The sequence below is a fragment of the Saimiri boliviensis genome, chromosome 1 (genome assembly GCF_048565385.1).
Source record: "Saimiri boliviensis isolate mSaiBol1 chromosome 1, mSaiBol1.pri, whole genome shotgun sequence".
Lineage (NCBI taxonomy): Eukaryota > Metazoa > Chordata > Mammalia > Primates > Cebidae > Saimiri > Saimiri boliviensis.
Window position 1 is genome coordinate 194255416 of NC_133449.1, and position 144179 is coordinate 194399594.

Genomic DNA, 144179 nt, shown 5'->3' on the forward strand with positions numbered 1-144179 from the left:
CCATGACTGTTAGATTTTTGAGTGAGTCTTGAGAATAGTGTACTAAAAATCCTTATTCAATAAATAACACATAATTATTTCTTAAGTATTTCCTTTCCAAATTGATGAAGCTAGATATTTCAAACAATGGTTGAATGTGCATTTATCAAAAAAATTGTCAATGTGCTTAAAAGCTTTCAGGGACTCAACTCCTCAGTCTGATTTTCAAGGTCTAGTTTGCTTTTCATACATCACACCCACCACTCCCTTTCTACAGCCTTCCACTCCTGAAAGCCTTTTACTTCCTTATATAAGCCAATTCATTCCAGCTCCTGTACTCTTGCTCACCTAATGCCAGGTGATCTAATATATGACCAGCCCCAAAACAAGTATGGTGATTTAGCTTTTCAGTTATTTTTTATATTCACTTGATGAAAGTGGATTAAATTAGGGGGAAAGGTTACGACAAAATTGTTTCTATTCGGTTGCAAATTCTGGAATTCCTGCATTGAAAACTTTGATGATCATCAAACCAGAGATAGGAATAGCAGCATCCTCCCCACTCTGCAAATGGAAATTAAATCCCTGGATTTTTAATATTCCTGGCTGACTGTTAATATACAGGGAACTCTCATGGATAGTGTACATTCTTTATAAATTAATAAATCCTCTATTGAGGATACTTTCATCTTTGTAGGTGCAGCCCACAGAATACAATAAATCATTTCATTTTTATTTGTAATGTGATCTTTATTGAGCAATAAATCCTTTGTTTATAAGTCAGAAGTTTATTGAATAAAAAGGAAATGTCTTAATAGTAAGTACTTGTATCATCATGGCATAAATAAACTTTGAAGTTTCACATTAAGAACTTTGTTCTACTATATTTAGTGGTACTAAAAAGTAATGGAGGGATCTACAAAGCAGACAAGCTTTAGGAGAACATTTTAAGGTTTGGAGAATAAATTTTTAAATTTAAATTTAACAGAAGACGGAATTCTTTGGAATTTTTTACTTGGGGTGAATAAAAGCAAGCATGCAAGTGTTAGGTCAAAAGGCACGGGCGTCTACTCTTGGAGAGTAAGCACTATCGCTTTACAGGCCATTCAGAGATAAGCCTTGTGGCTAAGCATTGTATAAACTTGACCTTGGCTCACAGATTTCAGATGCCATACTTTACTCTTCCCTTCTCAAAAGAATAACTGACTAAGCTGTTAGGAATGACTAACACCATTTTTCCTGTTTATTTACCCTATTGGGTCATATTATCTTAAGGAACACTGGATAACTGTGTGTGATGCCGGTGACTCCTTGACCATCAGTGGAACACAGTCAGTCTGAACTTGCATGCATGCCACATGAATGTTCCTGATCCCCATATGCAGCTGTGACACTGGTCACAGCAGCATGTCATTTCTAATAAGCCTGTATGTGATTATAATACAGAACATATAGTCATAACACAGAGCAGGTCACTTAACTTAGTTTGTGCCTGCTGCCCTTTGTAGTCAACTCCTTCCCCTATTTCCAACCTTTGATAACCCCTGTTCTTCATCCCTACAGTTTTATCTTCCCCAGAATGTCATCTAAAAGGACTCATACAGTATGCAGCCTTTGGGGTCTGGTTTATTTCAGTTAGGAAAAATGCATATGAGATTCCTCCATGTTGTTGGATAAAATCACTTAATGTTCATATTCATATACTATATCTGCATAGTTTGGATTTGGCTCTGGTGAATCCCTTGAATGCTGATATTAGTAACAAATTGCTGTGAACTTAGGGGCTTAAAACAATTCCCATTATTACCTCAAAGTTTCCACGGGTCTGGAATCCATCCTCTGTTCAAGGTCTCACCAAGTTGCAACCAATGTTGGCCAGGGCTGCAATCTCATCTGAGGCTCATGACCCTCTTCTAAGCTCACTGGTTGTTGGCAGAATTCAGTTCCTTGCAGCTATAGGACCAAAGTCTCTGTTTTCTTGCTGGCTGTCGGCTGAGCATCTCTCTCAGCTCCTCAGCTATCTCAGGCTGCTGTTTCCTGCCATGTGGCCCATGCTACAACATAGATATTTGCTTCTCTGAGGTTAGCATAAGCATGTCTCTCTTGCTTCAAATTTCTTCCTGCCACAAATGCCTGGACCATACCCTCTTTTCAAAATATTGTGTGATTAGACCAGATCCACCCAGGAAAATATTCCTCTTTGTTAATTCAAAGTCAGCTGAGTAGGAACCTTAATTACATCTACAAAAATCACTTTAACTTTGCCACATAATGTAATCCAGTCACAGAAGTAAAGTTGCATCATATTCCCACATCTTGCCCACACAAAGGGGAGGGGATTATTCAGGGTTTGTACACCAGGATGCAGGGATTTGGGGGACTATCTTAAAAATCCTATGTATCATAATACCCTATTCCTTCCTACCAATTTAAGTGCGTCTTAAAATCTCTCTTGCATGCCACTTCTTTACAAAGCCTTTCAATGCTCATTTTCATAGCTAACAAAATTGAGGCTCAGAGAGTATATGCAATCTGATGACAATGACACCACCAATTAACAGCAGAGCCAATACCCCAAGTTATTTCACTTCTCTAGGCCTCACTTTCTGCATAGCAAAGGGAGGAGTTCAATGTGAAAATTTCTCAGGTATCTCTAGCTCTAACAGCTACAGATCCAAGTGGGATGGCTCCATTCTGTTCAGCTTTCATCTTATTCACATATTGTCATATCAAGTAAAATTGTGTGTGAACATTTTCAAGAGCTTCAGAAAAGAAGCTTGAACACCAACGATTTAGCCTAGCCTCATCTTACAGATTAGAAACATATAGACCTTTCTTATTCGACACGTCCAATTATGGAAAGTGAGATGAAAGTTTAATTGAGGGATTGATATGAGTAGGTACATAGAACAACGGGCTTCTTACACAAGTAGAGCACATACTAGGTGTCAAGATGTTCATGTCTTAATTCTTGGAACTCGTAAGTGTTCCTTAATGCTAAAAGGTACTTGGCAAAAGTGATTCAGCTAAGGATATTTGGATGGGGAGATTACCCTGGGTTACCCTGGGGGGGTTTTATGTAATCACAAGGGTCCCTGTAAGAGGGAGGCAGAAGATCAGAGAAAAAGAAGGTAATATGAAGAGAAGCAGAGAGAGATTTGAAGATACTATACTCCTGTTTTAGAAGATGGAGAAAGGGGCCATAAGCCAGTGAATGTAAGGAATACAGCTCTAGTAACTGGAAAAGATAAGGAAAACATTCTCCACTGGAGCCTCCAGGAATCAGCCCTTCATTTTGTCTTTAGTGCAGTGAAACTGATTTTAGATTTCTGACCTCCTGCGAGAAAATAAACTTGTCTGGTTTCAAGCTGCTAAACTGTAATATGTTACAGCAATAGGACACTGATACATTAGGCATTAGGAGAGACGTGTATGTCCAGGGGATATATTAAAATAGAACAGGGATTCTCAAACTTTTTTGACTGCAACTTTTGATAAGGAATACATTTTATGTCAATATCCATTATTGTCAGAGGCATGTGAACCAGAGTAACTCCACCTTAAGTAGGAGCTGGTTAAAATGAGGCTGAAACCTACTGGACTGCATTCCCAGATGGTAAAGGCATTCTAAGTCATAGGATGAGATAGGAGGTCAGCACAAATACAGGTCATAGAGACCTTACTGATGAAACAGGTTGTAGTAAAGGAGTTGGCCAAGACCCACCAAAACCAAAATGGCTACTAGAGTGATCTCTGGTCATCCTGATTGCTATACCCGCACCAGCACCATGACAGCTTACAAATGCCATGGCAACATCAGGAAGTTACCCAATATGGTCTAAAAAGGGGAGGTATGAATAATCCACCCCTAATAACCATAAAATGGGCAACCAGCAGCCCTTGGGAATGCTCTGTCTATGGAGTAGCCATTCTACTATTCCTTTACTTCTTAATAAACTTGTTTTCACTTTGTACTACAGACTTGCCCTGAATTCATTCTTGCACAAGATCCAAGAACCCTCTCTTGGTGTCTGGATTGGGATCCCTTTCTGGTAACAATATGAATAAACACAGTTGTGCACACACACAGGCTAAAAAGTTTTGCAAATCAGTATTATTCCACACAATGTATGGATATTTTCTGTATTATTTTATTCTATTCCATTATTTCATTTTTTAAAAAATGAAATATTGGAATAGTGGGTTAGGACCCACTAAATAGATTTCAAAATCCCTGAATGAGTATCTAATACTGGCATTCAAGGAAGACAGTAGACCCTGAGAAGTATAGACTGGGATCCAACTGCAAGGGGCTTTAAATGTCAGCCTCTCCACCTCATATGATAAATGCCTCTTAGAAGCTCATAGTTGGTGCCCTGCCATTATGGCTCTAACAAAGTACAGACTATATACCAAGTGTTTCCCTAAAACTCTTAATTCTCTCTTTCAGATGTTCTCAACTGAGGGTGGCTTTGCAGCCCAGAGGATATTGGGCAGTGTCTGAAGATATTTTTGCTGTTACAACTTGTGGGGGGCTGTTATTGGCATCTAGTCAGTAGAAACCAGGGATGCTACTACTAATCATCCTGCAATGCACAGGAGAACCCCCACAACTGGATGAATTATCCAGCCCTAAATGTCAGCAGTGCAGAGGTGGGAGACCCCTCTCTGGCTCGGTCTTCTCTCAGTTAGCTGTGTCCAGCAGTAGTTCAATCTCTTCTGAAATCCTTCCCCAGCTGTGTCCTTCCTGTGCTCCAAAACTATGCCTTTCCTAACTGGTATAAAACATCACAAGCTCTTATGAATTAGGATTGTGATAAGTGATGCCTGCATTAAAAAAAGTTTATTATACAGTGAAACTTAAGTGGTGATTATGGATAGGTGCAAAAGATCATCTTGGCACACAGTGGCCTATTCCAGGTTGCCACTCTCAGTCAAATAAACAACCCCAACTGCAAATTGTTTCAAATCTCCAGAATTGCAGGGTAGCTAATTTCTGTCATCTAAAAATCCACTTTAGTAGATTTTACTGCAATCATATTTAAAGTACGTTTAAAGATCATTTGAACAGGGCACAGGTAATACTGGTCCAGTGAAAACTGAAAATAAAATGATTTCTATATTATAAAGCTATTTAAGAGCTCTTTTCACTCAAAAAATAATTTTCTCAGTGTTTCTACTCGTATATGGTCCATTGTAGGACACTAGAAAGCAGCTTAAAGGTAGAAGGAACAGTCAGTAACCAGCTTCTGTTTCTTCTACAAATAACTAGCATAAAATATACCACGTTTGGGAAATGATATCTAATTAAAACCAACATGGTACAACTTTCTCTGGGAGGCCCAGGCCACATTCACAGGGCCAGCTCATTGGGGTGGGGTTGGGTGGTTAGTGTCAAAGGATGAAATATGAAAATAATCTAGGTTAGCCTCCATATTGGGGAGAGAGGTCTTTGAAAAACAAATGTAACATGTATTGCTAATAATTCCAGAATAAAGGTTTTTAGGTTTGTGTATAGTATCTCTTCTAGTTTCATTGAGACATGAAAGAACCTATAAAAATAAACTCCAGGAAGTGGAAGATAAACTACAAAGGGAGTTTTAAACATGATAATTAGAACCTCTGCCCCTTCAAACTAAAATAGCTTTACTGTGGAAAATACTCTGATCTTAGTTTCTGTGTTGCAATATGCAGTCTCATCCCAACCCTAAGGAAGACTGGAGTGGTGGTGAGGAAAGGTCTTAGCACACCAAAATTTGGGAGCTTGAATAGTTAAGAACCATGTCAGAAAGAGAAGGTTCCAGATGAGCACGTTCCAAGGAACAAACACTTGAAAGTGAAAAACTATTTACTAACCAGTGACTCGATCCTTCTGTATTTGCATGGTCTTCCTGTGAAACAAAGCCACGTAAGTTGGAAAAAAAAAAAAAAGCCACCGTTTTATGAAATGCTGAACTTCTTTGTATTTGGCACTGTGCTAAGCACTCTATATGGAACAGATCATATAATCATCACGATAATTCTATCAGGTAAGTAACACTGGCATTCCAACTTACAGATGAGAAAACAGGCTTACAGAGATTATTTGGTTTAATTAAAAGACCAAACTAGGGTTGGTCCCTGGGAATCAATGGCAACTTCGAAACTATGCCCAATAATTCCCAATACGTTGGGTTTTCCATTTCCCAGTGCACAATTACCAAGTAAGTTCCTTTGGGGGAAGCACTGGGAAAATAATTAGCTTACGCATTTGCAGTGGCATTACAGGGTCCTTCCTCCTGGAGATTCAGCGTTTCTGTCAATCAGTGAGTTCTGGATCTGAGAACTGGCTCAGAACCAGAAACTGGATAAGGGTTCATGACTTTTTATTGCAGTGGCTGCTCTCAGCCTCCTGATGATCTGTTCTTGATTTCTTTTGGTTGCACAGATTAGGCAATGCCCTCACTGGCTGCCCATCTATCTTACATCTACTGAAGCCGTGTTTCATTAAACATTTGTATATCAAACTGCAGACTATAACCCTTGGCTGACACCGTGACCCTGCAATTCATTAAGATAACTTACCCACTTTGCTCCTGGCAGTGAAGAGCACACAATCTGACCCCTGTTATTTCAGGACCCCACCATCGCTATTAGTATCAAGGCACCCAGTTCTGTAACACTTCCTACCTTCAGACCAGGCCTCCAGAGGACAGCCAGTTCTGAGTTGAATGATGCTGATGCCCCTTTAAACAGCACATTCTTTATTGCTTTGGTAAACAGAGTCACCTCTGGGCCTTGCTGCCTTACACAGTATATTCACTCTAGCACACATACTCTGAGCCTTTTGATTCCTTGGCTGCCTTGGTATTTCTAGTTATAGTTCACTTAGCTGGGCCAAGCTAAGTGGCTCCAGCTTTCCCCAAGCTTCCCAAAATTACCCTAGCCACAGGTTAGCACTGTCTTCCCACAGTGTTACATCTTTTGTCATTGGAAAGTACTTAAATACAAATAATCTCTCATTCAACTTTATGTTCCTTCCCCCTTGACCCAGAACCCTCAGGATCCAGGCCCACATATACTCTTTCAGCTCCTCCAGGTTTGTTTTGGCAAAGTTCTGCAGCCAAACTTAAGCCCTGGGCCTGCTCCTCAGCCTTTCCTGTCTTCCAGCTGCATGAGATGAGAGTTTTCATATGCTGCCAAGGAGCCCCTGTAGCCTTCATACATAGCCTTAATTGGTGATTAATTGCCGTCAGCATTTCTCTTTACAGTGATTGCCCAGAGAAGCATCCAATTCCATGCTCTTTATAAATTACTACTTCCCTTGGACTTCTCAAATTCTGAAACATTGTTCCTATCAGGGCATTCCCAGTATCCCATCCCAGTTCTTCACCAGTGAAATTTTCCACAATTACATTGCGACAGCATGCAAATGGTTTTACTGCCACCAGTAACACAGTCCTCCATTGCCAGCCTGCCAATGCCGATCCAGCTCCAAAATGTCATTTTAGAATCTGCTTCTTCAGACCATTCTTGGCAATAACCGCTTTGATGAGTTTCCCCGAAAAACAGATTGAGGTGGATTTGTGTGCTCATTTACTATCGTATGCCACAGGATCAAAGTCTGTGAGTCTGAAGGAAGTAGAACAGGGCAGAGGTGGAGTTAAATAGCAGTACAGTCACAACAAAGGCCTCAGCTGATCCCATGGGTAGCACTGGAGCTGCTGGAATGGTCTTTCAGAGCTGTTCTGCCTTAGCCAGAGGGGTCAAGCTTTAGCACTTGGATGCAGGACGTCCTTGGTGAGGAGCCATGGCTTCGGGTGAAGCAGTTCTCTCCAGCTGGTGGCAGTTCTCGGAGAGCAACTCAGCTGAGCGCTCACTACCAGCAGCTGAAGAATTGAGTGCTTCAGTCTTGACAGATGTGCATCAGAGCATCCACTACAGGTGCCAACACACTTTCTCCTCAGCTTATCGCACATTTCACATACCCAGCCTCAGAAGAAAAAATATCACCAACACTATGATTACTGAAAACAACTTACTTTTCATGGGTGTAGAGGGCAGGTCTTTAATGGTGTATTGTCAAGTGTTTTAGAGTTATGTGAAATAGTTCCCCTCTGGATCATTATGCCATAACTCATTACATAGTTCAATACATTTGCTCTGCTTTCAATTTTTAGAGGGTACATTTTCAAAATTTAAATTATATTTTACTAAGTATGTAAAATATTTACATGGTTCCAAAACAACGTACATTCAGACAAGACTAGATTCTATCCCCAACCTTCTGTCCTGTTTCTTCCCTCTCATACATTTTAAAAAATAAGTACAGTTGGCCAGGCGTGGTGGCTCATGCCCACAGTCCCAGCACTTTAGGAGGCTGAGGTGGGTAGATTGCTTTAAGCTTAGGAATTCGAGATCAGTCTGGGCAACAAGGCGAAATCCCATCTCTACAAAAAATACAAAAATTAGCTGGGCATGGTGGCATGTGCCTGTAGTCCCAGCTACTCAGAAGGCTAAGGTGGAAGAATTGCTAGAGCCTGGGAGGTAGAGGCTGCAGTGAACTGAGATCATGCTAATGCACTCCAGCCTGAGTGACAGAGTGAGAACCTCCCCCACAAAAAAGTACAGAAGGCAAAGCTTAAAGCTATTTGTATAAAAAGGACTTTACATTTTCTCAATATACATTTTTTTTTTTTTTTTTTTTTTGAGATGGAGTTTTACTCTTTTTGCCCAGGCTGGAGCACAATGGCATGATCTCAGCTGACAGCGACCTCCACCTCCTGGGTTCAAACGATTCTCCTGCGTCAGCTTCCTGAGTAGCTGGGACTATAGGCATGCACTACAACGCCTGGCTAATTTTGTATTTTTAGTAGAGACGAGGTTTCTCCATGTTGGTCAGGCTGGTCTCAAACTCTGACCTCAGGTGATCCGCCCACCTTGTCCTCTCAAAGTGCTGGGATTACAGGTGTGAGCCACCACGCCTAGCCTCAATATACATTTTAGAAAGATTGTCACCTGTTACTCCAGATCTCATCTTGCACAATGTTATGAGATAGACTGCTCTTCATTTGTGAAATAACTGAGTTTTAGAATAATTATACTGAGTTCCTGAATATTAAAAACATGAGTATAAAATAAATCGACATTTACACCTGCTTAACAGTGATAAAATATACTTTTATTTACTTTGTTGGGTCAGAGGGTTGTAAAAAAAATTATTGCTAAAGTAGATATCAGGCAAACAGAAAGGTGCTTTAGAAGTCCAGTTACCTTGGAGTTTATTTAAACTAAGAGAAAAAAGTCATAATGTTTTCATGCAATACATACTTGGTTCTTTAAATAACAATTGTGTGACAAATAGCAGAAGAAATTAAGGAATGCTGCACTTGTGATCCATACAAAACACCAACATTTTAGGTTGTACATAATTAAAGAAATACCTGAAACACTTTTTAAAACACTGTAGTAGCCAATACATAGAGGCATGCCGTAGGTGGACACAGGAATGCAGTTTAGAAAAGAAAAAAAAAATCACATAGGAACTACTCAATTTCTTTAAAATCACTGAGCAAGAAAAGCAACATTGAACTTTCATAACGATTTTACACAACTTCTGTACAGTACCTTGACTTAAATCCAAGAGCAAAAGTTAAAGACTCTCCTCCTCTATTTTTGGTAAACAACTGCATGGTAAACTTAGATGACTTTTCCCCCTGGATTTTACCTGGGAGTAGCCTTTAAAAATTTTTATTTAAAAGAGGGCAGGTTTGGCACTTTTATACTGATGTCACCAATGTTAATATTTCTTGGGATCTCAGGAAGATTCATATTCTTTACAGCTGATACAGCACGGGCTGGAGCTCCCGCTAAGCCAGCCTGTATATAGAAGCAAATAAAAGAAAAAGAAAATGTACAACTCAGGTGTAGCTCATCATAAAACACTTACAATGGAAGACAATGATAAAAGATTTTCATATAACAAGCTTAGAGACCAGATGGTAGTTTGAATTGGTATGGAATGGTTACTTTGAAATACTAATTTATAAAGAGAAAACAGTGACACATTAGAAAATACAGTGAATACATGCAATGGTAACAATGTAAATATTTAAATACAAATTAATGTGCACTACCACACAATATTCACATGATAAACCCTAAATCTTCACCTATATCTTGATTTAACTGACATATAGCATGAAGCATGATTTACATTAGTTTCCTTAATAAAGATCTCTTGAAACGATGATAGATTTTCTTTTGCGTTTAAAATGGCATTTATTATCAATATGTGCTGTGAAATAAAAATTTCAAGTAATAGATCATGCTTGTTTAATTTCTTTACTTAGGGATAAACCCTTAAAACAATTTAAAACAATAAAATTAGTTTTTAAAATTGTGAGGGCTCTTTTAAACTTTTCTAAGAAAGTTCTAGAACATTCAAAAAATAGGCTTTTAAGTAAAGCCTCAATCCAAAGATAGTTATGCCTAAAGATGAAACTACACAAAGAGGATCATTCCAGCCCTTTGATGCATTAATAAAAATATAATGATTAAAAATGTTTTATCGTACAGCGTAGATTCAGCAACATATACTCAGCTTACAGTGCACAAATTTAGAGAAAGAAAAGCATAAATGCAAGAGGTAGTAAATATAAATAAATGAATTCTAAAATTTTCAGTAAGTACCACTAGTACATAATATTTGGCCTTCTTGTTAGTAGGAACATTTATAATTTGTGAAATAATTTTAAAAGAAAATATGCTTAAAAATAAAAGAAAATTGCATATATATCATTTTTCTCACCTACATTAACAGCCTTCATATTTAAGGTTTAATTTATATACCAATTAGATTTCATTAATTTTTATTTAGGCTATATAATAAAACAAAGCCAACAAAGACACTGAGTTTTGGGGCATCATTTTGTATAAAAATGGACAAGCAACAAAAACAAATCTTCCACTTTGATTAGATTATATATAAGGCAATGTCCATAAAATTAGAAACACTAGCTTTAAGGTCCCTTTTCATAACTTTAGTTTTCTTTTCTTATGTAATCCTACCTTTGTTAACTAAAATAAAAATAATAATAAAGCTGTTACCTGAGAAAAATCTTGACTGATACAAAATAGGCCAGTGTAAACTATTTGCTAAATAAAGGATACAAACATTGTTAAGCAATGAAATAAAATCCATGGATTATCAATTCAGAATTGGAAATAATAGAAAAATTAGAATAGTATTAATAGTAAGTATATTCTACACAGGCAACGATAAGGGTGATACAAATGAAGAACTCCCTACCCAATTAATACTAAGTAGGGCTGGAGAATTTAATTTTTATAATTTAATGGATATTAGTCATTCTTGGTGTACAACTAAAAATGTGATTGACCTCTATACTTATACCTACCTGAAGCAATAAAGTTTTTATCCCCCCATCTCTGCTGCTACTCTAAAAGATGTTGGAGATACCACTAAATAATAATTAAGGTAGCATGTATCATATTCAAAAGGGTCTTTAATTTGATCATTTCAAGTTAAAAGTCTAGCTACCAAAATTTAAGCTGTGTTAGGATCAAAGAAGAATCCAATTCAAAGAGATTTACCATCTTTTGGCTTTCTTTTACCAGGAAGTGTTATCTGCTAAGGAAGAAAACTTTACAAAATTGCAGACATTCTGGAGATAGTATCATTTTTTAGATTGGAGGATTCTGTAATTTTTCTAGTTAAAAGATCAATTTGCCACTATCTTTACTTCAAAATTTCTATAAAAAAGACAAATGATTAATTGACTATAGAAAAGTATTGACAAAATATTTGATTATAAATATTTTAAAAGGCATGAATTATTAAATGATTTTATTATTGTAAGAGAAACTGTATGTGTCTGTGTGTGTATAGCTGTGTATTGGACACTACGGTTTACACCTATATTTAGTAAACATAATTTTTTAGTATTAAATGTTAATAAAGCTCTCTTTTCCATAATATCCTGTACTATGAACAGCTAAACTAAAGCAAAAAAAAAAAAAGAAAAGGGTTAAAAAACTTTTCCTTTCATTAGACCGAGTTGTATCTTTGGTGTCGACTGTTGGCTGCTAACGAGAACACATAAAATCAATATAGCAATTGATTTAAACAGCATATTTGTGCTTAGTATGTAAAATCAAAAGGAGTTTCTAAGTACAACAAACTACAATTCTTCTAAACATAAGCAGCAAGCCATAGACATGCAAAGGATGGGAACTATTTAGAACACGCAAATGAATTAGGAGAATCAAATTATTTCTCAAGCATGTTCAGTACTTTTGTGTAGTATGACATAAAGAGAAATGGTAGGAAAATTTAAAATTGTAATATGTACTTTAAGTTTTAATTAAACTAACATTTTAAAAAGAAATTATATTATTCAAAATATAAAATGTGAAGAAAATATGATAAGGACTATTGATCAATAAGTAGATGCTTAAACTAGCTAGCAGTGTTTATATATAAAAATTTAGAGCTAAAAAAAGACTTTATGTCACTCAGTCAACACCAGAATGGCTATAAAACAAATTTAATTTTCAGACTTTCATGAAAACAATGTCTGAAACATTTTTTATTAAAACATAAAATGTAAAGTAAATTTTCATTAGAAAATTAGTTTACTGACACAGAGGTATGAAGCAATTTTCATCTTGGTTAAGATTTCTTTTTTCCAGTAAGATACACTCAAAGCAACAAAATAACTTTTACTACTAACACTTAACTTTTCAATGCTAAAACTTACAGAAATTAAGTCTACCTGACTTGTTAGCAGTATAGCAGTCCCCCTTATTTGCGGTTTTGCTTTCCATGGTTTCATTTACCCATGGTCAAATATGAAATGTGGTCTGAAAATAGGTGGGTACAGTACAGTATTGTGATAGAGGGAGGCCACATCCACATAATCTTTTTTTTTTTTTTTTTTAAGAGACAGGGTCTCACTCTGTCCCTGAGGCTGGAGTGAGTGATGTGACCATGGCTCACTGCAGCCTTGAACTCCTAGGCTCAAGTGATCTTCTCACCTGTCTCCTGAATAGCTAGAACTACAAGTGTGTCACACGTGGCCCAGCTAATGTAAAAAATATAAATATCTTTTTGTAGAGATGGGGTCTCACTGTGTTGCCCAGACTGGCTCAAACTCCTGGCCTCAAGTGATTTTCCTGCCTTGGCCCCTTAAAGTATTGGGATCATAGGTGTGAACCAGCATACCTGGCCTCACACAACTTGTATTACATTATACTGCTCTAACTGTTCTATTTATTAGTTGTTAAACTCTTACTGTACCTATTTTATAAATTAAATTTTATTGTATGTATATATGTATAGGAAAAAACATAGCATATATAAGGTTCAGTGGTATCTACAGTTTCAGGCATCCACTGGGGGTTTTAGGATGTATCCCCCACAGATAGGGGGATTACTGTAAATACATTTTTAAATGTAAAAATAAGGTATTTCTGACAGAATAACATAGTTCTTAAAGATTTAAGACTATATAGTTGACACATAGCAGAAATAAAGAATGAAATTCTACTGGAGAAATAACTTGTTTCCATCTATGTTATACTTGAGCACAACCATGGCAGGTAAACTGCAGCGACTACACCAATAAAAACAAATATGTGAATCCAAAGCTGTTAAGAGTATGAATTGGATGAAAGAATGAAGTACAGTATATAAAAGAATGATCATGTTTTCTCTCCCATGAGATTAAATAAATTAACAGAATTAAGAGAAAGAAAACAAAATGAAGTCTGCAGGTATACCAAAATGAGGCCAAACAGATAGAAGACTTATACAGACATACTCCTGGAAATTTCAAGCACTTGAAGAATCACAAAGATAGTAATGGATGGATATGATTTGTTTTTGGTTTTGTTTTTAAATTGCCAGACCCAAAAATAAACAAAATATGTGCAAGCAAAACTGAAAAAGCAGCATTACTAAAATATATTTCAAAGACCCTGATAGCTCCCTTTTCCTCATGCAATAAACGATCAACTTTCTTGAGGGAAAAGGAAAGTAGTAATCTTGTTATTTATTTCATCTAAGACATAAAATACCATCCTACCATCTTAAAATATATTTTTTCAAGTTTACAGCATAATAAGATGGTAGTTGGAACAATTTGTACATATTAAAACCTTTACCCACCCTTCCTGCTGGAAGTTGCTATATGCACATTCATAATTTTGACCTAACAGCAAAGTGAAAGAACACCAACATTAATAAACACAATATTAAATGGTTTCAGACTCAAAATCATTAACAAAATAATGGCAGATTTTGAAAGCATGTTTTTGAGCAAAAAAGAAAATGTCAACAGTTTTAAAAATTTCTCAATATGAGGTAGAATAACTTTTAATCTGGGGCTATATAATAAGCTTGTTCTTTGCTTTAATGGCAGTGCTTTAATACTGCAATTATAAACAGATTTAGATATGCTCATAACAATTCTCTGATGAGGAAGAGCTATGGCATTTTACAGTTTTAACAAAATTAGAATGTTCAAACATTCAAAAACCTTCCAAATTATTATTTTGTACAGATTATCTTCAATTATACCTTTAATTTCAAACACGGGATTTGCCTGCATGAAAAAAAAGAGAGCAGACCAATGACTTTCATGGATTTATTATTACTAGTTTTGACCATTACAAGTGACCTCAAGGATTCTCACCATAGTTTTGTAGAAGTACAAAACAAATGTGTATATCAATGTAGAGAGGCAGAACCAACCCATGAGCTGAGCCTCCAACATCTGTATCTTATAGCCACTTTTCTTATTCTCTACTCTTTGGAAACAGAAACCTGATTTTTTTTTTTAAAGGTCAATTACCAGTTTTAGTAATGAAAGTTAACAGACCTAAGTGATTAGTGGTTCTTTGCTGGAAAATAGCAGTTTAACATAAGTTATAGACTGTAACACAGAAACTGGCAATAATTTTGACCAATGCTGCGAATGAGACTACTATGTATTCTCTATATGAGGGACAAAATAACATAAGTAGAGGGACCAAAAATGATACCCCAGTTTTGTGATATAGCCCACAATCTCAAAGTAAGATACTATAAAGCCACCCATATGTTGCTACTTCTCAAACACATCCAGAGAATATAGTTAAAATTTAGTGGCTAAAAGGCAATGCTTTGTGATATTATGACAATAATCAATTCTTAGTGATGTTTTTCTAGTAAGTTTATACATTTTTTTTCCTCTCAATAAATTACTTTTATTTCGAAATTTTCAATCAGAGATACAAACATTTCTTTTCCTGACATGGTTTTATACAAAAGAGTTGCTTATCACTAAGTACATGGAACTTTTAGAAAAGCAATTCACACAGTTAATTTATGGTGTGAAAAAATGTACAGCAAATATCAGAAGAAAAATTAGTTTTGTAAAACCAGAGGTCTATTAAAAACATTTCAAATATTTGCTAGTACACTTTGCAAAAATATTCAGGGTTTTTGTTCAATACTAACTAAAACATTAACATATTTTTATTGATTTTGATTATAACATGTTTGGAAGTCAGAAGGTTTCCTACAGTGAACACTCACTGTATTTTGGTCAATATATTTAATTCAGTTTTTCAAGCATTTAAGTCAAGTTTTACAAGATTTCTAAACTTACTTTCTGTTGGCCACTGTTAATATGCACCTGCAGGTCAAAACTGTAAAAGCAATTGTTAAGACTTTGGAACTGAAAACCATTTGAGGGGAAAAAGTACTATTTAACAGTCACTATTCTAAGCCCTTGCTGCTTCCCATTTTGTATGCAAAACTCTAAAGATTCAGCTTTTGGTTTTTAAATTCACAGCTTCCAAAACCCAGCAGGCAATTTTATGTTAGAATCCTAATTTAGAGATGGAGAAAAACAAATCTGTGAGAGTTAAATTAAGATTGGTTCTGCCATATGATGCTCAAAATAAATTTTACGTTTTTATATACAAATTAAATTGTCATTTCTATAAATGCAATTTGTCAGTTAGATGACAATGTTTAAAATAAATTTAAACTTTCCTTTTACAATGCAGGCAGACAAAACAGAACAAACATGACATCAATGATATACTAGTAAAATACACTAAGTCCAATAAAAGATGAAGAAACTACAAGTAGAAACTAGAATGGAAAATAGGCTACAGGGACTATATGGGTTTACTAACACAAAGAATTTTTGAGTCTGGCCTAAATAATTAATTGCCTTTGACATCATTTTGCTTTCCCTTTGTTATAGTACATTTTTCTCAAAGTCAGCAATACCTTGTCTACCTGTCCTGTCTGGGAGACTGAAAGATAAAGGTCTGTAAGAGAGAAGAATGGAAAGAGCTAGAAAGATCAGGATGTTCGGGGAAAAAAAAGAGGACTGACTTTCAAAAAGTAGTCACTAAATTCAGACCCATTTATCCGTCTTAAGAATAATATGAAATACATAAAAGCTAACAAATCTCCCCAACCCCACCCCTCGACCTCCACCCCCAGGGAGTCCTTTTATTCTTAGGCAGGTTCCTGAGTCCCTCTTACACTTCACGCCCAGTCCCATCAACCTCCCAGCTTAAACCCTCCTCTCCCAATATTCCAATGTTATAGTAAACCATTTTTCTATCAAAACAGAATAGATGAAAATACATTCAGAGTATATCTTTGCTTCTCTCTTTAAGGATCTGAGAGAGCTTTGCTTCTACCTGTCTAGTTATTGGGAATTAAACTGGTTCACTTTTTTCCATTACCAGAAATGTACTAACTTTATATCAACATAATAAAAGCTTTGATTTCTGACAAAGGTTATATTTAAAAAGCTGTGTCTTAACTATACCCAGACTGATTTCAAAGATAAATGATGTTCCTAAAATATTTCTCATATGATTTTTAAAAATACTGATAATCACTTATTTAATCAATCAAGACATTCTTGATTTTAAACAAGTCTTTTTTGTGTGTGTTTGTTTTTGAGACGGAGTCTCGCTCTGTCACCCAGGCTAGAGTGCAGTGGCACAATCTTGGATCACCGCAACCTCCACCTCTTGGATTCTGGCAATTCTCCTGCCTCAGCCTCCAGAGTAACTAAGATTACAGGCAAGTGGCACCACGCCTGGCTAATATTTTTGTATTTTTAGTAGAGACAGGGTTTCACCATGTTTGCCAGGCTGGTCTTGAATTCTGACCTTGGATGATCTGCCTGCTTTGGCCTCCCAAAGTGCTGGGATTACAGGCATGAACCACTGCGCCCAGCCAAACAAGTTTTTCTTTAAGTTTGTGCTTATATAGTACATTTTAACTGAAATTTAGTAAGAAGATTAGTAAAAGTTTATACTTTGCTTTCAAGTAATTTTGGATTATTCTGCAGAGTAGTCTCTCTGGTAAATTTAACCAATTAAAGGAACATGGAGATGAAACATATGAAAGCTTTTGACATTTCAATGTGTCTGGAATAAAGCTAGTAGCCTTTCAAACGTACTTAAAATATACAAAAGTTACTGAAAAATTAGTCAACATAATTTTCAGTACTGTTTTAGAAAGATGATCAGGACTAAAAGGGCTTACTTTGACTTGAAATCTGATTTCATAACTAAAATATTAGCGGTTTACATGTAGAAAAAATGTGTAATTTTGTGGTTTATCTCCAATCAGATTTAAAACATACTTTCTTGTAAAAGACAAAAAAAGAAAAACTGATTTGGTATCAGATAACAACTAATTATGTATGATGCAAGATGATCAGGGAATGAATAATAGAAAGTCATCACCAGTATTCTAAACCATTTTAAATAGCATTATTTCTGTGAATGGATTTTAAGTTATAGTATTCTTATAACTATTTCCATTGAAATGTAAATTCTACATTTTACTGTTCTTTATAGAGAAGAAAAATTGTCTCATTAACAAAGTTTTATTTGAGAATCAGAAAGCAAATATCCATTATGCAATCATTTTTTTTGGTCAATATAGCACATTAATCCATTTATGCCAGAGGTTGCAAGTTTTTGGTGAAAAATCAGACCTTGGCAATGAACTTGAGCGATAGGCTATAAATAATTCCTACAAGCTTAGTGTTCCAATAATGGAACACTAGGCATAAATGTGTTAAGTAGCAAAATAAAAAGAAGAACCACCAGCAATGAAAAGGAGTTAAGTACCTGGAAAGGTGAAAATTCCAGAGAAGTGGTCAATATTTTTTATAGATGATTATACAGAGTTTACAAATTACTAGATACTCTATTCATTATACCAGTTATTAAAGGATTGCATCACTGTTTGTCCCTTGGCATTTAAAATCTATAACCATACAGTTTTGCAAAGCAATGTTTAACAAATGACACACATTTTAAAACTTTAGAAGCAATAGCTCAGGGTTTATAGTAATCTTTTCTATACTAAATAATGCATTGCAAGTCAGTTATACTAAATAAAATTATGAGTCTTTTTCCTTATCCTAAAACAAAATTTTCTCTATTAACCTAATTTATATTTTCCACTTTCAGAAACCAATATTTTAAATATTGGCTATAGGACAAACAAAATATATAGTTACTTAAGAGAGTCTTAGTTTACATTACCATTATAAATTTCTCCTTTGGGAAACCAACAGGAATGGCAAATTGAGATAAAGAAAAATGCAAGACTATTTTAAATTTAAAAAAGTACACTGGCAAGTGTTTTTATAAGAAAGCTTCAACTGTTTCTAGATTTCAGATTTATTCTTCATCCTGCACTTCCTTCAATTCAAATTGGCATAGAATTGAGTTAAACTGATCCTTTAAAATGCCAACAAGATAAATTTTTCAGAACTTGCCTGCTGTATATTAATGCCAGTGTATTTTTAATACCTTGATGCTTTCATAGTAATATTTACTTTAAATCAACTAAACATCTGAGCTTAACACTAATAATTATAAATAAAATGTGTTTTTTTCCAATCTGAGTTATGGCTGTAAATAAAAAATGTAAAAATATCCTCAAACAAGCTGAGTGGTGAATGAGATATCAAAACTATTGATCTTTTTTTTTTTTGAGATGAAGTTTTACCCTGTTGCCCAGGCTGGAGTGCATGATCCTGGCTCACTGCAACCTCTGCCTCCAGGGTTCAAGCAATTCTCTTGCCTCAGCCTCCTGAGTAGCTGGGATTACAGGGGCGCCCCATAGGCCTGGATAACTGTTTTTTTCTTTTCTTTTTTTTTTTAAGACAGGGTTTCACCATGTTGGCCAGGCTAATCTCGAACTCCTGATCTTAAGTGATAAAACTACTGATCTTTCTAAACCTCTGTTAGGGTAATAAACAACTAAAATAATGTGAACCTGGGTGGCTCAGCTACAGCACCTGCTACTGATATTCAACCTAGTGCTTAAGCAAAGAGTCACTAAAATTCTGAAGTAGGGTTTTATACAATGCTAAAGTGCTGGTTGTTCCTTATTTATCCAATCTAAGGTTGAATCTAACAGCAGAAAGCCAAGTATAACAAACTGCTCTTAGAGAATGCAATAAAAACCATGAATATATATGTATTAATGTCTAAAATATGTGACTTAACTAGTCAGTGATCTTAGGGAAAGATCTAGAATTAAAATATTAATGTACTGAATTTCTTTTTTGAATGTGAACTCAGACATGCTAGGCATTTATTTATAACTTGAAATATTACTTCCTTATAAGAATCCCATTTCCTGTCCTTTCTCTTTTCAGAAGTAGTTTTGTAACACAAAATTTATATATCTTTAAAATATCAGTTCTAAGACTTCCTTGATAATTACTGACTACAGTTTTACAAAGCAAATATTAGATTCCATTGCTCAGATAATTCTTTTAAGCAATAAGGTTTGGAATTGTGCTTATTACCCAAGGCAGCTATATGATTGTGGCTAAAAAAAGAATACAGAAATCTGTTTGGTAGATAATAGTCACAGAATATTTAGCATAGTAATGTGTGCATATTCCATTTTTTTTTTTTAAAACCTGAATAAGTATAACGGCTGAACCTAAAGGGTGATACTGAAGGACAAACAGTGAAAGCTACAAATCATGCGTAAGTTGTCATCATGCTGAGAACCTTCCTTAATTATAGCATTTTCCATTCTTACCTCAGATTTTTCCAGCTTATTTTGTGCATCAATTTGTGTAACAATCTCATTCATGTTTGTCTCCAATACCATTCCCCCCATCACCATTTCTGCGAGAATATTGTGAACCTAAAGGGAAAAAAGAATATATACTCAAAGAAAATTCACTAAAAAAAGTTTTATGATTTCACTTTTTGTTTCAAATACCACTTTGTCTATTTTAAAAGTATAAGTGATAAAACAACTTGGAGTATGGGCGCATATTCTACTTTCATCACTACTGTGAAGCTGTAGGCAGTTATATAACCTCCTTAAGCCTGAGCTTAATGAGATATAAAACAAAAATAATAGTACCACCTTCATAGAACTGTTGAAAGGAATAAACAAGGTAATCCAATGCAGTGTTCAAAACAAAATAAATGACTAGTAAATATTAACTACCATTATTATTATTATGTCAAGTTTAATACTAAGATATAATCTACATGGGCCTTTTATGTCAGATTCTTAGCCAACAATTATTAGGTTGTTATTTTATACTCATGGTACTTAATGAAGCAATGTAGTATGGTACTTCTAACAGGTTCTAGATTGGAAAAAAGTAAATTTTTTAAAAATTGTGGGTACTTTAATATTGCTTTTATCCCCAAATCCTCTACACATGTAATACTCAGATTTCTTCTCATAAATATATGATATCTTCTGTTGGGGAGTAAAAATATAACTTAATGTCTTTTCATAAGATGTTACTGGATCAAAAAATCAACAATTCAGAGCTGAATTACATTTCACAGAAGAATCTACTCTGCTATAATTTTTTTAAAATAATGTGGTAACGTTAGAAATGGAGACTGTAAAATTAGATAAGTATGAACATTGACTCTATCATTTATTAGTTGTAGCCCTTCAGTTACCTCAAGCTCTTTGAGTCTGTTACCTTATTTATGAAATAGAGACAGAAATAATATAGGCAACTCATAGGATTACCATTAAGAATTAAACAAATAATTCAGGTAAGTGCTTACCTTAGAACTACTAAGTATTATAAGGTAATTAATTTTTTTCAACAAACTCTTTTTAGAAGTTAAATATATATTATTCAATTTAAATTTCTTGTAAGATTTCATGCAAATTTATTCATAATTTAAAAAATATCCTTGGAGGCCAATGGTATGGTGGCTCACATCTGTAATCCCAACACTTTGGGGGGCTGCGGTGGACAGATCACTTTGAGCTTAGGAGTTCAAGACCAGGCTGGGCAATACTGCAAAACCCTGTCTCTAAAACAATGCAGAAAATTAGCCAGGCATAGTGCTTCACGCCTGTACTTCCAGCTACTTGGGAGGCTGAGGCAGTAGGACTACCTGAGCCCAGGAAGTGGAGGTTACAGTGAGCCAAAATCACATCACTGCACTCCAGTCTAGGTAATATAAGATCCTGTCTCAAAACACACATGCATACACACACACAGACACACAGACACACACACACACACATCATTATTTACTATTTTTCATTTGGAAACATGGATACCTCATGCACAAATTTTGAAGAAAAATTTATATATTTAAAAAAAAAACCCACAATATAGGCACATGACTAAAAGCTCATAAAGAAACTTATGTATGAGTAATAGTCTCTATCACACTCTGCATCTGTTATGAGGTCCCTTTATCCAAAGCTAATCAGTTAGCTGTATCTTAGGTATCCTAGAATACTTGCTGTGCACACACTTGTTATAGTGTGTATATGCATATCTAATTTACACAAATGAGAACTTACTATATAAATTATTTTTCACAGTTGTGCAAGAAAATAGAGAATTAGAGGCAGGAAGGAATGAGAAATTAAGTTAGGAAAATCACAAAAGAGACTAGTACCTAATATACATATGACAATGATAAATGAAACTTTGGTAAGAGCAAACAAACAAAATTATAAAAATTTAAAATGGTGAATTGACATTATTATTAGACAAATATTTTTATAATGGGAACTCTCACTGAGTTCCGTCAGAAAAGCAAGTTGCAAATATGAAAAACAAGAAAGCCAGAATAAATTCTAAAAACAAGAAAGCCAGTATTGTATCAGACTATGAGGTATTAAGAATTTGTCAATGATTTTTAACATACATATCAAGATCTAGAAACAGCTGTGTTTATATACATCTATTTCTCAGCTCAGTTCACTAAGAACCAGGAGCCATGTCACCCCAGTAACAATGAGCAAACACAGTGCCCAAATCATCATTTCTAAACATCATTCACCACTAAAAGAAGCCAGGGTTCCTCGGAGAAATGGCTGACTTGAAGGCTGGTGCAGAAAATATATATAATGCTCTTCACTGAAGGCCAAGAAACAACGAGCAGCTTCATAATTACAAACACCTCTAGACTGTGGTTACTATATATTATCTCCAACTAAAAGGAATCTGGACTCCTAGAAAAGAATGGCTGCCAACATGTTTGTAACAGGAAATGAATAAAATGAGTTTGGAACATCTAGCTTGACCACAACACAAGACAGCTACCAAAGTCTATGATGGGGGTAGGTCAGGTCAAATGAACTTGGAAAAGACAATCTGAAGGAGTTCCCACTGGCCAAAGATGGGCAACTTGAACAGAAAAGAAAATAATATCTGAAATTAAGACAAATCAAATATACTAAAATTTTTATGTCATAGGATACAAAAAAATGATCTTTTTTGGTGGATATAAGAAAAGCAAACAGTTATGAAAATTGGTAAATATAAAGAAAATTACTCTAGAATTTATCCGGCCATTCCTATATAAACTGTGTTTTTTATTTAAACCCATCTCTATCTTCAATGAATTATTTAATTCAACTTACTTTTAGCATACTGAATATTATTTCTACCTTTAATTATACTTTCTCTTTTCTCCCAATATTTGTTAGTTTGATCTAATTTTATTACACTATTCTCTTCCTTTTAAATATGAGACTCTACTGTGCTTTTACTTCCCATTAATCTCTCTCCCTCTTAAATGACTTTATTATTATTTATAAAACAAATATCAAGCCTTTCTAGACCACTGAGAGACCTTGTTTTCCTACTAAAATGCTTTAATTATTCTTCATTCTTTTTTTCTCCCAACTGGATAAGACCCTCCAAATATTTGTATAATACATGTTAAATGTATCCTTCAAAGTCTCTTTTCTTCTTGTTTTCTACCTTTCATTCTTATGCTTTGAGATTAATTCCTGCATTTGATCTTCTACTTTAATTTAAGCCTCAGTTACAACCACTTTCTTTATAAAACTTTTCAGTCTGACACTTTTCAAGCCCAAGAAGACTTTTCCAAATCTTAAGTATTTTTAAAATCATTTTAAAATTTCAAATGAAGCCAGGTGGTGGCTCACACCTATAATCCCAATGCTTTGGGAGGCCAAGGCAGGAGGATTAGTTGAGGCCAGAGGTTCAAGACCAGCCTGGACAACAAAGCAAAACGCCACCCATACCAAATAAATAATTTTAAAAATATAAAATTTTAAGTGTTACTCTATCTTCTCCAATAGTTCTTTTTCGTGGAACATATATTCTGATTGTTCAATCTGCTCCTCATCTCTCTTGTTCAGATGGCAGTACTTTTTTCTATTGACTTACTGTGCTCAGGTCTGGGTTTCAAGATGCTATTAATGGCTAGACTCCTTCATTTGGTTAAAGTAAAAGGAGTCTCATTCTGTGCCTGTGATTTAAGACCAGCCTGTCAATATCCACAAAAGGGACCAAGTTGGAGGAAACCACACTGCTCTTAAGTCTTCATTTTCCCAGCCTCAGGGGTAGAAAAGGCACTTGGACCTCCAATCAAATCTCTATCCTAATCATTTGTGGAGGCAAGTGGTGGGATGCAGAGAGAACAACAGAGTATATTAATAGCTGTAATTATCAAAGTCATACATCCTCCAACTAAGCCCTGCACAGAATCTTTAGCTTTCTCATTTTGCCCTGGATTTTGATGCTTTTTTCCAATAGGGGCAACAATATGGGGCCGCACAATCAGAGCCACACTATACAGGAACTGGGCAGATAACTCAGCAGCTCCTCCCAACAAACCCACAATAAACATGTAGCTAAGAAACGAACTGAATTATTTATATTTTAGGATTTTAGGGGTAAAAACTACAGCATAACAGCTGTATGCGATAAAGGGTCTGACTCCATTTTTAATGCTTGTCTGCTCATAGCCTTCAAGTCCTACTAGTCCCCCTTCCTCTACTGCCCCACATCTGGGCAAGCTGTTAAGAAAGTCTGGGTGCTTCTTCCTTTACAATAGTGGAAAGTTTAGATAACCTAAGACCTGGCCCACATGCAGAAATCCTCACCCCATCCCCACCATCTAACTACCATAAAACACAAGCCAGGTGCTGTTCTCTGCTTTCTCCAGAAAGCCTCGTTATGTGAGTAATAAACCTTTTCCTGTCCTCTTGGGGCACCTGTGGCATTGTTAGTCTCTACATCCAAACCAATTGTGAGCAGGGAAGGGTCTGTCCCACTACTTCAAGGTGACTAACTAGCCTATGTAATTGATACAGCTATTAGCACATAAAGATTTTTAAAAAGAAACTGGTAACAACCACAATAATGTTTTGACAGTGGTTTACAGGTTGGGCAGTTGGCCACATGGAAACTGTTATATTGGATAGAAAGTTAGTGATCCATGTTTGCAGTGGCAAAATATTTGGTAAAACTATCATCTGCGATATTTTGAAAAGCAGATGAATTTACCCAATGAAAGCTTTTTTTTTTTCTCTCTGACATAGAAACTAATCATGTTCTGGATGGTGGCAGCTTTGTCATCATGGATCCCAAAATGACAGCATGTGGAATATGAAAAACATACTGCGTGAATGGGAAATAACTCTTTTTTGTTTTAGGAGGCTAATGTTTTCATATTTGCTACTGCAGCATAACCTAGCTTTACATACATTACATCCTGACTGATAACAAAAGGGGTATTCTCTATACTTTTTTTTCATCTACTCAATTGTGGCCCAGAAGGAGTCTGAGGGTTGTGTGCAAACCTCTCTGTGTCTGCCTTTAAGAAAGTATGAACTGAGCCAGTCAGAACAGGTCTACTGTTACAAAGCCCAGAGCTGCTTACAAGCTGAAATTTTAAAAAATATGTGTATTTTTTAAAGTTGAAAATAATCCTACTCTCATCAAAGGGCTGAAAGCAAAGTTAGCATTTTGGATAATAGAAAGGAAATACCTATTTGATCTCTGACTCTTTGTATCCTAAAACTTTTGTCTCATTGTTTTGAAAAACTAAAACATCTAGCCCAGAGCAAAGAGAGAGAGTAATTTTGGCAGCTTCTAAAATACTAATATGGTGTTGTGTAAAATAAACAGAAATACATGTTGTATGATCCCATCTTTATTGTTTTAAAGATGTATTTGTTTCTGTACATATTTGTACCAAAAATTAAGAACTATGCATATTCTAAAATGTTAACAGTAAGCAATCTCTGGAATAGGGATGATTTTCACTTATTTTTCTCATCTGTATTTTCTGATTTTTCTAAAATGAATGCATACTAATGTGAAATAGAAGTTTTAAAAATATTTTTTGTCATGTATGGGAGTTGTAGATGAGTACAGCTTAATTTCCTTAAAAGCTTTTATTTTCTTTCTCTAGTAAAAAAAAATATATATATACATATATATGAACCTTACTCTTACCACATTTCACAAGAGTCCTCAATTTTCTTAAAAGACGGTAAATGTATTTCTATAAACTTATGATGACCTCTCAGCAGTCATTTTAAAACACAGCTTTCTAAAAATTTTAATCATGTACCAAAACATAATTTCTTTTTTTGAGATAGGGTCTCATTGTATCATGCAGGCTGAAGTTCAGTGGCACAATCATAAAGCCTCAACCTCCCCAGGCTCAGGTGATCCTCCCACTTCAGCCTCCCTAGCAGCTAGGAGGCTAATTTTTGTATTTTTTGTAGAGACCAAATTTTGCCATGTTGCCCATGATGGCCTCAAACTCCTGGGCTCTAGCAATCCTCTGGCCTCAGCCTCCCAAAGTGCTGGCATTATAAACATGAGCATCTGCACCTAGTCTTCAAAACATAATTTTGAATACTGTGAACCCTAATGACTAAAAATAACAAGAGTCTTTGAACGTGTGAATAGGCATTAGACATAGTTATTAGAGAAAAACAGTAGAACACTAAAAACAGACTCCTAAAACTATCATGTTTAAGTACTCTGCCCAAAGTGAATTTATAAAATCAAATCACTTAGTAAATGAGACATATGATCTAGAATATTGACTAATGAGAAAAGTAATTTTTTTTGACATTCACAAATAATGAAATGCATTCCTTGTATTTTGACTGTGATGTTGGTGACATGTCCTATACACACTTGTCAAAACTTAAGTTTTGTAAGCTTAAAACTGTTGAATATTAATGCCTGTAAGTTACGCCTCAATAAAACCAATTTGTAAAAATCACAATGGATTTTTTTTTGCCAAAATTTTCAGACTATCTTATTCAGTGGTTGAAGCACTCACAAACAATCTCTTAGATTATACAAACTTAATACAGAAAAAAATCTGCACATAGTCAAAGTGGAATCTCTTCCTCCTAAGTTTCACATCACAATCTACCAATACTGGTAGAAATCTGTCACTCTTCCTTTCTCTCACCTTCAGCTTTCAACAAGCCTTCAAGTCCTATCAGTTCTACCTTCTTCCAAACATCATCTCATCCTAGTGTCTTAATCATTTCTTTGGGGACTACTGCAATAAACTCTTAATTGATTTCCCTGTGTTTATTTTCCCAGCCTACCAATCCAATGTCTGTAACATACACACACACACACACACACACACACACACAAACACACACACAATCATTCTGCCAAAAAATATGGGAAAAAAAAAAAAGCAACAGTAATGTCAGTAAAAACTTGTTTGAAAACATTAAATTGTCTCACAATAAAGTTCAAAGTCATGGCATTAATGATTCTTTTAAATTAGGCCTGTTGATCAATATCATTTCCTGATATAAAAAGGCCTATACTTTTTATCTCTGCCAGTAGGGCCATCCTCTCCTTTTCTATGTGTGAAACATCTACTAATCCCTTAAAATCTAGTTTAAATGTAATTTCCTTCATTCACAGTCTCCTAGGCAAAGGCAAGCGTTCAGTTATGTCCCCATTAACATGCTGTACATACTATTATTATTTGTTAATGCCATGTTTCTGCCCTTAGACGTGAACTCCTCTAAGTCAGGATCTGAATCTTTTCCACCAAGTTCAAAGCCTGGCTCATAGTAAAAATAATTTATGATTGAATAATAAGTAAAAGAATAAAAATAGAATTATTTATTAAAACCATTTTTGCTATGACAATTGTTAAGTTAAAGTTTTTCTTAAAAAACTTAGAAGATGTGACAATAGAAATAGTACCTTGTCTACATGGAAAATCAAATCCAGTTCACAGACATTTTCAAAACATTTGTCTAATGTTTCCACAAATACCTATGGAAGAAGAAAAAAGGTTTTGAGAACTGTTTAAATTTATTCAAACATATTATCTATAAGGAAGGCAATTCTATTGTGAACTAAAATTTTGTATTATACATTTATCTTTTTCAAACTAAAAATTGTATTAAATGAAAACAAAAAAAAGTAAAAACACAGAGTCCTAAACCTACCAAGTTTAGCTACAGATAAACTACTTTTGAATATATAAGTATAGGAAACAAAATAAACTTTTTTTGAAAATGACTAAAACTAGAGAGTCTTAATACCATTAAGTGCTTACAAAAGCACTTAAAAATACTCAACTAAGCTTCCTTATTTTGATGTGAGGGGGGGGAAAAAGCTCATTAGGAAATATCTATCAAGAAAGGTGAGGCACAGTCCAAGTCCCTGCTATACCTAATGTAGCCAGTAATTTTTAATTATCAAATCAGCATAAAAGACTGCTAAAAATTACTTATGGAAAAAACACAGACCTTAGAATCATATTTACATGAATTCAAACTCTAAATTGAATAATTTGTATGACATTGTGTGGAAAACAGTCGCCTCAGCAGGCTTGGGTTGTTCTAACTTGATACATTCCCATAAATGAACTGTTTTCAGGACTATCCCCTGGCCAGCTCCTGAGAACTAAGCTCCAACCTTTCGGAAAGTTGTCTGATTACAGTGTTTTTCTACGCTGGAGGTCTTGGGCCATGCTGTATCAGTTTGAGCAGGTACTTTATGTTAATAATGTGATTTATAGTGAACATCTGCTTTTTCTCTGAGGATTTGAAGCTTAAGCAGCCAAGGTCAGTCATGCAGGCATGACATACCTATGTGACTGACCCCCAGGGTAAACTTCCCTGATTGGGAATACTCTGTACACATTATCATATATTTTGGGGGAAATTAAGTATGTCCTGTGTAACTCCAATAGAAAGGGAGACCTGACAGCTTGCAATTGGAGTCTTCCAGACTTCATTCCATGTGCCTTTGCTGATTTTACTCTGTATCCTTTCACTTTAATAAACCATAGCATGAGTATAACAACTTGAGTCCAGTGCATCCTAGTAAAACATTGAGATGATCTTGATGACCCTGGAAGTAAACCTTCGAAATTAAACTCTTAAATTCTACCTTGCATAGTTCTCACTATTCTATTCCTATTTCTATTCTCACCACCCCTTTCTGTAGTAACTTCAGATAAAGTGACCATATAATTTATCATCCTAAATGGGGCAGTATTAAAAGTAAAAAGAAACACCAATTGATAATAAATTATATAATAGTATACAATATTATTATAATGTAATAACAGCCCGAACAACAGATATAAACCAGGACTATCCCTAGTTTATTGAAGTGAATAGTCATCCCACTATTCACAGGTGATCCTATGCAGAAAGGAGTAAAATCTAAACAAGAGGCTTCTTGCTATAGTTGCTCTATATATGGCAGGTTTCTACACATCCACATTCCAAGGTTCCTTCCTAGCATCAATATTAGATGGCTAAATGGACATGTTTAGTTCATCCTTGAACGATGTAGGGGTTAGGGACTCCAACCCTTCAGGCAGTTGAAAATCCATGTATAACTTTGACTTCCCCAAAACTACGAATAGTTTATTGTTGATGGGAAGCCTTACCAATGACATAGTTAATTAACATGTATTTCACATTTTGCAAAAAATGTGAAATAATGTTTTCATGACTGCTGGTGTACAACTTCACAAATTTCCTTTTCTTATTTTACAATGGTCTGTATGCTAGATTCACTTATCTTGAAATGGAAGACAACCACAACTGCAGATCTCAATCTAAGGTACATATCAAGCGACTCAACTTTTGCTGGTAATGTCATGACATTTCTCTGCTTCTTGGGAGCACTTCCAGCACCACTAGTGGCAACTGGTATGGGAGTTACCATGGTGTTATTAAAGAATTACAATTCTGAGTAAACATGATGGAAAATACACAAGAACCAGGAGAGATTACTTTTTGGTGTAATTTTCACAAGGAAATTACTAGCAAGTCAGGGCGATTTAAGCAGATACTCAAAACATTTGATCCCACCACAAGGTGGTGATGACAAATTATAGTAGTACAGTATGTACTACAGTTGATTTTGTGCAGCTATAATTTAATTTTTAATGTTCGTGGTTACACAGTAGGTATATATATTTGTGGGGTACATGAGATGTTTTGATACAGGCATGCAATGCACGATAATCACTTCAAGGAGAATGGGGTATCCATCGCCTCAGCATTTAACTTTTGTGTTACAAATAATCCAATTATACATTTTTACTTATTTTTGAATGTACGATTCAATGATTATTAACTATAATCACCCTATTGAGCTACCAAATATTCATTCTATATTTATTCTATATATCATTATTCATTCTATTCTTTGTATTCATTATCCATCTTCACCTTTCTCCAACCCCTCACTACTCTTCCAAGTCTCTAGTTACTATCCTTCTACCCTCTATGTCCATGAGTTCAATTGTCCTAATTTTTAGACCCCAAAATTAAGTGAGACAATGTTTGTTTTTCTGTGTCTGGTCTATTTCACTTAACATAACGATCTCCAGTTCTATCCATCTATGTTGTTTCAAACGACGGTATCATTTTTGCTAGTACAGTACTCCATTGTGTATATGTGCCACATTTTCTTTATCTATTCATCTGCTTATGAACACTTAGGTTGCTTCCAAATCTTGAAAATTCTAAACAGTGCTGCAACAAATATGGAAGTACAGACATCTCTTTGATATACTAATTTCTTTTCTTTTGAATATATACCCAGCAGTGAGCTAGATCCTATGGTAGCTCTATTTTTAGTTTTTTGAGGAACCTCCAAACTGCTCCCCATAGTGGTTGTGCTAATTTACAGTCTCACCAAGTATACAAGGGTTCCCTTTTCTCCACATCCTCGCCAGCATTTATTATTGCATGACTTTGGCTATAAGCCATTTTAACTGGGATGAGATGATGTCTCACTGCAGTTTTGATTTACATTTCTCTGATGATCAGTGATGTTGAGCACATTTTCATATGCCTATTTGCTATTTCAGCCTTAACTCAAAAGTTTGCAGTCCCAAGTCTCATCTGAGACAAGGCATATCCCTTCCACCTATGAGACTGTAAAATCAAAAGCAAGTTAGTTACTTCCCATATACAAAGAGAGCACAGATACTGGGTAAACACAGCAATTCCAAAGGGGAGAAATTGGCCAAAACAAAGGGGCTACAGGGCCCATGCCAGTCTGAAATCCAGTGCAGTAGTCAAGTCTTAAAGCTCCAAAATGATTTTTTTTTTTTACTCCATGTTTCACATCTAGGTCACACTAGTGCAAGAGGTGTGCTCCCATGACTACGGGCAGCTCTGACGCTGTGGCTTTGCAGGGTACACCCTTTCTTCTGGATGCTTTCATGGGGTGGTGTTGAGTGTCTGTGGCTTTTCCAGGTGCACAGTGCAAGCTGTCAGTGCATCTATCATTCTAGGGTCTGGGGAAGATGGCCCTCTTTTCACAGCTCCAAGGGGCGGTGCCCCAGTAATGGCTCTGTGTGGGGGCACCAATCCCACATTTCCCTTCCTCATTGCCCTAGAAGAGGTTCTCCATGAGAGCCCCACCGCTGCATCAAACTTCTGCCTGGACATCCAGGCATTTCCATACATCCTCCAACACCGAGGTGGAGGTTCCCAAACCTCAATTCTTGACTTTTTTTTTGTGGAGACAGAGTCTTGCTCTGTCTCCCAGGCTGGACTGCGGTGGTGTGATCTCAGCTCACTGCAACCTCCACCTCCCAGGTTCCAGTGATTCTTGTGCCTCAGCTTCCCAAGTAGCTGGGACTATAAGTGCACACCATCATACCCAGCTAATTTTTTAATATTTTTAGTAGAGATGGGGTTTCACTACATGATTCAGGCTGGTCTTGAACTCCTGGCCTCAAGTGATCTGCCTGCCTCGGCTTCCCAAAGTGCTGGGATTACAGGCATGAGCCACCACACCAAACCTCAATTCTTGACTTCTGCGTACCTGCAGGCTTAACACAACATGGAAAACTATGAAGGCTTGGGGCTTTCACCCTCTGAAATGACAGCCCTAGCTGCACCTGGCCCCTTTTAGCCATGGCAAGAGCAGCTGGGATTTAGGGTACCAGTCCCAAGGCTGCACATAGTGGAGGGGGTCCTTGGCTCAGCCCATGAAACCATCTTTTCCTTGTAGGCCTCCATGCCTGTATGCAAGGAGCTACCATGAAGACCCCTGACATGCCCTGGAGACATTTTCCTCATCGTCTTGGGTATTAACATTTTCTTGTTACAAATGCAAATCTCTACAGTCAGCTTCAATTTCTCCTCATAAAATGGGATTTTCATTTCTTTTTTTTTTTTTTTTTTGAGACGGAGTTTCGCTCTTGTTACCCAGGCTGGAGTGCAATGGTGCGATCTCGGCTCACTGCAACCTCTGCCTCCTGGGTTCAGGCAATTCTCCTGCCTCAGCCTCCTGAGTAGCTGGAATTATAGGCACGCACCACCATGCCCAGCTAATTTTTTGTATTTTTAGTAGAGACGGGGTTTCACCATGTTGACCAGGTTGGTCTCGATCTCTCGACCTCGTGATCCACCCGCCTCGGCCTCCCAAAGTGCTGGGATTACAGGCTTGAGCCACCGCGCCCGGCCGGGATTTTCATTTCTATTGCATTGTCAGGCTGCAAATTTTCCAAACTTTTATGCTGCTACCCTTTCATAACTCAATGCTTCCAGCAGCACACAAGTCACTTCTTGAATGCTTTGCTGCTTAGAAATTTCTTCTGCCAGATACCCTAGATCATCTCTCTCAAGTTCAAAGTTCCACAAATCTCTTGGGCAGGGGCAAAATGCTGCCAATCTCTTTGCTAAAATATAACATGAGTCACCTTTCCTCCAGTTCTCAACAAGCTCCTCATGTTTGTCGGAGACCACTTCAGTCTGGATTTCATTGTCCGTATCATTATCAGTGTTTTGGTAAAAGCCATTAAATAAGTCCTAGAGAGTTCAATGTTTTCCTATATTTTCCTGTCTTCTTTTTAGCCCTCCAAACTGTTTCAATCTTTGCCTGTTACCCATTTCCAAAGTCGCTTCCACATTTTCACTATGTTTTCAGCAGCACCCCACCCCCAGTACCAATTTACTGTATTGGCACCAATTTACTGTATTAGTCCGTTTTCATGCTGCTGATAAAGACACCCTAGATTGGGCAATTTACAAAATAAAGAGGTTTATTGGACTTAACAGTTCCACATAGCTAGGGAGGCCTCACAATAATGGTGGAAGGTGAAAGACATATCTCATATGACAGCAGACAAAAGAAGTGAGCTTATGCCGGGAAATTTCTTTTTTAAAAAAACCAACAGATCTCGTGAGACTTATTCACTATTACCACGAGAAGAGCAAGGAAAGTCCTGCCCCTATGATTCAATTACCTCCCACTAGGGCCCTCCCACAACACACGGGAATTTAAGTCGAGATTTGGGTGAGAGCACAGCCAAACCACACCATATCTACATATATTTTTACATTTATAACACACCTGTTTCTCAAAATTTTCCTTATTTCTATGCTACACAATTCATCTATGAATCTTTTCAAATTGTCACAAACCTCCAAAAAATTATCTAATATATTTATTGAAAAAAATTCACATATAAGTGAACCTGTGCAGTTCAAACCCATGTTGTTCAAGGGTCAATTGTCTATGACTATAACCACCACTTTCTTAGACCAGTGGTTGGCAAACTTTCTCTATAAAGGGTCAGACAGTAAATATTTTAGGCTTTGTGGGCCATAGAGTCTAACACAAAACAGCCACAGACATTACATAAACAAATGAGCATGGTTCTGTTCCAGTAAAAGCTTATTTACAAAAACAGGCAGCACGCTGGATTTGACCTGCAGGCTATAGTTTGTTGATTTCTTCAGTTAGACCAGTTACTGGGAGAAATAATAGGTCTGTAGTAACCAAGAACATATATCGTTTTATTCATAATTTTATTTGTAAGAAGAGGGCAAATTATTAAGTTGATCAAAGTAGGGCATACTGTTAAATATATATATGGTTTTCATTCTGTTTCCTGTCACAGGGCTCCTAAGACCATTGGAGTTACCAAGGTAATGCCTCTTTTTGTATGCTAATGAGATAACTGATGGCTGAGGTCTCCTGTGTAGACTCAGGATGTGGGCTGTTTGCCAAGGGGGAACCAACCACGTGATTAGAGGGTCTGAACTTTCAGCCTCATCCCCCAATTTCCAAGTAGGGGAGTGAAATTGAAGTGTTAAGTCAATCACCAATGGTTAATGTTTAATCAATCATAACTACATAATGAAGCTTTCATAACAACCCAAAATGTCTGGGTTGAACCTCTGGAGAGCTGAACATGTGAAGGTGCTTGGAAGACAGGTATACCTGGAGAGGGCACTGGAGCTCCACACCCTTTCCCCAATTATCTTGCCCTATGTATCTCTTCTGTCTGGCTGCCCATCTGTATCCTTTGTAATATTCTTTATAATAAGTGGGTAAACATGTTTCCCTGATTTCTGTAAACTGCTCTGGCAAATTAATCGAACTGAAGAGGGGGGGTCACAAGAATCCCAATTTACCATCACTCAGTCAGAAGTACAGGTCACAACCTACTACTTGCAACTGGCATCTGAAGTGGGGGCAGTCTTGTGGGACTGTGTCATGGGATCTGATACTATCCCCATGTAGATAGCATCAGCATTGAATTACAAGACACTCAGCTGGAGAACTGCTTGGTGTGTGGGGCACAAACTACCACACATCTGGTGTCAGATGTATTGTATTAAGTGACTGTGGAGTAGAAGCAAAAAAAAAAAATCTTGTATTTTCCTTTCACAACAGGTTGTCTACAAGTGGGATTTTAGTTTAATTTTTTGGTAGGTAAAAAATAAGTAACATTTAGTATCCACCCAAACTCCCAACTTTATCTATTTTTCTTCAAGGCCCTGGTGACATGGTGCCCAAAATGACTGTACTCATTTGATTTCTAATTCAGATACATTTTTCTTTTTTGATACAATAGACTTTTGTTATGAGGACTGGATGGGGTAATGCTGCTTCAACACAGAGTAAGCAATTAACAAATATTAACGTTTTGCAACGAGTAATAATAGGAGTGAAAAGAGGAAAATTCTTCCTTTTACCAGGGCAGCCCTGATGAAATAGCTGGGAAAGTTCTTTTTCTCATTGTTATACTTTAGATCCTTTTTAATAGGTATAGCTTCTTTTTTTTTTTTTTGAGACAGAGTTTCGCTCTTGTTACCCAGGCTGGAGTGCAATGGCGTGATCTCGGCTCACCGCAACCTCCGCCTCCTGGGTTCAGGCAATTCTCCTGCCTCAGCCTCCTGAATAACTGGGATTACAGGCACGCGCCACAATGCCCAGCTAATTTTTTGTATTTTTAGTAGAGACGGGGTTTCACCATGTTGACCAGGATGGTCTCGATCTCTTGACCTCGTGATCCACCCACCTCGGCCTCCCAAAGTGCTGGGATTACAGGCTTGAGCCACCGCACCCGGCCAGGTATAGCTTCTTAAAGAAACTAGACACCCTGAGATAATACCAGAGCTGAGGAAACAACTCAAGTTACTGGTGACATTTCCATTGAGAAAGAAGAAAATACTTACTTTGAAAACAGCCTTTAACGTAAAAATCATTTGAATACTTATTTATAGAAATCATTGTTTAAAGTTATGGAAGACAAAGCTTAGTAAATTTTTATTTAAGTGTAACATACACATAGAAAAGTACAAAAACCATAATATATAACATGATACGTTTTCTGTACAATCAACACTCAAATCATGTTATAACATTACTAGCATTATAGAAGCCTTCTCATAGTCTGTCAGTCACTATCAACCATCACAGGTACCCAATACTCTACTTTGTAACAATATGAATACATTTATCTATGTCTGAACCATATACAATATATGCTCTATTGTGAGTGGCTTCTTAAATTCATTGGTTTTTTTTTGTGAGATTTATTCAGGTTATTACATAATACAACAGCTAATCATTCTTAGTTGTAAAGTATGCCATTGAATTAGAATATCACAGTGTGTCCATTCTACTGGTGACATAAATTTGGGTTGTTTCCAGTGTGGGGGCCATTACAATTAGTACTGTTAAGAACACTTCTTACACATCTTTTAGTGAACATATATACACATATCTACTGATTGTATACTCAGAGTAGAACTGCTAAGTCAAAGAGTAGCACATGTTAAGCTTTAGTATATAATGCCAAATTGACTTTCAAAACGATTATACACACTTAGACTCTAAATAGCAGTGTATGACTCCAAGACTTCGGCAGCACACAGACCAGGGAAATGCTGCCTTGCTGAGAACCACCGGGAGTCACAGACCTGGGCTACAGCCCAGGCCAGCAGCCCCAGCCAGATGAGTGCCTTGTTAGCACAGACCAGGGCGGAGATTTGGACTAATACTGAGAAAGCCTGCAAAAAGGAACTGCCCATCCCACAGAAGGGAGAGTTGAAAGCAGGGAGGGGAATATGACCAGCCAGGCCCCTCCCCCACAAGATCCAGCAACCAGAGTCCTTCTCCCGGGAGAGTGTTGCAGTTAACACATCCTCCACCACGGAACAGCGGGCTTGGCAGAGTGAAAGAGACTGCCATTGGGAAGGCAGGGTTAACCCCAGCAGTATGAAAACCAGGTGAAGAATAAACAGCAGCCTGGGCTAAGACCAAGGCAATCCAGCAGCACCTCCACAGGCACACAACGGACAGACTGTCTCAAGTGGCACACTGACACCTGCGTTTAAAAAACAAAAAACAAAAAACCTCACACAGGAGAAATAACCCCAACTTTAACAGAAAGGACATCCACTCAGAGAAGATGGGAAGCAACCAGCAAAAAAGGACAAAAACATCAAAGTCCAGAACACCTCTCCTCCCCAGAGAGATCACAACGACTCACCAGCATGGCCACAAAGCAGGTCAGAAAACGAATCTGATGAGCTGACAGAAGCAGGTTTCGGAAGATGGGTAATAACCAACTTCTCTGAGCTAAAAGAACATGTTTCAACCCAATGCAAAGAGACTAGGAATCTTGAAAAAAAAAGAAGATTAGATGAAATGCTAACTAGACTAACCAGTCTAGAGAAGAACATAAATGATGATGGAGCTGAAAAACAGCATGAGAACTTCATGGAGCATACTCAAGTTTCAATAGCCAAATTGATCAAGCAGAAGAAAGGATATTAGAGATTGAAGATCAACTCAACAATATAAAAAGAGAAGGCAAGAAAAGAGAAAAAGAGAGTGAAAAAGAAATGAACAAAGCCTCCAAGAAATATGAGATTATGTGAAAAGACCTAATTTATGCTTGATTGGTGTGCCTGAAGAGGATGGGGAAAATGAATCCAAGCTGGAAAACACTCTTCAAAATATTATCCAGGAGAACTTACCCAACCTAGCGAAGCAGGCCAACATTCAAATACAGGAAATACAAAGAACACCACAGAGATACTCCTCAGGAAGAGCACATAATCGTCAGATTCGCCAGGGTTGAAATGAAGGAAAAAATGCTAAGGGCAGCCAGAGAGAAAGTCCGAGTCACCGACAAAGGAAAGCCCATCAGACTCACAGTGGATCTCTTGGCAGAAACCCTACAAGCCAGAAGAGAGTGGGGACAAATATTCAACATCTTTAAAGAAAAGAATTTTCAACCCAGAATCTCTCATACCCGGCCAAACTAAGCTGCATAAGTGAAGGAGAAATAAAATCCTTTACGAACAAGCAATTACTGAGAGATTTCGTCACCATCAGACCAGCCCTACAAAAGATCCTGAAGGAAGCACTAAACACAGAAAAAACCATCCAATACCAGCCACTGCAAAAACAAACCAAATGGTAAAGACCAGCGACACAATGAGGAAACTGTGTCAACCAACAGGCAAAACAAACAACCAGTAACAAAATGGCAGGATCAAATTCACACATAACAATATTAACGCTAAATGTAAATGGCCCAAATGCCACAATTAAAAGACACAGACTGGCAAACTGGGTAAAAAGTCACCATCAGTGTGCTGTATTCAGGAGACCATTCTCACATGCAAAGACACACATACACTCAAAACAACGGGATGGAGGAAGATCTACCAAGCAAATGGAGAGCAAAAAAAAGCAGGGGTTGCAATTTTAGACTCAGATAAAATTGACTTTAAACCAACAAAGATCAGAAGAGACAAAGAAGGACACTACATAATTGTGAAAGGATCAACACAACGAGAAGAGCTAACTATCCTAAATATATATGCACCCAATACAGGAGTGCCCTGATACATAAAGCAAGTTCTAAACAACCTACAAAGAGACTTAGACTTTCATGCAATAATAGTGGGAGACTTTAACACTCCACTGTCAACATTAGACAGATCAACGGGACAAAAAATCAACAAGGATATATAGGACTCGAACGCAGAACAGAAACAAGCAGACCTAATAGACATCTACAGAACTCTCCACCCCACAGCCACAGAATATACATTCTTCTCAGCACCACATCACACTTACTCTAAAATTGATTACATAATTGGAAGTAAATCATTCCTCCGCAAATGCAAAAAAAACAGAAATCATAACAAACAGTCTCTCAGACTACACTGCAATCAATTTAGATGTCAGGATTAAGAAACTAACTCAAAACTGCACAACTTCATGGAAACTGAACAACTGGCTTCTGAATGTTGACTAGATAAACAACGAAATGAAGGCAGAAATAAAGATGTTCTTCAAAACCAATGAGAATTAGGATACAATGTACCAGAATCTGGGAAACATTTAAAGCAGTGTCTAGGGGGAAATTTATAGCAATAAATGCACACGTGAAAAGCAAGGAAAGATCTAAAATTGACACCCTATCATCAAAATTGAAAGAGCTAGAGGAGCAAGATCAAAAAAACTCAAAAGCCAGCAGAAGACAAGAATTAACTAAGATCAGAGAAGAACCGAAGGCGACAGAGACACCAAAAACCCTGCAAAAAAATCAATAAATCCAGGATCTGGCTTTTTTAAAACATCAACAAAATAGATAGAGAGCCAGATTAATGAAAAAGAAAAGAGAGAAGAATCAAATAGATACAATAAAAAACAATAAAGGGGATATCACCACTGATCCTACAGAAATAACAAACTATCATCAGAGATTACTACAAACAACTCAATGCACATAAATAAGTAAATCTTGAAGAAATGGATAAATTCATGGACACTTGCACCCTACCAAAACTAAACCAGGAAGAAGTTGCAACCCTGAGTAGACCAATAACAAGGGCTGAAGTTGAGGCAGCAATTAATAGCCTACCAACCAAAAAAAGTACAGGTCCAGGCAGGTTCACAGCTGAATTTTACCAGACATACAAAGAGCAGCTGGTACCAATCATTCTGAAACTATTCCAAACAATATAAAAAGAGGAAACCCTCCCCAACTCATATTACAAGACCAACATGATCCTGATACCAAAACCGGGCAGAGACTCAACCAAAAAGTAAACTTCAGGCCAATATCCATGATGAACACAGATGCAAAAATCTTCAATAGAATTCTGGCAAACTGATTGCAACAGCATGTCATAAAGCTTATCCATCATGATCAAGTAGGCTTCATCCCAGCGATGCAAGGCTGGTTCAACATACACAAGTCCATAATCCACCACATAAATAGAACCAAAGACAAAAAAAGATACGATTATCTCAATAGATGCAGAAAACGCTTTCGACAAAATTCAACAGTCCTTTATGCTAAAAACTCTCAATAAACTAGGTATTGATGGAATATATCTCAAAACAATAAAAGCTATTTACAACAAATCCACTGCCAATATCATACTGAATGGGCAAAAACTGGAAGCATTCCCTTTGAAATCTGGCACTAGACAAGGATGCCCTCTCTCTCAACTCTTACTCAGTATAGTATTGGAAGTTCTAGCCAGAGAAATCAGGCAAGAAAAAGAAATAAAGAGTATTCAATTAGGAAAGGAGGAAGTCAAACTGTCTCTATTTGCAGACGACATGACTATATACAGTATTTAGAAGACCCCATCGTCTCAGCCCAAACTCTCCTTAAGCTGATAAGCAATTTGAGCAAAGTCTCAGGATACAAAATCAATGTGCAGAAATCACAAGCATTCCTATATACCAATAACAGACAAACAGAGAACCAAATCAAGAGTGAACTCCCATTCATAATTGCTACAAGCAGAATAAAATACCTAGGAATATAATTAACAAAAGAGGTAAAGTACCTCTTCAAGGAGAACTACAAACCGATGCTCAAGGAAATAAGAGAAGACACAAACAGATGGAAAAACATTCCATGCTCATGGTTAGGAAGAATCAATATGTGAAAATGGCCATACTGCCCAAAGTAATTTATAGATTTAATGCTATCCCCATCAAACTACCAATGACCTTCTTCATAGAACTGGAAAAAACCACTTTAAACTTCATATGAAACCAAAAAAGAGCCAAGATAATCCTAAGCAAAAGTAACAAAGCTGGCGGCATCACGCTGCCGAACTTCAAGCTATACTACAAGGCAAGAATAATCAAAACAGCATGGTACTGGTATCAAAACAGAGACATAGACAAACGGAACAGAACAGAGGCCTCTGGAGCAACATCACACATCCACAACCATCTGATCTTTGACAAACCTCACAAAAACTAGCAATGGGGAAAGGATTCCCTGTTTAATAAATGGTGTTGGGAAAACTGGCTAGCCATGTGCAGAAAGCAGAAACTGGACCCCTTCCTGACACCTTACACTAAAATTAACTCCAGATGGATTAAGGACTTAAACGTAAGACCTAACACTATAAAAACTATAGAAGAAAACCTAGGCAAAACCATTCAGGACATAGGCGTAGTGAAGGACTTCGTGACTAAAATACCAAAAGCAATGGCGACAAAAGCCAAAACAGACAAATGGGATCTAACTGAACTCCAGAGCTTCTGTACAGCCAAAGAAACAATCACTAGAGAGAACCGGCAACCAACAAAAGGGGAAAAAATTTTTGCGATCTACCCATCTGACAAAGGGTTAATATCCAGAATCTACAAAGAACTGAAACAGATTTACAAGAAACAAACAAACAAACCCATCCAAAAGTAGGCGAAGGATATGAACAAACACTTTTCAAAAGAAGACATACATGAAGCCAACAAACATAGGAAAAAATGCTCATCATCACTGGTCATTAAAGAAATGCAAAAGAAAACCACATTGAAATACCCTCTCATGCCAGTTAGAATGGTTATCATTAAAAAGTCTGGAGACAACAGATGCTGGAGAGGATGTGGAGAAGTGGGATCACTTTTACACTGTTAGTGGCAGTGTAAATTAGTTCAACCATTGTGGAAGACAATGTGGCAATTCCTCAAGGACCTAGAAATAGAAATTCCATTTGACCCAGCAATCCCATTACTGGGTATATACCCAAAGGACTATAAATTGTTGTATTATAAAGACACATGCACACACATGTTCATCGCAGGACTGTTTACAATAGCAAAGAACTGGAACCAACCCAAATGCCCATCAGTGATAGACTGGACAAAGAAAATGTGGCACATATACACCATGGAATATTATGCAGTCATAAAAAATGATGAGTTTGTGTCCTTTGTAGGGACATGGATGAATCTGGAAACCATCATTTTCAGCAAACTGACACAAGAACAGAAAATCAAACACCGCATGCTCTCACTCATAGGCGGATGTTGAACAATAAGAGCACTTGGACACAAAAAGGGGAGTATTACACACTGGGGTCCATGGGGAGGGGCAACGGGAGGGATAGTGGGTGGGAGGCGGGGAGGGATAACGTGGGGAGAAATGTCAGGTACAGGTGATGGGGGGATGGTGGCAACAATCCACCTTGCCATGAATATACCTATGCAACAATCTTGCATGATCTGCACATGTACCCCAGAATCTAAAGTACAATAAATTAAAAATAAAAAACAGTAACAACAAACATGTAAAACTAGCTATACCTTAGGGATAAATGTAGTAAAAGGCTCCAAGAGGAACAAGTAAAGTGTAAAGTATAAAGAATGGAGATGTCACTTTCAGTTGTGACCTTAGAGCTTCCTCTGTTGGATCCACTTCTACCCTAAGTCACAAAGTGACAGACAACATTAGATTTCGCTCCCTAAAACCTCTGCCCTTTAAAAAATAAAATAAAATAAATAGCAGTGTATGAGAGTTTCTGTAGTTCTGTATCCTTGTCACCACCTTATATTACCCACCTTTTAACTTTAACCATACCAAGGGTGTGTGGTGGTATATGGTGATTTAATCTGCTCTTCTCTAAGACTGTATATCATTTCATCTGTATTACCCATTTAGATATCTATTTTCATAATGTCTGTTCAAGATTTCTGCTCATTTTCTATTGGGTTTGTCTTATTATTATTCTTTTTTTAAGACAAGGTCTCACTATACTACCCAAGCTGGTCTTAAACTCCTAGGCTCAAGTAATCCCTCCACCTCAGATACCCGAGTAGGTGGGATTACAGCGGTCTATATTTTCTTATTGATGTATAAGAATTATTTATATATTCTAGCTACAGTCTTTTTTCATATGTATTACAAATATCTTTTCCAGTTCTGCAGCTTGCCTTTTCATTCTCCTAACAGTGTCCTTGGAAGAACAGAGATTTTCCATTCCAAAATACAATTTCTCAGTTTTTTCCTTTACAGTTAACATTGGTTTATGTCCACTTTAAGGAATCTTTGCCTTCAGTAAGGTCAGAAAATACTTTTACTCAGAAGAAAACAAAAGCTTTATTGTTTTACTTTTTATGTTTGGACCAAATTTATATAAAATTGATTTTTGTATATGGTGTGGAGTGGCCTTCCTTGATTTTAAATCATTATTAGACTTACTAATCAGAATAAAATTTCCAGTATGCTTTTATTTTTTTCTTTCCTAATTTTTCTAGTTCCACTGCGATTACCTAAATACTGCAGTCATCCTTTTTAAACATTAGAAGACAATTCTGGTACAAATGCTGTCTAAATAGAGTTCCCCTTCACTTACCTGTACTTATAAAGATCAGCAGAACCTACTAAATGTGCAGATTACATTGAGAAAAAAAAAAATTCATGATAGCATTAAGTGTGCCTCTGGTGAACCACGGAGTGGTAAAAAATAAGGGTTGCCTATTGAGACAGTACAGTACTGTGTTGATGACACATGCTTTGAAACCAGGAAGACATACATGGCTTCAAATCCCTGCTCCGTGGCTGTAGGTATCATTTAACTTCTTTAAATCTCACAACTATAAGATAGAGATAAAATTACCTACTTTTCTGGATTATCAATTTTTAATTGAGTTAAACAAATTAGATAGAGTGTCCAGCACAGTTCCCAAAACCCATCTAATAAATGGCAGCCAGAATTATTTACCTGGTTGTTCAAAATACGTGATAATAAAAAATTGAAATAGAAAATAGAAATAGAAATAGAAATTTATAATTCTACTGATAAATACTAATATAAAATGAAGATAACAACATGCTGCAACTACCAAGACATTGTGATTTGTTAACTTAGAGAGGAAAAATGCTGTCCACATTTAATCCAGAACAATTCCACATGTAAAAATATGTGGATACTACAAAAAAAAAGTACCCTGCAGCAACATGTCATTATAACTGCATGTTCTTAATTTAGGAAAAAAAATTCTTAAAATTTAAACCACTCATACTATGTTCGGTTAAAAAAAAATCAAAGACCTTCTTCAAAAGACTTTCCAATTATTTTCTTTTGATTTAGCAAAAATTATTTAGCACAATTACAAATCTAGAGCCCTAAGGTCCATACACACTGATGATCTGTTACATGGACAAGGGAACACAAAACAAATAATCTACAAACTGAAATGAAGAAACTAAGGGGTAAAAATTAGCATCTTGATGGTTCTAACCAAAACAAAACAAAAGAAAAAAATTGCTGTTGCATTATTTCACAAGGAGAAAGATAAAAGGAGCTAAGACCTGGAAGTGACATGGTAGATAGCACCCTCTTGTGCTTTAATTTTAAAATGATATAAAGTTTAAAGCCAATTTCAATATAACAGCTATCTAGCTACTACTCAGTAGCTACTCAGGTGCCAGGGATATAAAACCAAGGACCTAAACTCTGGCCTCAAGTAATTCAAAAGCTGGTGGGAGAAAACTTAGTTCTAATTTACAAAATAATCATATTTTAAATTGCTCTACATTTTAATTACCTAGTAGTCAAAAAATAAATTTAAAAAATAGATTCCAAAAAATGCCTCCTCCAAATATAGAGTCCTCCTTTCCTATGCTATTCTATTTATAAAACATTCTTCTGCTTTCTTTATCTTTACATTCAAGCCACAAAGAGTAACCTATATATACATCCAGGTCACAAAGAGTAACAGAAATCTATTACATGGCAGCTTAGTATTTAGTACTCAAGAGCACAAACTTTAGCATGTGTATACTCAAATTCTAGCTTTGCCTCTAACTCTGAGATCCAGGGCAAGTTATTTAACTCTAAGCCTCAGTTTCTTATCTTACTAATGGTACCTGTATCACAGAGCTGTTTTAGTGGTTAAATGATTCAATATAAAGGGCTTAAAACAATGTCTCACAAAATAAAACACTCAATACACATAAGTTAGTATTATAATACCAAACACATGGAGAAATAAAAATGTGCACAAGATAAAATAAAAATACCACAAATTACCCTTAAACAATACCACTTATTTGGCAGACCCTCTTTCGAGTTTCTAAGTTAAAAAAAAAAAAAAAGAAAAATTCTTTCTGGGTTTAGAAACTTCTGCTAAAATTCAGGAGGAACAGATCCTGCTGTTTTGAATCTACAATAATAGATGAAAAAAGGGTTACACTGACATAAAACAGGAAAAGTCTTTAGTGCAACAATAGGAGGCATAAATTTAAGGATACGAATATGGCAAAACAAAAAAAATTTTTTTGTCACCAGCAAGATGTTCTAGAGAGAAACATCTTGGTTTAACTCAAGCCAAAAACTAAAAAATATCATTACAAATATTGAATGTACCAACAGAGCTAGGGAAGGCAAACTGAACTTAAAATCAGATCAATTACCTTTGAAGAACAATTATGAATGTAGCCTAGGTACACTCTACAATATGTACTACTGCATGTACTATTAAGAATCTTTAAAGTATGGTGTTTAAGATATGTAAATAGCACTTGACTCAACATATGACTGGATTCTGGACTGGATTTCTACTAAACCTCACCTGGACATTCACGTGCCAATGATGACAATGTTAGCAAAAACAGTCACTTATTGTGCATTTACTATGTACCATGCACTTAATACATAATGAACTCATAACGTCAATATAGAGAAATTAAGAGTTGAAGAAACGACCATCCATCTTCTATACCATGTCATAATAATTCTGAAAGAGTTTACATTAATGATTCTTTTTGTGTGATTTATAGAAAGTTAATGATAATAACAGCATTTACTTGGTACAGCTGATCTTTGAACAACAAGGGGGTTGGTATGCTGACTCTCCACACAGTTGAAAATCTGTGTACAACTTCTGACTCACTAAAATCCTACCTACCAATGGCCTGTGGTTGACCAGAAGCCTTACCAATAAACAGTAGATTAGTACACACTTTTTGTTATATGTATTATATACTGTAACCTTACAATAAAACAAGCTGGAGAAAAAAATGTTATTAAGAAAATCATAAGGAAGAGAATATATATTTACCATTCATTTAGTGGAAATGGATCATCATAAAGATCTTTATCTTTGTCTTCACATTGAGTAAACGAAGGAAGACAGGTTGGTTTTGCTGTCTCAGATGGCAGAGGTGGAAGAAGTGAATGAGATGGAATGGGAGGCATAAGAAGCAGGTACACTCAATGTAACCTTTCTTTTAAAAAACCATGTACAAGTTGACCCACACGGTTCAAACCTGTGTTGTTCAAGAGTCAACTCTACATACTACTGTGGGATTACCACTGTATTGAGTGCTTTAAGTAGGTTATTTTACTTGAGCCTTTGCAGTAATCCCATAAGGCAAGTATTTTTATCATCAACCATTTACAGAAGAGTAATCTAAAGCTAAAAGTTAACTACTAACACTTAATAGTACAGTCCTGATTCAAATCCAAAGAGTTCAATTCCAGAAGTCACATAACAACAAATAATATATTATTTTTAATGTAGTGAGAAGTGATTATTTAGAAAATGTGAAAAATACAGAAAAGTATGAAGCAAAAATCTAAACTGTTCATACTTACAGCACCCCAAAAAAATCTACTGTTAAGAGTTAAAATCCCATTCATAACTTCCTTTAAGTGAAGAAATAGAAAAATAACTAACTACAAACACAGGCTTTTCGTAACATTCTTTAAAGTATTTCATCCACCTAAATCAAATGATAAAATTCAAGGAGAATAAAAGAAATTAATAAAAGGACTCAACACTGTGATGGTTAATATTAGGTGTCAACTTGATTGGATTGAAGGATACCTAGATAGCTGGTAAAGTATTGTTTCTGGGTGTGTCTGTGAGGGTGCCGTCAGAGGGGACTGACATTTGAATCACTGGAATGAGAGAGGAAGACCCGTCCTCAACGTGAGTGGGAAGCATCCAACTGGATGCCAGCATGGCTAGAACGAAGCAGGCAAAAGAAGGTGAAATAACCTTGCTTGCTAAGTCTTCTGGCTTTTATCTTTTTCCCATGCTTATTGCTTCCATCTGTTCCTCCTGCCCTTAAACATCGGACTTCAGGTTCTTCGGCCTTTGGACTCTTGGATTTACACCAGTGGTTTGCCAGGGGACTCCCAGGCCTATGGCCACAGTGAAGGCTGCACTGTTGGCTTCCCTGTTTTTGAGGCTTTGGGACTCGAACTGAGCCACTACCAGCTTCTTTCTTCCCCAGCTTGCAGAGAACCTATTGTGGGACTTTGCCTTGTGATTGCGTGAGCCAATTCTCCCTAATAAACTCTCTTTTATATACACATATATTCTATTGGTTTAGTTGCTCTGGAGAACACTGACTAATATAAATGGAAAGTCATTAATGTGTCTTTGGAAGCAGGAGGAAGACAATGAAATAGCTCAGGAAAGCAGAAGAAATGGAAATACAACTAAAGCAGTAAATGATGTTGGCCATAATGTTAGTGCAGACTTATAGAAGTAAAAGGAAGTGATATTATTTAAGTTAATATTATTAAGTCACATGGCTATGATTTCAACCTAGGAAGAACTTTGAGATCAACCATTTTTCTATGTGATAGAATGTCTGTATCAGTGTTTCTATCAGTGCATTAGCAAAGAATCAATCTCAGGATGAGGCCAGGGTCTCTTAAGTTGACATATAACCTCAGAAACTAGAGGGAAAAAAAATGACTGCCTTACTAGTTAAGTGATTTTTAACTCGGAAAAATTTAAAGTAACAGAAATTACAATGTGAACCTATAATTTAACATTTTCATGTTCAGTTTAGAAATAATCTGTATAGCTGATATTTAAATACTTAAGCCTTTAAAAAATGTGGTATCATAAGAATACTTAACAGGCTAGACTGTTATAAATCTAAATTTCAACGTATGCCTGAACATCCAATTGGAATGGGATTTTTTTTTTTGAAACAAGAGTCTCACCCTCCCACCCAGGATGGAGTGCAACGGCACGATCTTGCCTCCTGGGTCCCAGCGATTCACCTGCCTCAGCCTCCTGAGTAGCTGGGATTACAGGCATGCGCCACCATACCTGGCTAATTTTTTTTATCTTTAGTAGAGACGGGCCGGCTGTGGTGGCTCATGCCTGTAATCCCAGTACTTTGGGAGGCCAAGGTGGGCAGATCATCTGAGGTCAGGAGTTCGAGACCAGCCTGACCAACATGGAGAAACCCTGTCTCTACTAAAAAACAAAATTAGCCAGGCATGGTGGCACATGCCTATAATCCTGGCTACTCAGGAGCCTGAGGCAGGAGAATCAGATGAATCCAGGAGGTGGAGGTTAAAGTGAGCCGAGATCACACCTTTGCACTCCAGCCTGGTCAATAAAAGAAAAACTAGATCTCAAAAAAAAAAAAAAAAGTAGATACAGGGTTTTACCATGTTGGCCAGGCTTGTCTCAAACTCCTAACCTCATGAACCACCCTTTTTAAGCTGAAAGATAAAGGAAAATTTGCCTACACTGATTAATGTATCAGAATATTTAAGATAACGTAATGGTCACGACAATACTTGAACTTTTAAAAATTAATTTATCAGATATTTAAGAATTTGAGAAAGTTTGCCAAAATATGAGCATAAAAATAAAATATATTAAATGTATAAATTCAGTTTAAAATAAAGGCATTCCTTGTGTTTTATGATACCACGTTAATAGATCTCAGCAACGACTGAACCATGCAAAGTGATAACATGGTTCCTACAAACATGAGTTACCATTACCACGGCATTCTGCAAAGCTTATACTAGAAGAAATTTAACTATGTTTCAGTCCCTCCATTTAAATGACTTAATTTGATTTGTACGTTGAATTCAGATGTCTGAAAAAGAACCGGCTTTCTAAATTTATAGGGTTAATAAGTCAAGTATTAATTCTAAAAATGAAAGTAACATCTGAATAATTTATTTCTGTGTACAAAACTACTCATGAGAACATTTTTTAAAGCTTATATTGACATAAAGTGTCAAAGCTATCTTTAAACTCCCGAGCAAAAGCTGATTTTTACAACGACATTTGGCCTTGAAATACATTCTTCTACCTATAGTTGAGTATGGTACAATTGATATTTTGAGCAGTGACTTAAAATGAATGCAAATATTATAAAAGAGGTGGCTGGCAACATGGCTGAAAATGAACAGCTCTGGTCTGCAGCTCCCAGCGAGATCTATGTAGAAGGTGGGTGATTTCCGCATTTCCAACTGAGGAACATGGCTCATCTCACTGGGACTGGTTAGACAGTGGGTGCAGCCCATGGAGGGTGAGCAGAAGCAGGGTGGGGCATCTCTTCACCCGGGACGTGTAAGAGGTTAGGGAACTCCCTACCCTAGCCAAGGGAAGCCCTGAGGGACTCTGCCAGGAGGAACGGTGCACTCTGGCCCAGATACTAAGCTTTTCCCATGGTCTTTGCAACCTGTAAACCATGAAATTCCCTTGGGTGCCTACACCACCAGGGCTGTGAGTTTCAACTCCCACAGCTAGCTCAGTGTCTGCCCAAACTGGGAAGCTGTTTGGGCAGACACGAAGCTAGCTGTGGGAGTGTTTTTTCATACCCCAGTGAAGCCTGGAACACCAGCGAGACTGAACCATTCACTCCCCGGGAAAAGGGGTTGAAGCCAGAAAGCAAGTGGTCTAGCTCAGAGGAATAAATTTGGAAAACATTCTTCAGGATATCATCCAGGAGGACTTCTCCAACTGGCACGAAACACCAACATTCCAATTCAGGAAATACAGAGAACACCACAAAGATACTACTTGAGAAAAGCAACTCCATGTAATCGTCAGATTCACTGAGGTTGAAATGAATGAAAAAATATTAAGGGCAGCCAGAGAGAAGAGTCAGGTTACTCAGAAAGGGAAGTCCATCAGACTAATAGCGGATCTCTCTGCAGAAACTCTACAAGCCAGAAGAGAAAGGGGGCCAATATTCAACATTCTTAAAGAAAAGAATTTTCAACCCAGAATTTCATATCCAGCCAAACTAAGCTTCCTGAGCGAAGGAGAAGTAAAATCCTTTACAGACAAGCAAATGCTGAGAAATTTTGTCACCACCAGGCCTGCCTCACAAGAGAACCTGAAGGAAGCACTAAACATGGAAAGGAAAAACCAGTACCAGCCACTGCAAAAACATACCAAATTGTAACGACCATTGACACTATCAAGAAACCACATCAACTAATGAACAAAATAAACAGCTAGCATCCTAAAGACAAGATCAAATTCACACATAGATTCACACAAGATCAATTTCATATAATCCAGGAACTGGTTTCTCGAAAATGTAAATGGGCTAAATGTCCCAATTAAAAGACATAGACTGGCAAACTGGATAAAGAGTCAAGACCCATTGGTGTGCTGTATTCAAGAGACCCATCTTATGTGCAAAGACATGTACAGGTTACAGGTTCAAAATAATGGGATGCAGGAATATTTACCAAGCAAATCGAAAGCAAAAAAAAAAAAAAAAAAAAAAGTAGGGCTTGCAATCCTAGTCTCTGATAAAAAACAAAACAAAAAAAACAGACTTTAAAACAACATAGATCAAAAAAGGCAAAGAAGGGCATTACATAATGATAAAAGGATCAATGGACCAAGAAAAGCTAACTATGCTAAATATATATGCAAATACGGGAGCACCAAGATTCATAAAGCAAGTTCTTAGAGATCTACAAAGAGACTTAGATACCCAAACAATAATAGTGGGAGACTTTAACACCACACTGTCAATATTAGACAGATCAATGAGACAGAAATTTAACAAAGATATTCAGGACTTGAACTCAGCTCTCGACCAAGCAGACCTAGTAGATATCTATAGAACTCTCCATGCCAAATCAACAGAATATACATTCTTCTCAGCACCACACTGCACTTATTCTAAAATGACCACATAATTGGAAGTAAAACACTCCTCAGCAAATGCAAAAGCACAGAAATTACGACAAACATTCTCTCAGACCACAGTGCCATCAAATTAGAACTCAGGATTAAGAAATTTACTCAAAACCTCACAACTACATGGAAACTGAACAACCTGCTCCTGAATGACTACTGGGTAAATAATAAAATTAAAGCAGAAATAAGATCTTTGAAACCAATGAGAACAAAGACAACATACCAGAATCTCTGTGGCACAGCTAAAGCAGTGTTTAGAGGTAAATTTATAGCACTAAGTCCCCAGAGAAGATAGTGAGAAAGATCTAAAATCAACACCCTAACATCACAATTAAAAGAACTAGAGAAGCAAGAGCAAACCAATTCAAAACCTAGCAGAAGACAAGAAATAACTAAGATCAGAGCAGAACTGAAGGAGACAGAACAGAAACACACACACACACACACACACACACACACACACACAAACACCCCTTCAACAAAATCAATGAATCTGGGGGCTGGTTTTTTGAAAAGATTAACAAAATAGACCACTAGCCAGACTAATAAAGAAGAAAAGGGGAAAGAATCAAATAGACAATAAAAAATGATAACGGGGATATCACCACTGATCCCATAGAAATACACACTACCATCAGAGAATATTACAAACAGCTCTATGCAAATAAACTAGAAAATCTAAAAGAAATGAATAAATTCCTGGACACATACACCCTCCCAAGTCTAAACTAGGAAGAAGCTGAATCCCTGAACAGATAAATAACGAGTTCTGAAATTGAGGCAGTAATTAATACCCTACCAACCAAAATAACCCCAGGGCCAGAAGGATTAACAGCCAAGTTCTACCAGAGATACGAAGAAGAGCTAGTACCATTTCTTCTGAAACTATACCAAACAACAGAAAAAGAGAGACTCCTCCTTAATTCATTTTTTGAGGTCAGAATCATCCTGATACCAAAACCTCACAGAGACACAACAAAAAAAAGAAAAGAAAATTTCAGGCCAATATCCCTGATGAACATTTATGGAAAAAATCTTCAATAAAGTACTGGCGAACAAAATCCAGCAACACATCAAAAAGCTTATCCACCATAATCAAGTTGGCTTCATCCCTGGGATGCAAGGCTGGTTTAATATACGCAAATCAATAAATGTAATCCATCACATAAACAGAACCAATGACAAAAACCACACGATTATCTCAAAAGCTGCAGAAAAGACCTCTGATAAAGTTAAACACTCCTTCATACTAAAAACACTCAATAAACTAGGTACTGATAGAACACATCTCAAAATAATCAGAGCTATTTATGATCAACCCACAGCCAATATCATATGGAATGGACAAAAGCTGGAAGCACTCCCTTTGAAATTGGCACCAGACATGGATACCCTCTCTCATCCTTCCTATTCAATGTAGTATCAGAAGTTCTGGCCAGGGCAATCAGGCAAGAGAAAGAAATAAAGGGTATTTAATTAGGAAGAGAGGAAGTCAAATTGTCTCTGTTTGCAGATGACAGAATTGTATATTTAGAAAACCCCATTGTTGCCTGTAATCCCAGCACTTTGGGAGGCCGAGGTGGGTGGACTATGAGGTCAGGAGTTTGAGACTATTCTGTCCAACAAGGTCAAACCCTCTCTACTAAAAATACAAAAATTAGCTGGGTGTGGTGGTGTGTGCCTGTAGTCCCAGCTACTCAGGAGGCTGAGGCAGGAGAATTGCTTGAACTTGGGAGGCAGAGGTTGCAGTAAGCTGAGATTGCACCACTGCACTCCAGCCTGGGGGACAGAAAAAAAAAAAAAAAAAAATGGAAATCCTGGTCTCAGCCCAAAAATCTCCTTAAGCTTATGAGCAACTTTAGGAAATTCTCAGGATACAAAATGAATGTGCAAAAATCACAAGCATTCCTATACACCAATAATAGACAAACAGCCAAATCATGAGTGAACTCCCATTCACAACTGCTACAAAGAGTAAAATATGTAGGAATACAACTTAAAAGGGATGTGAAGGGCGTCTTCAAAGAGAACTACAAACCACTGCTCAAAGAAATAGGAAAGGACATAAACAAATGGAAAAATATTCCATACTCATGGCTGGAAGAATCAATATCATGAAAATGGCCATACTGCCCAAAGTAATTTACCAATTCAATGCTATCCCCATCAAGCTATCACTGACTTTCTTCACAGGATTAGGAAAACTACTTTAAACTTCATATGGAACCAAAAAAGAGCCTATATAGCCAAGATAATCTTAAGCAAAATGAACAAAGTAGGAGGCATCAGGCTACCTGACTTTACACTACAAGGCTATTGTAATCAAAACAGCATGGTACTGGTATCAAAACAGAGATATACACCAATAGAACAGAACAGAGGCCTCAGAAATAATGCCACACACCTACTACCATCTGATCTTTGACAAACCTGACAAAAACAAACAATGGGGAAAAGATTCCCTATTTAATAAATGGTGTTGGGAAAACTGGCTAGTCACATGCAGAAAACTGAAACTGGACCCCTTCCTTATACCTTATACAAAAATTAACTCAAGATGGATTAAAGACTTAAACATAAGACCTAAATCATAAAAATCCTAAAAGAAAACCTAGGCAATACAATTAAGGACATAAGGATGGGCAAAGACTTCATGACTATAACACCAAAAGCAATGGCAACAAAAGCCAAAATTGACAAACAGGATCTAACTAAAAAAGAGCTTCTGCACAGCAAAAGAAACTATCATTAGAGTGAACAGGCAACCAACAGAATGGGAAAAAATTTTTGCAGTCTATCCATCTGAAAAAGGGCTACCAGAATCTACAAGGAACTTAAACAAATTTACAAAAAAAAGTAACCCCATAAAGAAGTGGGTGAAGGATATGAGCAGACACTTCTCAAAGGAAGACATTTACGCAGTCAATAAACATATGAAAAAAAGCCCATCATCACTGGTCATTAGAGAAATGCAAATCAAAACAAAATGAGATACCATAGCAGGCCAGTTAGAATGGCAATCATTAAAAAGTCAGGAAACCAGAGATGCTGGAGAGAATGTGGAGAAATATGAACACTTTTACACTGTTAGTGGGAGTGTAAATTAGTTCAACCATTATGAAAGACAGTGTGGAGATTCCTCAAGGATCTAGAACCACAAATACCATTTGACCCAGCAATCCCATTACAGGGTATATACCCAAAGGATTATAAATCATTCTACTATAAAGACACATGCACACATATGTTCACAATAGCAAAGACTTGGAACCAATTCAAATATCCATCAATGAGAGACTGGATAAAATGTGGCACATATGCACCATGGAATACACTATGCAGCCATAAGAAAAGATGAGTTCACGTCCTTTGCAGGAACATAGATGAAGCTGGAAACCATCATTCTTAGCAAATTAACACAGGAACAGAAAACCAAACACCACATGTTCTCATTCATAAGTGAGATCTGAACAATGAGAACACATGAAGACAGGGAGGGGAACATCACACACCGGGGCTTGTCATAGGGTGGGGGCTAGGGGAGGGATAGCATTAGGAGAAATACCTAATGTAGATGATGGGTTTATGGGTGCAGCAAATCACCATGGCATGTGTATATCTATGTAAAAAACCTGCACGTTCTGCACATGTATCCTAAAACTTAAAGTACTAAAAAAAATTTATATATATATATATGCGTGTGTATATATATATGTATGTATGTACATATATATATCTATATATGTATGTGTATATATATCTATATATATACATATATAGATATATATACATATATATCTCAAAGCTTTTCCTCACAGGAGACTTTTAACTAATAAATATTGAAGGTATGATAGAAAAAAAAACACCATTTGGTAAATACCATCAATATTAATAATTCTTTCAGGCAAGAATTATCTATAGATATTAAGATTAATGAACAAATATATAATAAGAAAAAGTATATTTACATAGTTTCAAATATTTCTCACAAAATACTAGCACAAATGGGAAAGAAACTTTACGGTGCATGTAAATCTGGACTCCACCTCAACCAAGTGATCAGCACAAATATCATGACTAATGGAACAAAGGGATATCATATACCTCTTTATATGGCACTATGGTCATAACATCATTTCTGTGGTATTCTTGCCAAAAATGCATAATCTAAATCATTAAGAACTATCAAACAAACCCAAATAGGAGAATATCAAAATAATTGGCTAGTACTCGTCAAAAGGATCAGGATATGAAAGACATGAATGAAAGACAAAGGTAAAGAACTGTTACACAGTAACAGAGATTAAGGGGGCATGAAAACTAAATGGAATGTGTGAATTTATCTGGAATGAGAAAAAAACATTATAAATGGGACAATTGGAAAACTGTAAAACAAGGTCTACAGATTATGTAATAGTGTATCAATGTTAATTTCTTGAGTTAGTAACTGTACTGTAATTAATGTTAAATTTGAGGAGTCTCTCCACCATGTCCAATTCCTTCCTGAAAACCAACCATTTCTATATTAGGACACGATGAATTTATCTTAAATCAAGGAAAAAAACCAACATAAGCTGAGTTTTTCTTTTAAACATACACTGAAGGGAAGAAAATATTTTTTTAAGTTACTTACAGCTCCAAAATTCTGACTTTACATACTTGAGTTCTAACTACTTACTTCACTACTGTGAAGTAACTAAGAAAAGTGTCTACTGTATTCTAGGCCACTTGCTGGTTGTTTATATAAATTAGCTCCAATTCTTAAAACAATGCAGGTGAGATGAGCATGAATATCAGCACTTACAAAAAGAAAAACAAAAAACAAAAAACTGGGGACAGATGAGGCTAAGTAATTGCCTAAAGTTATGTAACTGTTAGGTGACAGAGCCAAGATTCAAATCCGTACTACCTGACTCTTAAAAACTTGACACCATGATGCCTCCTAAAAGGACTGCTAAGACATCAGTGAAACATGGAAATTAGAAAAGCAAGTATCATCAAATTAATACCAGGATTTAACATAAATAAATAGCAATGTAAATAACTATGAATTATATTTGCAATTGCTTGAAATTAGACTTCTCAAGCATGCAAGTAACACAGGAAAATAATTTTAGAAATCCTGCACGACTCTAATAATCTAAAGCAATTGTTAAAAAAAAAAATTAGTATTGCCCAAAAATATATGAGAAACAAATCTTATTAAAAACAGAAAGTTCTGAATAACCTGACAGTGTAATGTAGGAGGCAGAATTTTCTTAAAATGATCCTGGGCATTCACTTGAGGGCCTGGAAAATAAACTCGCTAGGCCAGGGATCCCTCTTGCTCCAGCAGGAGGAACTACACCGGAAACTCATCTTCCTTTAGGACCAGGAGTTAGTTCATCTCCAACAGGTGAGTTGCAAATTTCCACAATTCCCAAGTTCTGGACAGTTGGTTTTTCCAGGCAATTTTAAAAAACAGGTGGTACCCAAACCTACAAAGCCCAAGGCTTACACAGTACATCTGTCACCCCTACCGACAAGTGTGCTTTCAAGCCTACCATCATGATAGGAGAGAAGAATAATTGGGTGGGCTTTCATCAGCACACCACTGCATGCTCAGTTGATCAGCAGCACCTACCTCACCTTAATTTGCTATGTGGCACTGGGAAGATCAGAGACTTTTCTTCACTTAAGTATTCTTGGCCTATAACTTTCCCCAATGAAGACTATTTCTTATCACATAAATGTGTCATACAAAATGCATTCTAAGCCATCAAACAATACACAGGAAAAAAGACTGACAAATGCTTCTAACAATGAGAAAGTCAGAAAGATTAAAAAGAAAACATTTATTTAATTCAGTTTGTGGAGTAACAAAATAATATTTTATATGCCTTTCTTATAAATACATGCCTTAATGATAGTGTTAGCTAAAAACCACTGACATGTTATTCATTTAGTCATGGGTTTCACATGAAATACTTTTTTTAATGCTCATATCTACTCTGTCAGTTGGCATAATCATTATCCCTATTTTGCAGATGAGGAAAATTACGGTCAACAAGGTTAAATAACTTGCCCAAAATTACATAGCTAGAATATGGCAGAGCCTGAATGGTTTTAACCCCTACAAGATAATAGATAGCTTTAATTCACAAAGTTTTCTAACAACCTCATTTCTGTAGGCAACATGTTGAAACAAGCACACTTCATAAATAAAAAAATTAAGTTCTATAAAGAATAAATAACTTGCTCAATACCATACTAAATTAGCATTAGCAACCACAAATAAAGTAATTCCACAAAAGCTAGTCTAACAGTACTGTAATAATAAGAAATGTTATATATGGAGTTCCAGTTTAAATACAGATTCTAACATCACAGTCAGAATGTATCTTTCTAAACCTAAAGAAAAGTTTAGCTCTTAGTTCTCAATTTTGTTGTTTTCTTAACTAGCTACAACTGAGTAAGACTGATGCTCTGATCACTGTTACATGTGGTACAGAAACCTATAACAGAAATTTGGAATTACCCAGTGAATTTATATGTCCCCATTATCAGCTTGGCATAACAAACTAATTAAGGACAATATGACTGCTTATAAATAACTCAACCCAACATTAATATTTAATAAACTTCTATTCTCATCCTGTAAATATTTTAACACTTCCACTGACAATATGTTACAACAGAAAGGACTCCTTAAAAAGCTAGCTATTAACTCTAGCATATATGGCATATATATCACTTAGTATCACACTAAAATGGTATATTCAAGAACAAAATATGTCCATCCCTTTTTTCTAAACTTACAAGGAATTTTTAGAAAGAAACAAAAGAAAACATAAAACTGATAATTCATCTGGGTAGCTAGTGTAAATTCTGTGGAATACTGATGTAAATTCAGTACTGGTGGAATACTGGTGTAAATGCCATACTGAATTTACTAATAATGTCTTCTCCCAGATTTTATACAAGATACAAAATCATATTTGGAACAACATATGCATACCTTAGAGACACTAACTCTCTGCATTAAAATATATGCTTCCAGTTATCATACGAATGGTATCATTTTAATATTTAAAATATCAAAATTATAAGCATATGTTTAATAGTAAAATGTCAAGTTTTCTTGATCTGTTCTCTAAAAAATACGCAAGACCAAGAGGTTTTGATGTAAACTCCCTTGGTTTATAATTTTTCACTTTTACTTTTGACATTAAAATTGTCTTTCTCAAAACTAGAGGATGAACAAATTAAGAAAATCAGTTCTCTCTGAATAGCTATTTGATGAAACAGAAGCAGAAACAAGCTACTCACTTCCACCTTTGTCTATTCAACCAATGTGTTTAAAGTGACCAACTCACGTATGCTCAGTACACTCCCTCTTCAGTATTTAATGAACTGTGGTAATGGAAGGGGAAAGATCACAACCACAGAACTTCTAACATGTTCCTGGTAGGAACAGACATAGTACCTGTAAGGTGAATTACAGAACTCTTCTTTTTTGTGACATAATACTTCAGTATGTGGTAACTCAGGGGTATTGTAAAAACAGCTCTAGCGTACTTTAGTAACAGAAAATGACAAAGTCCTCCTGAAATCTTCTCTTCTGTATCTTATCTAATACCAAAACAAATGATCAAGTGTAAAGCATGGCTAAAAAATTTTGCAAAACACAAAAGATAGTTTACACTTTCCATGAGTACATGACAGAATTTACTTCAGATATGATATACTAATAGCATGCTTGTTCTCTGAAAACTCCCTATTTAATCTCCTTTGGAGATAGAACTATTTTCTCATAAGATCAACCATAGCATCAAAATAATAATCAATGGTGACAACTTAATCTCAGGACACGAGTGTAAAATACTTCAGATTTACTTCTAGGAAAAGACGCATTTGTTTTGGTCTTTCTTAATTGCAGTATTTCTCTTCAATAAGAGACTAAATTTGAAATGGTATACCTTCTCCTGTTTTTCTTCCCATAATTCTAGTGGCTAGGCTCAGGTAAATAAAAACAGTGTTTTGGAACATAGTGTGCCTGTGTACACTCTCTTCAGTCATGGGTAACTGAGAGAGAAATAGAAAGCACAGTTCTTTATTAACTTTTTTTTCTGTAAAAATATAATGCTCCCTTGACATAATGATAAAATGAATTAACTACTCCCCTAGGTCAGATAAACTAAGAAATGTAGTAATAAACGGAGTTACAAGGCAATGCAATACATAGTCCTGATCAACCCTTAAATGTTATCAAAAGTAAAATTTGGTCTCTTTTTCTTTTCTAGAAAAGCCTTGAGAAAATAAAACAAAACCTAGCAGTGTTTCTCAAGTAGGCCCCAGGAGGAAAGTGAACATATACCCAAGTGATCTTGGGGTACCTTTACCTTAGGCTCAAAATTTCTTTCAAGTCTCCACTTAAGGCATTAAATATTATGAAAATTTGTATTCTACCTCACAATACACACATATTTACTTTCATTTCCTCACTGCCACCAATTTTCAAAACAAAGAAAAAGCATATACCAGGAATATATACCATGATTACTTAGTGGTTTCATGTAACTCTGATACCTAGCTCCTCCCAAAAACCCAGTTTATGAATTACGGATTTAAGAGTAATGTGGCATATGAATAGCTCCATTTATCATTGATCTCCTTTTTTATTTTATTAGTAGAGTCTCACTCTGTTACTGGGCTGGAGTGCAGTGGCACAATCTTGGCTTATTACAAGCCATCCTCCCTAGCTCCCACTTCAGCCTCCAGAGTGGCTGGGACTACAGATGCGTGACAGCATGCCTGGCTAATTTTTGTAGAGATGGGGTTTTGCCATATTGCTCAGGCTGGTCTCAAACTCCTGGGCTCAAGTGATCTGCCCAGCTAAGCCTCCCAAAGTGCTAGGATTACAGATGTGAACTACAATTGGCCACAGTGTTTTTATTTTTAAAGCCTTAGCCACAGCGCTAAGAATTTATTACCTAAGTTGTCTGCTGGGGTTAATGTCTTGTCTATTCTATAACACCAACTAGAGCTCAAACCATGACTCCTTCTTGCTAATTTCAAAAACCAATATTCTCTGTGCACTGGGAAGCAAGGTGCCAGAAGTGCTAGAGGTTTTAGGAGAGAGGAGACTATATGAATAGTCATCTAGAAGTATGGGAGAGTAAATAGACCAGGGAAATAGCAAATGATTCTTGGGTAGCCTAAAGGAAGCTGAGCTAAGGAATCATAAATTTAAAGTGAGACTGGTAAATATGGTTACTTAATTTTTTCCTCTAGGTATATTCAGATGTACGGGTATGGGCAAGGAGTTAAGTGCACACAAAGCTATATCACCATCATGACTAACTATAAAATTTAAATTGGATAAGGAAAGTAAGACATCAGTAAAATCAGGGGCAGTATAAAAATTATAGATTTTTAAAACTGAGGGTTCCAATGGGCCTAAAACACTTCAAAAATGTGAAATTGAGATTATGGAGGGGTTACGGTTTAGACAAAGACAAAATCTAGAAACGGGTCCATAGTGAGATGGAGTGGAGGGCAAAATTTACTGGAAGAGAGGAGTTTCAGATTTGAAGACACCAGGATATTGGAAGAATTATACATGTGAACAATGAAATCACCAAAAATTACAAAACAAGCGGTACTGGAATGAATGCCAGTGAACCAAGAACCAAAATCTATTAGGAGACAATTCTCCAGGGATCTTGTGTTTCTGTACACATTGTGAGCAAAGGCAGTGACTGTCTTTGTTCTGGGCTTTTTAACCATGCTAGTGTATCAAACAGCCCTGGAAAACAGAGTGTCTTCTTCCACAGAAAAGGATAGGTTTCTTTACACTCTTAGAAGAGACAGTCTCTTCCTCCCAAACGAGGGCAGACATGCTTAGTATCCATTATAAAAGATTCCAGTTCCTTAAGCTTGGGGTTCCTCATCTGTCATTTAATCCACTGTGTGTGCAGGTATCATCTGGCCTTCTTCATATCACCTCTCGGGAATTAGAGAATTAGTGCAAGCAAATGCTGTTATTCTAGCTAATGTTTTTTTTTGCTGTTAGTAATAAGATCCTTTGTCTCTGGCCCAAAAGTCTCCTGTCGTCTGCCAGCATCCACGAAACTACAGCAGGTTAACTTCTTAGCTTGCAAGTAGAGCAAATCTCAGACCCTTGACAATTCTAAACAAAATCTCCAATGAATGCCAGATGGAAATGTGTGATGATTATAACTAAATGGACAGAAGGTGGTATAGTCTAGTAACATGAGAGAAAATTTAGAGGTGTTTGAGAAGAGAGAATGGTCTGGAAAATGCAACGTGAGGCTAAGAATACACCTCCAGGCTCAAACATATAATGAAGCAGGAGAAAATGGCCTCTACTTGAAAGGGTTGCAGGTAGTGTCATCAGGGAAGCAAGATTTAATTTAGAACAAAATGTGAAGTAACATTAACAGAAGAGGCTGAAGATAAAAAGAAATCTGCTGATGACTGACCTTGAGTTCCAGGAACATTATGAAAGATTTTCAGGAGACAGTGAGAGCTGGGTTTTAGGGTTAGTTTTGTATACATGAATTAAGAGACCTGAGTCTTCAGCTCCTTGCTGTAACTTACATGAATAAGATAAAAAGTAATGATGAAATTAGTTATGATAGTTTTAATCAGATCAAATGTTTGCTTGTTTCTACATCCTTTGCTCGCCTTTTACCCTCCCAATATCTATTATGAAACGTTTTATTTCTTACTAACATCATTTCAGAAAATTTAGAACACATAAGTTTTTAAAAATTTAAATGCCAAACTGTTATTTAAGATAATAAGAAGCAAGTGTTAACTTACTTGAATTAGATCTAAAATGCCAAGTTCACTTTCTGAAGAATCCACACAGAAGACAAAATATAACGTTGCATAATGTCTATAAATCAGTTTGTTGTCGGATCCTCCAATTAATCTAAATGACAAAAAATTGTAATGTTATTGGAAACAAAATGCAAAACATTTTCATTAGCTTGAGCAGACTGACAATTTGTTTAAAAATCACTTCTCAAACGAAAGGTGACATTCAATGGCATAGCATTTAAGTGAACTTTTTCAGAGACTAGGTAAATTAAGATGGCTGTTTTTTTCAGAAATGTCAAGTAAAAGAAGCCAGTGCTTAATTTCAGTTTGTTCATTCATTAATTTCTTCTCTGAGTAACTGCTATGTGCCAGGCACTGGTAGTGGGGAAGGAGCAACAAACAAACACTTCAGAACGCTATCAGATAGTGGCAAGTGTTACATAGAGAATCAAAATACAATGATGATATATTGATGGGTTCCCTACTTTAGGCTGAATACTAAGCAAGAGTGACATTTAAGCTGAGATCTAATGATAAAGAGTTGACTTGGAAAAAATTTACAGAAGAGCATTTCAAGCTAAGGTAGTAAGAAATTAAAAGGGATTTCATCAAGAACAAAGTATGTATGGTCAGGGAAGAGAAAAAAGGCCGGTAGATAAGAAAAGATTAGTAAATGATGAAGTCAGAGAAGTAGGCAGAAATTAGATCATGGGCCATTTTCAAGTGCTTACTAAATTTAACTCCATACATCACAGTAAATTACACAGCTTAAGACTGATTATCAACTAGAAAAAAAAGAATGACATTTCTTAAGTTTTAGACGGATTTGCCATCAAGTTCTCTTCCAAAATTACATTGTTTTGAAATATAAATGCAGGAAAACTGAGCTAAGATACTAAATTCTTTCATGAAATACTCTTATTTATGATTGAAATTTCAGTATTTTAAAAATAATAATTTAGGAATCATTCCAAATATCTTATATTTTTTAAAATATAGTTTAGCTATTTAATAGTTAAGTTTATAATAATGAATTCACCTTCTTAAAAGACCCCTAAACACTTACATAATTTACAATCAAGGCTATATGTAACCAAAAGTAAATAAACATCCATTTCAACAGAATACAGGAAAACAGCATCTATTTCTCTTTTTTTGAGATGGCGTTTCACTCTGTTACCCAGGCTGGAATGGAGTGGCACTATCTGAGTTCACTGCAGCCTCTGCCTCCTGACTTCAAGTGATTCTCCTGCCTCAGCCACCAAAGTAGCTGGAATTACAGGTGTACACCACCACACCTGGCTAATTTTTGTATTTTTAGTAGAGACAGGGTTTCACCATGTTGCCCAGCCATGTCTCAAACTCCTGAGTTCAGGAGATCTGCACACCTAGGCCTCCCAAAGTGCTAGGTGTACTTTTATTGAGTAAGAAATAGTGCCAGCATCTATTTCTTACTCAGTAAAAGTAATACTAAACTTACAAGTTCTGCAGAAAAAACTTCTCAAGGTATATACTACTTCCATGTCCTCTAACAGTAAAAATAGAAATGATCTTTGACAAAAATAAAATATTCCTACTATGCTAAATACTCTTCTAGAGAAGATACTTAATTTTAAAATACCTAGACACAATTTAAAGATTCTGAGTGTATTTACAGACCATGACTGCAACTGTTCCCTGAAAGAGGCAAAAAGAACACAAACAGGAGGCTTCACTTCATTCTGAATCAGCGATTTAGTGATTACCTTAAACTTTTGCTTTACTTTAAAAGGAAAGCAAACTTCTGAAGAATCTAAGTTTCAGAAAGACCATTAATGCTATTAACAGCAGGCAAAAATATTAATGTGGCAAGTACATATTTTGCCTTTAAAAATATAATTTTATCTTTAAGCTATAATATTAATAAAAATTCATACACAGAATGTAATGTATCATATAAAACCATAGGTTTAAGAAATAACTCATTTTATAGAGGAGAAAACTGAGGCCCAAGAATTTAAGTGATCAGTCCAAGGAAATAAGCTTGTTATTGACAAAACTAGGATAAAACTAGGTGTCCAGCCTAGAAAGCAGTATTTGCTTTCTACTTTTTGTGAGGTTAGAAAAGAACAATCACAATTTCAAGCCACAATTTCTAATTCAAATAGCACCCTAGTTAGATTATTCAGGTTCTTACATCTATATGCAGTACACTGTGCTGGGTGGTAAGTTTTCTAGGAGATAAGAAATCAAGAGGCCAGGATGAAAGGAAGTGACAGTAATGTCCAGGACAACTAACGTTAAATAAGTACCAGTAAAATACAAAAATAGAAGCAGGTATACTTGTCTCAATTACTAAATTAGAAGCCTTGAGTTAACAGCAAAATTTGTAAGTGTGTATTACACATAAGGACAGCAATATATAACCTTTTAGGAAACCCAAGTAAGTGTTCCACATGATAAAAAGTAACTTGTGACCATGGATTCCCTGTTATCCAGACTATTTCTCATCCATCATACACACTAAAATAAAGAAAAGTCTAGGTTTCTCTGACTGATTTATGTTTCAGAACAAACTGTTTTCATGGAAGTTATTAGTTTAAAAGTATTTAATTACAATGTTTGGCAAGCTAATTATAAGTAACTCTTATTCATTTTAAAAATAGAAAAACTGATTAGCTGAATTAGGTACATTTGAAAAACAGACTTCAGTCTTGTAACAGTAAAATAAAGAATGTAATCTAATTTTTATGAACATTCACACAAAGGAATACTCTGTAGTCATTAAAAAGAATAAACTTGCCCTAGATGTGTTTATATGCAAAGATTTTGAAGATAGTAAGGTAAAACCAGCAACATGCAAATAAGCATACAGTGTGATCTCACAAATAAAAATTTTAAGGCTGTATGTTAGTCAACACATATACTTTATATGTCAGTCAAAACAAACAATTTTCTAGAAGGATACACAAGAAATTGGGTAGAAGGACTAAGGTTGAGAGATTGTTATTTTACATTTTATACTTCCCTGTAATGTTTGAATTTTTACCATATATGATATTTACATAAAATGCCCTTCCAAAATTTTTAAGAGGAAAAAAGATTGCATACCTTTAAAAAATAATTATTTAAGTTAGATTTATAGCTGATACAGGTGGCAATTAATTCACCTAATCCAATTAATCAGAATTAGGAAACTGTTACCATAAACTGATTAAACAGTAGATATTTTAATCATATAGTCAAAACTTAGAAACATCTATGAAATGCTTTACTTACAATCCTCCTTCTAGGAAATTACAAACATTTTCATCTCTCTTAGATACCAAATGGAAAGTCTCCCTGATGATTTGCTGTTGTGTATCTTCACTCTGAGGAAGAATAATTCATATACATTAGGATTGAGTATATAGGTTTAATAGCATTTTAAGAATTTTTAAAATCAAAGGTAGTAATATCTGTCTGGGAAATCCATCTAAGAGAGGGGTCTCTGGAGAAGTGACAAATTACACCTTACAGAAGCAAAATCCAACTTTTTTGATGAAAAGGAAAAACACAATTATTTATATTTACCACTGTAATAAAAGTAACATATTTCTAAGTTTGAAAAACCAACAAGAAGAAATATTAGAATAATTACATAGACTGGTAAAAGGGAAACTAGATATTAACTAGTCAAAGCTGATTATCTTCCAAATGAGTACACTGAATCAGAAAGGCAAAGTTATAAATAATTAATACAGCTAATCTATATTTGAATGGAGGAAAGAAATAGAACTATGGAGCTTCAAATTAAGTTTAACCTTTACTAAATACAAATTGAGGTAAGAGTCCATCTATCTTACTCATCTTTATATAAGCTAATCTAAAGCTAAGAATTGGCTCAATAAATATTTATTAAGCTCTACTAACCAATTCATATTTCAGTAAGAGTCAGCTCCCTAAACACTGCAACAGAAAACTGAGCAAAAACAGGAATTTCACAGGAAAAGAAACACAATGGTCCACAAACAAATGAAAAGATACTAAACCTCAGTAGTAATTAAGTGAAATAAAAATTAAAATAACAATGAGATAGCTCCACATGTATCATATTAGCAGAAGTATAAAAACATGATAGTATCAAATGTTGACAAAGATGGAGAGCCAAAGAAACACTCATCTCACCAGCGGGAGGGTAAACATATAATCACTTGGGGAAACAGTTCTATTAACCAGCACTTTCTCTCCCAGATACTTTTCTAAACCATATGAAGCCAATTTTTGAAGATCAGAAACAACTGAATATTGGCAATTACAAAGAAAGCTGACCCTTGAACAACGTGGTGGTTAGGCATGCCAATACCCCATGCATTTGGAAATCCATGTATAACTTCTGACTCCTCAAAAATGTAACTCGGCTACACTTTTTATCTTAACAATTCTTAAAGTAAGCTAGAGAAAAGAAAATGCTATTAAGAAAATCCTAAGAGAAAATATATTTACTATTCACTGAGTGGAAATATATAATCACAAAGGCTTCCTCTTGGTCTTCACGTTAAGTAGGATGAAGAAGTGGAAGAGGAGGGCAAAGGCAGAAAAGGCGGAAGTGGTGGATAGGGAGGATGGAGAGGCAGGTACACTTGATGCAACTTTATGGAAACACATAGTAATTTCTGTCTGCTGTTTTGCTTTTTTATTTCTCTAAAAACGTTTCTATACAGTACCAATCCTTTCTCTACTGACTGCTTTAGTTTTAGCACCCATATTATTGAAGGGTCCATGTCATAAAAGAAGTCAAAGCAGTCTTGAATAATTGGAACTCTTCCGCCAGATTGTCTAATGTCAATTTGTTTTTTGGTGCTGCTTCTATGTCTTCTTCCTCATCATCTGGCATTGATTCAGAAGCACTCATCTCCATCAAATGTGTTCTAATTACTCTGTTGTGCTATGAACTCTTAGACTTCTCCAAAACCCTTATTTTGAAACCCTTCACTCTCTCACCATTTTTGCCACATTCACAATCTTTTCCATGATTTCTTTGATTGGTTCTGTCATAAATCCTGTGAAGTCATGCTCAACATATAGACACAGTTTTCTTTAGCAGGAATTCACTGTTTCAGGCCTCATGGCTTTCACAACTTTTTCTATAACAACAATAACATCTTTAATGATGTAATCCTTCCAGGCTTTCATGATATTCTATCAGGATTCTGTCACACAGTGTTGAAAATCGTTTCCATAAATACCAAGTGTAATGAGCCTTAAACATCCTTATGATCTTGATCTTTAGGCTGAATTAGAGACTTCGTGACTGAGGACAAGTCGACTACTTCAGTGCCTTTGGTGTTGAACTCAAGAGGTTCTGGAATGCCAGGGTCATTGTCCAATATCAAAAAAACTTTGCCTTACTGGCAAAGTACTAATTTCAGGAACAATGTTATCTATGGACTCAATCCAGAAAAAGGGTTCTCATCCACTCCTTCTTGTACAACCAAGAGACTAGATGCTGGTGTTTATCTTTTCCCTTCAAGACTCAGGGATTAGCAGCTTTATAAAGACAGTCTTCATCATTAACCTGAATGCATTTGCACAAAAGAGTAGAGTTAGCCTATACCTTTCTGCTTAAAATCCTGGTGCTTGTTCCTCTTCCTTTCTAAAAAATGTCCTCTGTGGTAGATTTTTTTTTTGTTTTTTGTTTTTGTTTGTTTTGTTTTTTCAGAATAAGGCACTTTCATCTGCATTAAAAACCTGTTCAGACAGACATGCTTTCTCCACAATGATTTTCTTAATGGCACCTAGAAACTCTTATGTTACCTCTTGGTCAGCAACAGCTGACTTCTGTTATCCTGTTATACATTTTTACAGTCAAATCTCTTTCTATAAGCATCAAACCATCCTTTGCTGGCATTAAATTCTCCAGTTTTAGATGCTTTACCTTCCTTATGCTTTATGCTATCATATAATGACTTCACTTTTTCTCAAATCGTATTCTATAGGTACGCCTTTCTTATAGCATACCTACATTCACGTAAGAGCTGCATTTTCAATATGAGATAAATAGGCATTTTGCAAAAGGTGCAAAGTTTTCTCACTCATTGGCATAGCTATAGCTACAAATTCATGAATTTTCTCTTTCTTTTTTCTTTTTTTCTTGAAATAGAGTCTCCCTCTGTTGCCCAGATTTGAGTGCAGTGGCACAATCTTGGCTACTGCAACCTCGGCCTCCCATGTTCAAGCAGTTGTCCTAAGCCTCCTGAGTAGCTGGGATTACAGGCACCTGCCACCGTGCCCGGCTAATTTTTGTATTTGTATTTGTATTTCATTTTGCTTTTTTGAGATGGAGTTTTTGCTCTGGTGCCCAGGCTGGAGTGCAATGCTGTGATCTCAGCTCACTGCAACCTCCGCCTCCTGTGTTCAAGCAATTCTCCTGCCTCAGCCTCCCAAGTAGCTGGGATTACATGGCTCACCACCATGCCAAGCTAATTTTTGTATTTTTAGGAGAGATGAGGTTTCACCATGTTGGCCGGGCTGGTCTTGAACTCTTGACTTCAGGTGATCCACTTGCCTCGGTCTCCCAAAGTGCTGGAATTACAGGCATGAGCCACTGCACCCAGCCATAATTTTTGTATTTGTAGTAGAAAAGGGGTTTTGCCATGTTGGCCAGGCTGGTCTCAAACTCCTGACCTCTAATGATCCGCCCACCTCGGCCTCCCAAAGTGCTGGGATTACAGGCAAGAGCTACCTCACCTGGTCATGAATTTTATTTTCTTTATAACAGTCCTTTTGCTGAATTCACTTATCTTGAAATAGTGGGCAACCATAGCCACAGACCTCTATCTAAGCTACATATCAAGCAACTCAACTTTTTCTTGTAATGTCATTACATTTCTCTGCTGCTTGGGAGCACTTCCAACATCACTAGCAGCACTTCATATGACTCTCACAATGTTATTCAACATTTATGATATTACAACAAATATAAGAGATTACACAAGAATTAGGAGAAAGCACTTTTTACTGTGATGTGCAATTTACTGGAGACACAAATTGCTCACCAGGAGATGATTAGCATCACACAGCATTTTCCGCAGATTCTCAAAAAAATCTGAATTTACCATAGTAGCAACAGAATGTTAGAATTATTATAGTAGTGTAGTATAAATCACAGTTAATTAACATTGCATCATTATATTTGTTTACAGTCCTCTCCATTGAGAGTAGCACCATGTCCAGTCTCCAAGTGTTTGCATAAATTTTGATACATTTTAACTTTTTACAATAGATTTGTTTATATTTTATGGCAGTAAATGATAAAATAAGCTAGTATCTGCTGTGTTTCATGCATTGATGACATACCTCCAAAATTTTTCTTAATTTTTTTTGATATTTCTAGGCTACATAATTTGTAAGTTTTTTCAATTTGTCAAAAATCCCCCAAAATTTCCCAATATACTTACTGATAAAAAGCTGCATTAGGTGGACCCTTGCTAGGGTCAACTGTACATAAAAAAATCTCTTAACCTGTGTACCAGGAGACACACAGAAGAAAGTTCACAAAAGCACTGTTTGTTAACAATAAGAGAAGTTGAAAATGACACAAATGTCCACCAGTCACAGAAGGATAATTTATGGAATGGAATTGTACAATGGAATCCTATGAAAAGTAAGTTGAAGAAAGAACTAAACCACACCTTTAAATATGAATGATTCTTGGTTGGGCAAAGCGATTCACACCTATAATCCCAGCACTTCTGGAGGCTGGAGAGAATCACTTGAGCCCAGAAGTTCAAGACCAGCCTGGGCAACATAGCGAGACCTCGTCTCAAAAAAAGAAAATTTGGCCAGGTTCAGTGACTCATGCCTGTAATCCAAACACTTGGGGAGGCTGAGGTGAGATGATCTCTTGAGTCTAGGAGTTTGAGAGCAGCGTGGGCAACACGGCAAAACCCTGTCTCTACAAAAAATTAACCAGGCATGGTAGTCCATGTCTGTAACCCCCAGCTACCCAGGAAGCTGGTAGAAAGATTGCTTGAGCCCGGGAGGCGGAGGTTACAGTGAGCCAAGATCACGCCACCATTATCCAATTTATATGACCTAAATATAAACTCCCTAACATGCCATAAAACGTTCTCCAAAATCTAAGCCAGACCAATCCCTGAAGTTTCATCATCTCTTTATTCTCCCTTATATAATCTGCTCCAGCCACACTGAACTTCTTACCATTCACCTTCTTATTTTCCCACTCCTGTCTGGGAAAACTTCCTCATTCCATTCTCCAGCAACACCCCTTCTAAGACATAGCTCGAACCTTATGACTTCTGTGAAGTCTTTCCTGACTCTCAATCAAAACTAGTCCCTTCTTTCTCCATGCCTCCTTGCTACTGTTTCTATTCCTATTATACACTTATAACAATGTACACAAATTTACTTTGTAGTAATCCGAATTATAATACCAGAATCTGAGCTTTGTATTTGAAATGCTCACCAAAGTGGCTGATGTAGAGCCAATAAAAGTATACTGAATAAAAAAATTTGTAATCTAGAAGACAGGGTCCACATCAATGTATACTATCCAAAATCTGGGTTACCTTACACACACACACAAAAAAGAGCCAATAAGGTTAAGGCAGTATGGTAAATGTGCAAGCTGTGTTCTAATCAAGATGGTAAATTAAACACACATCTGCTTTTGTTGCCTACCCAAACTCCAGCTAAGACAACATTAAAGGGCTTTTCTGTAAAGGCATAAACACACCAGGATAAGGAGAATGGGAAAGGAAAGCAAGAACAACAAAATCTTGAAAGTGTTTAAATAGGTGTTAAAGTATTCTCAGAAAATTTAGTCCTAAATTGGTGAGAAGGAAATCAAAAAACGAACTCAATTTGTGTCACAAAATAGGCAAAAACTCATGAATTGGTGCATTTACATATGTCTGGAAATGAGGATGAAGAGAGAATTGGAAAATAAGGACTAAAAGTTTGTTTAAAAAGTGGAAGGATCACTAAATTTCCATTACCATCTCCAAGAAAAGTTTTTAATTTTATTACTAGGAATAGATCAAAGGGAGGGTTTTCAGAGAGCAAGGGGTACTGTGGTAGGCAGAATAATGGCCCATCAAAAAATGACAACATCCTAATCCCTGAAACCGGTTAGTATGTGTGGTTAACATGATAAATGCCTTTGTAGATGTGATTAACAACTCTGAGATGAAGAGATTATCCCAGATTATATGGGTGGGCCTAATTGTATCCCATGGTAGTTTAAAATCTGAGACTCTTTCCTGGGCTGTGGTGAGAGGGAGATGTGACTAGAGAAAATGAATCAGAGATATGCCATACAGCTGGCTATGAACATGGAGAATAGAAGCCATGAGCAAGGAATGAGGGTAGCCTCTAGAAGCTAGAAAAGGCAAGAATACAAATTCTTCCCTAGAGCCTCCAGAAAGGGATGCAGCTATACCAAAACCCATGTCTGACTTCTAACCCACAGAACCATCCACTAAGTTTGTGTTGTTTTAAACCACTAAGTCTGTGATAATTTGTTACAGCAGTAACATAAAATAAATTCAGGGACCACATGGAAAACATGGGAATTATGTAAATGTGCAGATACTACCAGATCCTGTCTAATCAGTTCTCAGAATAACTAAAGGCAGACCTTCCTCACCATCTAGGCAGGAGACTAGAATACAAATCTGTAGGAACTCTAACTAGATCTAAAGATAATGATAATGGAGATATCATCTGTGGCAAAAACTGTTAGCTGTTCACTAAAATCTAGTTTCCTTATTTCCAGGACACAGAATTCTACTCTCTCTTGAATTTAGGTGGGGCCATACAACACAGTTGTGGCCAGTGGAATGTGGCTGGAAGTTACAGTGGTATGCCAGAGCTGGCATGAAAGCCTATTGGGTGTATCTCTTTCTAATTCTGCCTTCGGTGACATTATGTCAATAGCCTGAAATTGATCATGGTGAAGTATCTATACCATAAAAATCAGCAAATGCTATAATTCAGAGCTTTTTTCCTCCCAGATGATCAGGTTGTTAAAAATATACTATTCAAGCCTCACCCATAAAAATTTCTGCAAAATCTTTCACGCTAACTAGATGTAGAAGTTCCTTTGGCCCCTTCTCAAGAATGAGAGAAGATAAACCGCCAACATGGAAGGTTCTATATGACCAAGAACACCAATGCTGGATTTGACATAAGTGAGAAATAAACTTTTATTATGTTAAGTCATGGGAGTTGTAGTTATGGCAATTTCAATTCCTACACTACCTAAACTGTCCAGCTTGATTACCTCAAGTAAAGGTCGCACAGACAACCTCTAATCATGGATTGAGAGCTTCCAATCAGCTTTCAGTACCCTATCCTTAGATAGGAGCAGTCAATCAAAGGTTACTGGACAGCTGAAGACAACTCTAATATGTGCCATGGCACGTGTATACCGATGTAACAAACCTGCACATTCTGCACACATATCCCAGAACTTAAAGTACAATAAAAAATAAAAATAAATCAATAAAATTGTTTAAAAAGTTAAACACAATATAGGGGAAAAAGCAACTCAAAGGAACCAAACCAAGTAGAGAGAAGAAAATTTAAACTATGTATCATTAATATAAGAGAGGTAAGAAAAGATAATGCAACTATGAAATAACAGTATCCTACAAAACAGTGAAATTCAGATACAAAAATGAAGCTCATGGAAATTTAAAATATGAGGAGAAATTTTTAAAGTACAGTAGAAAAGTGGAAAATAAAGTTGAGAAAATAGAGCCAAAGGGCACAAAGATAGAAAACAGAAGAGAAAGAATAAGAAATGTAGAAAAGACCAGAGAAATTTAGAAAACTGAAAAAAGGAGACTCAAAAAGAGAACAGAAAATGAAGAAATGTTTCCAGTAGAGAGAACAAAAGTTTCTACAATCAAAGGACCCATCAAATGCCCAGGAGAATTAATGAAAACAGACCCATAGCAAGGGACTGTGAAGCTGCAGAAACTCTGCCAAAAAATAAGGGATCTACAACTTTCTAGAAGGTATAAGAGATCACACACAAAAGATAAGTAATCATAATTGCTTTAGACTTTTTAATAGCAACACTGGAAATTAAAAGGTAATGAAACATATAATAAAAGTTCTGAGAAAAAAATCTAACCTAAAATTTTATATGCAGTCAATGTGGACTTACAGATTTTTTGGGCATGCATGCCAGGTTGCAAAAAAAATCTACTTACCATGACCTTTTCTCAAGAAATTACTGGAGGGTATTGCTGGCTCTGCCATGGTAGGATAATACAAAAAATGAAGCAATAGAAGATCCAACACAGGAAACAAGCAAAAGGAATCCCCTAAAATAATAGAAGATCCCAGTATGACTGCCATACATCTAGTCAAAAGGCTCCAGAAGAGATTTATTTAAGAACATCAAACTGAGTGAAGATATGTATGATTTAGACAACTGGCAAAGATGTAAACTAGTGATAAGTGCATTACAAACTACATCAAAAGAAAAGGTAATTATAACCTTTTCGGAAAATAAAGTGTCAGAAAAGAAAAAATAGTACAGCTTACAACATAGCTCAGCTGAAGACAGTGTTTACATAATATATTAATGTAAACATCAAACACCGATCTAACCAAAATTATGAAATAACTATGAGTAGATTGGGAATAAGTTGTGAAGAAGAGGAGAGGACAGCCAAATAATCATTTTTAATAGCAGAATAAATCATGTCTACAAGTAATAAATCAGGCAGTAAAACAAGTACATTATTTAGACACACGTACATAAACACTGAAATAATCAGCTAAAAGTAGTTACTTGAAACAGAGAAATGAAGGAATGTTATTTTTCATAATAAACCTTATGAAACTATTAGATTCTTTAATCAATGTGTATGTTTAACTTGAAGAAACAAACTAAAAGTAAGAAGGGAGGGAGGAAAGAATCTGCAACCAGACATATGGGTTTATTCCTGGATGTTCTCTTTTGGTAACTGTGTGATTTTGAGCAAGTTACTTATCCTCTCTGTGCCTGAGTTTTCCTCATTAGTAGCATGGAGAAAATAACAGTATCTACCTAATGGTGTTATTGTGAGAACTGAGTTCATATACATACTTTAAGCATACATGTACATAGTCGTAGAATGATAACTGGCACATAACAAGCATGCATTAACACTGACTTATTTTTAAGTACTATGTCTGGGCCTTATCTGAAAAGTCAGCTGTAGAATTCTAAGGACAATAAAGATCTTATAGGAATTTTTCTTTTGAGGAATGTTATCTTTCTGCATTATATTACTGCTTATCAAGGAAGGGTCAACTGCCCTAACCTTTAACTATGTTTCATTATATTGACAGTGAAAGAATTTCTCATGAAAACTTCAACTACTGCCATTTGGAATCTTCTTAGAATGCTAAGAAAGAAATACCTAACTAAGAAAATCAGTAGGGGTGGTTACCAAGGGCTGGGGTTGAGGATAAATGGAGGAATGGTGAAAGCAAAAATGTTGATCAAAGAGTACAAAGTTTCTGTTAGACTGAAGGAATAAGCTTTTGTGATCTACTGAACTGCATGGTGACCACAGTTAATTTATATTTCAAAACTTCCGAAAGAATGTATTTTAACATTCTTCCCACAAAGAAATAATAAGTTGGCAAGATGATAGATATGTTGCTAGGTGCAGTGGCTCACATTTGTAATCCTAGCACTTTGGGAGGCCGAGGCCATAGGATTGCTTGAAGCTACGAATTTCATACCAGCCTGGGCTACAAAGTGAGACCCATCTAAACAACATCAACAACAACAACAAATGTTTTAAAAAATTAGCTGAGCATGGTAGCAAGCACCTGTAGTCCTGGCTATCGAGGAGGCTGAACCAAAAGGATCCATTGAGGTCCTTGAGCCCTGGAGGTTGAGGCTGCTGTGAACTAATGATCACACCACTGCCCATCAGCCTGGGCATCAGGGCACTCCAACCTGGGAGACAGAGACAGAGCAAGATGCTACCTATCAAAAAAAAAAAAAAAAAAAAAAAGATGCTGGATATATTAACTAGCTTGATTGATTCCTTTTATAATGTAAACATAGATCAAAACATCACACTGTACCCCATAAATATATGCAATTATTATTTGTCAATTAAAAATGAAGAAAAGAAAATAAAGGAAAAAAGGTCATAAAATTTTAATCAAACTCCAAACACTAAGCTAAAATTAAATAAGTATCTGCTGACCTGAAACTATTTATCTTTCCTTAATAATTTAACTTAACAGCTTTCATTAAGGAGCCTAGAACTTGCTTCAGGCTGATCAAATTTCCTAACAGTATAGTTTCACAGCAGAAGTCAAAAGAGATAAATTTCAGTTGGTCACAACTCCTAGATTACACCAGTCTAAAGACGACTACACTTATACAAAAGCAACAACTTTTATTATTTTAATATTCCTTAATGTATTAATGAAAAACAAAAATAAACACAAAAATCAGAAACCCACTAATAAAATTTTCCCTTTTCCTGTTTCACTCCTGTCCTTATGCATATATCACAAAAGGCAACTTTAAAACTTCCTTCTAATCACAGTATGTCATTATCCTCACCATACTTTTGAAAATTTAGCAAAGTGTTTTCTTAAAATGCATTAGTTCACTCTGCTAGATGTTAAAATATAGAGGATTAACAAGAGGAAAGACAGAGCCTTTTCTCCAACAGCTTATGATCTAATACAAGTAAAATATAGGTATAATTATTTTTAACTTATAGTTTTATATTTTGCCTTTTTTACATTTCAAAAAAAAAAAGAACTAGAAGTCCTCATAATCAACTGGGCACAGTGGCTCACACCTGTAATCCCAGCACTTTGGGAGATCAAGGTAGAAGGATCACTTGAGCCCAGGAGTTCCAGACAAGTCTCTACAAAAAATAAAAAAATTAGCTGGGCATGGTGATGCACACCTGCATTCCCAGTTACTCAGGAGGCTGAGGAGGAAGGATCACCTGAACCCAGGGAGGTCAACGCTGCAGTGAGCCTGGTTCATGCCACTGGACTCCAGCCTAGGTGGCTAAGGGAGACCCTGGTTCTATAAAAATATAAAAATAGGGCTGGATGTGGTGGCTCACATCTGTAATTCCATCACTTTGGGAGGCCAAGGCAGGCAGATCATTTGAGGTCAGTAGTTCAAGAGTATCCTGATAACATGGTGAAACCTCATCTCTACTAACAATACAAAAAAAGCCAGGCATGGTGGTCTATGCCTGCAGTGCCAGCTACTAGGGAGGCTGAGGCAGGAGAACTGCTTGAACCCAGGAGGTGGAGGTTGCAGTGAGCTGAGATTGTACCACTGCACTCCATCCTGGTTGACGAAGAGAAACTATGAGAGAAAAACATACACACACACACACACACACACACGCATATATATAGAGAGAAAATATATATTAAAAGTTAGTGGGCAATTTCTGATGTAAGAGTAGTACAAATAACATACTGTAAGAAGTTAAGAAAAACAATGGTTTTGAGCAGCAAGACTGTCATCTTCAAAGAAAAGTGACAGATACTAAGTATCTTGAAGAGTAGGTAGAATTCGAGAACAGGGAGTATGAAATTACATGAAGGGTAGTGTAAAAATCTGGACAACATCACAGCATCAAGAAAATATATAAAGAATAATAATTAGTTTATGTTGCACTAAAAAAAAAAAAAAAAAAAGAGAGAGATGTCTGAGGACAAAGCCGCAGAGCACTTCAAACATTTAGGAATCATGAAAAAGAGAAGGCCTGAGCTAAGAAAATTCACTCAGTGTGTTTTCCACTAAGGCCTCTCCTAAGTGAGAAGTCTGGCTGGACACACAGTGTACATGGGCAGGCCTAACTTTAGCCAGAGTGTGCAAAGAACCAGCAATCAAGATGGCAGTAGTCTTAAATCCCAAACAAGAAGGGACTAGGGCATCTACAATAGTAACTTAATTAGCACTCACCAAGATACCTCCTTAAATTTCTTCAGAGAAGAATTCTCTCTTATTTTCTCTTATAATGTATAAAAAATGCTTAGCATGTACAAAAAAGTACTGAATAAATGGCAGGTATATATTAACACCCTAAACCACTACCAACCATTCTGCTTTGGTTTGAATGTATTCCCCAAAGTTCATGTGTTGGAAATTTTATCTCCAATGCAACAGCGTTCAAAGACAGGACCTTTAAGAGATGATTAGGTTACGAGGGCTCTGCTCTCATGAAAAAATTAATGTCATTATTTCAGGAGTGGGTATGTTATCAAAACAAGTTTGCTCCCACACTTGCCCACATGTGCATACCATGTGATGCCTTGCGCCATATTATGATGCAGGAGGAAGGCCCTCACCATATGTGGCTCCTTGTGCTTGGATTTCCCAGCCTCCAGCACCATGAACCAAATAAATTTCTGTTCACTATAAATTACTCAGTCTCAAGTATTCTGTTATAGCAGCACAAAATGAACTAAGACACACATTAAGATGTTTCCCAGTTTCAGTGGCAAATACTCTAGTACCAAAATAACAAAAAGCTGAGAAAGTGACAGAATGAGTTTAAAATGTTTAAAGAGGCAACCACGGTGGCACCTGGAAGGTCTACGAACTCCAAAAATGAGATAAAATTTGGGAGGAAAACTTGGGGTAAAGTACCAAGATAATTCAATGGGGATAGAATAATCAACAAACGGTGCTCAAACAACTAAATATCCACATGTCAAACAATGAAACTGGATCCCCACCTCATACCATACACAAAACTAACTCAAAATGGATCACAGACCTAGGTATAAGAATTAAGGCTATTAAATTCTTGAAAGGAAACATAGTTACAAGATTTTGACCTCGAAGTGGGCAAAGCTTTTTTATATAAGATACTAAAAGCTCAAGTGAAGAAAAAATAGATAAACTGGATGACATCAAAATTCAAAGCCACTATGCTACAAGTGATAGCAGTAAGAAAGTAAAAAGATGACCTATGGAATGGGAAGAGATATTTGCACATCATATACCTGATAAAGGATTTGCACCTAGCATATATTAAGAACTCTTACAAGTCAATAATAAAAAGGCAACACAACTTAAAAACAGGCAAAGGATTTGAATAGATATTTCTTTCAAAAAGATATGTAAATGGACAATAATCACATGAAAAGATGTTCAACATCATCTGTCATCAGGAAATTGTAAGTCAAAATCACAATGAGGTACTATTTGATACCCATCCGGACAGTTAAAATAAAAATGACTGACAATAACAAGAGCTGGTTAGAATATGAAGAAACTGGAGCCTTCAGACATTGTTGGTGGGAATGTAAAATGGTACAGTAACTTTAGAATATAGTCCGGCATTTCTTCAAATAATAAACATATTCTTACCATATGATTTGGCAATTTTACTCCCAGTTATATACCCAAGAGAAATGAGAACATATGTTCACACAAAAATTCGTACATGAATGTTCATAGCACCATTATTCATAGTAACCACGAGGTGGAAACAACCCAAATGTCCATCAACTGATAAATGAACAAACAAGATATAGTGTATATACAGCTGGTGCTCGACTTACGACCACGTTCGGGTCGGTCGTAAGTTGAGTAGTTTATATGTACAGTTGAAATGGTACATGCGGAGATGGTATTTGCTGCCAGAAGCTGGTCCTCACTGTGGTACGCCCAGCTGGGCAACGTTTGCGCTGCCAGACGCGGAGCCGTGGTGGCTAGCGATTGTGGTCGTAAAGTCGAATGGTGGTAAGTTGCATAGGTGGTAAGTCGATCAATACCTGTATATACATATATGTATGTATGTATCTCCATTCTGAAATATTATTTCGCTATAAAAAGTAATGAAATATTAATATACGCTACAACATAGGCAAATCCTGAAAGCATCATGTAAAAGAAGTCAATCACAAGACTGTAATATTTCATGATTCCATTTATATAGAATGTTCAGAATAGAAAAATCTATGGAAACAAAACAGATGAGTGGTTGCCACAAATGGTGGGGAGTGGGGATTGAAGAGTGACTGCTAATGGGTACTAAATTTCATTTAGTTTGATAAAAATGTTCTAAACTTAGATTGTGACTATGGTTGCACAACCATGATATAATTCTAAAAGCCACTGTATTATATACTTTAACTGGATGATTCTCATAGCATGTGAGAGTTATATTTTAATTAAGATTTTTTTTTAAATGGTTAGCTAAGTCTTAAGAGAAAAAAAAAAAAGCTGGAGCAACTTTTATAGCCATACTTTCTCCTAAAAAAAAGTCTTCTTCACAGGGTACAGTGGCTCACGCCTGTAATCCCAGCACTTTGGGAGGCCAAGGCAGGTGGATCACGAGGTCAAGAGATCGAGACTATCATGGTCAACATGGTGAAACCCCATCTCTACTAAAAATAAAAAATACAGGTGGTGGCTCACACCTGTAGTCCCAGCTACTCAAGAGGCTGAGGCAGGAAAATCTCTTGAAACTGGAAAATGGAAGTTGCAGTGAGCCGGGATTGCGCCACTGCACTGCAGCCTGGCAACAGAGCAAGACTCTGTCTCAAAACAAAAACAAAAAACAAAAACAAAAAAGTCTTCTTACAGAATTTTTCTGTGAAAGAGTGTTTGAAGACTTCATTTTATAATAAGCAGCAAGTTCATTCCAAAATGGGGCCCACGCACTCTGGTTTCTCTTCAGGTCTTATAAGTCTTTTGCCTTTACCAATCAGGGCCCATATGATTTAAACACTGGGGTTTTTGGAAAAAATAAAATAAAAAAGATAATTCATTCCGAGAAAATACAGAGTACTTGAGAACAATCTCCGGTGTGTTCTTTAGTCCTTTGACTACACGATCTTCCGATTAGGAGTAGGAAGTAACAAGCAGTAATAAAAGTAATCACTATTATTAATTTACACAGTAATTACTAAGCCCTTATGTGTCAGGTTTCACAACCATTTTCTTAATCTCATAAAAAAAAAACTTATTCAAGATTCAAGTCCATATTGATTGGTTAAATTATAGTATACTATACTATGAATTATTATATAGTAATTAAAAAATTATTTTCTGGATATGACACCAAAAGCAAGCACAGGCAACAACCACAAACCATATAAGTTAAATCTCATTAAAAAGTTGTGTGCATCAAAGGACACTACCAGTAGAGTAAAAAGGCAACCACAGAATGAGAGAAAATATTTGCAAATCATATATGCAATAGCAGACTGATATCCAGAATATATTTGTGAAACTCCTACAACTCAACAATAAAAACAAATAACTGAATATATTTTTCCAAAGATATACAAACAGCCAATAAACACATGAAAAGATCCTCAACATCACTAGTCACTAAAGAAGTGCAAACAAAACCATAATGAGATACCACTTCATACCCATTAGGATGGCTATTTTCAAAAAACAGAAAATAACATGTTGGCAAGGATGTAGAGAAACTAGAACCCTTGTGTATTGCTGGTGGGAATGTAAAATAGTACAGTGCTGTGAAAATGATGTGGCGCTTCCCCAGAAAAAATGAAACGTAAAGTTATCATATGCTCTAACAATTCCACTTTTGGATATGTACCTATGAAAAGTAAAAGCAGGAACTCAAATAGATATTTGTACATCTATGTTCACAGCAGCATTATTCATAATAGCCAAAGGATGGAGGCAACCCATGTTTCCACTGACAAATTAATAAACAAAATACCATATTGAGAAAGAAACTTTTATCTGACAAATCCAAGTCCTTTCAAATGATCTGGCCCAGGGAGGCATTAAAATATGACAGCAATCACATCCTACTTCTCTCCTTTGAGCTATGATAAATATTTCTGTCTTGAAACTGCTTCCTACTGCCACAAGTAACTAACTATAAAATAACCTACTGATACTACACCAAACACTATAACCAACTCCCTATATCTTAACAATGCATAGTCAATCACTAACCAATGTTATTTCTATAAACTAGTGAGAATTCTTGACAAACAACTTAGTATCAGCCCATTCCATGTCCCTTTTATATAATGCCTTTATAAACCTGCTTGTAACAATAGCCAAAGGGAGCTCATATCCAAGGATACTTGAGTCTGAGTCCTCCAGTCAACTGTTCCCATTTTGGCTCAAGTAAACTCTTTGAATCCTATTTTGTTCTTCAGCCTCTTCCTTTTAGGTCTATGGTATGTACACACATACAGTGAAATATTATTCTGCCTTAACAAAGAAATTTTGATACATGCTAAACAACATGAGTGAACTTCGAAGACATTATGCTAAAAAGAAATAAGCCAGTTTCAAAACAACAAATATTCCATGATTTCTCCTATAAGAGGTTCTTAGAGCTGTCAAATTCATAGAGACACAAAGTAGAAAGGTGTCTGCCAGGGACTAGGAGAAGGGGAGAATAGGGAGTTAGTGTTTAATGTGTAAGGAGTTTCTGCTGGGAAAGATTAAGTTCTGCAGATGGATGGTGGTTAGGCTGACACAACAATGTGAATATACTTGATGCTACAAAACTGTACACTTGCAAATGTTAAAATAAGTTTTATGTTATGTATTTTTTACTAACATAAAAATTATTTTATAACCCTTTCATATCACACTAAGATATATTAATGAACAGGAAACAGCAGGATACATATGTGGTAGAATGAATTGGTGCTCTTCCTCAGTAAGCACAAGGTAATCAAAACAATTCAGTGGCTTTGGAATATTAAAAAATAGCCCTTTCTTCCAGAGTAACAAAGACAACTGCGACTGACAGCAAGTGATTCTTGTAATTATGTCAGGCTTATAAGAGAGGAAAAATGTAAATGCTTCTTAGCACAATAGAGGTGGGTGTAGTGGGCTTCACATAAACTCTATTCACATATAATTAAGACAGTAATCTGTCTAAGAAAGATAAGTGCTTTTCTTCTTGAGGTGTGTTACTTCACAGGTGACTTATGAAAGCTTGATCACAGGTCTCATTCATAGGATGTGCAGAACTGGAGCACTCATGTTTTTGGTTTCTTTTGTTGTTGTTTTTTAGGAGACAGAGGTCCTGCTATGGTTGCCTAGCATGGCTTCAACTCCTAGTCTCAGACAATCCTCCACCTCAGCCTCCTAAGTAGCTGGGACTATAGGCACAGGCCATGCCTAGTTTTATGCAGACTTTTACCTTCATTCACTGGCCTAGCAAACCCATCTCTCCAGAGCCCAACAATAACCGGGTAGAGAAGAAAGTAACTAATCAGAGGACAGCATCACTGCTCCTTCTGCAGAGGCATTGTTCAAATGTCAAAATGCAAGTATGATTCAAAGAGGAGTATCTCCTCTTGTGGAGAACATGCTGGGCATGATGTCATCAAACTGAATGATCCAAGAAGGGGCATGGTGTGGCATACAGGCATGATTTATCCCCATCCTTGTCTTTAGGTTAACTTAAAACCACAATGTGTAATAAATCCTCCATCAGCTTCAAAGCATTTATTTGTGTTGTTAATGTCTAAAAGGTATATCCTATTCACTGGGACATTCTGAAAGGAAAAATAAAGATTGGGGTAAATACACTAAGTGTTAATAATTATCTATGTGTGGTAAAATCAAGAATGACCTTAGTGGCCTTAATACTTAATTTTCCATAGTCACAATAAAGAAACTTATTTAAAATTGAAAACCACTTTGCCAAAGAACATAATATAGGTATGTTACGTAAGGCCATCTTTTAGAAAAGCCATGAAATGACCTATAACATTGTCCTATTTATAACACTTACCTCAAAACCAAAATCATTTTAACTTTGAACACTTTATTTCCGCCTTTACAATATTCAAAAGGTTTAATCTTAATTTTTAAAAAGCGCATCTTCCAGCATACTCCATATTAAAACTGTGACCTTATCAGCATTTGAGTTTTTCAAGGATACTTTGATATAGGGAAAATCTGAAATTAAGATTTATTGTGACACATGTTCACTATTGCGTATCACAAGGAACCATTCCTGACATTAACAACCTCAGAAGCAATCTAAAATTACAGAAAACTAATATATATTAAAAGCTAATAAAGAGGGAATAGTGGTGACAGATATATTAATTAGCTTGATTTACCCATTTCACAATATATACATATATGAAAATAACATGTACATTGTAAATATATGTAATTTCTATTTGTCAACTGTACCTTAATAGAAATAATTTTTGTTTGTTTGTTTGTTTGTTTGTTTGGAGACAGGGTCTCCTCTGTTAGCCAGGCTGGAGTGCAGTGGTGCAATCTCAGCTCACTGCAGCCTCGACCTCTGGGGCTCAAGTAATCCTCTCACCTCAGCCACCTAAATAGCTAGGACTACAGGTGTGTGCTAACATCCCTTGCTAATTTTTCTATTTTTTGCAGAGAGACAGGGTTTTTGCCACGTTGCCCAGGCTGGTCTTGAACTCCTGGGCTCAAGCGGCCCTTCCACCCAGGCCTCCCAAAGTGCTGGGATTACAAGCATTAGCCACCATGTCTGGCCCTAAAAATAAGTTTTTTTTTTTTTCAAGTTTAAAAGAGGAAATAGCAGACCCTTGTTTGCCTACCCACTATTCACTCCTCTCTTCTATCTTTCCAACATAATATCTATTTTATACCTGTTTTCACTCTCATCTTCAGCTCCAATCCAAGGTTGGATCTCGATTAGGGTAAGCTATTTATATTACCGGTCTTCAGTGGGTCTAACCAGAATGAAGAGAAAGACACAGTACAGGACTGCGAACTGATTACCACTGATTTCAAGAAGAAAAACTGCCTTTGGACAAATGTAATTTTGTGATGAGTAAAGTCGAGAAAGAGAAAGAAATTGAATCTACAATAAAGTCATTGATTTGCTGAGTTAAATAATTTTGGAATTGGTCTACTACTCTGCCACTTCCTATTACGTACCCTAAAATAGTTCTTTCTAAGCATTTGAGTCAGGCTACATCAAACCCAGTTTATGCAGACAAATGCAGTATAACTAATATGGAAGGAAACTAAATCATATGAAACTTTCTTCTTAACAAAAAGCTGAAATATCATGTGTTAATACGTGTTAACACTCTCATACTCAGGAGTGTTGATAATTCTGTCTTGATCACAGGCATAAGTTTAATTAAGACCCATCTGCTACAATGTCTTAATAGTCACTAAAAAAAAGACATCAGTGAACATGGATGGATCTTTCTAAGGGATATTTTTAAAAGAAAAAAAGAAGTTATATATACTTTGAACACTTTGTATTTTACATTAAAATTTAAAAAAAAAAAAAAAGGAAAGAAGAATCTTAGAGTTCCTCCTAAGGCTTGCATTTGGTTAACAGTTTAATCAAATACAGTTTACTAAAAAATTGAGGTAACTCACATTACGTTAATTTGAAAATTTTCCTGCTTGTACTTTATATGTGTGTGGTGTGTACGCACACATGCATACATAGTATTTTATATCTGCAGAAACAACTAATAACATAATTCATACAAAAGAAAGACATTTCTACTTTATAAAAGTAATTCACAGGCCAGGCATGGTGGCTCAGATCTGTAATCCCAGCACTTTGGGAGGCCAAAGTGAGACGATTGTTTGCGGTCAGGAGGTTAAGACCAGCCTAGGCAACATAGTGAGACCTTATCTCTATAAAAACAGAAAAATTTTTTAAACTAATTCACCAGAGGAATACACTATTGAATCATAAGCCAGGGGATTTTTTTCTTGTTTGATAGCTATGTAAAAATATATTTGGTTTATAAAATATAAGTCTCATTACTTATTTATGGTAATACACAAATACTGTCAGGCAAATATCAAAAGACTAATGGTTACTGTTGCCAAGTCACTGTAGCTAAGCATCAATTTAAAAAGATAAACCAAGAAAAACATTTGAATTTGTGCAGTCATAGACCAAGGATACAGAAGGGAAAAACAAAAAGGGATATATTCTGAAGCCACATTTGAATTCTTTATTTTTTTTCAGATGTTTCTTTCGTTTGTTTGTTTTTGAGATGGAGTCACTCTGTCACCCAGGCTGGAGTGCAGTGGCATGATCTTGGCTCACTGCAGCCTCCACCTCCTTGGGTTCAAGCGATTCTCCTGCCTCAACCTCCCGAGTAGCTGCAACTGCAGGCATGCACTACCATGCCTGGCTAATTGTTGTATTTTTACTAGAGATAGGGTTTCGCCATGTTGGCCAGGCTGGTCTTGAACTGCTGACCTCAGGTGATTTACCTGCCTCGGCTCCCAAAGTGCTGAGATTATAGGCATGAGCCATGGCGCCTGGCCCAGACTTGAATTCTTAATGTCTGACTCTAGCAGAATGAACCAAAACTTCCGTTTAGCAAAACAGGTTTGTAACTTCATATTTCTCACACATAACAGCTTGGAGCCATGATCGAATCTAAAAATCTATTACAGCATGAAATGGAAATGTGTACTGTTAAAGGGCAGAGATGAATACATAAGTTGTTATAAGGGAGATAAATGAGGAATGAAAATGAAATGCAGTAGGATAAACTTGTTGGCAAATGGTTAAACAATCTGCAAACTGCTCAGTGTTAAACCATTACTCTTGGACTCAAACCTCAGCATCCTACCAGAGTATGGAATCGTTAGCTCAGTCACACCCCCAGATATTGTTTAATAAATTAAACTCAAAATTGTTATTCTTATTGGACATATACTTCTTAGAGAGCTCTTTAAAACAGAAACAGCAGAGCAACAGGTATTCCATTATTACTTTTGTGCTAAAGGCAGGGGTTGAAACCTCTAGTTAGTGAAGGACTACATTTTAAGAGAGAGAAGGAAATTCAGGAAGTCAATTCTAATCCAAACTCTATCCCAAGAGAGGAGATTCTAAATAAATTCATTTAGCAAAGATTTAGAGAGTTTTCTATGTTCAAGACTCAGTGTTGACTGCTGAGAATGACACAAACATACCCAAAATCTGATACCTTCCTTTGAGGATTCTATAGGATGGTTGCCCTGAGGAATTACAGGCTGTGAACGAGAATATTGTTCCATAACAAAGATAAAAAACAAAATCTAAAAACCAAGAGGAGCCTTTGAGCAAGATGAAAGGCTTCACAGAATGTTTAGGTGACATTTGCGCTGGGCCTAGAACAAGGGGTTGAATTTGGACACGTGGCAATGGAAAGGAAGGACATTCCAGGCAGCAAGAATAGAGTAACACCCCACACAAATAGACACTTCCAACTAATGTTCCCTTAAACAGTGTGCTTTTGCTGTGTAGACGTTCTTGGGGTTCTTCAAACAGGCTCTCTCCTCAGGCTTTTGCGTTTGATGCTCCTTCTACCTGGGATGCTCTTCCCCCAGATCTCTGCAAGGCTGCCTTTCTTACCCCCTTCAAGTCTTTGCTCAAATGCTACCTTCTCAGTGAGAATTTACCTGACTACCCTATTTTAAACTGTCATCCTTTCACTCTCTAAGACTCTTCCCTGCCTTATTTTTTTTCCCCCAGTACTTAGTACTAGCTGGCATGCTATAATGTAGCCTACTCCTTAATAGCTCTGTCTATGTTTCTCCTACAAGAGAGAAAGTTATCTGTTCCTTTCCAGATTTTAAAATAGTGCACTGCACATGGTAGGCATGAAATAAATGTCTGTTGACAAACCCATGGAATCAATGAATAAAAAAATATCTGCCCTCAAATAGGTTATGGTCTAGCGGAGGAAGCAAATATGTAAATAAATAATCTTAAATGATTCCTGAAAGACAAAAATACACACTCGGCAAAACCCAACTTATAAAAACCTAATACACAGAAACAACTCCTCTTACCCCACTTATACATGGCTAGTGACCACCAGGATTCTACTTTTTATATTTTCTAGCTACCTGTCCCCAGTAGCACCATCACTCATACAATGGCCAAAAATGCCACCACTGCTGCCAGAACTGCCACTTCTCACATTAACTGTCACTGCTACCTAGTGAGTGCTGGTAAAGAATATTTCTGTTCCCACTTTTGGACAAGGGAAAGATGGATTCCTGAGTTTCTAAATTAAATGCATTTTTCAGTAGATAGTTAAATTCTACACTACAGGAGTAGTATACACTGATTATATAGATTAGACAGGAAACTCACTATTTTGAATATTGCTTAAGTTTAGATTTGGAAAAAATAATTTTCTGAATGGTGTTACTATTGCAACATACTTTTCTTACACTGCAAATGGATGACACTGGCAAAATGGTTATGACAAAGATTCCTTCAATAAAGGCCATTACTATATTTTAACAAATAGGTAAAGTTAACAGCATTTTTTTCACTTGGAAGGATCAGCTAGAATTTAACCTGGATTAAAGAATGATGTAGAATTTTTAAACAGACCATTATATTCAAGTTACACTAAATTAAAACCACACAGGAGTAGCTGAAAATATTCTTTATTGCTAGCAAAGGCAAAACAACTTCAAAAAAATGAAGAATAAGCTCAAGATTTCTCACTTCAACTAACACCTCCACAGACTGCATTATCATTTTAGGCAAACTGACATTTTCACATTCACTTTTTAATGGCAAGATTGATTTCCATCTGGGACTTATCTGCATAAAAGTGTTAGCCTTGGCGTAATTTCAAAATTGAACTGAAAGCTCATTTATGGCCATAAGCAAAGTGCCACAATACCATAGTTATGCCTCACATTAATTCTACCACTGGGAGCCCAATTTTAAGTGTTTCAGCTAGTGAATTTTGCCCTCAGATAAGCACGTAAGTCTATAAAACCCTTCCTCGATCATCTATAAATCACTTATCTCTACTACCTTAATGCCTACAGCATTTGTCCATAATAAACAGTATTCATACTTTTAAAAGAAAAGTCCTACAAATACTACTATTCTTCATAAATAGAAAAAAACTATAAATGAGGACAAATTCCCATACGTGGAAAAATTCCAAATCAGAAGCTGAAATCACAACTTCTAGGTATAGAACCACAGTTCCAATCGGTCAACTGCACACGTCGCCGGTTAGAGAGTAAATAATCTGCAGCCAGCTGGTTAAAAAGTCTGATAAAAATATTAGGTCGTCACTTATCTTCCTTTTTAATAAGGAGACACCTGAAAGTCACACTGGGCAGTCGGGCAGTTATCAAACGCAGGAAGCCAAAGTTCCTGCGCGATGAGAGGATTACAGTGAAAAACAGTAGCCCATCTGTCCACAAAACAGAAAGAAGTCCACCTGGAAAGGCTGGAGTCGGGGGAGGGGGCGAGAAGAACGAGCTCCTCACCGTCTTCCTCCTCCCGGGCTAACCGCAGCCGCTGGCGGCAGGAAGGCAGCCGCGCGGGGTGGGCTAGTGGGGCCAGGGCGCAGGGCTCGGAGTGCAGGTGGGTTGCGGCTGCCCGGCCGGCGAGGCCCTGGCACCGGGAAGTCTCCAGGGCCTCGCCCGCGCAGCCAGGAAAGCCCGCAGCCCACCGACGGGCGGAGGAACCGCCCGGGCAGAGCCACGTCGGAGGCTGACCGCGCGGCAGCGAGGTGGGCACCCAGTCCACACCCACCGGGAGGCTGACAGCCGGCAAGGGCCAGGCGGCCTGGGCGCTAGAAGGGCCGCAGCGCGCCGGAGGGGGTCGCTCTCAGGAAGCCGCGCTGGGCGCTGCCCGTCGCCAACGACTCCCCCTCGACCTGATCGGCGGCAGCTGGATACTCACGTAGGGCTGGTAGAACTTGGAGAGCCGCGGTTTCCCGTGGTTATTGAAAATTAGGATCGCCTTGATCATGGCTGTACCGGGCCGACCGGGTGGGCACTGGGGGCCAGGGCGGGGGCGGGCGCGCGAGCCTCGCCTAGTAGTCTCGCCTGCAATCCTTCCCCACCCGCCCCCTCCCGCACGCGCGCGTGCGCGCGCTCTCGAGCAACTGGGCGGGGCCCGAGGGGCGGGGCCTGGGAGGGGCGGGCACTGAGGAAAGCGGAAACATTTCTGGGTCCGAGCCAGTTGCCTAAGGGGCGTGTGCTCACTCGACCGAGCACCAGCACGTTGCCCACGCTCCTCTCCCGAGGTCTGTTGTTGCGAAGAAACACGCATTGCGTTATTAACGATGAGAGTCTGCCACAGCTTGGATTTGAAGGAATAGCCGGCAATTCCAGCTTTCACTGTGGAATTGGGTCCCCCTACTCTGGCGCCTCCTTTGGGTCGCTCCCTGTAGAAAAGCACGCCCAGTGCATGCGCTCAGTCGCTACGTCCGCTGTCTTGTCTCTCCGAGCAAGATGGCGGAGGAGCCGCAGTCTGTGTTTCAGCTTCCTCCCTCAAGTGCTGCTGGAGGCGAGGGTCTTACGGAGGTCTCCCCAGAAATAACCACTCCGGAGCCTCCTTCTTCCGCTGCAGTTTCCCCGGGAATAGAGGAACCTGCTGGCGACACCAAGAAAAAAAGTAACTCAGAAGTTTATTTCCGGGCAGAGAGGCGGGAGGTTCAGATTGCATCCGACTAGGGGTGGTGACCAGTAAAGAAGCAAAATTTAGAGGAGTACTAGTCCTGGCCGTACACTTTGACCAGTCTCGTCAGAAGGAAAGAAGTGTACTTTCGATTTTTAAGACCTTTGAGTTGAGTGTTAAAATACCGTCTCTATCTATACGTGTAGCGCGGGATACTTGGATGCTACGCCTCTTTTTACGGTGTATTCAGAGTTGGCCAGACTGTGAAGGAGGGAGGGAACTGAGTGGGGGTCTCGGTAGTTCCAGGTACTTAACACAGGAGCTAATTATTTGAGTAATGTTTTAAGGTGGTAGGGTTGGTCATTGGCAAAGGCTGGATTCGAATTCACGCCTTCCGACTTACTCTCATATACCGTTTTCCCCCTCCCAATTTGTTGTAAATTCACGCCAAAAACCCAAAACGCAAATCTTAGGCAAAATGAAGACTGCTAAGGAAAAACTAAAGGCATAAATGTTCCCTTTTTAAGAAACACATTTTGGAACCTTTGTGAGTTATTTCATTGCTTGAACCAGCTATCCTCAACCTTTTATTGCTTCAGAATTAGTTCGCCTTTGTAAAATACAGAGATTGCTAAGGTGACGTGTTCTAAACGTGTTCTCAACTCTGTAGAGTTGAGTTGCCTATAAGAAAAGCAGCATGTAAACATCTTCGATGCAGAGAGGCTGATTTTGTCCTAGACTAGTTTTCCCAGTTCACAATCTTAAAATGACTGTGGTCTCTGGCCGGGCGCAGTAGCTCACGCCTGTAATCACATCACTGGGAGGCCGGGCGGGGAGGTGGGGGGGAGGAGGTGGAGCACTGGAGGTCAGGAGTTCGAGACCAGCCTGACCAACATGGTGAAACTGCCTCTAGTAAAAATACAAAAATTAGCTGGACGTGATGGCGCGCGCCAGTAAACCCAGCCAGTAAACCCAGCTACTGCGGAGGCGGAGGCAGGAGAATCGCTTGAATGCGGGAGGCGGAGGTTTCTATGAGCCGAGGTCGCGCCATTGCACTCCTGCCTGGACAGTAAGAGCGAAACTCCGTCGCAAAAAAAAAAAAAAAAAAAAAGACAATGGTGTCATTGCCTTTTCATCGAACTTCAATTTCTGCTGCTGAGGAGGAGAATTATCTCCCAAGACTGCCCCCCATTCCCCTTTAAATCATACTGCCATTTCCACGTGATACACTATGATTGTGTGGATAGCCGTTAGAATCATTATTCAAAAGAATTCCGCGGGTTTTACAGGTTTTTGTTGCGTTTTTTCTTCCAGTTTGCTATAGGCAAGAGCAGACTTTCCGAGATTCATTTTAAGGTCTAACAGTCTTAGTCAAAAGCTTGTTACTTGACCCTGATGATAGCTGTGTAAAACAGAAGCTAAAATAACAGTGATTTACGATGTAAATATTGCTCGAGGGCATAGTTTCTTTGGTCTGGACAATGTTTTTTTTGCAAATTGAACTGTCATTTAAGGATCAGATTTTTATTTTCTGGCTCTTGTTAGCATTTGAATTTGCCTCTCCAATATAAAACTTAGTTTCTCACTATTGAATTCCTACCTTGAGGGTAGTTATCATTTGTTGAGGATATTCTGATGAAAGCAGCTTAACTGTTTTGTATCCTCAGCCTTTGTGTTAATCTACAGAATAAAGATGGTTGAAACAGACCAAGGTTGTGGCACTGGCAGTACCTTAGGTTACCTGGGGAGTAAGTGTTCCCCTAGTTGATTCTAATGTGTATCCGGAGTTCAGAACTAAAGCAAATCACCTTTAAAGAGAGGGCAGCTATAATTATTTTCCTTATCCAGTTCTCGCTGTCTCATACTTCTTCTTTAGGTAGCATAACTCATAATATTTTCTGCTTCACTTTCTGGAAATGTTTAATTGCATTAATTGATTTATTGATAGTCCCAGGGGATTGAGGGAGCAGTGAAGGGCGGTATGAAGGATAAGCTAATCAAAATCCTCGTTATCCCCAAATTCCTTCCTATTCACGAGATAACTGGGACCTAGGATGGCTAAGTAGTTCTTTAGCAGGAAAATAAAGTGTGTGCATCGTATGTTCTAGCTGCCTTCATTCCAGGGGTAAACTTGAATAAGTTGACCTCTGATTCCATTCGGCCCCAACAATACCAATAGAATGGAGCAAGAAGGGTGTAATAGAATAGAGTTAACTTTAGGGGGCAGCAATACACTATTTTGCTTTCAATGTGTGTAGCCTTTGATTGTAGATGGCTTTTTTGTCTTTTTTTTTTTTTGGACGCAGAATCTTGCTCTGTCGCCAGGCTGGAGACAGCCTCACAATCTCTGCTCACTGCAACCTCTGCCTCCCAGGTTCAAGCGATTTTCCCGTCTCAGCCTCCTGAGTAGCTGGGATTACAGGCATGCACCACCATGCCTGGCTAATTTTTTATTTAGTAGAGAGGGGGTTTCACGGTGCTGGTTAGGCCGGTCTTGAACTCCTGACATCAGGTGATCCACCCACCTCTGCCTCCCAGAGTGCTGGGATTACAGAAGTGAGCCACTGCGCCCTGCCAGATTTTTTTTTTTTTAAGCAAAATAACTTTACTCAAGAGACAGATTCATAGGCTTTGATTTTGCATATCTGTATTTTGCATCATTGAAACCTTAAGATTTCCCTTTTGCCACTTCTTTTTGTCCTTTTGTTCTATTTTACTGTTAAAACTTATTGCTTTCCTTTATTAAAAAGTTTACTGTAGAAAATTTGGTAGTTACAAAGAGCATAAGTAAAACAAAGTAATCCTTGCCTATAATGTCACTACTGAGAAATAACGTTCTGGTGCATATTCTGCAATATTTATGTGAATGTGTTTATGATGGTTTTAATGGAATTGAGATCATATTATACATGTTTTGTGTTTAGAACATTTTTCTAACTTTCTCTGCCATTAAATATACTTTTATAATGTGTTTTTTTAAAGGCTGTTTAATCTTAGTGTTTGTTAAGTATGAGTTACGTATGCTGGATACTGTTGTAAACATGTGTTAACTCCTGGCAACGATGCAGTGGAGTAGGTGCTAGTATCCTCATTTTACAAATGAAGAAAATGTGGCATAGAGAGATTAAATTATCCACATATATACCCAGCAAGTGGCAAAGCCAGGATTTGAACCCCAGGCAGTTTAAAGTGTGTGCTGTTTACTACATTCTATCATTGAGTATAGTATCTTTTAATCAGTCATCTCCAAATATCCTTGCTAGATACTTAGGTTTACAGTGTTTCATATAAAAGTAAATGCTTAAATGGAGGTGAGATCTTTTTAAGTGAATTTTTACACATCTCCTATTTTCTTAGACTAAATTCCTAGAAGTACTGTTGAACCAAAGTATGCCTTCTTTGGGATCTGTATTAGCATATTGCATGCCATATTGTATACCCATAAAGTGTATACCATTTCATATTATCAATAGTAGTATCATCTACACTGTTAATTATTCTAATTTTTACTAGTTTGGTAGGTGAAAAGGGACATGACATTATTTTACTTTGCTTTTTTGAACTTTTATTTGTTGATTATTTGTATTTTTTCTCTTTGGAATGCCTATTAAGATAAAATGCACTTTAAAAATCAGTCCTGTTATGAAAACTTTGTAGTTTCAAGAAAAAGAAAGATGAAAAAGAATCTTAACATTTTTACATCTCTGAGGTATCTTTTGTATCATAAATACCTAAGATGGATGTAGATTAAATATTTCTGACTTCTAAGTCTTTTATATTTCATTCTCCTTAGATATTCCAAAGTAATTGTCAGTAAATTTTTTTCTTCTTTTACAGTTGACATTTTGCTGAAAGCTGTGGGAGATACTCCTATTATGAAAACAAAGAAGTGGGCAGTAGAGCGAACACGAACCATCCAAGGACTCATTGACTTCATCAAAAAGTTTCTTAAACTTGTGGCCTCAGAACAGTTGGTATGAAACCAGTGGTGATGTTTTCCTACAAAAATTTGCGATAGTTCCTAGGCAACAATGAATAACGGTTGTTTATAGAAATGCATATGGAGCCACACATGTTGCTTTGGTTATCCCCTTTTATCTCTCCCTCTCTCTTTTTTTTTTTTTTTTTTGAGACAAGTTCTCACTCTGTTGCCCAAGCTGGGAATGCAGTGGCTCGCTGCAATCTCCTCCTCCTGGTTCAAGTGATTCTCCTGCTTCAGCCACCCGAGCAGCTGAGATTACAGGAGTGCACCACTATGCCTGGCTAATTTTTATGTTTTTAGTAGAAACTGGATTTCGTCATGTTGCCCAGGCTAGTCTCGAGCTCCTGAGCTCAAGGTATCTGCCCACCTCAGAAGTGCTGGGATTACATGAGTATGCTACCATGCCATACCTTATCGCTTGTTAGTGAAATTTATGTACTTTATTGAAGGATTTTCTGGAGAATTCTGAAATGAAATGTTTTAGGTTTTTTTTTTTTTACACTGTCAACGAGTTTGTGTGGTTTTCTTGTTTTTTCTTTTTTGCCTCCTGTATTGCTTTCCTCAGAAAGTCACTGAATACTCGTGCAGAAAAATCTGTCATAGAACATTACATTATCTGTACATGACTACAGAAGTTTTGGGTTTTTCCAATTTGTTTTGATAGCAATTACATTTTTCCTATTTTTCTTGACGTAAGCAATGTATCTTTGCCGTATACTGTGAAAGAACTAAGAGATATATACTTATTCATGATACAGTACACATTAAGCACTTCACGGTGGCAGTTGTAAAAGTTAATACTTTAAATGCCACTGCATTTTAATTTGACATTTGACTACAGAAATTTAAATGTCTACATGTATTCAGCATTTTAAGTGTTTTATATATTCATATTTTTATATGTATCAGACACCTTTATCTGCAAATAGATCACAATCTTGGATAGTATTAACTAGTATTAACTCAAGAGAATGAGTGGATAGGTAGCTGAAGAATCACTAAGTATTTTTTAAATAAAATCAGGAATTTTTTGTGTGGGGGCGCTGGGGGAAATATTTGGTTTGTAGATGGGGAAAACAAGTTAACTATCATTGAAGCAGAACATTTTGGAATTTCTTTTTGTCAATGAGGAGCACAAAACTGACTCTGATCTAAGAGTTTGGCTGTAAGTGCTCTCACAAAAGGGACTTCATATTAAAAAAGTAAATGCAAGATAGGTTTATAACTAGAAGTTATTTGAGACAAGAATGGCATAAAGCAAGGGATTTCTCCAAGGAAAGTTGTTTGGGAAAAGGAATTGGGAATAATTGAGTTTTACAGGTGAGTGTCTCCCTTGGTGATAAATCAGAGTGAGAAAAGCATCTGTTTTATAAGAGTGCCATGTAGAATTTAATTAAAGGGGGGGCTATCAGAGATGAGCAAGAAGTTTTAGTGTCATCCAAGTGCATATAGTTTCCATACTCCCAAACAGAGGACGTTTTCTGGAGTTGAGACCGAAATGGAAAAGTCAGGGGAATGAGGACCTACACGTAAGAGAAATGAGCAGAGGCTATGTCTCTACTAAGGACGCAACATGAGGAATTGGTAAAATAAGAGTGATGAGTGATTTAATGCATTAGTTTAGAAATACGTGAAGATAAAAGATGATACTGTGTTCCGTGTTAATATTAAGAATTTTGAAATTTTGTATTGCCTATATTCATTCAATAATCTGAAAGGACTTGATTGATACCAGTACATAGTAGGTTAAACCATATAAAATTGCCATCATTCAACCATTTTAACCTATGAAAATTTTATATGGGTAAAATTAAAGCCTCTGTAGTGAATATGATTATGCTTTCCCATTTAAGCAATGGTCTTATTATTTTCTGTATCTTACAAATTAGGAAACAGGATGAGACATACCATTTGCACTTACAGCCAGGATTCAAACCCAGATGTGTCTCAGTAGAGCCTATATACTTATTCACCACACTGTGTTGCCTAAGAGAGATGCAAGCGGTATTGATTGTTCATGGTTGGTGATCAAAATAGTATCTGTCAACCAACTATTCTGATAACTGGCTTAAAAAAAAAATACTATGTTAAATTCAGGACATTTTAGTCCCAAATTCGGATATTAAAGCAAATAGTGTTTTCCGAAAAGCAAATTATTAGAAGGCACTTTGACACTGTGACTTGAAGTACTAGAAATTTTTAGTAAAAACAGACTAAACTACAACATTGAGCAGTGAATCCTTCAAAGAGCTAGGTTATAAGGTTTTAATTATGGTACTTTTTTCCTGCTTCATTTACCTGAAAATGACTTTATAAAAAATTTATATATGGCATATGTTTACCCAAAGAAAATGCACAAACTATCTTGAATATTAAATATATTGATTGATTTTTGTCTTTGTGTGAAATTTTCTTAGGAGAAATTCTTTATGGGTAAGTGGGGAAATTTTTATAATGTAATTTCTTGAATAACCAGCCCTTCAAAAGCCATTTATAAAAAAATATTTAAAAGTTTCTTACTTTTAAAAAGTTAGGAACCACTCTTCTGGGAACTTAAATTGTGTTATTTTTGTTCCTCTGGAGGAAAAATGAGATCTTCATCTCTTTAAATTGTCTATTTTAGAAAAGTTAGGAATTCAGAGAAGATTCTTCTATTGTGAAAATGATACAAAATAGCTAGCTGATTGGAACCCAGAAAAATGCAGATTAATCAGGATACCAATAAACATCTCTGTTTTCCTCCCCTTTCTTGTAGTTTATTTATGTGAATCAATCCTTTGCTCCTTCCCCAGACCAAGAAGTTGGAACTCTCTATGAGGTAAAAATAAAAAAGAGAAATTACTGTGTTTTTTCCTTAATGGAGTATGCACATCTGTATAATATATATATTGTATAGTATTGTTAATTCACATTTTATTTCAAGTGGTGGCATGCCATTCTTCATCGTCTGGGATAGAAAAGATGACTTTCTTGTTCTATTACCTCTCTAATATCTTGATCATAGTAGGATCTTAATAAGTAATAATACAATGATTGAAGAACCAAGGAATAAATTATATTTCAAAGTCATCTTTGTGATTCTCAGTAAGGCTTTTTCTTTATCTACATTTGATTTCTTCTACATTGTTTTTATAATCTGTCATCCAAATCTGCTTACAAGAAATTGAAAAAACAGCATAACAGTGACCTTTTCAACATCTTACAGTTTCATGGCAATAGTCAATAGAGTACATATACTAGCACCAGTACTAGAAAACAGCTGAAATGACATACACTGAGATGTAGAGAAGGACAGGATTAAAGTATGTAAGCTCATTCATACCTAAGATGCTTAAAGGATAGATTTTATTAAATACTTAACGATTATTAATATGTGTCTGATATAACAGGCGTCCTTTGAAAGAGATAGCCTTTTACATATGTAATTTAATATACATGTGTGGATATTTATGATACATATAGCGTTTATTTTCTTAGTTTCATCTAAGAATAATAAAGATTGAGTTTGATTTATTGCCTTTTTTTCTTTTTGTAGTGTTTTGGCAGTGATGGTAAACTGGTTCTACATTACTGCAAATCCCAGGCATGGGGATGAACCACAAAGAAAATCAACTTACTACATGAGATGGATTTTCACAGAAGAGACAGCTCTGAAAAGTTTTGATGCTTGTGGCAAGAGACTTAACAGATGTCATCTATTCAGCATGTGTCTACTCTGTGCATAAGAAAACATCCATAGCGTGAATGGACTCACAAAAATGTGATTTGTATTAATATATAAATCATCATAAAAGATGGTCGTTATACCCATTGCTCCTACCCATTAGAATTATTGCTGGAGATCTGCCTCTAAGGTTGAAAAGGAGACAAAGGCTGTGTAAATGTCTTGATTACCAGTTCTCAAAATGACTGAAGTTGTTTTCATGGTAAAAGTTAATTTACTAAAGAGTTCCTTTTTTTTTTTTTTTTTTTTTTTTAAATGTTTACATTTGTGTCTGTGGTGGTTACTTCTTCAACAGTCACATTGACCTGCTGGCTGAATACCTCAGATAGTCCAGTAGAGGGCAGCCCAGCAGGCAGAAAAGGTTAGGCACTTTGGTTTCACACCTTTGCTGGGGAATAACGGGAAATGGCTGTTTTTGCTAATTTTTAGCTAATATCTAGCCAGGAGAGCAAGCATGTTTGATAGATTGAAAGACTATAATTTTAGACAATATGCATAGTTCAATTTTTGGGGGGGATACAGAAACATAAATTCTGGACAAGTAAGTCATATACCTATTTTCAGCCCTATCATTTAAGGATTCTTGAGTCTCAGTGATGTAACTGTGGTGTTACTCTGTCATTTATAGTGTCAAAAGCACTTGATGAGCGAACTCAGTAACATCTTTTTGAATGTTTCAAAATGCATTTTCCAACTTGAAAGCTCACAATAATTGAAAGGTACCCTTAATGTGTATTTTATGCCGTGACTAAAAGTACCATTTTTACTGATGCTATTAGACTTATAATTTTTTGAAGTGGGATTTAACTTTTTTTTTTTTCCTTCTGTATTTGTAATGCCATTATTTTTAGAAAGCATTCCAGATCAGGCATGGTGGCTTACAGCTGTAATCCCAGCACTTTGGAAGGTCAAGCAAGGTGTGGGGATTCTGTGAGGCTATGAGTTTGACACCAGCCTGAGTAACAAGACAAGACCCCCATTTCTCCAAAAATAAAAATGAAAATCATTATTAGGCTGCAGAGGCAAGAGGATCCCCTGAGCCCAGGAGTTCAAGGGTATAGTGAGCTATGATTGTACCAATGCATCCCTGCTGGGCAACAGAATGAGACCCCATCTCAAAAGGGGGAAAAAAAGGCATTCTAATAAATTGAATGGAATGTGAATGGAATTTCGAAACAGAATCTCAAATGGTATGTAGTAGAATTCCAAGTATTTATATCATTTAAGTTCAGTTTGGAAAAGGTCTGTCCTCTAGTTTTGTCCAGTTTACTAAAGGAAATGAATATATTTGCATATTTAACAAATACCAGAAATAGGTTGAATTTGTTTATTATGTTTGCCACTGAGGTTTCAGATGATAGATCTCAAAAATTAAAAATGCTAGTTGAATTTGTAGCATCAATTTAATTACTCTTTTGACCTAAATAACTTAATAGTTTATTAAATATAAGGTTAGCTTAATATGTAGCTAGCCTTGTATTCTTTCCTAACAACTCTGAAGAATACATAGGACTTTGCTGTGTGTGTGTGTGTGTGTGTGTGTGTGTGTGTGTGTGTGAGAGAGAGAGAGAGAGAGAGAGAGAGAGAGACGGAGTTTCGCTTTTGTTGCCTAAGCTGGAGTGCAATGGTGCAGTCTCAGTTCATGGCAGCTTCTGCCTCTTGGGTTCAAGCACTTCTGCCTCCGCCTCCCCAGTAGCTGGGATTACAGTTTCCTGCCACCACGTTTGGCTGATGTTTTGTTATTTTCGATAGAAAAGGAGTTTCACCATGTTGGCCAGCCTGGACTGACCTCAGGTGATCCACCTGCCATGGCCTCCCAAAGTGCTGGGATTACAGGCATGAGCCGCCATGCCTGGTCTGAACATTTTACTTTTTCAAATCATATTTAATTATTTCTTGATCTTTACTCAAAGAATCATTCTGCGCTAAATTTGCAACATTAAACAATAATTAAGCCTGGATCTGATAAGTTATTGGGTGACTGGAACCTAAAACACAATTTATTTTTAAACTCTCAAGTCTAACTGAACTTGGAGGAAAAATTGAACATTCAGGTGATATTTTAAGTTTTCCTTGTTTTTGACTAAATAGATGTCAATATTGTCATGCTAACTGTGCATAGATGGTGTAATTTTGAAGTGGTGTGTGGAGGGAGGCCATTTGCCCATGGATACAGCACCAAGTCAGTTGTAGTAATGAAAAATGGCACCCAAGGTATATGATATTACAATTTTTATGCCAAACACTTCATAATAAATTCATCATATTTAAGGAGTAAAGTAAATTAATGTTTTATCTGAAATCAAAATGGGATTGGATAATTCCTAGAATCTGATTTCTGTTAAGTTTCAGTACTAAAGGGGCCTCAAATAGCTACTAGAAGTACAGTGTAGTCCTCAGATTATATGATATTGGTCAACCAATTGCGTCGTAACACAAAGTGGGAAAGCCTTAGGTGTTGAAGGAGTGTGAAAATAAAAACCTCATGCAGTTTCTTCATGAAAAGCCTTCATTTTTCAAGGATTATAATATGCCAAATAAACATTTGGTACTAAGGAAGCCAGCTACAGGCCACATAATTAAAAGTATTCAGAAAACAATTCAGCAAATACTACTCTTTGAATATAGTTCAAACTATATTTATACAGTTTCCCTAGAATACTATTTAACCCATACTGGATTATTCACTATTCTTTGAAGATGCCTTGTTTTCTCTGTTTCCTACTTCTGCTTGTGCAATTTACTTACACCTTCACTCTTTCAAATCCTAACTCTTCAAGGCCTGATTTAGACTTTGACTTTTTAAAGGCTATCTGAATCATTGTAGGAAAAGATACCCTTTCTCTCATACAAACACTTAGAGCAAACTACCACTATTACAACACTCACTGCATACTGCTTCAGAGCCACGTATCCAGTTAGTCTGGTTTTTATTTGGTACCCACACACAAATACTTAGTACATTTCCTTATACATAATATAATTAGTAATGTAACATTGAGTGAATGAAATTGTGATTAGCAAAATATGACAGCTAAAAACAAAGGAAATTTTGTATAGTTTAAATTTTTATATGGCAGAAGGTAATGGAAAATATTTGCAACATATGACAGGGTTTTTAATGTCTTAAATATATGAAGATTTCAATTGGTAAGAAAAGACCAACTGAAAAATAGGCAAAACATACCAAATTTCGATTCACAAAAAAACACAAATGGCCAATAAAACATGAAACATCTTGAACCCCACTGTTTACAAAAAATGCAAATAAAAATGCTGATTAACATTTATCAACAATAAAAATAATGTACATCTTGGTATTTGCAGAGTTGTGGGGAAATCCTGTCATATTTTGGTGAATAGAATATGAGTTGGTACCTCACTTTTAGGGGGCAATTTGGCAATGTCAAAAACCTTAGAAACTTAAGTATAAACTTCAGTTTGTATAACCTTTCATTCACATTGAATGCCTACTATTTACAATATTGGAATAACACAAAACTCATAAAAGACTAATAAAGTCCCTGTTCTTGAGTCATTTTCATGCTAACTCAAGGGGGTACGACAGATTTTCAGATTTGAATTTAAATCTTGAAGTTTTTTTTTTTTTTTTTTTTTGAGACGGAGTTTCGCCCTTGTTGCCCAGGCTGGAGTGCAATGGCGCGATCTCGGCTCACCGCAACCTCCGCCTCCTGGGTTCAGGCAATTCTCCTGCCTCAGCCTCCTGAGTAGCTGGGATTACAGGCACGTGCCACCATGCCCAGCTAATTTTTTGTATTTTTAGTAGAGACGGGGTTTCACCATGTTGACCCGGATGGTCTCGATCTCTCGACCTCATGATCCACCCACCTCGGCCTCCCAAAGTGCTGGGATTACAGGCTTGAGCCACCGCGCCCGGCCTGAAGTTTTTAAAAATTGAATTTCTAGAAAAAATGGAAAGTAAAAAGTTGATACCTGATATTAGTTTTACTGACGTTTTCTTATTTAATATTAATGAATGAAAAATAAAACATGTATGTGAGTAAAATCTTAAGAGGAATCCTTATAAATTAACTCCCATAGTTCCTTCTGTCATCATAGATGATACACATGAATCTTAGGTGATTAATGATAGACGCAAAGGATGTCCTATTGATTTTGAGATGACTCTATTTGTTTTGCAACTGTCTTTCTTCCAACATGGCGAACTATTTGTTCCCAGTTCTTGAATCTAGATCTATAAAACACTTTTCCTCCTTTCCTGTCCCAGTTTTCCCATCTTAAGAATGATAAATCCATCCCTCTAGTGGCTTAGAATCTTGATGACTCTCTTCCAACCCATTCCAATCTATCAGAAAATCCTGATAGCTTTACTACCCAAAGCAATCTACAGATTCAATGCAATTGCTATCAAAATACCAATGACATTCTTCCCTGAAATTGGAAAGAAAATTCTAAAATTTTTATGGAACCCCGAAAGACCCAGAGTAGCCAAAGCCATCCTGAGCAAAAATAGCAAAGCTGGAGGCATCACATTACTTGGCCTCAAATTATATACGACAAAGCTGTAGTAACCAAAACAGCATGATAGAAGCATAAAAACAAGACACAGACGAATGGAATAGAATAGAGAACCCAGAAGTAAGTTCCTGTATTTACTTGCAGTCAACAAAGGCACTAAGAACATGCATTCGGAAAAGGACAATCTCTTCTATAAAAGTTTGGGCTGGGCAAAGATTTCTTAAGAGTAAGACCTCAAAGACAACCAAAGTGATAATGAGCAAATGGGATCACATCAAGCTAAAAAGCTTCTGCATGGCAGAGGAAACAAAGTGAAGAAATATACTACAGAATGGGCGAAAATATTTGCCAACTACCCAACTGTCAAGGAAGTAAAAACTATATAAAGAGCTTAATAGCCCCTCCAAAATCCAATTAAAAATAGGCAAAAGATCTGAATAAATGTTTCTTACAAGAAGACATCAAAATGGGTAACAGGTATATGAACAAATGCTCAACACTAATCACCAGAGTAAAGTAAATCAAAGCATTTGAGATACCACACTCCAGTCTCAGTGACTTTTATAATAAGACAGGCAATAATGGATGTGGTGAGGATATGGAGAAACACTTATACAGTATTGGTGGGAATGTAAATTACTATAGCCACTAAGGAGAACAGTATGGAGGCTCCTCAAAAAAATGAATAGAACTGTATAATCCGCATTCTCTGCTGGTTATATACCCAAAGGTGAGATCAGTATATCAAGATACCTGCACTGCAATATTTATTGCAGCAGTATTCACAATAGCCAAGATGTGTAATCAACCTAAGTGTCCCTACATGGACATATGGATAAAGAAAATGTATCTGTACATCATGGCATCTTCAGCCTTTAAAAAGAATGAAATCCTGTCATTTGCAACATGGAACTGGATGATATTATGATGTTAAGTGAAACAACCCAGGCACAGAAAGACAATTAACACATATTCTCATATGTGGGAGCCTAAAAAAATTGCTTTTAGGATTGACTGGAAAGATGGCCAAATTGGAACAACTCCAGTCTGCAGCTCCCAGTGAGACCAACACAGAAGCTGGGTAATTTCTGCATTTCCAACTGAGGTACCCTGTTCATTTCATTGGGTCTGGTTAGGCAGTGGGTTAGGCAGTCCACAGAGAGCAAGCAGAAGCAGCGTGAGGCATTGCCTCACACTGGAAGTGCAAAGAGCAGGGGAGCCTCCCTTTCTTAGCCAGTGGAAGCTGTGAGGGACTGTGCTCTCCAGCCCAGATACTACACTTTTCCCAGGTTTTTTGCAATCTGCAGACCAAGAGATTCCCTCGTGTGCCTACACCACCAGGACCCTGGGTTTCAAGCACAAAACTGGGAGGCTGTTTGGGCAGATACTGAGCTAGCTGCAGGAGTTTTGTGTTTTGGTTTTGTTTTTCATACCCCGGTGGCACCCTGGAACCCTAGCAAGACAGAACTGTTCACTCCCCTGGAAAGGGGGCTGAAGCCAGGGAGCAAAGTGGTCTCACTCAGCAGGTCCACTCCCACAGAGCTCAGCAAGCTAAGAACTGCTGGCCTGAAATTCTCACTGCCAGTGTAACTGGGTTTTTTCTTGGTTGCTGGTGAGGCATAGCTACCCCAAGAGAATGCGGTGGGTTCTTGGTCTCCAATCTCTCAAAGAATAAGCGATGGGACCACTGCAGGTACACCATACACTCGTAACAGTAAATATCAGACCCAAGAAGTGTTGCAGAAAGGTGATTTTATTTAGGTAGAGGAAAGAGAAGAGAAAGACTTCCGCAAAGAGTGTGGAAAGGGATTCCAGAGGGGAAATCTCAGAGGGGAAAGGGAACTCCCACCATGTGGGAGGGGATTCCAGAGAGCTGGAAATCCGGTGGCGTGGGTGAATGAGCAGGGGAATTTATCCTGGGAGAAATTCTCACCTTCCCAAGTTCCTCTGGCCAGTGAAAGAAGTTCCTTTAAACTTCCGCCAGGGTGATTGACTCTTAGTTTCTTCCCTTGCCCACGAAATTCAAACATAAACCGTTAAATCTCCCAGATGGTGAGTGATGGGAGGGGGGCATGGCACTGGGAAATTTTTGCCCTTAAAACTACACCCCATCATGGACCCAGAAAGAGAACACATTCCCTCAGCAGGACAGTAGTCTGAGTGGACCTGGGAGGATTGAACTCAGTGGTGGGGAGGGGCGTCTACTATTACTGAGGCTTGAATATGTGGTTTTTCTCTGACAGCCCTAAAAAGGCCTGGAAGTTCAGACTGGGTGGAATTCAACACAGTGCAGCAAAGTAGCTGTGGCCAGACTGCCTCTGTAGATTCCTCTTCACTGGACAGGGCATCTCTGAAAGAAAGGCAGTAGCCCCAGTCAAGGGCTTATAGATAAAACTTCCATCTCACTGGGACAGAGCACCTGCGGGAAGGGGTGGCTGCGGGTGTAGCTTCAGTGGAATTAAACATTTCTGCCTGCCAGCTCTGAAGAGAGCAGTAGTTCCTGACAAGGAGGGTTCGACCAGCACAGCACTTGAGCTCTGCTAAGATTACCTCCTCAAGTGTGTCCCTGACCCCTGTGCCTCCTGCCTGGGAGAAACCTCCCCAGAGGGGTTAACAGACATTTGATATAGGAGAGCTCCAGCTGTCATCAGGTTGGTGCCCCTCTGGGATGAAGCTTCCAGAGGAAGGAACAGGCAGCAGTCTTTGCTGTTCTGCAGCCTCCACTGGTGATATCCAGCAAATAGGGTCTGCAGTCGACCTCCTGCAAACTGCAGCAGATATGCAGAAAAGGAACCTGTAAGAAGAAAAACTACCAATCAGAAAGCAATAACATCAATACCAACAAAAGAAACTCCCACACAGAAACTCCATCCAAGGGTCATCAACCTCAAAGATCAAAGGTAGGTAAATCCAAGAAGATGAAAAATCCCAATGCAAAAAGGCTAAAAATTCTAAAAACCAGAATGCCTCTACAAATAATCCCAACTCCTCTCCAGCAAGGGCACAAAACTGGACAGAGAATGAATCTGACAAATTGACAGAAGTAGGCTTAGAAGCTGGGTAATAACAAAGTCCTCTAAGCTAAAGGAGCATGTTCTAACCCAATGCAAAAAAGCTAAGAAACTTGACAAAAGGTTACAGGAACTGCTAACTAGAATAGCCAGTTTAGAGAAGAACATAAATGACCTAAGGAGCTGAAAAACACAGCACAAGAACTTTGGGAAGCACACACAAGTACAGGCATTGATCGACTTACGACCTAGGCCACTTACGACCATTCAACTTTATGACCACAATCACTAGCCACGACTGCTCCGCGTCTGGCAGCGCAAATGTTGCCCAGCTGGGTGTACAACAGTGCGGACCAGCTTCCAGCAGCACTACCATCTCCATGTGCACCATTTCAACTGTACGTATAGCCTACTCAACTTATGACCAAATTGTGTTACGACCGTTCCGTGGTCCCAACCACGGTCATAAGTCGAGCACTACCTGTATTGCTAACTGAATTGATAAGTGGAAGAAAAGATATCAGAGACAGAAGATCAACTTACTGAAATGAGGCATGAAGACAAGTCTAAAAAAAAATTAAAAGGAATGAACAAAGCCTTCAAGAAATATGGGACTATGTGAAAAGACCAAACCTACGATTGACTGAGGTCCCTGAAAGTGACAGACAGAATGTAACCAATTTGGAAAACACACTTCAGAATGTTATCCAGCACTTCCCCAATGTAACAAGACAGGCCAACATTCAAATTCAAGAAATACAGAGAACACCACAAATATAATCTTCAAGAAGGGCAATGCCAAGACACGTAATCGTCAGATTCTCCAAGGTGGAAATGAAGGAAAATACGTTAAGGGTAACCACAGAGAAAGGTCAGGTTACCTACAGAGGAAAGCCATCAGACTAGCAGCGGATCTCTCTCCAGAAGCCCTACAAGCCAGAAGAGATTGGGGGCCAATATTCAATATTCTTAAAGAAATGAATTTTCAACCCAGAATTTCATATCCAGCCAAACTAAGTTTCATAAGTAAAGGAGAAATCCTTTATAGACAAGCAATGTTGAGAGATTTTGTCACCACCAGGCCTGCTTTACAAAGCTTCTGAAGGAAGCCCTAAATATGGAAAGGAAAAACCAGTACCAGCCACTGCAAAAAAACACACGAAAATATAAAGACCAATGACACTATAAAGAAACTGCATCAACTAATGTGCAAAATAACCAGCTAGCATCATGATGCTATTCATGACATAGAAACGTGTTTCCTTTTATGTATGTACTAGCAGGCTCCTTCAAGCACATGCCTAAGGTTGAAAGCATGACACAGAAACATGCTATGCATGATGTGGAAACGTGTTTCCCTTTATGTAGGTACCAGCAGGCTCCTTCAAGCACATGCCTAAGGTTGAAAGATTCAAATCAAATTAGAGCTTTTTAAAATATTGTGTGGGAGCCCCATCCCTTCAGAAAAGCCCTCTTTTTACACCAGCAAATGAAATATCAGGTTCTTTGCGCTGATTTTTTTTTTTTAAAGAAAATATTTGGTTTTAAAATCAAAGAATTCTGGTCTTCCATTGTTTCACTAATTGTCTTGTTACAGACCTGAGTCTTCTTTGTCAAAATGTATTTCAGTACACATTTAAATACACACACACACACACACACACACGCACACACACAAATATACATTTAAGTTTTCGACTTCCTTTACCCTAGCCTGTGGCATATTCTGGTTAGTTTCAATTGACAAAACAGGCGCTCTCTGGCTCCATCCTCAATCTTAACAGGCTCCCCACAATTCTCTATTTGGAAAAAGGGTCCCTCTCCCTCCCTTTTCTTTTCCTTCTTTACTCAGCGTCCACCCCCACAGCCATCTCCTCCGACTCTTTGTCTACGTCCCAGCGTCGCGAACCACAGCGGCGGAGGTGGAGCGGGGAGAGGAGTTAGGCAGGACGGCTAAAACGCGCCTTTGAAGTAGGGGAGAGATTGCGCGGAGCCCACGCGAGCCCTGGGACCCGGAAACAACGGGCCTCTTGGAAAGGCGCGGAGCCCGGGGCAGCAGGGTCCGTGTGCGTGGGCCGTGACCGCAGTCTCTCCTCGCCCCCGCCACCTTTCTTGGGTGTTTCTCCGCCTCGCTCCACCACCCTCCGAGGGCCTTTGGTACATTCCCAGTGTTTCCAAGCGCTTAAAAGGGGCCTGGGAGGGTGAAGCCCGCAGATCTGAACCTGATTTGTGCGCAGCCCGCGTCTCCTGCGGACCGGGACCCACTGCGCTGCCAGGGGGGTGGGTCTCTTGCTGTCTTTGGGAGGACATCCTTGCGTTTTGGTACTCGAACGCTGGGTTCCTGCGTGTGTGTCTGGTTAGCTGTCTAGCGGGCCGTTAGGCTCCCTCGCCCCCAGCTCCTTGGCTAGCTCAGCTCCTCCCCCGCAGCCCAGCAGTGAGACGCGCGCGCCGCCAGCTCCCCACGGGATGGAGCAGACCGAGGTGCTGAAGCCACGGACCCTGGTCGATCTGATCCGCATCCTGCACCAGCTCTTCGCCGGCGACGAGGTCAATGTAGAGGAGGTGCAAGCCATCATGGAAGCCTACGAGAGCGACCCCGCCGAGTGGGCAATGTACGCCAAGTTCGACCAGTACAGGTGAGCGCGCACCAGCCTCAAAGCCTGGCGGCGCCCACTCGTCCAGTCTGAGGGGGAATGGACGTGGGGGACGCAGCCCCGAGAGGCTGGCTCGGGGAGCTCCAGCTGCTCTGCATCCACCGTTCGCCCCTTCGCTGGCAAGCCGCGGGGCTGGCACGAAGCTCTTCGGGCTCCGCGGCCACAGCGCAGGCGAGAGGTGGATCCTATGGCCTTGCTGGCCTGCGGCGCTGGACGGCGGGTAGGCGCCAGGAAGGGAAGACCACCGCGCGTCTGAGAGATTTTCTGTTCTCTCCTCTCCCGCAAACCCCTCTGCTTCCAAACCACCAGTCCCTTCCTGCCCCTGGCCTCAGGAGCAATGCCCACACTCCCAAGTCATCGTTAACCCCGGGCGAGGAGGTGCGGAGAGATCGCACTCAGGTTCGGGCCCGCCTGGCACCTTAAGGAACCGTCTGGCGGGACTAGCAGAGGGTGCTCTCAGGAGAGCGCTACGTCAGCCATCAGGAGAAGAGGGTGATGATGAAGAACACAAGTCCCCGACGTCAGTTCTCCATCACTGTGCCTTTGGTCGCCTGCAGCCGGGCACTTTCTAGCAGGCGTTTTTATTCATGTAAAATAGCTGAATGGCATTTTACATGAATAAAAACAGTCTTGGGGCTGTCAGCTGCCACTATGCCATTTCTGCTGTTCACTCTCCCAAAACAATTTAACTGGTTTCTCCGACTGCGGGTTTATTCAAATCCACTGCCTGTTTTTGCGAATTAAACATAGAACCGCCGTTTTTTCAGCCCCCAAACGATCTGATTTCTCTTATCCTTGGTTCTGAGGATCTGCAATGTAAATTAAAGACCCCCTACTCCCTAGATGTACTTGAGTGAGGTTTCCTGGTAAGCTGGCTTTTTTTTTTTTTTTTTTTTTTCTGGCAGCCCCGTCTTGGTGATTAAGTCAAATCTCTCTACCAGTCCTCCGGGGCCAGAGGTAAAATTTAATCACCCCATGTGTGAGAGGTTCTACTTTTTCTGAGCAGCCAGCGTGTCTGTCCTTACGGCTTTTTGGGTTTAGGGTTGGGAGAAAGGGGTAAGTGAAAGAAAAGAATAAGGAAAGAAGGAAGTTTGTTTTTCTCGGGAGCAGGTTCTATTAGTCACTCTTTAACATGTAGGATGTTTGATCAAGTTTCATTGGCATGGGCTGTTTCAGATGTATTTTAGGATTTGAAAAAAGTAAAGACGACTAAGGATCCCATTTTTCATTCGCAAGTGACTTGAGGAAATTCCTTTGGTTCCTACCAACTTTGTTCATGATAGAGGCCTTCTGTAGCTGTAAAAGCTACCAGAGAGTCTAGCTTTTACATTTTCCTGCATTTGTTCCAGGTAATTGAAGACTTGTTATGGGACAGGTACTCTTCCAGTCACTTTACACGTATGAGGAATGGTAGGCAATGAAGAGTTTGAATAACTTGCACAAGATCTTCTATCAAGTAGCAGCTCCACGCTCCGGGGGTTCAAATTAGCAGTTTTTGTTCCGGAGTCTACACTCTAAACCACTATTAAACCAGGATGGGCAGCGGTAACGGTTCTTAATCTTTAATCTTTAGAACAAGGGTATTTTCAAGGACCTCGAATTAGTCTTGATAGACAAACTGTAAATCTTTTGAAGTGCAACCAATTGGGTTGATTGATCTATTCACAGATATCTGAGGCATACAGCTCATTAAGGGATATAGTCCTGAGTGGGCAGTTGGAGGAAGACAGGAGATGGGAGAGAAGTCAATTCTACAGTATTTTTTGCATTGAATAGGTTCCTAGCGCTGTGATCTTGGGAGGGCCAGTGCAGAAGAATCAAGACAGAATATGCTCCAGTGTGGGCTAGGCTGTGAATTCTTTAAAAGAAGCAGCAGAGAAGCAAGAATATCCTAAGACTTCTGGAGGAAGAATTAGGATCCTTCTGCAGGAACTCAGTTTAATGTGAATGAAAGGTTGTGTGGACAGCTTCTTGTTAGGTCATAAAGAGCTACAAAGTAGGGAAAACTGAGGCTAAAGATCACTTACTAAGTAACTCCCTCGACGATCATGCTCTTCGGGCACTGAGGGTGGGAAGGAATGGCACAGGATGGAAGGGGCATGCTGGTCAAGAGTTAACTGATGACCAAGGGAACAAAAACTCCACAACAATGGAGTAAAGACCCCTTTTCTTTAACCTGATGGTCTAAATGAATCTCATAATTATGAAACTTTGCTAACTAGATGCTGTCAACAGTATAGCTTGTACCAATAGAAACTTTAATGTTGATTTGCTTTTTTCCTGGTCCTATGGTTCTGATTGTGGTTTGCAGTTTGTTGTTGGTGGTGGTGGTGATTGGTTGTAGGGTGTGTGTGTTTGTGTGTGTGTGTGTGTGTGTGTGTATTTGTTTGCCAGTACTGGTTTCTCCTAATTGTAAGAGGTTTAGAGGGTTCTTTACTTCCCTAACATAGTCTCCTTTGCTCTGGTACTTAGATAGCCACCACCGTATTTGTGGAAGGCTTTTCATTATAAGGGCTTTTGAATGTGGTTTGTGTCTAGGCTTTAGTAAAACTAAGAATTCTAGAACAGCTACCATTTAATGAAACCTTGTTTCTCAAGTCCTGATTTAGCTACAGGCAGAAATAACAAACAAACAAACAAGCAAAAATAGCAACATTCTTGTCTGGAGCAGTAATGCACTTTGCAAATACTTTCTCTGAGAAACTTACTCCATCAGTTTGAGGCTGTCACATTGACATGCAATTTCATTTTTTTTCTGTAATTTTTCCTGTGCCATTAATTAAAACTGAGCAGCTACCTCTATAAATGCAGTAGTTCAAAATAAACTGTAAAAAAGGATTTTTCATTTGTGTTGGATTTCTAATTAGAAAACTGCATTCAAAGTTGCTTAGAGGTAGAAATGTTAACAATTGTGAATAAATGGTACTTGGTGACATGCTTATTTTTCTCAGTGTTTGTTTCAGCAACCAAACTAAAACTTCTGAATATATTGTGTTTTTTTTTAGGTATACCCGAAATCTTGTGGATCAAGGAAATGGAAAATTTAATCTGATGATTCTCTGTTGGGGTGAAGGACATGGCAGGTAAAATAACTATTCATTCACAGATATTTACTAGAGCATCTTTTCCGGCATATGAAAAGAATAGTACCAGGCTAGCTACAAGTCTTACAAGTACCAACAAATCTCATTTTCTTTTCTTTCATTTTTGTTGTTGTTGTTATTGTTGTTGTTTTTGTTTGAGATGGCGTTTCGCTCTTGTTTCCCAGGCTGGAGTGCAGTGGCATGATCTTGGCTCATGGCCCACTGTAACCTCTGCCTCCCTGGATTCAAGCAATTCTGCCTCAGCCTCCTGAGTAGCTGAGATTACAGGCATGAGCCACCATGCCTGGCTAATTTTATATTTTTAGTAGAGACGGGGTTTTACCATGTTAGTCACGCTGATCTCAAACTCCTGACCTCGGGTGATCCACCCAGTTAGGCCTCCCAAATTGCTGGGATTACAGGTGTGAGCCATCAACACTCAGCCCTCATTTTCTAATCACTTGTTCACAATGTTCCCTAATCCCAACAAAAATTCTCATGGGAGTTAGCAGAAGGCATTCATACATAAACCACACACATTAAAACCAGTCCCCAAAATGAAATCAAAAGAGGTCAGTAGCCCCTTAAGTTAACTCTGTCTTCTGTATGTGAAATTGTGTTTACACTTGACATTTGTGGTGTTTGAGGTGTGTAAACAATTGTGGGACCAAAGACCAATGCATGGAGATTTGAAGCTAGAAAAGCATTGCAAATTCAGAAAACTTCTACTTCAAGTTAACTATTTAGTTTCTTTACTGAAAAGGCAACTTATTCTTTGAAACTTAACACGTTAATTTGTCTTTAGTTTTACATTTCACAGTCTTATTATCAACCAAGTATGACTATCTTTTGAAACATATCTTTCTCAGTCTTTTCAAAATGGTAAAAGCAATAATTTAGATCCATTTTTATGAAAGGAAACATGAATGTGTAAGTGTTTAGAAAGTTAGGTCTGTAGAGTGCATTTATTTACTCATATGGAATGAAGTGTTTCCATTCAGTCTGTCAATATTTTTGAAAGCCCCTTATGTCCAAAGTGGGACTCTTAACAAGTTCTTCTTAAGGTACATATATAGATTAATAAAATTCAGTATATAAAATTAATACCCAAAATGTATATAGATGCATGTATTTTAATCAACCCTGTAACCATGACTACTTCATATATTTAAATACTATTTACTCTAAGATTGCATAAATAAATCCTTTGTTTTCTCCAATTAATTTTCTCCCACCAATATTGAAAGGTAATCATAGGTAGAGCACTCTAAATTGACAAAATGTTAGCATTTTATATACAGTATAACTTTAGGATGATAATACACATACAGATGCCTTCTCTCCCACAGCTTTCCAAAAGAAGGAGAAAAGAGAAAAAAGCCTTGGAAAAAAAACATTAAATGTTAAGTGAATCTTCTCAGTGTGATACAATTATTATGGATGATTGTCTTAATCCTTTCTAAAAGTTCTCTATTATACTTTCATAATCAAATTCTAGCCCAGATTAAGGGAGTTATATGTATTTGGGGGAAGATAAAATGTTGCTGGTTTTGTGTTTCTGTCATCAAAGTAGTAGTATAACAAAGTTTAAAAAAAAACTTCTTTAGTAGGGGTATGCATCAAAATTGTATCTTTTATATGAATTGATATAGATGACGTATTATTTTATTATTTTGACCTGAACATTGTTGAACTGTAAATTGATAACATTTAAAAAATTCAGCTGAAATGGATTTTGGCCTGGGAGATGGCTTATTAACAGTGTGCACATGTCAGCTCTGGGAAGACTGTTAATGCAGGTCTGGATATTAGACCATCTACTGAGTTTGGTTGTCATTTTGTATACATATAGCAGTATTCATGATCATACCAACTCCCACTGCTTTCTGAAGATGCTACAGGGAAATCTAAAGGAGACATTATTTGCCTGGCCTGACAAAAAATCCAATGAGATGGTCAAGAAGTCTGAAAGAGTCTTGAGGGAAAACCAGTGTGCCTACATCAATGGTAACATTTTATCCTTTTTCTAAGGGCAAATGGGAAGAAACGTGACCTTTTGTTTGAAATATTGGTTACTTATACTTTTTATGCAGTAGAACCTGGATGATGAGTCATGATTTAAAATAGTTAGGAAATGACTTAAACACAGCAGGTTTTGTTTTTTAAGCCTTTGCATCTGGGTTGGAATCACTTATTGAAAACATATGTATGCACATTAGAATCCACTGAAAACTCATTTACTTGCCAAGACTTGACAGTTAAAATAAAATATGATTTTACTTAAGTGGAGTCTTTCAACCAAAGAGATCAAGTTGGAAACATTAGTCTTGTGTTAGAAAATAGAACAAAATGTCTGTAACTAATTAAGAATGCTAGCTAGTCTGTTTTTCTAAAATACATAGAGCATACCTAAAAAGTATCCTCCAGGGAAATTTTACAAAGCACATTATTGGCCAGTGATTTATACATATCTTACCAAGAATTTATTCTCTTTTCTAAATGGGATATGGGATAGCCAAATGCTTTTCAGGAGAGGCATTAACTTCCATATTCCTAAAAGGAATAGTAACTTTCCAAAAAGCTCATTAAACTGTATATGAAACAGATTGTTTTTATTTCCATTTACCTATGAGGTTGCCAACACATAGGAAGAATAAATAACTTGTCCAAGGTCACTTGGCTTTTATGTGGCAACCAGAATTTGAACCTAAGCACTTTGATTAAAAAACCTGTGCTCTTAATCAGCATGAATCCCATCTATATAAAGTATTATGAATTTTGGGGAGTATTTTTTGGCAAAGCAAGTTTTTTTCCTTTATAAATCTTACTGGCCTCCATACTTGCCTTAAATGTTAACACATTTAGTCCATTAGTCTAGAAATCCAAGCCACTCGCAATGGTCAGATGGTATGGAAGTTTTCACATAACACAAGCATGTTAGTTTCTGATATGTCAGCAAGCTCGGATTCATTTACCCAAATAATGTGAGGGTTGCTATCTATAAGGCACACCAGATTTCCAAGAACAAGTCTGTTGTCTATACATTCACAATAAAGCCAAACACCTTTCAAAATAATTACTTTCAACTGGAGTCAGAGTGCTTGTGAAAATAGATCAGATCTTTAAGAATAGGTAAGCTTTTTCAAGGGTCTTCCACACAAAAGCTTATAGAATTCAAACAGATAAGGAAGTGATATATACCAGGGATAAAGCTGTGGTGAGGCCTGGTATGAATAGGAGTATACAAACCTCATACTAAGAGGACAGCAATGACCACCCAGCTCCAGTGAGATCAACCTGGTTTCTTTTTCCATAGAAGTTGGAAATTCTGGTTTTTATATGAAATTTTGCCAAGCAGTAAAATGTTGGGTGGGATATATTATTTCTGTAGACTAATGACCCAAAGAACTTCAAAGCCACAAATTTTCAACCTCTGATTCTTAAAGTTGCAGAAGTAGGGGTGGAGATAGTGATCAGGGGGAAGGATACAAGAAAGAGCACAAGTGAAGGTACAATTGTTGTAAAAAACATGGAAACTATTCAAGAACTGGGGGAAGGAAAGAAGAATGAGCTTGGACAGTGGATTCGCAGGAGAGTAAAGTGAGCTCAGGGTATGGGCCTGCAAGACCAGCTAAAAGTAAGGACTTTCTTTGGACAGCAGAGTTGTAATTGGAAATGCCTTGATTGATTTGGTAGCAGCATGCAACATAGGATGGAGGAGAAGGGAGGGCTGGGGCAAGGAGACCAAGCTGCCTGTTGCAATAGGCAAAAGGTTGATGGGGCCTGGACCTAACTGGCCTTCATAAGTAGTCCCAGGAAAAGTCCAGTGTTACTGTGACAGAGGGTACACCATGATCATAAAGGAAAAAGAAGCAAAGATCAAGATATAATAATAATGCTTGGATTATTAATAGTAGGAGCTTCTCTAAAGGATGGGTGACTTGTTTTTGCAGAGTCTTTGCTTGCAAGATTGTCCAGCATGCATTAGATGATGCAGGTACCTGCAGTGTTGAGCATTTGTTCAAAACTGTGCTTAAACCAGTGTATTATGAATGCAACGAGCTACAGGATCAAAGAATTTGCAGGTCTGAGATTTAGGCCCCAGTTTTAGAAATAAGGAAAATGAAAGATCCTAGAAGGTGTGATTTGTTCAAAGATAGCCTAGCTAATTAGGTAGAAGTAGAACTTCAGTCTTGTGGTTCTACGCTACATTCTTCTTTATGATGCGCAGTCATGGAGCTAGATCATGAAGAAGAAAGCACAAAGCCATGTGGGGTGCCTACATTAGCTATGCTGAATTCATTCCTTGATTAATCCCTCAAACTTTCTTGTAACTATATTAAGCTTATTAACATTTTTTAATTGAGTATTTCATCTGTTTTGTTGTTGTTGTTGTTTTTAAATCTTCTTGAAGATCGCTCTCCCACGGCCTCTTGACTACTTCAGCACAGATTGGTTGGTCTGTAGGCCAGGGGTGAGCTGTGATCCTGAGGTTCCTTGCAATGTAAGGTTGACATCCTGTCAAGCTTTCCCTTTGCTGTTTCCTGCGGTTGGATCCCCTCTTTCCTGATCTCATGATTTTTTTCATTCTTGATTGATGCCCTTGTTTTGGTGGAGCATATCTTCCAATGGCTCCACAAGAAAGGATTCATGGAAGGTAAATTTTTGAGACCACATATATCTAAAAATCTCTATATTCAATTCTTACGATTTGATTGATAATTTAGCTAGGTGTGGATTAACACCTGGTAAACATCTTCCTCAGAACCGTGAAGGTAATTTCTATGTCTTTTAGTTTCTGGTGTTCTTACCAAAAGCCTAGTGCTGGCTGGGCATGTGGCTCACACTTGTAATCCCGGCATTTTGGGAGGCCAAGCTGGAAGAATTGCTTAAGCCCAGGAGTTCAAGAACAGCCTGGGCCAAATGGTGAAACCCCATCTCTACTAAAAACACAAAAATTAGCTGGTTGTGGTGGCAGGTTCCTGTAGTCCCAACTACTTGAGAGGCTGAGTGGGAGGCTGCAGTGAGCCAAGATCACACCACTACACTTCAGTCTGGACAGTAGGATGAGACCGTGTCTTTAACAAAAGGAAAAAGACAATCTGGTGCTGTTCTGATTCTTGAATCTTTCTGTAAAACCTTTTTTTTCTTTCTAGAAACTTTTGGGATTTTCTCTTGGTGCCTTCTCTCTGTCCCCAGTATCCTGAAATTTCACAGTGATGTATCTTGTTTGATGACTCATTCACTGTGCTGGGTACTCAATGGGTTTTTTAATCTGGGAATTTGTGTCCTTCAACTCAAGAAAACATTCACAGATTATTTCTTTGAATTTTGTTTTTAATTTTGTTTCTGAAACTCCTGTTATTTAGATATTAAATCTCTTGAATTGTTCCTCTGTCCTTTTTTTCTTTCATTTTCTGTCTTTGTTCTTTTGTTCTTTGAGTCTTCCTCAGCATTTTCTGCCAACTCTTCTTTTCTTGTTTATGTTTCTACCTCCTCTTTTGATTTTTTGGTCCCTTTTATGGTATTTCCTCTTATCTCTGGGAAAACATTAATGATAGGCTTTTGAACGCTTCCCCTGAGTAGTCTCTGTTGCAGGTTGCTTTTTTTTTTTTTTTTTCTCTGACCCCTGTCTTTTATCCTAATGGCCTTGCTCAAATGTCTGGTGACCTTGGCAATGTTCTAACATTTAAAAACCAAGCACACAAAAATTAATTGGTAGTCCTGAACATGAGGAGAGCTTGTCAACTGGATTTAACTTTTGCATAATCTGGCATAGCCTTTTCCTTCGGGAATGTCTTTAAAGCTTTTCTCTTGAGCCAATCAGATTCTCTGAGAAGCTGCTTCCTATCTTCTGCCTGGAGAGAAAAATCTTGTCTGGCAACATTCTCACAGCTAGGTGGTGACTAAAACGGGGATTTTTATCATTCAGTATGGAAATTTTTGTTTCATTCACCTGATTTCCATCAGTCTCAAGTTGATCTCTTACACTCTTTCTAGACACTAGATCTTAGTCTGCTACTGTAAAAAAGGGAGAGAGAATTGATAAAGGGTTTTGAGATTCTACTTCTTAAATAGGCTTTAAACCAGTTTTTAAATCTGTAGCCCTATTTTTACTCTCATTTCCAGAAGTACCTGTTGCTGTCAATTCCTGTGCTCTTTGGAGTTTCAAGATATAAATCAGGTTATTTCTTGACTTTCCCCATGGATGGCTTAGCATTTAGCTTTCTCTGTTCTGTAAACCTATCCATCTTACTTTCAAATTTTTGTTAGTGTTTTCTTTTTTCCTATTTTTGTCTTTGAATATTGATGCCTTTTTTATTCTTTTACTGCCACTGGAGAGAGTTTTCAGGAAGGAGCAGAGGCTAATGCATGCACGTCACTTACTATCTTCAGAAGTTAAGTTCTGATTAATTTCTATTCCATATGCATCACATTTGATTCATAATCTGAGATGACTCAAAGAAATTTTGCGTACAGCTGTTGTCTAGGCTCCTTTATCTATTTTTCCCTCTCGGATATTGTTTAGATTCCATCGGCTTACACCGAGTAGAGAACATCAGTCACACAGAGCCCGCCGTGAGCCTTCATTTGTACAGTCCGCCTTTTGATACGTGCCATGCCTTTGATCAAAGAACAGGACATAAAAACAAAGTCACCATGACATTCCATAGTAAATTTGGAATCAGAACTCCATATGTGAGTATAGTTTCTTCTAGATTTAAATGCTCTGTGGGCTGGTGCTATTACGCCATGTATATGCATTGCTTTTTGTTGCTGTTCTAAATATTATTTGAATATTTTAAGGATTCTTGAAGAATGAGATGAGGATTAACTCATGGGTAAGGTTTAATATATCTTGATTGTTTTATTGAACTTTAGAGACTATCATTTCTATTTATTTTAAAAAACCTGTCAAGTGAGATGCAAAGATGATTTGAGAAACTTCAAAATGTATGCTTATTTTTAAAGAAAATGTTTTCATTTACTTGGGAAATAAGAGTGAAAACTATGATTTTTTATAACTGTTACTGCTGTGACTTACTATTCATAGGTCCAATTTACTGGGCCAACAGGAGTAAGTTGCATAGTAAAGGTTATTCTGATGATACAACAAAGAAACGTGTCCATTTAGTTTGCCAAGTTTGCTTACTCTTTGATATGCTGGTTATACCACAAATGTGAATAGACTATACCAACATGTTCCTCCTTGAGATGCAAGCATTCCCTACCAAAAATGAAAAGGCAACCAACACTAATATAGTAGGGCAGTCTTCCACCTCTGAAATAATTTCTTCGCTTAGAGGAATATGTTATTTAATGATCAGAATGTCCAGAAATAGCGAATGTGTGAAATCGAGACCAAAAACAATCCTTATGAATCTTAATGAAAGCTCAGCCTCTGAGGGAAGCCAGGGTGGAATTTTCTCATTATCGCCCTCCTTCTTCGTTATCTTTCACACTCCAAACCCTAAGAAATACTCTTATTGCAAGAAAAACAACAAGGCTCCCTTGCCCTTGCTGAGTTTTCATACGCTGCTGCAAAACCAGAACTATTTAGAACAAGGTACAATGTCTTTTGTAAAGATTCTTACACAACTTTCTTTTTTCCCCTTTTTACAGGCAACTTCGGGCTCGCTGGAGAACAACTAAGGAGCACCAAACCCTCTGAGGTTTTACTTTAAGGCTCACTGTATGTTTGCCTTGGGCAAAAAGGCTACCTACCATGTATGTCCAGTAATATACTTAAATAAGCCAATATTTAGATCTACTGTAAGGCAGATGCTAATTATAAGGCATTAAGTAAGCAAATAGTGCCCTCAGCTACTGCAGAAGAAAAGTCCAACTAAGGAAAAAAATGTCTTTTGATTTTTAAAGGCAAGTTTTCAAGTGCTCTCCTAGTTCTATCCTCTAATTCCATTGAATCCATACTAGGAATGTCAATGAGGGTTTTAATAACTTTGGGAAATACTTTGGTCTCTGAACTGTAATTAGCAAGAAGTAGAAACAGAAACCTCAAACATCAAATGCTTGCTTTATTACCTGGAAGACTAAATGTAGATGTCTTTAGTATACTTTGTATGTTCTTAATATCGGAAGATAATTTTTGTGAATCTGTAGATTTTATTTTTTCAGTCTTAGCTTACAAATTTCTTTTCTATGAGTAATAGAGAAACTTTCGGCACTCTGCCATTTGGTAATGAAAGGAAGTGCAGAGGATTGAAAGTACATGTTCCCCAAACCACAACAAACCAAAACAAAAACTCACGTCTGTGTCCCATGGTCATAGTCAAAGATTTCGTACTGCTAAAATTGCCAAATAATTTTAATAAACTGGATTTGAACACAATTTGAAGTTGTCTTTCTGATTAACATGATACAAACTTCACATAAATCAGTTTCCTAGATTTGGATATACAAAAGCACTGTGACAAATGCTTTTATGATGTAAGAATATGAGAGAGCCAAAAAAACATTCAAAACCATCTTACCTTTTTGGATTTAATTCACTAATTGATCAGAGACACCAACCTGAGAGCCTCTTGCTATAGTGTGGCTCAGACATGGTCAGTTTTGCCTGAAAATTATGTGTCTATAATCTGTATGTGTTTAAACATGGATTGATTTTCAACATTTAAAAACTGGAGATTTCATAGAACTTGAGGGATTCGAGCTGCTCAAAATTTGAATTATCTAAACACTGGTCTGCATTGCATTTTTATTGGTATTAGTTAGGTAGGCTACAATCTGCCTCTTAAATGGGCCATTCCTTCAATCTGCTGCAGTCGCAAACTCAACTATTTCTATTATTTCTTTACCTGCAAATCCTGTGCATGCATTTGAGTTTGCTCTTCTGGCTGTAAGCATTTTTTTTTTTTTTTTTTTTTTTTTTTTTTTTTTTTTTTTGAGATGGAGTCTTGCTCTGTCACCCAGGCTGGAGTGCGATGGCATGATCTCAGCTCACTGCAACCTCTGCCTCCTTGGTTCAAACCATTCTCCTGCCTCAACCTCCCAGGTAGCTAGCACTACAGGACACCACGCCTGGCTAATTTTTTTGTACTTTTAGGAGAGACGGGGTTTCACCATGCTGGCCAGGCTGGTCTCAAACTCCTGACCTCAAGTGATCTGCCCACCTTGGCTTCCCAAATTACTGGATTACAGATATGAATATTTGTCATAATCTTAGAGCTTATTATCTCTGGAAACTTAATCAGTTAGCAAAGTTCTCTTAAAATAGTTTCTATATAGTTTGTTGATTGTTTTGTTTATGTATCTCATAGAAATATTTACATATTAGCTTCCTCTCACCGTCTAGAAAGATATTAACACTTACTGAATGCTTACAATGTATTAGGTATTGTTATAAGTTGTTTGAGCCTACTAACAATTCTAAAAAGTAACCTTCATGAATTAGTATATTTCACACACTTACAGGGTGAAATCAATGCAGATGTATTATCCTATAACCCTGTATATCAGAAGTCTGTTTTGCATCACTAGAATCAGTATTGTAAGGGCTGCACTCCTTTCTGTAGGCTGGGCAGGATCTGTTTACTTGTTTTGTGGGTTTCTTTTTCCCTCAGCTCCTAAAGACGGTTAGGCGTTCCTTAACTTCAACATCCTTCCTCCATCTTCAAAGCCAGCAATAGCGGATTTAGTCCTTCTACATCTCATTTACTTCCGATTTCTACTTTGAGGGACTAGATAATGTCTCCATCTCAAGATTGTATCCTTAATCACATCTGAAAAGTTTTTGTTTTGTTTTGGCCGCATGAAATAACATTTCTAGGTTCTGAGTATTAGATATGAGTGCCTTTGGAAGGCCTTTCTCACGATCACAGTCTCCTTTCTTGCCCCAAAGAAGCCATATTCTTCCCACATGCAAAACAAATTCACTCACCCTAAGATCCCTAGAGTTGCATCCCATTACAATATCAACTCAAAAGTCCAAAAACCTTGTCCATATATCATTATCTAAGTTAGATATGGGGGAGGCTCTTGTTAAAATCCATCCTAGGACACAATTCCTCTCTCTATATACACATATTAAGCACGGTTAAGAAACTTGCCAAAAGGTATCTAGCCAAGATATTACAGAGCTAGGATTGAAGCCAGGATTTGATCTCAGGCAGTCATCTTCTAAAACTTATTCTCTTTATATTCAGGTCTTTCAAGGTAAAAGAAGTTTGGGCCACTTGCTATTTTTTTTTTGTATCCCATTATAACAAAAAGCAAAATTATAGGATAGTTGTATGCTTTATACGTATACATAAATGCTTAATAAATAGCACCTTTAACACACATAAACAATATCATACCCTATGTGTGACAGTGATGGCCAAAGGTAAATGTGAAGACCTTTGTGAATGTGAGGCTCACTCTAGACGGCCTCACCACCCTCCCTGCCTCTGCGATTAGCCTGCTCCCTCCATCCCATAACAACATCTTTGGAGGAGCAGACATACTTCTCCTCCTAGAGCTTATTGTTTGCTTGGGTCACTGAGGTGTTTGTACACATGCAAGGCAGTAATGATATCAAGAGCTCAAGTAGATTTTGCAGGAGTGAGAAGGGATATTGAGTGTGGAATCATACTGTTCGCTAAAGTATAGGTGGGATGTAAAAGGGCGTGGAGACTTGAGGGTAGAAGAGGAGTAGCCCTAAAGTGAGGAGACAGGTGGCCAAGCACCCCCTAGCACTCAGTACCTCCCATCTCACCTGCAGCTGGAGCTTGGCACTGTGGCTCCTTCTGCCTAGAATGTCCTTTTCCAGCTCTTTACATAGCTGGCTCATTCTTGTCCATCAGGTTTCAACTCAGATACCATCTGTCCAGAGAGGAATTTCCCAAACACACTAACAGTGAAATCTCTTTCCACTTCCACTGAAGCATGTCTGGTTGTCTGAAAGTGTCATTTCTTTTTTTACTCCTTTATTATCTAAATCCTAGTAATAGTATGCAAGCCCCCATAAGCGGAGAGACATTGTGTTATTTATAGATAGTGGTGACGGATACACAGCTTTATCCTGAGCGTTTGGACTATACCTGACACATAGTAAGTGTTCAGTATTTATGACATGAATGAAAAAGTCCTCAGCCTCCTTACATGATAATCTTGTACTGACACACATGGATGCTTTGGTCTTTTCTTTGTGCCACCAAATCAGATGTGCCATGTTATTAAGGATGGAAATTCTAAAGGATCATTTTCTGAAACCACAGACTTCTTTTGTAAAGCCAATTCAGAAACTCACCTTGACATGGATTCATTAATCATGTACTCACACTGATTGTACACACACAATGTCTTACTGATGAACAAAGGTTTTTTGCTTCTATTCTAAGGGAAGGGACAGAATTAACTATCTTATTTAACAATGGTATTTAGCCTTTTTAAAAATAATTATTAATATGGACCACTTTGAAAATCTCTGAATGCCAAAGAACTTTTCTCCTGAAAGGCAACACACAACAAATTTGCATGCAATTTCAGAAAAGATTCATGGACTCTCTGAAGGCCTCTAGGGCCCCTGGTCAAAAAGCCCTGCCATGTATGAGCCAAGGTTTGTAGAAAATGGTGGCGATTTGACTTCATTTTCTGAGATTAAGAGGGTATTAGCATGCTGGACAACTAGTTAAACTTTTAAAGATTACAATGAGGTTTCTAGACAACACCAGACCTGAGCTACCTTGTCCAAGGCACATTTACACATTTTGTAAGATCTGTTCTCTCTGTTTCTAAAGACATGAAGGACATTTCAAACTTTCATAACTTTATCCAGATGATAGGTGTTTTCTTTAGAAAACAAAAGTATGTGGGAGAATGACGTAAGCCAGGCACAGAACAGATATTGTATGATTCCATTTGTAAAAGGTACCTAGAATAGGCAAATTCATCAGTAGTAGAACAGAGGTTACCAGGAGTCATTGTTTAATGGCTACAGAGTTGTTGGTGGGAATAATAAAAATTTGGTGGGTATAGATAGTGGTGATGGGTACACAGCACTCTGAATCTATTTAATGCCACTGAATTGTACATTTACAAATGATTAAAATAACTGCATTTTCCCATGATAAAAATTATTTCTGTAAAAATAATTTATTATTTCTGTAATGTGGGAAAAAAGCATGTTCATGTGTGTATGTTGGTTTAGGTAAGACATACCAATCATAGCAAATACTAAAATGATAAATCGTGAGACCATTCTATGAAAAACGTATGTGAGAAGTCTCCTTCCTAATACCAGGCACTTAATTTCCCTCCCTAAAATATTATCACTTTTTTGTGTTTCCTCATTTATTTTTTTCATTTGTTATACATATTATGCACATGGTTATTCATTGCAGAATTGCTTGTAATTATAAAATCAATACCATACAATATTAGCCGTTGACATATTTCTTTATTGCCAAACAAGCAAGATAACAGGGCCCCGGAAATGAGGTAACCGCAGAGAGTCATAGCCAGTTGCCCTGCTTGAAGGCATCCCTCTAGTATACAGCCTTCTGCTCCATGTCTTGGCTCTTCAATTCAGCCATTTCTACTCTGCTCACTGGCCTGTGTATTCATGTGAAGCACCAAAGCTGTCAGAAGTTTGACACTCACAAAGAGAGTATATACCACAACCAAGAAAGCGCTAGGACAGACTCCTGTTAGTAAGAAAAGTCATGATCTAGCCATGGTCAATTTAGAATTCAGCCCCATTCTCAATAGGAAAATTGAGACATTCCTGATGTTTGTTTTTGTTTTTTTATCATTGAGCTTTCTGTGCAGTCGAAGGAGATGTAATAGCTTTCAGGGCTGTTTGAAAATATGCCTCACCTGTTGATTACTGAGGGGTATTTGCTTAATTTTTTGAATAATTCACACAGAGACATCAACTGTGAGAGACTTACTCTCCCTCAGTAATCTGAGGGATGTTCTTATACAAGCTCAAGAAAGTGTTTATCTACTTAAAATATCTGTATCTAAATATCCACATACTAGAGCGCTATGTGTAATGTTTGCCTAAAAGCATCACCAGACCAGTTACTTGCTCATGAGGGATAGACATATTACAGAACTAGAGAGCAAATTAATACAAATAAAGATTGATTAGCCTTTGATGCCAAGAACCCTACTAGGCACGTCACAGCATAAAGAAAAAGTGTCATTACAACAGTAGATGACTGCAAGACACCTTTCAGCAAAAGCTGTTTGATTATAATTAGTGAAACAAGCATTTTGATAAGTGAAGAAACTGAAGCAGAGGGAGGAATTAACCAATAGATCTGAGCAATGTTGTGCTGGTACAGGCTTAAACAGCCCCGTTAGCACTGATATTCGGGAATTTTGCAAACAAATCAACAGGTTGAAATTGACCATAATGATAGAATTTCTACTGTGGAAATTAGTCAATGCTAAAAAGTAGGGTATTTTTATTCCCTCAGAGAAGCTTTTGTTAAGCCAGCACATTGCTATAGCTAAGGTTATTCAGCCAATTCAGAGTAAAGACAAGATTTGCTTGAGCAATTTACATAAACTTTTATAGGCTGGGTGCAGTGGCTTACACCTGTAATTCCAGCACTTTGGGAGGCTGAGGTGGGTGCATAACCTGAGGTTGGCAGTTCGAGACCAGACCAGCCTGATCAACATGGCGAAACCCTGTCTCTACTAAAAACACAAAAATTAGCCAGGTGTGGTGGCATACACCTGTAATCCCAGCTACTCAGGAGGCTGAGGCAGGAGAATAATTGAACCCAGGAGTTGGAGGTTGTAGTGATCCCGTATCGTGCCACTGTACTCCAGCTCGGTGACAAAGAAAGACTGCGTTTCTACACACACACACACACACACACACACACACACGCACGCACATTTTTATCCTTTCATTTTTACTGGACTTCTAAATTTTAAAATCTCTTTTGCACATATATTTGTTATTGCCACTTCAGAGAAATAGATCTTTTAAGGAAAGATCTATTTCTTAAGTAGGTATTATTTCACCCTGCTCCATTTCAGCAATGAAAACACTTAGCCACAAGTACATGAAATGTTTTGCTCAAGGACACACAGCTTCATAATGGAAAAAATGAAATAGACACCAATTCTGCCCAGGACATTGGACCTTTGACAAAAAAGAAAAACTGTTAAGCAGGGACAGAAAGTAAACAATGTGGCCAATGCAATTGTGATTCTGATTTTCCTGTCTGATATTTGTCAACTGGTTTCTGACTTCTTACTTTACAAAATATATTCAGGCCCAGCGGAATAGACAGTAGTTTTATATTTCCTGAATAGCTCCAACTAATTGTTATGTCATAGCAGAGGCTGAGACTGGGCTGTGCTTTATTCCTACTTATTTGACAGGGTATAAGTAATCAACTTTGGGACCATGTTCATATCTATACTCCATGGCAGCAGACCAGTATTCCAGGTTGTTTCAGTTAGGGCTTGCTCAGTTGCAAGTGACAAAATGTGACCCAAACTGACCTGAACAAAGCAAGCTCATGTTACTGCAAAGTCCAAGGGTAAGTAATCATGCAAGGCTGTGCCAAGGAGTTCAAACAGCTTATTAGGACTCTATCTTGCTCTTCATATTTCCTGACCCTAAGGCAGGCGTCCCCAGACTTTTTACACAGGGGGCCAGTTCACTGTCCCTCAGACCGTCGGAGGGCTGCCACATACTGTGCTCCTCTCAATGACCACCAAAGAAAGAGGTGCCCCTTCCTGAGTGTGGCGGGGGGCCAGATAAATGGCCTCAGGGGGCCGCATGCGGGCCGGCGGGCCGTAATTTGGGGACACCTGCTAAGGTCTACCTTTGTGTGTTAAGATGCTTCCCCAAACCTGCAGACTTACAACCCAAGTTCTCTATTTCAATTTTGGCAAGATAAGGGGTTATTTCTTCACAATCTTTCCATAGGCTTTGAAAGGAATTTTAGCTATATGGGTGCTGAGTGCATCAATGACAATCCCCAACCCATTCACTGTGGTCAGCAGGGTATGATCTCTGGCCTAGATGGAGTCCGGTGTTGGTCTCTGGAGTCAAAGGTGGAACCAATTTCACCAAAGCATAATTGTTGAATGTATGAATAAAAGAATGAACAAAGGATTATAGCAACCAAATGACCATCACCTTTTTAACCTTGATAACACACATTTTTTTTTTTTTTTTTGAGACAGGCTCTCACTCTTTCTGACTCTTTGGCCCAGGCTGGAGTGCAGTGACAGGATCACAGCTCACTAAAGCCTTACCCTCTCAGGCTCAAGCAATCTGCAATCCTTCTGCTTCAGCTTCCAGAGTAGCTGGGACCACATGCCAGCATGCCTGGCTAAGCTTTTTTTCTTTTTTTCTTTTTTTTTTTTCTTTTTTTTTTGGTAGAGATGGTGTCTCACCATGTTGCCCAGGCTGGTTTTGATCTCCTGGGCCCAAGCCATCCTCCTGCCTCGGCCTCCCAAAATTCCTGGGATTACAGGCATGAGCCAACACACCTGGCCATATAACACCACTTTTAAAACTGCAAGACTAGGTTGTTTCTTTTTCATCTTTTACTGATGAAACTTACACAAACACTCTTATTACTCCAAAGAAAAAGCACTTTACAGATAGGCTCATGAGTGAGCTCAAAGGAAAGCTCCAACGTCCTCCATCGATCCCAACCCATGTCAAAATTCTTCCATCAGAATTACTGCTCTGTGTAACAGGAGGCAGGTGAGCTTTTTTTTCAATGTCATGAAATCTAGCTAAGGCCTGAGGCCAAACTCAAAAGGTATCAAATATCCTCACATTATAAAGAAAACTGACAAAAGTTACTAAGAGCTTCGGATCAGGCATTTTCCCTTGATGATTTATTAGGTGTTGGTGGAGCCTGCTTTCCCAGCAGCACCCCTGCACCTTCACCACCTTTGCATTGCCATTGTGCATTGCTGAAATACCTCTCTTAATGTTTATTTCTAAATCTGTAAGCATTGAGTCTGTTGCAACCATATTCTAGCTCCTGCTGTGATCACACTCCACATGGCTCTAGCCCTGACCCTCAATCTATTTGTCTCTTCCCCTGCCCAATACAGCCAGGTTTTACACTTAGATCTTTGCGCCTCCCGGCTCCCGACAAACACACACCCCTTCCCCACCCATGCACTCTGGACAAATATGCTTTTCTACCTCACTGGCTCTGCTCTGCCTCCTTCTCCTTCCACCTAAAATGCACTCTGCCCCAGTTGCCTGCCCTCTGACGACATAGCAGCTCCTTTCCAAATATCAGTTATTTCAGAAGTTGCCTCAGTGGGAGGCAATCTCTTTACCTTCGGGCTCCCATAGAACTTCATTTTCACTTTCTTATAGCGCTTGCCACATTCTGCTCTGTTACAGGAATGAGTTTGTGTTTGCTCTGCTATGAGGTAATAGGTTCCTGAGGTAACAATTCTTGCATTGAGTTGTGGCAGGGCAATTTTTTAAATTAATTTCATGTTTTAAAATTAACAATAATTTTACATATTCATAAAGTACATGGTGATCTTTTAATACCTATCATGTATAGTGATCAGATCAAGGTAATTAGCATATCCGTCATCTCAAATATCATCTCTTCGTGTTGGGAACATCAATATCCTCCCTCTAGCTATCTGAAACTATATATTATTGTTAACTATAGTCATCCTATAGTGCTGTAAAACACTAGAACTTATTCCTCCTAATTTGCTGTTATTTTGTATCCCGCTTTTAAACAAAAAGTTAATTAGCTAATTAATTAATTTTTGAGACAAGGTCCTGCTCTGTCACTCAGGCTGGCATGCAGTGGTGCAATCATAGCGTCAAACTTCTGGGCTCAAGTGATCCTCCCACCTCAGCCTCCCAAGTAGCTGGGGCTACAGCTGTGCACCACCACACCTGGCTATTTAAAAAAAAAATTATTTTTGTAGCAAATGAGGTCTTGCTATGTTGCCCAGTCTGGTGTTAAACTCCTGGGCTCCAGCAATCCTCCTGCCTCAGAATCCCAGAGTGCTGAGATTGCAAGTGTGAGTCACCACACTGGTCCTTACCTAACGTATTTTTAAAAGTCAAAAACCAGGTAACAGCAGTTATGAGAGATGGTATGCGGCTGACGTGTTCTGTGAAGTGCTACCCTATCCTGCTTTGGTGTGAAGGCCACGGCTGGCAGGGGTAGAGTACGCCATTGTCAAGTGTAAGAAGCCACTAGGGAAGTTTCTAAAAATGCAGCTTCCTAGACTCACCTCGAGAGAGTTCAATTCTGCAGGTCTAGGGTGAAGACCAGAAATACATACTTTTAACAATATTTCCCAGAAGTCTAGGGCATTCTGATTCAGAAGGTCTACAGAACAGACTTGAAGAAATATCATGCTCATTACGATTATTGGGAGTTTCTTCTACTCTAACTTATATGCCTACATTATTTCATGGTAACTTCTTGGAATTTTAGTCTGTTTCTCCTTTGACTTTGTTTCCCAGCCTGTGCCAAACCTCTACGAGGAGTAGAAAGAACACTCAGCCAAGAGTCCTGAATTCTAATCTTGCTCTGTCATTAACTTCTACTGGGCTACTGGGCTTCTAGCTTCCTTATCATTCAATTGAAAAATAAAAAACAAAAACTGAACTCCATAGAACCCTAGGATTCCCTAGGTTTGCCCCAGACACAAACATTTAGTGAGGGATGAAGGATAGACAAAGTGGTCTTGGATTATGGCCTCCCTACCCTCCAACTCCTCTAGCAACCAAACCAGCCAGGCTTTGAAATTTTACCGTACATCTTGGGATTTCAATAATAGTTTTGCCTGTCTGATTAATTCTTTTTGTTTTTAATCCACAGGACTTAATGAAGTCTTTAAAGAGTTTCTTTGATCTTTGGTGTCTCAAATTTCAGAAACTCTGGCACATGTCTATTTTGTGGGATTTTTCCACTCCACCACACACCTAATCTGTGGTAGCCAGTTTTATTAGTCTGGGGAGGAAAGATTCCCTTCTGGGAAGCATGTTGTATTAACAGCCAGGAACAACATGGGCACTCTGACAATCCACGCCAATGTGACAACATGGCATGGATTGTCACAGTGCCCATGTTGTTCCTGGCTGTTAATAACAATTTATAGTAACTTCTTGGAATTTTAGTCTGTTTCTCCTTTAACTTTGTTTCCCAGCCTGTTTCCAAATCTCTGTGAGGAGCAGAAAGAACACCAAACCAAGAGCCCTGAATTCTAACCTTGCTCTGTCATTAACTTCTACTGGGCTACTGGGCTTTCTGCTAGGGTGATAGTGGATTCTCCCCACTGGAGAATCCACTCAAGAATCATTTAAGCCTAATTGTCAGAGAAGGACAGTGCTCCATCTATTTTTTCTCAGTCTCCAACAGAGTAACCAATTCCCCACCATTTCACCCCTCTTCCTGAGAAACGACTTCAAAGTTGTGTGTGGACAGAGACAACAGACTTTGTTCAGAGAACACACAGAGCATTCAAAAGGTACATTTCCACGCTGCGAGGCAACTTAAAGTTTTAGTACAAGATAATCCCTCTACGTTATTTCTCTCTGTTCAAGAACAATGTGTTATCACCCTAGCAGAAAGCCCCTTGGACTAGGCAACCACAGTCAGCAAATAAGGGAGAGAGACATCCTCCCAGACTGGGCAGCAGTGGCCATATGCTGGCAAGGTTAACGGGAAAGGTGCCTGTTAACGGGAAAGGACGAGGCACCTGATTCTTGGTGGGAGCAGACAAAGTTCTTCCTTTGGCCAGAGGTTGAGGTACTGAAAGGATTCATGGCTCCCATTAATTGAAGAATCAGAGGACACTCATTATGTGTATAAATAAGAAAAGTGCAGTATAAAGAAACACTTGCTCTCTCTGGACATGTTGGGAGACACAGATGGCACCCGCCCCATATTGCCAGCAGCGTCATCTGCTGGGAAGCATTCCGTCTCCCTTGTCAAACTCTTTCCCTACAGAACACAGCCTAGCAGCCATCAGAATTTATCTGACCCTGGTATAACTTGTCCCCACAGCCATCTTAATCATTTCCTGGCCAGTAGGACATGTATTATATCACAGGCAGCTCTAAAGTTGGTTGCCAGATTGTCACCAACAGAAAAATGAATACCTATAGCGCGCGCGCACACACACACACACACACACACGTAACTTGCTGATATATAATTACAACATTTTTATCCATAATACAATAAAATTTGCCCAAATGTCAGAGAACTCTATTAGGAAACTAAGTTTTGCAGTTAAAGAAATTGTAGAAAGTCTGCTTTCGGTGAGACCAATTCAGTAAATAAAATAATTTATTTATCCAACGTACATCTGTTGGTCCCTCTGAGATGCTAGACCTTGTTGCAAGGAATTGTAGCAAATCTAAAAACACAGCCTCCATCCTGAACAGGAGTCTCTCTCTCTCTTCTCTCTCTCTCTCTCTCTCTCTCACACACACACACACACACACACACGATAAGTATCAAACCAATAAGAATAATGACAAATGAAAGATATATGAACTGAGGACTATGGGAGTTGAGAGTGGGAGCTTTTCTGCCTAAAGGATGGGTTGGATGTAGACCTGAAGGACAGGGTACTGTAAGGAGATGGAAAGTCTTAAGGTAGCCAAGGCTTATATAGTTCTGTATCTCATCCATTTAAGGAGGCTTCATTAGTTTGGAAAGTTGTGAGCCCAATTTGACTAGAGGGCATAGTGAGAGCGGAAGACTGAGTGGAAAAGCAGTAGGCAAAGGCTGAAGACTTTGGATTTCATTCTGTAAATGACGACGAGAGATCCAGACATAATAAGATGTGATCAGAGCTGGGCATTAGGAAATTTTACCTGGTTCTTTGTATGAATTTGTTGGAAGGAGAGAACTGAAGACAAGAAAGTCGTTTCAGAGGTCCCTGCAGGAGCTTTGACAGGAAGATCTTGACTAGGAGTTGGCAGTGGAAATGGACAGGAAGTAAGGGGCCAGATGAGCCATTGCAGAGGCGGGATTCAAAGGACTTGATTATGGATTGGCTGCAGAGAGAAAGTGATCAAAGATTACTGCTAAATCTCCAAGGAGAAGGGATATTATGCATTTGACCTAGACAAGTCAGGAAGAAATGTATCTTGAGATGATAAAGTGAAATTTGATATGGGGCAGTGTTATAGGGAAATAAAATTTATGAATTAGTCTGATTTATACTAATTCTCTTATCAAATGGAATTGCATTGTTACCCGTAGAATATGACCAGAAGGGGAATGCGAGTGAGAAAGGGCAAGAAAAATAAATGCAGCTAATGACGGTATTCATGTTGCTTTATAGGGACAGCCTATTCTGTGTGAATGTCTCAGATAATAAAACACAGATTCACTAATTTACTTGGGTAAATAGATTGTTATGCAGCAAATACAGCAGTCTTCTTAGGTACACTGTGGGAAGAATTGTCACATCTGTTTCAGAAAGAAGAATCCTCATGCGAATCATTAAATGTAGTTTTAATGCTTCATGAAAATCTAGTTCTGCTTATTTTGTTATACTTTATCTTTCTCCAAGATATAAATATACCTGCATATGTTCGTTTGCAAGAACATTGTTTTTTTTTTTTCCAACTACAGTATTTTAAGATAGATGCAGTTAATTTGAGCTGTTAACTGTTTGAGTCTGATGCATCTTTCTGTACCCATATCAGATAACAGCAGGAAACTGAAGTAAACAATTGCTTTTAATATATAGGTGTCAATTTTAGTCTGAGAAAGTCAAACTCAACCTCATTTCTTTTAACTTCAAAATCCAAAATGGTTGGAATCAAAATTCTTTACTTAACAAAGTAATTTTCACATATTTCTTTCAGAATAGCCATAAAATAATCTTTTTACCTCTTTCACTCTGTCTTCACTCCACAAAATGTAAATAAATTGGTGAACAAATTTATTTAAAGATTTTTCAATGATTCAAATAAACAGTGGTCCAAATAGTGAGGCTAAGTGAGAGGTGAGATTTTAGAAAGATCCTGGGTCATCTCAGCATGAGAGAGTGGCTTTGAAATTGCACAGCTAAGTCACATAGGGAAGAACTAATACAGGGGTCAGGATGCTGAAACAAAAGCCCCTGGCTCACCAGCTGAGCCCAACCTGGTCCTCTGAGTGTCAGAGTATCTGAGCAGGCTAGGATAAGAAATAATAATAAATACGTCATTAGAGTAATAATAAAATTAAAATGACTTGTAGCACAGCTACTCATGCTAGGCACTGCACTGCATATTCATATATTATTTTACTTGGTCTTCTTAACAATCTGTGAGGGACCTGCTTTTATGCCCATTTTACAGATAAGGACAATCAAAGGCTCAGAGCAAGCTGCGAAGTGGCAGATTTCTGATTGAGACCCAGTTCTGTCTGACTCCACAGTTTGTGCTCCATGCATTCTGCTGCTTTGCCTCTCTAGCAAGTTTTTCTCACAAATTTGATCAGGAGACCAGCAAAATATCCTGATTTCAGGCTGTGGCTAAGAGCCAGGAAACAAGCCCTGAGGCATTAAACTTCCCGAGGCTCTTCCCAAATTCCCCTGGGAAGTGACTTTTGTTTTAGAAGTTCTCACTTTTCTATTCCATTGGAGGTCATTTTCTAATTTCTCATAGTCCTAATAAATATTTTCTACTATTAAATAAAAACAAGATACCAAAGGGTTCTACTGCCCTCTGTTCATCCCCATAATGTTTTTGCTTTTTCAGTCACTAAATAAACTTTCAAATGCTAAGCTCCCTTACTTACCTCCCACCTTTCTTATTTGCTGAGATTCCTTGGTATTTTTAGTTTTACACTATTAAATTTTTCTCTCATATATCTTCAATTTTAAGACTTTATTTCTCATTGACATAAAAAATGCTAATCTCTGTAGCACTATTTATTTATATTTAAGCAATAATATAATTGTGCATCACTCTTGCATCTTCTTTTGAGCTTCCCTGAGCTTGAGGTCTTCTTTCTTAGTATTTGCCTCAGCTAAGATACATGTGGGATACATTATCTAACTCATAATATATTTATCAATAGGTTGCTTTTTATTATAAGAGGCTAATGGCATCTTGGCTGAGAGTAGCCTTCTTAGACTGCACTCCTTTCATTCGACATCCTGTAGATATTAATTCCACCATCCTCTGGTTTCTGTCACTGCATTTGAGCAGTCTGACGCCTATCTGAGATTTTGTCTTTTGTCTGGAAGCATGAAAGATTTTCTCTTTATCCTTGCAATTCAGAAACTTAGTAGGATGTATCTAGATATTGACATATTACTTATTTTTCTAACCCTGCTTGAAATTCAGCAAACCTTTTCAAGGTGATGACTTCAGTCTTTACATAGGTCAGAAGTTTTGCTCTTTGTTTTAAAATATTTCTTCCACTTGATTATCACACCATTAATTTGATTCTCAACTGCTTCTTTCCTCTTTTTCCTTTTTTTTCCTGGTTATTTAACTTAAAAACAATGCTTCTTAGAGAAAGTCCTTTTTACACTTAAAACCTCCTCTTGAATGGGTGCTTATTTGTTTATTATTATTTTAGTTAAAGTTGTCTTCTGCCTCCTCTAGCAATTACTACAGTAGAAGCTAACTCACTTCTGTCTGTTTGTTCTTGTTACCACAATGAGACACCACTTTATACCCACTAGGATGGCTAGGATATAAAAGTCAGATAACAAGTGCTGATGAGGTTGTGGAGAAACTGGAACCCTCACACACTGCTGGTGGCAATGAGAAACAGTACAGTCACTTTGGTAAATGTCTGGTAGTTCCTCAAATGATTAAACATAGACTTACCATATCACCCAGTAATTCCACCCCTAAGTAACAACCAAAATAGCAAAACCCCAAATGTCCATCAGTTGTAAATGGATAAAAAAAATGTGATACCTCCATACAATGGAATATTTTTGGCCATAAAAACAAAATGAAGTGCTAACACTTGCTATACCTGGGCAACATAGCAAGACCTTATCTCTACAATTTTCTTTTTAATTAGTTGAGTGTGGTGGTGCACACCTGTAGTCTTAGTTACTCAGGAGGCTAAGGCAGGAGAACTGTTAGAACCCAGAAGTTCAGGGCTGCAATGAGTTATGATCACGTCACTGCACTCCAGCCTGAGCAACCAAGTAAGACCTTGACTCAAAAAAAAAAAAAAAAAAAAACTTGCTACAACATAGATTACTTTGAAAATATTATACTAAGTGTGAAAGAATCCAGTCACAAAAGACCACATTATATGGAGGTCTTTTCTTCAGAATTAAAGTATGATTTCATACTGAGGATTCTCCCAAATACATTTGTTAAAGAGAGTTAATAGGTTTTGAATTTGAGAGAACGGAATGATGCTGTTCGTTCAGTACAGTAAGTCCTCACTTGAGATCCTTCATAGGTTCTTAGAAACTGTGACTAAGCGATATAATGAAACTAATTCACCATTGGCTGATTGATATTAACAAGAGTAAAGTTTATACGGCATATTTCTGGTCACAAAAACAGTGTCAAACTTCTGAAAAAAGTCCCAAAACACTTCTAATACTAAACATTGAAATAAATGTGAACATAAATACATTTAGGAAAGATTAATAAAAACAAGATAATTATTTACTCAATGGTTCCAGTTAAGAGTCGAGGGTGGTCAGAGTCTATCCCGGCAGCTCAGGGCACAGGTGGGAATCCACGCTGGCCAGGATGCCAACCCACTGCAGGGTGCCCTCACACACACTCCTACTGTGACAATTTAGCCAGTTTTTTTCATCAATGTTACAAGCAAATGATGTTGAACAAAATGGTGTTATTTGAGGACCTGCTGCATAAACGCTGAAGAGAATTTCATAACAATGTCATGACAATATCAGTAGAAGAAATGTCATATGTTATTTGAACAGCATCATGCAGAATACGGACCGAAGAGTCAACACCTTCTATGGAATCATTCATGCTTTGCTTCAGCTTTGACTACACATGTTCTGTACCTGTTCACATGCATTTGCATGGTCCCCACCAAAAGCTATACAATTTATCTCATCAATTCCTAGCTCACTAATAAAGTCCACTAAAATTTTCCAATGTTTCTGAAATCTCCTCTGGAACATTTTACTCACAATAGCCTTATAGCCAATCCTTTTTCTCAAAATAAATATTGCACAAGAAATAGGATTTTTTTTCTGATCATGATTATTTTATTCACACTTGGCTATGCCACAAAAGGTGAGGCATTTAGATCTTTGATAATCTGTAGAGTAAATGTAGCTATTATATATTTTTTATTATTGCTGTAGCTTTTGTCCTAGCGCTTAAATATGTGCTTGCAATTTTGGAATTGAAAAATGCTCTGATAGCAGTACCTTCAAATAGTCATTTGAGCTCTAAAATATTTTCTTTGGTACTAGTTGAAGAAATAATACCTCTCATGCACAGCTGTTAGTATATGCTGATATATATATATATATATATATATATATACTAATATATATAATATGTATATACTAATATATATCTTAATATATATACTAAGATACATATTAGCATATATATTTATATATATTAGTATATATGTAGATACTTATATATATTTTAATCTATATACTAATATAGATTATATTAGTATATATATTTATATATTAGTATATTAGTTTAGTATATATTCATATATGTATTTATATATATAAGATAACTAATATTATATATATATATATATATATATTTTTTTTTTTTTTTTTTAAAGGACTGTCTCCATTGCCCAGGTTGGAGTGCAGTGGTATATCATAGCTCATCACAGCCTCAAAGTCTTCGGTTCAAGTGATCCTCCTGCCTCAGCCTTCCAAGTAACTGGGGCCACAACCAGCTAATTTTTAAAAAACTTTTTGGTAGAGATAGACATCTCGCTGTTTCCCCATGCTCGTCTCAAATTCTTAGTTCAAGAGATCCTACTGCCTCAGCTTCCCAAAATGCTGAGATTACCGGCATGAGCCACATCTGACCTATAGCTGAGGATTTTGGGGCTGAATGAACAACTGCAATTACATAAAGAGCTTGAAGATAACTTACAAGACACAGTAGGCATTGTGCTTGTAAGACAGTCTGGAACAAAGCCAGAGTTGATCTTACATAGGTTTTGAGAATCCTGACATTCAGTGACTGGCGGACTTTCAGAAGTGAAGTGCACAGAGACTGAAGGATTTTCAGCCATCTGACTATGGTCACCAGAGGAAGGCTGCTGTTGACTGGTTGACTGGAGCAGGGTTACTAGAGGGAGGCCCTTGCTGATTGGCTGTTGTCTGGAAGGGTGGGCCATCTCAGATTGCTGAGAGTGATTGGCTTTCAGAAGCTTGGGGCTCTCAAGGATTTGCTCCATTTCAGAAGCTTGTAGGGAGGGTGTTTCCTGACTGATTGATGATCAGAAGCATGGCCACAGGAGTGAAGCTACTGCTGTTTGGCTGATTTTCAGAGCCTGTGTGCCTCATACAAAATGGTCTCGGAATGCACAGTGCTTACTCATTTATAACTTAGAAATGTGGCAAAAAAATAAAAAAATAAAAATAAAAAAGTCTTGTCCTTTCTTAAATATGAAAAATAACTACTTTTAATTCCCAGTTTCTTCTTTTGGTCCTCTCTCAGCGAAATCTGCAGGAGAGACAAAGAGGGACTGTCCAGATGTTTATTTGCAAAGGTATGATTTTTAGCTGATGTTGCCATTTAAGTAATTCAAGCATTTATTATGATGGCAGAAAAATAGCTCTAACTGCTGAAGTATTCTAATTTATTGGGGAGAAAAAAGCCAAATACAGGGCATTTAAGGTGTTCTGACAAAGTCAGTATAGGACACTGGATATGCCCTGTAGGTAAAGAATGCCTGGCAACCCTAACCAAATACAATATTCTAGTGGTCACAAACATTAAACATTTTATGTAACAGTAATAAGATTTTCTTTGTAAAGTTTTTAAAAAATATCATTTGAATGACCTTGGTTTCTTTAAAAACATCAAATTAAATTGAACTTATTGCTTTTTCTGTCTCCCATTTATTCTCCTCAAATTACATAGAAATCTTGAAGATCTATTCTGTTAAGGGGGGCACTTAGTTTTCCTTTTCGTTTTTGTGTTGCCGATAATGGTAATAATGTTCCCCTAAAAAATTCTTAAAATAAGGGCTGACTTAAGATGTAACTTTTTTTGCATTGCTTACTTTTTTGCTTTAATCAAAGCTGTAATTCCACCTTCCCTCTGTGAGAACAATTAACATCACCAGGAATATGATTAAGGGCTAGCTTTGCCTTTTTAAAACAATTGCATATTTCTTTAGACGTTTCTTAATACAATTTGCAAACCATAAAGCAAAAGTATTTTTAAGGGGGCTTTAAGAAATGTCTCACAGGTCTCTTAATAGAGATCAAATACAGTTGTAATACTGATAAATGTGCTGGACAAATCAGTCTGTCCCCTTTCTCTCGGGTGCACAAAGTAGTGGGCAGCAGCTATTTGACACCTTAGATGGGCCCTGTATAAAATGACAAAGCAGTGCTACCACATGGCTGTCAACTTCCAAGGTGGCTGGGAAAACCTCTCACACTGAAGACGATGATTGGAATACCATCCCACCCCACATCAGAAGTTACACATCTTTTACCTATTTATGTTCCTGGAGGCAAGCTGTAGTCAACAGCAGTGGACTTCACAGACCTGCATATGCAGAACCACCGATACAAAGAACATGACATGGGGGGGTGGCTCATGCCTGTAATCCCAGCACTTTGGGAGGCGGAGGCGGGTGGCTCACGAGGTCAAGTGATTGAGACCATCCTGGTCAACATGCTGAAACCCCGTCTCTACTAAAAATACAAAAATTAGCTGGACGTGGTGGTGCGTGCCTGTAGTCCCAGCTACTCAGGAGGCTGAGGCAGGAGAATCGCTTGAACCCAGCACTGCACTCCAGCCTGGAGACAGAGCGATACTCTACCAAAAAAAAAAAAAGAACACAACCACACGAATCACCAAACATTTGAGGAACACTGAGAGTGAGGCACCAAGCTCAACAAACAAAACAGACTCAAACAAAGTAAATAGAATAAACAGAAAAGACTCCAAAATAGTTGTAGTTAATATCCTCAGTGTGATAGTAGAGGCACATTGATATATATTCAAACGGAACAAGATAGGCAACCAGAAAAAAAATTATATAATTTTGGGGTTTGTCTTTAATTTTTGATCACAGAAACCAAAAGTTCAGTAAATAAGCCTAACATAAGGATGGACAAATGTAAACATTAATTAGAAGAGCTAGATGAAGAATTTTCTCATAATTTAGATGAAGAATTTTCTCATAATTTAGCACAATTCAGAAGTTCCCCTCAAAAGAGGAGGGAAGGGGAGGGAGAAGAGAGGGAAAGAAGGGACAATGAAGTGAGAGAGAATAGAGTTAATGGGAAGAAGAAAAAAAAGAAAGAAAGAAAAAGAGAAAGGAAGGAAAGAAAAAAGGGAAAAAGGAAGGAAGGAATGAAAAATAGGGAGAAAGTGAGGAAGACAGTCAGGAAGGGAGGAAGCAAAGGGCAGACAGATTTCCCATATCTAAAGAAAGGCAAGAGTCTTCAGATGAAGGGGCCCAATGCACAGTGGGCAGGGTTTTTGAAAAGCACCCATCAAATTGTATTTAATTATCCATGAATAAAGAGAGAATCCTAAAAGCATCCAATAAGAACAAAAATTATATCTCCAAAGAAACAAAAATCAGATTAACTTTGGATTTCTCATCATCACCTCTGAATGTAAGGAGATAATGGAGTAATACCTTTGAAATTCTGTAAGACAATTTGGAGCTAAATGTTTTTTTAAAAAGTTAGATGATTAGCAAGAGTTCAATGATTTAAGTTCAATTAAAACATTTTAGTCATGTAGGTATTCAAAGGTTTGCCACCCACAGATTTTTTTTTTTTCTGAAACGATTACTCAAGAATATAATCCAGTAAGACAGAAAATGAATCTAAGGGAGAAAATATTTAGCTTACAGAAGCAATAATAAGCCAAGAAATTGCTAAAGCACATAGTTATGTCTAGATAATCACTCATGTATAATGTAAAAAAAAAAAAAACATAGCGATCTGGAAATGAAATCAAACAGCATTTCAACTAGAAGATAAATATGAAGAATTCAGAAGTAAGTGAAAACATGCTAAAATTTTTGTTTTGTGTAGCTAGACAAAAAAACATACAGATTATATCTAGACACAAATAGGTAAACAGAGTTTTTTAAAGTGAATTCAACTTTAAGGGTAACCAAAAAAAATGGATGTAGGACTTGTAACTTTCAAATAAATAAGAAAAGAGTGGGCAAAAAAATTAATGTAACAGAAAAGGGAGGAAAAACAAGAAAATGATAAAAAGAAAACATTAAAAATAAGGCAAGAATAAGAAAAGGCTTATCAGATTGATAATTATGTAAATTGGTTATATTTATCCATTAAAAGACAGAGATGCTGAGAAGGAAAACAGAAAAAAAATCTGGCTATCCGCTATTTTTTGAGATATAAACTAAAAAAAAGAGAGGGAAAAAAGTACAAGAAAATACTAAACATACGAACAAACCATTAGTATTAATTATTAATGGACAGAATCATTCAATGGGACAAAAGAAATATTTCATATTAGTGAAAGATATAATCTACCAAAATTATAAAACAATGTAGCTTCAAAATACATAAAAGGAAAATTGATAGAAAACAGAGGATTTGACAAATCCACAGTAGTAACATATTTTAATGCTTTTTTCTTGGATCAGAGAAAGAAGAATTAGTAAAGCTATAAAAGATTTGAATAAACCACTTGTAAGTTTGACCATAGGTAATTTGCATTCTTTTCAAATACATGTGGGATATTTGAACACCTGAATGACTAAAAATGTTTTAATTGTACTTAAACCACTGAATTCTTGTTAATCTAGCTTTTCAAAAAATTTCAAATGTTCATTAAGCCTCAAAGGGAAATCTCATTTTCTAATCACAATGTAGTAAGAACAGAAATTCACAAAAAAGATAGTAAAAAATAAAAAATAAACAGTACACTTGAAAGTTAAAAAATTAAAAAAACTTTCCAAGTAATCTTGGGTTAAAGTAGAAAAAAAGCAAATATTTGCAACTGGTTAAAAATCAATGCTAATGTAAGCACATGTTCTCAAACTTGTGAGTTTAGACTACTGAGGAAAAATTACGAAAACTGTGTCATAAATAGTGTGCAGAGACAACAATCTCTGACTCTCTTCAATCTGCCTTTTCCTCATTATTGTGGAGAGTCTTTCCGAAAAATATTGCACAGTAATGATACTATGAAGTTGTGAAGGGTGGGGTATATAAATAAGAGAGAGGCATGTTTACCTTTTAGGAATGAAGAATGTGTTGGTCTAGAGCAGGGCTGCCCCATCTTCTGGCTTCCCTGGGCCACATTATCTTGAGCCACGCAGAAAATACACTAACAATAGCTGATAAGCTTTAAAAAAAATCGCAAATAAAAGCTTGTAATACGTTAAGAGAGTTTACACTTTTTGTTGGGCCACATTCAAAGCCCCTCTGGGCTATATGCGGGCCATGGGCCTTGGGTTGAATACGCTTGGTGTAGAGCAAAGGGGTTTTACCAGCTTTGGCTTTGAGTGGCTAACAGGAGTTGCTGAGCTTGGACCAGTGCTAAGTGCTTTGGCTCCCTGAAGAATGACCTGCAAGCTTTCAGGATGTGGGAGTCTTAGAGATGAAAGGGTTAAGGGAAACCAAGAGAAGAGGAGACTTACAGGGTCCTATCTGGGGACGATTTTGCATGGACTAAAAAGCAACTCAATGAGGAGAAATACTTTCCAGAAAGCCATCCTCTGCATTCCAAGTTGTTTAGGATCAGCTATGAGTAAGACTGTATTCTTTCTGGTTACGTCCTGTATCCATAAATTTTTCTGGCTATTGCAGGCAGGGTATGAAGGAAAAGATATAGAAGAAAGACTGAAAATAACAAACTAAGCATATCACTCAGGCGATGCTAAAAATAACAAATCCAAGGAAGGCTGGTCGTGATGGCTTATGCCTGTAATCACTTTGGGACGTCGAGGTGGGTGCACCCCTTGAGCCCAGGAGTTCAAGATCAGCTTGGGAAACAAGGCAAAAACCACAAAACCTGGTCTCTACAAAAAAGACAAAAGTTAGCCAGGTGTGGTGACACGCACCTATAGTCCCAGCTACTTGGGAGGCTGAGGTGGGATGATCTCTTGAGCCTAGGAGTTCGAGGCTGCAGTAAGCCAAGATCCTAACACTGTACTCCAGCCTGGGTGACAAACTGTGACTGTGTCTCAAAAAAAAAAAAAAAAAAAAAAAAGATAATTAAAAGAAAGAAAAGGATCCTTTTGTAAGTTCATGCAATATATTTCTCTCTCTCTCTCTCTATCTCTCTCTCTCTCTCTCTCTCTGTGTGTGTGTGTGTGTGTGTGTGTGTGTGTGTGTATTTATATATACACATAAAATCTGCTAGCCCTGTTCTCTGGTAGAATCCTAACCAAAACATCTGTCCACTATGTGATGGGCACTAAATATTCAATAATGAACACAATAAAGATAGAATTTACAGTTTAATATTGAGAGAACAATAAATAGACAAGTACTTTGCAAGTTATAGGATGGGCTAAGAAGGAAAATAAACAGGTGTTAATGAGAGGAAATTATAGGAGGGGACTTAATTTAGATTGGGTGGTCAGGGACAACCTCTATAGGTAGATAACACATAGGCTAAGGTGTGGGAAGGCACCAACTTTTAAAAAAATGTAAGGATAGGCTGGGCGCGGTGGCTCAAGCCTGTAATCCCAGCACTTTGGGAGGCCGAGGCGGGTGGATCATGAGGTCGAGAGATCGAGACCATCCTGGTCAACATGGTGAAACCCCGTCTCTACTAAAAATACAAAAAATTAGCTGGGCATGGTGGCGTGTGCCTGTAATCCCAGCTACTCAGGAGGCTGAGGCAGGAGAATTGCTTGAACCCAGGAGGCGGAGGTTGCAGTGAGCCGAGATCGCGCCATTGCATTCCAGCCTGGGTAACAAGAGCGAAACTCCGTCTCAAAAAAAAAAAAAAAAAAAGTAAGGATAAGGGGGTCCCATGTAGAGGGAATAATATACACAAAGGCCTTGATGCAGATGAGTGCTCGACATGTTCTTGAACCTTCTAGAATACTAAAATATGTCCTGACCACTCCCTTGAACACCTGACTTGTATACCTAATTATCTACTTAACATATCCACATTTATTTGTATAATTCATTTTTTGTCTGTCTCCCATCCAAATGAATGTTCCATAAAGCAGGGATTTTGCCTATTTTGTTTCCCTGCCCTGTCTTTAGAGTGTTGAGAAGTTCCTGGTACTTGGTAGGTACTCATCAATATTGAATGACTGAATGAACAGTTAGAACAGTTAGGAAGAATTATAGGAGTCCAGGCATAAGACAATAGTGGCTTGGCTAAAGTGAAGGTGGTAGAGATAGAAAGACGTCAACAAGTTTGAGGTCTATTTTGGAGTTCAGCACTAGTTCATAGATGAGAAATGGAGTATATAAAGAAAAGGAAGATATTAAGAGTGAGTCATGGGTTTCCAGCTTGAACAGCTTGGTGGGTTGCTGTGCCTGTAATAAAAATGGGAGAGCCTATGGGGTAAATATATTGATATTTCCAGGACCTAGCATATAAGCTTTGTGACTCTTTGATAAATGAATGAATGAAATGATGAATTTAATCACTGTCATTGTATTTAGGCAAAGAACAACTACCTTAATGTGTTTTTCTTTTATAAGTTTTAATGATATCTTTAGCTACCTCTGGAAGTTTTTTTTTTTAATGCCATGAAGTAAATATCTTAGTAGAATGAAGAACTGTGTTTGGATGACTTAAGGGACCATTAGCTATAGCAAAATCTGGAGAACAGGAAAATTCCACATCTTAGCAATAACACAAATTCTAGGTGCAATAACCATAGTATTACAAGAAATGGGTCTCTCTTTTCTTGATCTCTCTCTCTCTGTTTTAAGCCAGATACTTTTACTTCAAAATTTAAAACTTCATCTTACTGAAATGTTTTAGTTTTGTAAAATACCCAAGATCTTTTTTGCTCTGGAATGGTTTTTCTCAAATAATGCAGCATGGATTATTATTATCTGGGGGTGGAGCCTCTGGAGTGAGAACTTGTTAAAAAGTGCACACTCCTAGGTGCTAGCCCAAACTAAGGGAATTAGCAATTTTTGGGGTGGAAGCCAAATCAGCATTTTAACTATGCCTCCTAAGTATTCCTAAGCACACTAAAAGTTGAGAACGATTGCTGTAAGAGTATAAAAATAGATACACTTTTAGAAAAAAATCCAAGACATAGTTTAATTTATTTCCTTTTTTTTAAAAAGTACAAATTTATGACCCTCCAAACCAGCACTTCTGAAAGTATGGGCAAGGGGATGCTTAGGGATCCTCAAGTCCTTTTTATGGAGTCCACAAGATCAAAACTGCTTTTGTAATAATACTGAAATGTTTTTTGACTTTTTCTATTCATTCTCTCATGAATGTGCAGTGGAATTTTCCAGAGGTTGAATGACAAATGCTATCATAACAAGCCAAATGCAGAAGCAGATAGGAGGATACAGCTTTCTTGTATTAAACATGACATTAAAGAGATTCTCAAATATGTAAAAATTCCACTCCTCTCATTAATATTTTTGTTTTAGAAAACATAGCTAGTTTTCATTAAAAGATATATTAACATTTAGCCCATCTGTCATTATTTTTAAATAAATATTTTTATAAATTACATAATTTTAGCTTCGATTACAGTGAATATCATTAGATATAATCCACATAAACAAAAGCTCTTTGGGTTGTTTCATAATTTTTAAGAGGGTAAAGTTGTCCTGAGTCCAAAAGTTTGAGGATTATTGTCCCAGATTTGTTTTTCCTCTCTAAAAGAACTGGATTCTTTTAGAGAGGATCAAGACTTTTAGACAGGAACAAGGACTTTCGTCTTGTTCATTTTTTCCTGGCACGTGGTTAGCACTTGGTAGCAATTTGTTGAATAGATGAAAGAAAACAGGGGAAAAAAAGGAAGGATAACTACACATACAGGGGAAAGAAAGGAAAAAAAGAAAAAAGAAAAAGAAAAAGAAAATGCTTAGGAAAACAAATCAATGTATTTATAAGTAAAGGATGAGTTGAAGTTAGGTGAAGTATTTGAGAGCTGGAAAGAAGATGCTATGCAGAAGGAGGTGCATGTACAAAGACTAAAATGTAGAATGACATGGAACTATAAATTGTTCAATGTAGAGAGTTGAGATGTGTGCTTAGTAGGGCAGTGAGAGAGATGTAAGAGATCGGCAGCCGTAATATTCTGTGAATCTATGAAGGAGAGAGCAGCTTCGTGTACTCCTCCACTTCACTGCCTAAGCAATGTGGACTTCTCTGTGGACTGGTCTGATACATACATGGTTTTAGTGTGGGAAAGCTTTTAGTTATTATCCAACAGTGTTGATGGTAGAATTATTGTGATTATGGTTATGTACTGAGTTCCTAGTAAGAGAAAAGCATTTAACATGAATTTTCTCATTTTCAAACAACCTCATGAGGTAGAGATTATTATTAATTCCTATGTTTCATAGATGAGGACATTGGTGTTCAGAGGGGTTATGGGACTTGCCCAAAGTCAGTGGCAAAGTGGTAGCCATTCTCTAAGAAGGCCATCAATGATCTTTGTCTCCTGATATTCCTACCCATGTGCAGTGCACTCCCATAATGAAAGCAGAGCTGGTCTGCATGTGCTGTGAAATATGGTAGAAGCAATGGTGTGTGACTTCAGAGGTCAGATCACAAACAGCATTTCAACTTCAACCTTCCCCTTTTGAATAGCTCACTCTGAGTGAATCTCAGAGTGATGGTGTGTGACCTCAGAGGTCAGATCACAAACAGCATTTCAACTTCAACCTTGCCGCTTTGAGTAGCTCACTCTGAGTGAATCTCAGGGGCTGGCCTGAGGTGGCTTCTCTTTTTCAAGGCAGGTTAATTTGTCTGGGGTCAGGAATTTAAGGTATAGTGAGGAATGGAAAGACACTTTTGGAGTTTGTGATAAGAATCCTGATACCGAGGCAGTAGTATTAGGCTTCTATTTTTCTAGAGAAGTAGCAGAATTTACTTTAGGGGTCCAACAGCCCTAAATATGCTTTGGAAAATGATGGAGAAGGAGCTGTGTCCACCGAGTGGCGTACAGTGAACTGAACAGAAAACCACTTGGAGAATGGGAGTTTCCTCCTAGAAACGTTGAGCGTTAAACTTCCAGAGTCATATGAGATGAGACTGTTAATTACTTATTTATTACTTATTTGAGATGAGACTGTTAATTAATAGGACACTAGAGGATTTGGGAAGGACTGGGGTTGCCTTTGCAAAATCACCTGGCTTGTGTGTCTAGCTTACGGTAGATATCTACCACAGGCTTGTCGGACATGACTGTTGATTTGGTCTATATCTGAGGTATCAGTTCAAACAAAAGCTTTTCTAGAATATAAATCAAAACAACAGTCCTGCTGAACCAAATTGTTGAATTCTTTTTTCCATCTCTCAATCTTTTTTTTTTTTTTTTTTTTTTTTTTTTTTTTTTTTTTTTTGAGACGGAGTTTTGCTCTTGTTACCCAGGCTGGAGTGCAATGGCGCGATCTCGGCTCACCGCAACCTCCGCCTCCTGGGTTCAGGCAATTCTCCTGCCTCAGCCTCCTGAGTAGCTGGGATTACA

General features: G+C 37.5%; 3 protein-coding genes across 9 annotated transcripts; 2 read left to right on the forward strand and 1 right to left on the reverse strand.

Annotated features, from left to right (window-relative positions):
• Positions 1 to 9223: 9223 nt before the first annotated feature.
• On the reverse strand, positions 9224 to 87943 carry AP3S1 (adaptor related protein complex 3 subunit sigma 1). 6 transcript variants are annotated; one of them, XM_010339651.3, is made up of 7 exons: positions 87755 to 87943; positions 64371 to 64462; positions 61113 to 61224; positions 27501 to 27572; positions 20078 to 20185; positions 16265 to 16305; positions 9224 to 9837 (listed from the first exon to the last, which is right to left on the reverse strand). In XM_010339651.3, the coding sequence occupies exons 1-6, from the start codon at positions 87821 to 87823 to the stop codon at positions 16270 to 16272; spliced, it is 489 nt and encodes a 162-aa protein (XP_010337953.1). In that variant the 5' UTR covers positions 87824 to 87943; the 3' UTR covers positions 9224 to 9837; positions 16265 to 16269. The 6 variants fall into 6 exon arrangements, with proteins under 6 accessions (XP_010337953.1, XP_039324746.1, XP_003920729.2 ...); XM_039468812.2 differs by lacking the exon at positions 27501 to 27572; XM_003920680.4 differs by lacking the exon at positions 16265 to 16305.
• Positions 87944 to 88272: 329 nt separating this feature from the next.
• ATG12 (autophagy related 12) lies at positions 88273 to 99782 on the forward strand. 2 transcript variants are annotated; one of them, XM_003920681.4, is made up of 4 exons: positions 88273 to 88471; positions 92312 to 92448; positions 95212 to 95274; positions 95992 to 99782. In XM_003920681.4, exons 1-4 carry the CDS (start codon positions 88309 to 88311, stop codon positions 96049 to 96051), a joined length of 423 nt encoding a protein of 140 aa, XP_003920730.1. In that variant the 5' UTR covers positions 88273 to 88308; the 3' UTR covers positions 96052 to 99782. The 2 variants fall into 2 exon arrangements, with proteins under 2 accessions (XP_003920730.1, XP_074238514.1); XM_074382413.1 differs by lacking the exons at positions 92312 to 92448; positions 95992 to 99782 and having other exon boundaries at positions 95212 to 95273.
• Positions 99783 to 105892: 6110 nt separating this feature from the next.
• On the forward strand, positions 105893 to 117778 carry CDO1 (cysteine dioxygenase type 1). Its single transcript, XM_003920682.4, has 5 exons — positions 105893 to 106327; positions 109351 to 109428; positions 111281 to 111435; positions 115958 to 116127; positions 117052 to 117778. Exons 1-5 carry the CDS (start codon positions 106158 to 106160, stop codon positions 117079 to 117081), a joined length of 603 nt encoding a protein of 200 aa, XP_003920731.1. The 5' UTR covers positions 105893 to 106157; the 3' UTR covers positions 117082 to 117778.
• The last annotated feature ends 26401 nt before the right edge of the window (positions 117779 to 144179 follow it).

Coding starts and splice junctions, on each gene's coding strand:
- AP3S1 (XM_003920680.4), bottom strand. CDS start 87,823: ATGATCAAGGCGATCCTAATTTTCAATAACCACGGGAAACCGCGGCTC. Junction 64,463..87,754: donor CCAAGTTCTACCAGCCCTAC/GTGAGTATCCAG, acceptor ATTCTTCCTCAG/AGTGAAGATACACAACAGCA. Junction 27,573..61,112: donor GCATTTTAGATCTAATTCAA/GTAAGTTAACAC, acceptor CTTCTTCCATAG/GTATTTGTGGAAACATTAGA.
- ATG12 (XM_003920681.4), top strand. CDS start 88,309: ATGGCGGAGGAGCCGCAGTCTGTGTTTCAGCTTCCTCCCTCAAGTGCT. Junction 88,472..92,311: donor TGGCGACACCAAGAAAAAAA/GTAACTCAGAAG, acceptor CTTCTTTTACAG/TTGACATTTTGCTGAAAGCT. Junction 95,275..95,991: donor AAGTTGGAACTCTCTATGAG/GTAAAAATAAAA, acceptor TTCTTTTTGTAG/TGTTTTGGCAGTGATGGTAA.
- CDO1 (XM_003920682.4), top strand. CDS start 106,158: ATGGAGCAGACCGAGGTGCTGAAGCCACGGACCCTGGTCGATCTGATC. Junction 106,328..109,350: donor GCCAAGTTCGACCAGTACAG/GTGAGCGCGCAC, acceptor GTTTTTTTTTAG/GTATACCCGAAATCTTGTGG. Junction 109,429..111,280: donor TGGGGTGAAGGACATGGCAG/GTAAAATAACTA, acceptor GTATACATATAG/CAGTATTCATGATCATACCA.